The sequence below is a fragment of the Pseudophryne corroboree genome, chromosome 1 (assembly GCF_028390025.1).
Source record: "Pseudophryne corroboree isolate aPseCor3 chromosome 1, aPseCor3.hap2, whole genome shotgun sequence".
NCBI classification, from domain to species: domain Eukaryota; kingdom Metazoa; phylum Chordata; class Amphibia; order Anura; family Myobatrachidae; genus Pseudophryne; species Pseudophryne corroboree.
In genome coordinates, this window is record NC_086444.1 from 684,516,284 (window position 1) to 684,660,462 (window position 144,179).

Below are 144,179 nucleotides of genomic sequence, written 5' to 3' on the forward strand. Positions count from 1 at the left end.
GAGCCCCTCCCCAAACAACACTTCACCCTTGTAAGGTAAAACCTCCATATGCTCCTTTGAGTCTGCATCACCCATCCATTGGCGGGTCCATAGAGCTCGTCTTGCAGAAATCGCCATGGCATTGGCTCTGGAAACCAGCAGCCCAACGTCTCTTTGAGCGTCCCTCATGTATAAGTCTTTAATGTGAGCTAAGGTTAATAAAACGGTATCCCTGTCTAGGGTATCAAGGCCAGCTGACAAGGTATCTGTCCATGCTGCAACCGCGCTACATACCCATGCCGATGCTATCGCCGGTCTGAGCCAAGCACCTGTATGCGCATAAATAGACTTTAAAGTAGTCTCCTGCCTGCGATCAGCAGGATCTTTGAGGGCTGCCGTGTCCGGAGACGGTAGCGCCACCTTCTTTGACAGGTGTGTTAAAGCCTTGTCCACCCTGGGAGAGGATTCCCAACGTACCCTGTCCTGTGCAGGGAAAGGATACACCATAAGAATCCTTTTGGGAATCTGCAATTTTTTATCTGGAGTTTCCCAAGCTTTTTCAAATAACTCGTTAAGCTCATGAGATGGGGGAAAAGTTTCCTCAGGTTTCTTTTCCTTATACATGCGCACCCTCGTGTCAGGGACAGAGGGGTCATCTGTGATATGCAAAACATCTTTTATTGCAATAATCATACAGTGAATACTTTTTGCCACCCTTGGGTGCAATTTAGCATCATCGTAGTCAACACTGGAATCAGAATCCGTGTCTGTATCAGTGTCTACTATTGGGGACAGGGGACGTTTTTGAGACCCAGAAGGGCCCTGTGACCCAGTCCAATCCGAGGATTGACTCCCTGATTTCTCCCTGGACTCAGCTTTGTCCAGTCTCTTATGTAATGAGGCCACACTTGCATTTAACATATGCCACAGGTCCATCCAATTATGCGTCGGCGTTGCTGACACCACTCATCTGCCCCACCTCCTCCTTGGACGAGCCTTCAGCTTCAGACATGCCGACACACACGTACCGACACCCCCCCACACACAGGGATATATCTATAGGGGAACAATTCCCCAACAAGGCCCTTTGGAGAGACAGAGAGAGAGTATGCCAGCACACACCCAGCGCCAACTGACACTGGAATAAACCCAGACAGCGCATATTATATATATATATATCTCATTGCGACCCGGTGGGGAGTTGTTGGAGCGACTCTTTCTAGTATGCGTTTAAGACGCTGTTAAGAAAAGTCGCTCAAAAAACATAGTAAGACTACAAAAAATAAGAATTTACTTACCGATAATTCTATTTCTCGGAGTCCGTAGTGGATGCTGGGGTTCCTGAAAGGACCATGGGGAATAGCGGCTCCGCAGGAGACAGGGCACAAAAAGTAAAGCTTTTCCAGATCAGGTGGTGTGCACTGGCTCCTCCCCCTATGACCCTCCTCCAGACTCCAGTTAGGTACTGTGCCCGGACGAGCGTACACAATAAGGGAGGATTTTGAATCCCGGGTAAGACTCATACCAGCCACACCAATCACACCGTACAACTTGTGATCTAAACCCAGTTAACAGTATGATAACAGAGGAGCCTCTGAAAGATGGCTCCCTAAACAATAACTCGAATTAGTTAACAATAACTATGTACAAGTATTGCAGATAATCCGCACTTGGGATGGGCGCCCAGCATCCATTACGGACTCCGAGAAATAGAATTATCGGTAAGTAAATTCTTATTTTCTCTATCGTCCTAGTGGATGCTGGGGTTCCTGAAAGGACCATGGGGATTATACCAAAGCTCCCAAAACGGGCGGGAGAGTGCGGATGACTCTGCAGCACCGAATGAGAGAACTCCAGGTCATCTTTTGCCAGGGTATCAAATTTGTAGAATTTTACAAACGTGTTCTCCCCTGACCACGTAGCTGCTCGGCAGAGTTGTAATGCCGAGACCCCTCGGGCAGCCGCCCAAGATGAGCCCACCTTCCTTGTGGAATGGGCCTTAACAGATTTAGGCTGTGGCAGGCCTGCCACAGAATGTGCAAGTTGAATTGTGTTACAAATCCAACGAGCAATCGACTGCTTAGAAGCAGGCGCACCCAACTTGTTGGGTGCATACAGTATAAACAGCGAGTCAGATTTTCTGACTCCAGCCGTCCTTGAAATGTATATTTTTAAAGCTCTGACAACGTCCAACAACTTGGAGTCCTCCAAGTCGCTTGTAGCCGCAGGCACTACAATAGGCTGGTTCAGGTGAAACGCTGATACCACCTTAGGGAGAAAATGCGGACGCGTCCGCAGCTCTGCCCTATCCGAATGGAAAATTAAATAAGGGCTTTTATAAGATAAAGCTGCCATTTCAGATACTCTCCTGGCGGAAACCAGGGCCAGTAACATAGTCACTTTCCATGTGAGATATTTCAAATCCACATTTTTTAGTGGTTCAAACCAATGGGATTTGAGGAAATCTAAAACTACATTTAGATCCCACGGTGCCACCGGAGGCACCACAGGAGGCTGTATATGCAGTACTCCTTTGACAAAAGTCTGGACCTCAGGGACTGAGGCCAATTCTTTTTGGAAGAATATTGACAGGGCCGAAATTTGAACCTTAATAGATCCCAATTTGAGACCCATAGACAATCCTGATTGCAGGAAATGTAGGAAACGACCCAGTTGAAATTCCTCCGTCGGAGCACTCCGATCCTCGCACCACGCAACATATTTCCGCCAAATGCGGTGATAATGCTTCGCGGTGACTTCCTTTCTTGCCTTAATCAAGGTAGGAATGACTTCTTCTGGAATGCCTTTTCCTTTTAGGATCTGGCGTTCAACCGCCATGCCATCAAACGCAGCCGCGGTAAGTCTTGAAAGAGGCAGGGACCCTGTTGAAGCAGGTCCCTTCTCAGAGGTAGAGGCCACGGATCGTCCGTGACCATCTCTTGAAGTTCCGGGTACCAAGACCTTCTTGGCCAATCCGGAGCCACTAGTATCGTTCTTACTCCGCTTTGCCGTATGATTCTCAATACCTTTGGTATGAGAGGCAGAGGAGGAAACACATACACCGACTGGTACACCCAAGGTGTTACCAGCGCGTCCACAGCTATTGCCTGCGGATCTCTTGACCTGGCGCAATGTCTGCTGAGGAAGTCTGCTTCCCAGTTGTCCACGCCCGGGATGAACACTGCTGACAGTGCTATCACGTGATTCTCCGCCCAGCGAAGGATCCTGGCAGCTTCTGCCATTGCACTCCTGCTTCTTGTGCCGCCCTGTCTGTTTACATGGGCGACTGCCGTGATGTTGTCCGACTGGATCAACACCGGTCTTCCTTGAAGCAGAGGTTCCGCCTGGCTAAGAGCATTGTAGATTGCTCTTAGTTCCAGAATGTTTATGTGAAGAGACTTTTCCAGGCTCGACCACACTCCCTGGAAGTTTCTTCCTTGTGTGACTGCTCCCCAGCCTCTCTGGCTGGCGTCCGTGGTCACCAGGATCCAATCCTGTATGCCGAATCTGCGGCCCTCCAATAGATGAGCCCTCTGCAACCACCACAGAAGAGATACCCTTGTCCTTGGAGACAGGGTTATCCGCAGGTGCATCTGAAGATGCGACCCTGACCATTTGTCCAACAGATCCCTTTGGAAAATTCTTGCATGGAATCTGCCGAATGGAATTGCTTCGTAAGAAGCCACCATATTTCCCAGGACTCTTGTGCATTGATGTACAGACACCTTTCCTGGTTTTAGGAGGTTCCTGACCAGGTCGGATAACTCCTTGGCTTTTTCCTCGGGAAGAAAAACCTTTTTCTGAACCGTGTCCAGAATCATCCCTAGGAACAGCAGACGAGTTGTCGGCATTAATTGGGATTTTGGAATATTCAGAATCCATCCGTGCTGCTTTAGCACCTCTTGAGATAGTGCTAATCCCATCTCTAGCTGTTCTCTGGACCTTGCCCTTATTAGGAGATCGTCCAAGTATGGGATAATTAATACGCCTTTTCTTCGAAGAAGAATCATCATCTCGGCCATTACCTTTGTAAAGACCCGAGGTGCCGTGGACAAACCAAACGGCAGCGTCTGAAACTGATAGTGACAGTTTTGTACAAGGAACCTGAGGTACCCCTGGTGTGAGGGGTAAATTGGAACGTGGAGATACGCATCCTTGATGTCCAAGGATACCATAAAGTCCCCTTCTTCCAGGTTCGCTATCACTGCTCTGAGTGACTCCATCTTGAACTTGAACTTCTTTATGTACAGGTTCAAGGACTTCAGATTTAGAATAGGCCTTACCGAGCCATCCGGCTTCGGTACCACAAATAGAGTGGAATAATACCCCTTCCCTTGTTGTAGAAGAGGTACCTTGACTATCACCTGCTGAGAGTACAGCTTGTGAATGGCTTCCAAAACCGTCTCCCTTTCGGAGGGGGACGTTGGTAAAGCAGACTTCAGGAAACGGCGAGGTGGATCTGTCTCTAATTCCAACCTGTACCCCTGAGATATTATCTGCAGGATCCAGGGATCTACCTGCGAGTGAGCCCACTGCGCGCTGTAATTTTTGAGACGACCGCCCACCGTCCCCGAGTCCGCTTGAGAAGCCCCAGCGTCATGCTGAGGCTTTTGTAGAAGCCGGGGAGGGCTTCTGTTCCTGGGAAGGAGCTGCCTGTTGCTGTCTCTTCCCTCGACCTCTGCCTCGTGGCAGATATGAATAGCCCTTTGCTCTCTTATTTTTAAAGGAACGAAAGGGCTGTGGTTGAAAAGTCGGTGCCTTTTTCTGTTGGGGAGTGACTTGAGGTAGAAAGGTGGATTTCCCGGCTGTAGCCGTGGCCACCAAATCTGATAGACCGACTCCAAATAACTCCTCCCCTTTATACGGCAAAACTTCCATATGCCGTTTTGAATCCACATCGCCTGTCCACTGTCGCGTCCATAAAGCTCTTCTGGCCGAAATGGACATAGCACTTACCCGTGATGCCAGTGTGCAGATATCCCTCTGTGCATCACGCATATAAAGAAATGCATCCTTTATTTGTTCTAACGACAGTAAAATATTGTCCCTGTCCAGGGTATCAATATTTTCAATCAGGGACTCTGACCAAACTACCCCAGCACTGCACATCCAGGCAGTCGCTATAGCTGGTCGTAGTATAACACCTGCATGTGTGTATATACTTTTTTGGATATTTTCCATCCTCCTATCTGATGGATCTTTAAGTGCGGCCGTCTCAGGAGAGGTTAACGCCACTTGTTTAGATAAGCGTGTTAGCGCCTTGTCCACCCTAGGAGGTGTTTCCCAGCGCTCCCTAACCTCTGGCGGGAAAGGGTATAATGCCAATAATTTCTTTGAAATTATCAGCTTTTTATCAGGGGCAACCCACGCTTCATCACACACGTCATTTAATTCTTCTGATTCAGGAAAAACTATAGGTAGTTTTTTCACACCCCACATAATACCCTGTTTAGTGGTACCTGTAGTATCAGCTAAATGTAACGCCTCCTTCATTGCCAAAATCATATAACGTGTGGCCCTACTGGAAAATACGGTTGATTCGTCACCGTCACCACTGGAATCAGTGCCTGTGTCTGGGTCTGTGTCGACCGACTGAGGCAAAGGGCGTTTCACAGCCCCTGACGGTGTTTGAGGCGCCTGGACAGGCACTAATTGATTGTCCGGCCGCCTCATGTCGTCAAACGACTGCTTAAGCGAGTTGACGCTATCCCGTAATTCCACAAATAAAGGCATCCATTCTGGTGTCGACCCCCTAGGAGGTGACATCCCCATATTTGGCAATTGCTCCGCCTCCACACCAATATCGTCCTCATACATGTCGACACACACGTACCGACACACAGCAGACACACAGGGAATGCTCTACACGAAGACAGGACCCACTAGCCCTTTGGGGAGACAGAGGGAGAGTCTGCCAGCACACACCAAAAAAGCGCTATATATGACAGGGATAGCCTTATAATAAGTGCTCCCTTATAGCTGCTTTATATATATCAAAATATTGCCATTAAATTTGCCCCCCCTCTCTGTTTTACCCTGTTTCTGTAGTGCAGTGCAGGGGAGAGACCTGGGAGCCGTCCTGACCAGCGGAGCTGTGAGAGGAAATGGCGCCGTGTGCTGAGGAGATAGGCCCCGCCCCTTTTCCGGCGGGCTCGTCTCCCGCTATTTTGTGAATCCAGGCAGGGGTTAAATATCTCCATATAGCCTCTGGGGGCTATATGTGAGGTATTTTTAGCCTTTTAATAGGTTTTCATTTGCCTCCCAGGGCGCCCCCCCCCAGCGCCCTGCACCCTCAGTGACTGCGTGTGAAGTGTGCTGAGAGGAAAATGGCGCACAGCTGCAGTGCTGTGCGCTACCTTTAGAAGACTGCAGGAGTCTTCAGCCGCCGATTCTGGACCTCTTCTTACTTCAGCATCTGCAAGGGGGCCGGCGGCGCGGCTCCGGTGACCATCCAGGCTGTACCTGTGATCGTCCCTCTGGAGCTGATGTCCAGTAGCCAAGAAGCCAATCCATCCTGCACGCAGGTGAGTTCACTTCTTCTCCCCTCTGTCCCTCGTTGCAGTGATCCTGTTGCCAGCAGGAATCACTGTAAAATAAAAAACCTAAGCTAAACTTTCTCTAAGCAGCTCTTTATGAGAGCCACCTAGAATTGCACCCTTCTCGGCCGGGCACAAAAATCTAACTGGAGTCTGGAGGAGGGTCATAGGGGGAGGAGCCAGTGCACACCACCTGATCTGGAAAAGCTTTACTTTTTGTGCCCTGTCTCCTGCGGAGCCGCTATTCCCCATGGTCCTTTCAGGAACCCCAGCATCCACTAGGACGATAGAGAAATAACAATAAAAGCTTCAGGCTGCTTTATTAACAGCAGCCCTGTGACCATGGGCCCTCATTCCGAGTTGATCGGTCGCAAGGCGAATTTAGCAGAGTTACACACGCTAAGCCGCCGCCTACTGGGAGTGAATCTTAGCTTCTTAAAATTGCGACCGATGTATTCGCAATATTGCGATTACTAACTACTTAGCAGTTTCAGAGTAGCTCCAGACTTACTCTGCCTGTGCGATCAGTTCAGTGCTTGTCGTTCCTGGTTGACGTCACAAACACACCCAGCGTTCGCCCAGGCACTCCCACCGTTTCCCCGGCAACTCCTGCGTTTTTTCCGGAAACGGTAGCGTTTTCAGCCACACGCCCCTGAAACGCCGTGTTTCCGCCCAGTAACACCCATTTCCTGTCAATCACATTACGATCGCCGGAGCGAAGAAAAAGCCGTGAGTAAATACTTTCTTCATAGTAAAGTTACTTGGCGCAGTCGCAGTGCGAACATTGCGCATGCGTACTAAGCGGATTTTCACTGCGATGCGATGAAAAAGAACGAGCGAACAACTCGGAATGAGGGCCATGGTCCGGCTCCTGCCGCACCAAACAAAAAACGGATTTGACCGAGTCAGTGGGCAGGATTATATGGTGAAGCCCCAATGCATCCTGGGAGGCCAGAAAGCTTGTGACCGTCTGGTGCCATTTCCGCTGTCGCTCCAGCATATCCCAATTTTATCCTGTGGATAACCTGTGGACCCAGCCAGAGAAATGCCACCTGTACCCGTTTAGGGATCTGGAATATTTTCTCAGGGTTTTCCCATGCTCTCTCAAATATAGCATTCAATTCCTTTGACGCAGGGAAGGTTAGCAAGTGAAAAAAGCCTCCTAAACCTGCTCAGGTGTGGTATCAATATGTAACACATCCCTGATAGCCTCCATCATCAATTGCACCCCCTTTGCAAGAGATGCAGACCACCGCAACACATCCCTATCACAGTCTGTGGTGTCAGAATCGGTATCCGTGTCATCCTGCGTGACATGCACAAGCGCATGTTTGTGGGGGTATATAGCAGAGCTTCCCGAGGTACCAGAATCGGGCCATACTGCCATAAGAGTTCTGTAATACCTGGGTTGCAGATTCATTACTTGCAACCCTGTCAGAAATCTGAGAAAGCCAAGATTTGAAAACCACTCAGGCTCCCTTGCTGGTATCTGTGTTAAACCAGTGCTATCCTGATTACATAGAATAGGATCATCCTGGGAGGACAAATCCTCTGCAGCATATGAGTGTCCCTGGACATAGCAAAAGGAGACCATCAAACACTCCACACACACAGGGGAGGGTAGACAGGGTTTCACCCCCCAAGAATGGCAAGACAGACACAGAGATTGGAGGCAACACACACACCGCTTTTTTACCAAAGGGAGACCCCTTTTCAGCGCTAAATGTGTACCTTGATAGGACACAGTCGTATTGCAGCCTCCCCCCCTTCTACAACCCCCTGGTACCATTTGCAGATAGCTGGAGTAGCTGTGGATGGACCTGATTCTCCTCGTCAGCACTGTGCAGGCAGGAAAATGGCGCTGAACGCTGCTGGTTCACTCTGAGAAGCTCCACCCCCAAAATGGCACTGTCTTCCCGCTCTTCATCAGATTATACTGACCTGAGGATTAAGTACTGGCTGAGATCCGGGGACCCCGACAGGCTTCTGGACCAGTGTAGGGTGTCGCGCTGGCTCAGGGCGCCCCTCATAGCGCCGCACGATGTACCACTGAGCCATCCCCGGAGCACAATCAATACTGCGCTCCTACCTTGCTGCCGCCATCTTCACACCGACCCCCCCGCTTGCTAGGGGGGTCGGTGTCTCACTCGCCACCGATTCTTTAGCTCTGCAAGGGGGCGGCGGCATGCTGCTGGGGCGAGCGGTCCCCTGTGGCGGAGAACGATCACACCCCTCTGGAGCACAGTGTCCAGTCAGCAGAGACAGTGGCTCAAACCCCGCAGGCCAGACACAGCTCCCTTCCTCAGTCCCTCGCTGCAGGGAGGCTGTTGCCAGCAGCCTCCCTGTAAAATAATAAACTCTAAAAAAAACTTTTTTTCCAGGAAAACTCAGGAGAGCTCCCCTAGCTGTGACCGACTCCTCCGGGCACTTTTTCTAAACGGAGTCTGGTAGGAAGGGCATAGAGGGAGGAGCCAGCCCACACTATTAAACTCTTAAAGTGCCAATGGCTCCTAGTGGACCAGTCTATACCCCATGTTACTAATGTGGACCCCAGCATCCTCTAGGACGTAAGAGATGTATGTATGTATGTATACACACACACAGATGTAGCCACACTCATCCAGTCTGCAGCTCGGCCTAGGGGCGCCACGCGTGTCCAAGTAGCAGGCTGGATGTGCGTAGCTGCATACATCTAAATTTTTGCGTGTACGTACACACCCCATAGGCATTGATTCACGGCACTGAACTATATGTGGCACCTAAAGTCTGTCAGAAGAACCATTTAAATTAAAAATAAAATCATACACGCTTTACACTTAATTACACTCTAAACTGTATTTAATTGAAATAAATGGAATATTGAATCGAAGAGATTGCAACAAATTGTTAAGCCAGCCAACACTGCAGAAGTTGTCCTTCCTGGCATGCATTAATGTAGATTTCCTAGCTCCGGCAGACGAGTTTCGGGGGCCAGCTAGAGAAAGTTTACTTATATGGCCGATGACTGCGACCAGGTGGTCAGATGCTGCGTCTTCGGGCACGGCCCTCAAATCTCCTTTATATACAAAGACACAGCGACTCTGCAATACTGTACAACTATGTATCAGGACCTATATAATGTTAACAGGTTAATGCATAACCATCAGTACAACAGTGTGGGAAGGCACGAATATCAGGGATCCGGTCTCTAGGTTGACAGTAACCAGGTCGACATGTCAAAAGTTCGACATGAGTTTTTCCCGATTTTTTTCTTCTTTTTTTAACCTTTTCATACTTAACGATCCACGTGTACTACGATTGGAATGGTAATCTGTGCCAAGCGAAGCGAGGCACCTTGTCCGAAGCATGGTGAGCGAACAAGATGCACTAATTGGGGTTCCCGGTCACTCTAACGGAGTCTGGTAGGAAGGGCATAGAGGGAGGAGCCAGCCCACACTATTAACCTCTTAAAGTGCCAATGGCTCCTAGTGGACCAGTCTATACCCCATGGTACTAATGTGGACACCAGCATCCTCTAGGACGTAAGAGATGTATGTATGTATGTATGTATACACACACACACAGATGTAGCCACACTCATCCAGTCTGCAGCTCGGCCTAGGGGCGCCACGCGTGTCCAAGTAGCAGGCTGGATGTGCGTAGCTGCATACATCTAAATTTTTGCGTGTACGTACACACCCCATAGGCATTGATTCACGGCACTGAACTATATGTGGCACCTAAAGTCTGTCAGAAGAACCATTTAAATTAAAATAAGAATTTACTCACCGGTAATTCTATTTCTCGTAGTGGATGCTAGGGACTCCGTAAGGACCATGGGGAATAGACGGCTCCGCAGGAGACTGGGCACATCTAAGAAAGATTTAGGACTATCTGGTGTGCACTGGCTCCTCCCCCTATGACCCTCCTCCAAGCCTCAGTTAGGAACTGTGCCCGGAAGAGCTGACACAATAAGGAAGGATTTTTGAATCCCGGGTAAGACTCATACCAGCCACACCATATAACACGTGATAGGAACCCCGGTTAACAGTATGATAACAAATGGAGCCTCTGAAGAGATGGCTCACAACAAAACCCGATTTTTGTAACAATAACTATGTACAGGTATTGCAGACAATCCGCACTTGGGATGGGCACCCAGCATCCACTACGGACTACGAGAAATAGAATTACCGGTGAGTAAATTCTTATTTTCTCTGACGTCCTAGTGGATGCTGGGGACTCCGTAAGGACCATGGGGATTATACCAAAGCTCCCAAACGGCGGGAGAGTGCGGATGACTCTGCAGCACCGAATGAGAGAATTCCAGGTCCTCCTCAGCCAGGGTATCAAATTTGTAGAATTTTGCAAACGTGTTTGCCCCCGACCAAGTAGCTGCTCGGCAAAGTTGTAAAGCCGAGACCCCTCGGGCAGCCGCCCAAGATGAGCCCACCTTCCGTGTGGAATGGGCTTTTACAGATTTAGGCTGTGGTAAGCCTACCGCAGAATGCGCCAGCTGAATAGTGCTACAAATCCAGCGCGCAATAGACTGCTTAGAAGCAGGAGCACCCAGCTTGGTGGGTGCATACAGGATAAACAGCGAGTCAGTCTTTCTGACTCCAGCCGTCCTGGAAATATAAAGTTTTAGGGCCCTGACTACGTCCAGCAACTTGGAATCCTCCAAGTCCCTAGTAGCCGCAGGCACCACAATAGGTTGGTTCAAGTGAAAAGCTGAGACCACCTTTGGGAGAAACTGAGGACGAGTCCTCAATTCTGCCCTATCCATATGGAAAATCAGATAAGGGCTTTTACAAGACAAAGCCGCCAGTTCTGAAACCCGCCTGGCCGACGCAAACAGCATGACCACTTTCCACGTGAGATATTTTAAATCCACAGTCTTAAGTGGTTCGAACCAATGTGATTTCAGGAATGCCAAAACCACATTGAGATCCCAAGGTGCCACTGGGGGCACAAAAGGAGGCTGAATATGCAGTACTCCTTTGACAAAAGTCTGAACTTCGGGCAGTGAAGCCAGTTCTTTTTGGAAGAAAATCGACAGAGCCGAAATCTGGAACTTTATGGACCCCAATTTGAGGCCCAACGTCACCCCTGCTTGCAGGAATCGACCCAGTTGAAATTCCTCGGTCGGGGCCTTCATGGCCTCACACCAAGCAACATATTTTCGCCAAATGCGGTGATAATGTCTTGCGGTGACATCCTTCCTGGCTTTGATCAGGGTAGGGATGACTTCCTCCGGAATACCCTTTTCCTTCAGGATCCGGTGTTCAACCGCCATGCCGTCAAACGCAGCCGCGGTAAGTCTTGGAACAGACAGGGCCCCTGCTGCAGCAGGTCTTGTCTGAGCGGCAGAGGCCAAGGGTCCTCTGTAAGCATCTCTTGAAGTTCCGGGTACCAAGCTCTTCTTGGCCAATCCGGAACCACGAGTATGGTTTTCACTCCTCGCCTTCTTATTATTCTCAGTACCTTGGGTATGAGAGGTAGAGGAGGAAACACATAAACCGACTGGTACACCCATGGTGTCACTAGAGCGTCCACCGCTATCGCCTGAGGGTCTCTTGACCGGGCGCAATATCTTTTCAACTTCTTGTTGAGGCGGGACGCCATCATGTCTACCTGTGGTTTTTCCCACCGGTTGACCAGCATTTGGAAGACTTCTGGATGAAGTCCCCATTCTCCCGGGTGGAGGTCGTGCCTGCTGAGGAAGTCTGCTTCCCAGTTGTCCACTCCCGGAATGAACACTGCCGTCAGTGCTAACACATGATTCTCTGCCCATCTGAGAATCCTTGTGGCTTCTGCCATCGCCATCCTGCTTCTCGTACCGCCCTGTCTGTTTACATGGGCGACCGCCGTGATGTTGTCTGACTGGATCAGTACCGGCTGGTTTTGAAGCAGGGGTCTTGCCTGGCTTAGGGCATTGTATATGGCCCTTAGCTCCAGGATATTTATGTGAAGAGAAATCTCCTGATTTGACCACAGTCCTTGGAAATTTCTTCCCTTTGTGACTGCTCCCCAGCCCCGAAGGCTAGCATCCGTGGTCACCAGGACCCAGTCCTGTATTCCGAATCTGCGGCCCTCTAGTAGATGAGCCCTCTGCAGCCACCACAGCAGCGACACCCTGGTTCTGGCCGATAGGGTTATCCGCTATTGCATCTGGAGATGGGACCCGGACCATTTGTCCAACAGGTCCCACTGGAACGTCCTTGCGTGGAACCTTCCGAATGGAATTGCTTCGTACGAAGCTACCATTTTTCCCAGGACTCGTGTGCATTGATGTACAGACACTTTTCCTGGTTTTAGAATGTCTCTGACCAGAGATGACAATTCTCGGCTTTTTCCAGTGGAAGAAACACTCTTTTCTGGTCTGTGTCCAGAATCATTCCCAGGAACAGAAGACGTGTCGTCGGGACCAGCTGTGACTTTGGAATGTTTAGAATCCAGCCGTGCTGTTGTAGCACTTCCTGAGAAAGTGCCACCCCCACTATCAACTGTTCTTTGGACCTCGCCTTTATCAGGAGATCGTCCAAGTACGGGATAATTAAAACTCCCTTCTTGCGAAGGAGTATCATAATTTCGGCCATTACCTTGGTAAAGACCCTCGGTGCCGTGGATAACCCGAACGGCAGCGTCTGGAACTGATAGTGACAGTCCTGTACCACAAATCTGAGGTACTCCTGGTGCGGAGGGTAAATGGGGACATGCAGGTACGCATCCTTGATGTCCAGGGATACCATGTAATCCCCCTCCTCCAGGCTCGCAATAACCGCCCTGAGCGATTCCATGTCGAACCTTTTGATATAAGTGTTCAAGGTTTTTAAATTTAAGATGGGTCTCACCGAACCGTCCGGTTTCGGTACCACAAACATTGTGGAGTAGTAACCCTTTCCTTGCTGAAGGAGGGGTACCTTGACGATCACTTTCTGTGAATATAGTTTTTGAATAGCCACCAACACTGCCTCCCTGGCAGAGGGAGTTGCCGGCAGAGCAGATTTTAGGAAACGGCGGGGGGGGGGGGACGTCTCGAATTCCAGCCTGTACCCCTGAGATACTACTTGAAGGACCCAGGGATCCACTTGTGAGAGAGCCCACTGTGTGCTGAAAAACCTGAGACGTGCCCCCACCGTTCCCGCCTGAGCAGCCCCAGCGTCATGCTGTGGACTTACCGGACGCAGGGGAGGACTTCTGCTCCTGGGAACTAGCTGTGTGCTGCAGCTTTTTCCCCCTTCCTCTGCCCCTCGGCAGAAAGGCTGAGCCTCTAGCCCGCTTATTTTTCTGGGGCCGAAAGGACTGTACCTGATAATACGGTGCTTTCTTTTGCTGTGGGGTAGCCTGTGGCAAAAATAAGAATTTACTTACCGATAATTCTATTTCTCATAGTCCGTAGTGGATGCTGGGAACTCCGTAAGGACCATGGGGAATAGCGGCTCCGCAGGAGACTGGGCACAAAAAGTAAAAGCTTTAGACTAGCTGGTGTGCACTGGCTCCTCCCCCTATGACCCTCCTCCAAGCCTCAGTTAAGATACTGTGCCCGGACGAGCGTACATAATAAGGAAGGATCTTGAATCCCGGGTAAGACTCATACCAGCCACACCAATCACACCGTACAACTCGTGATCTGAACCCAATTAACAGTATGATAACCGTAGGAGCCTCTGAAAAGATGGCTTCCAACAATAAACAACCCGATTTGTTTGTAACAATAACTATATACAAGTATTGCAGACAATCCGCACTTGGGATGGGCGCCCAGCATCCACTACGGACTATGAGAAATAGAATTATCGGTAAGTAAATTCTTATTTTCTCTGACGTCCTAGTGGATGCTGGGAACTCCGTAAGGACCATGGGGATTATACCAAAGCTCCCAAACGGGCGGGAGAGTGCGGATGACTCTGCAGCACCGAATGAGAGAACTCCAGGTCTTCCTCAGCCAGGGTATCAAATTTGTAGAATTTAGCAAACGTGTTTGCCCCTGACCAAGTAGCTGCTCGGCAAAGTTGTAAAGCCGAGACCCCTCGGGCAGCCGCCCAAGATGAGCCCACCTTCCTTGTGGAATGGGCTTTTACAGATTTTGGCTGTGGCAGGCCTGCCACAGAATGTGCAAGTTGAATTGTACTACAAATCCAACGAGCAATCGTCTGCTTAGAAGCAGGAGCACCCAGCTTGTTGGGTGCATACAGTATAAACAGCGAGTCAGATTTTCTGACTCCAGCCGTCCTGGAAACATATTTTCAGGGCCCTGACTACGTCCAGCAACTTGGAGTCCTCCAAGTCCCTAGTAGCCACAGGTACCACAATAGGTTGATTCATGTGAAACGCTGAAACCACCTTAGGGAGAAATTGAGGACGAGTCCTCAATTCCGCCCTATCCGAATGAAATATCAGGTAAGGGCTTTTATAGGATAAAGCCGCCAATTCTGATACGCGCCTGGCTGAAGCCAGGGCCAACAGCATTACCACTTTCCATGTGAGATATTTCAAATCCACTGTGGCAAGTGGTTCAAACCAATGTGATTTTAGGAACCCTAAAACTACATTGAGATCCCAAGGTGCCACTGGAGGCACAAAAGGAGGCTGTATATGCAGTACCCCTTTGACAAACGTCTGAACTTCAGGCACTGAAGCCAGTTCTTTCTGGAAGAAGATCGACAGGGCCGAAATTTGAACCTTAATGGATCCTAATTTTAGGCCCATAGACAATCCTGCTTGCAGGAAATGTAGGAAACGACCCAGTTGAAATTCCTCCGTAGGGGCCTTCTTGGCCTCACACCACGCAACATATTTTCGCCAAATGCGATGATAATGTTTTGCAGTTACATCCTTCCTGGCCTTGATCAGGGTAGGGATGACTTCATCTGGAATGCCTTTTTCCTTCAGGATCCGGCGTTCAACCGCCATGCCGTCAAACGCAGCCGCGGTAAGTCTTGGAACAGACAAGGTCCCTGCTGGAGCAGGTCCTTCCTTAGAGGTAGAGGCCATGGGTCCTCCGTGAGCATCTCTTGCAGCTCCGGGTACCAAGTTCTTCTTGGCCAATCCGGAGCCACGAGTATCGTTCTTACTCCTCTCCTTCTTATGATTCTCAGTATTTTTGGTATGAGATGAAGAGGAGGGAACACATATACCGACTGGAACACCCACGGAGTTACCAGAGCGTCCACCGCTATTGCCTGAGGGTCCCTTGACCTGGCGCAATATCTGTCCAGTTTCTTGTTGAGACGGGACGCCATCATGTCCACCTTTGGTTTTTCCCAACGGTTTACAATCACTTGGAAGACTTCTGGATGAAGTCCCCACTCCCCCGGGTGGAGGTCGTGTCTGCTGAGGAAGTCTGCTTCCCAGTTGTCCACTCCCGGAATGAACACTGCTGACAGTGCTATCACATGATTTTCCGCCAAGCGGAGAATCCTTGCAGCTTCTGCCATTGCCCTCCTGCTTCTTGTGCCGCCCTGTCTGTTTACGTGGGCGACAGCCGTGATGTTGTTCGACTGGATCAATACCGGTTGACCCTGAAGCAGAGGCCTTGCTTGACTTAGGGCATTGTAAATGGCCCATAGCTCTAGGATATTTATGTGAAGAGACGTTTCCATGCTTGACCACAAGCCCTGGAAATTTCTTCCCTGTGTGACTGCTCCCCAGCCTCTCAGGCTGGCATCCGTGGTTACCAGCATCCAATCCTGAATGCCGAATCTGCGGCCCTCTAGAAGATGAGCCTTCTGTAACCACCACAGGAGAGATACCCTTGTCCTTGGAGATAGGGTTATCCGCTGATGCATCTGAAGATGCGATCCGGACCATTTGTCCAGCAGATCCCACTGAAAAGTTCTTGCATGGAATCTTCCGAATGGAATCGCTTCGTAAGAAGCCACCATTTTTCCCAGGACTCTCGTGCACTGATACTTGTCCTGGTTTTAGGAGGTTCCTGACTAGCTCGGATAACTCCCTGGCCTTCTCCTCCGGGAGAAACACCTTTTTCTGGACTGTGTCCAGAATCATCCCTAGGAACAGTAGACGTGTTGTTGGAATCAGCTGTGATTTTGGGATATTTAGAATCCACCCGTGCTGACGTAGCACTACCTGAGATAGTGCTACTCCGACCTCTAACTGTTCCCTGGACCTTGCCCTTATCAGGAGATCGTCCAAGTAAGGGATAATTAATACGCCTTTTCTTCGAAGAAGAATCATCATTTCGGCCATTACCTTGGTAAAGACCTGTGGTGCCGTGGACAATCCAAACGGCAGCGTCTGAAACTGATAATGACAGTTTTGTATCACAAACCTGAGGTACCCTTGGTGAGAAGGGTAGATTGGGACATGGAGATAAGCATCCTTGATGTCTAGAGATACCATATAGTCCCCTTCTTCCAGGTTCGCTATCACTGCTCTGAGTGACTCCATCTTGAATTTGAACCTTTTTATGTAAGTGTTCAAAGATTTTAGATTTAAAATTGGTCTCACCGAGCCATCCAGCTTCGGTACCACAAACAGCGTGGAATAATACCCCTTTCCCTGTTGTAGGAGGGGTACCTTGATTATCACCTGCTGGGAATACAGCTTGTGAATAGCTTCCAATACTGCCTCCCTGTCGGAGGGAGACGTTGGTAGAGCAGACTTCAGGAACCGGCGAGGGGGAGACGTCTCGAATTCCAATTTGTACCCCTGTGATACTACCTGCAGGATCCAGGGGTCCACTTGCGAGTGAGCCCACTGCGCGCTGAAATTCTTGAGACGGCCCCCCACCGTGCCCGAGTCTGCTTGCAGAGCCCCAGCGTCATGCTGAGGACTTGGCAGAAGCGGGGGAGGGCTTCTGCTCCTGGGAAGAGGCTGCATGGTGCAGTCTTTTTCCCCTTCCTCTGCCCCGGGGCAGGAACGAGCGGCCTTTTTCCCTCTTGCCCTTATAGGGACGAAAGGACTGGGTTTGAAAATACGGTGTCTTTTTCTGCTGAGAGGTGACCTGGGGTAAAAAGGGGGATTTTCCAGCCGTTGCTGTGGCCACCAGGTCCGATAGACCGACCCCAAATAACTCCTCCCCTTTATACGGCAATACTTCCATATGTCGTTTGGAATCCGCATCACCTGACCACTGTCGCGTCCATAACGTTCTTCTGGCAGAAATGGACATCGCACTTACTCTAGATGCCAGGGTGCAAATATCCCTCTGTGCATCTCGCATATATAGTAATGCATCCTTTAAATGCTCTATAGTTAATATTATACTGTCCCTATCCAGGGTATCAATATTTTCAGTCAGGGAATCCGACCAAGCCACTCCAGCGCTGCACATCCAGGCTGAGGCGATCGCTGGTCGCAGTATAACACCGGTATGTGTGTATATACCTTTTAAGATATTTTCCAGCCTTCTATCAGCTGGTTCCTTGAGAGCGGCCGTATCAGGAGACGGTAACGCCACTTGTTTTGATAAGCGTGTGAGCGCCTTATCTACCCTAGGGGATGTTTCCCAACGTGCCCTAACCTCTGGCGGGAAAGGGTATAGTGCCAATAATTTATTAGAAATCAGCAGTTTTTTATCGGGGGAAACCCACGCTTTATCACACACCTCATTTAATTCATCTGACTCAGGAAAAACCACTGGTAGTTTTTTCACACCCCACATAATACCCTTTTTTGTGGTACTTGTAGGGTCAGAAATGTTCAATGCCTCCTTCATTGCCGTGATCATGTAACGTGTGGCCCTACTGGACATTACGTTTGTCTCGTCACCGTCGACACTGGATTCAGTATCCGTGTCAGGGTCTGTGTCGACCATCTGAGGTAACGGGCGTTTTAGCGCCCCTGACGGTGTCTGAGACGCCTGAACAGGCACTAATTGATTTGTCGGCTGTCTCATGTCGTCAACAGTTTTTTGCAAAGTGCTGACATTGTCACGTAATTCTTTAATTACTACCATCCAGTCAGGTGTCGACTCCCTAGGGGGTGACATCACTAACACAGGCAATTGCTCTGCTTCCACATCATTTTCCTCCTCATACATGTCGACACAATCGTACCGACACCCAGCACACACACAGGGAATGCTCTGATAGAGGACAGGACCCCACTAGCCCTTTGGGGAGACAGAGGGAGAGTTTGCCAGCACACACCAGAGCGCTATATATATACAGGGATAACCTTATATAAGTGTTACTCCCTGTTATAGCTGCTGTATTTATATATTAGCTGCCAATAGTGCCCCCCTCTCTGTTTTACCGTTTCTGTAGTGCAGGACTGCAGGGGAGAGTCAGGGAGCCGTCCTTCCAGCGGAGCTGTGAAAGAAAATGGCGCTTGTGTGCTGAGGAGAAAGGCTCCGCCCCCTTCACGGCGGCCTTTTCTCCCGCTTTTTTCAGGAAACTGACAGGGGATAAATGCATCCATATAGCCCAGGAGCTATATGTAATGCATTTTTTTTTAGCCATATAAGGTTTTTATATCGTTTTTATTGCGTCTCAGGGCGCTCCCCCCCAGCGCCCTGCACCCTCAGTGACCGGAGTGTGAAGTGTGCTGAGAGCAATGGCGCACAGCTGCAGTGCTGTGCGCTACCTTATTTGAAGACAGGAACGTCTTCTGCCGCCGCTTTCTCCGGACCTCTTCGCTCTTCTGGCTCTGTAAGGGAGCCGGCGGCGCGGCTCCGGGACCCATCCAGGCTGAACCTGTGATCGTCCCTCTGGAGCTAATGTCCAGTAGCCAAGAAGCCCAATCCACTCTGCAGTCAGGTGAGTTCGCTTCTTCTCCCCTTAGTCCCACGATGCAGTGAGCCTGTTGCCAGCAGGACTCACTGAAAATAAAAAACCTATTTAAACTTTTACTTCTAAGCAGCTCAGGAGAGCCACCTAGCTTGCACCCTTCTCGTTCGGGCACAAAAATCTAACTTAGGCTTGGAGGAGGGTCATAGGGGGAGGAGCCAGTGCACACCAGCTAGTCTAAAGCTTTTACTTTTTGTGCCCAGTCTCCTGCGGAGCCGCTATTCCCCATGGTCCTTACGGAGTTCCCAGCATCCACTAGGACGTCAGAGAAAAAGTCGATTTCCCAGCAGTAGCTGTGGAAACGAGGTCTGAAAGACCTTCCCCAAAAAGTTCCGCCCCTTTATAGGGTAAAACTTCCATGTGCCGCTTGGAGTCGGCATCACCTGACCATTGCCTAGTCCATAACCCCCGTCTGGCGGCAATGGACATAGCGCTTATTTTTTATGCCAGCCGGCAAACATCCCTCTGTGCATCACGCATGTATAAGACCGCGTCTTTTATATGGTCAATCGTTAGCAAAATATTGTCCCTATCCATGGTATCAATGTTTTCCGACAGGGAGTCGGACCACGCAGCAGCAGCACTGCACATCCAAGCTGAAGCAATAGCGGGTCTCAATATAATGCCAGTGTGTGTGTATATAGCTTTTAGGGTACTTTCCAGCTTTCTATCAGCCGGTCCTTTAAGGGCGGCCGTATCCGGAGACGGTAGTGCCACCTTCTTTGATAAGCATGTCAATGCTTTATCTACCCTAGGGGGTGTTTCCCAGCGTGACCTATCCTCTGGCGGTAAAGGGTACGCAGCCATTAACCTTTTAGAAATGATCAATTTCTTATCTGGGGAAGTCCACGCTTCCTCACACACCTCATTTAATTCGTCAGATGCAGGAAAAAATAAGAATTTACTTACCGATAATTCTATTTCTCGTAGTCCGTAGTGGATGCTGGGAACTCCATAAGGACCATGGGGAATAGCGGCTCCGCAGGAGACTGGGCACAAAAGTAAAGCTTTAGGACTACCTGGTGTGCACTGGCTCCTCCCCCTATGACCCTCCTCCAAGCCTCAGTTAGGATACTGTGCCCGGACGAGCGTACACAATAAGGAAGGATTTTGAATCCCGGGTAAGACTCATACCAGCCACACCAATCACACCGTACAACCTGTGATCTGAACCCAGTTAACAGCATGATAACAGCGGAGCCTCTGAAAAGATGGCTCACAACAACAAAAACCCGATTTTTGTAACAGCAACTATGTACAAGTATTGCAGACAATCCGCACTTGGGATGGGCGCCCAGCATCCACTACGGACTACGAGAAATAGAATTATCGGTAAGTAAATTCTTATTTTCTCTGACGTCCTAGTGGATGCTGGGAACTCCTTAAGGACCATGGGGATTATACCAAAGCTCCCAAACGGGCGGGAGAGTGCGGATGACTCTGCAGCACCGAATGAGAGAACTCCAGGTCCTCCTCAGCCAGGGTATCAAATTTGTAGAATTTAGCAAACGTGTTTGCCCCTGACCAAGTAGCTGCTCGGCAAAGTTGTAAAACCGAGACCCCTCGGGCAGCCGCCCAAGATGAGCCCACCTTCCTTGTGGAATGGGCTTTTACAGATTTAGGCTGTGGCAGGCCTGCCACAGAATGTGCAAGCTGAATTGTACTACAAATCCAACGAGCAATAGTCTGCTTAGAAGCAGGAGCACCCAGCTTGTTGGGTGCATACAGGATAAACAGCGAGTCAGATTTTCTGACTCCAGCCGTCCTGGAAACATATTTTCAGGGCCCTGACTACATCCAGCAACTTGGAGTCCTCCAAGTCCCTAGTAGCCGCAGGTACCACAATAGGCTGGTTCAGGTGAAATGCTGAAACAACCTTAGGAAGAAATTGAGGACGAATCCTCAATTCTGCCCTGTACGTATGAAAAATTAGGTAAGGGCTTTTATATGATAAAGCCGCCAATTCTGACACACGCCTGGCCGAAGCCAGGGCCAACAGCATTACCACTTTCCATGTGAGATATTTTAAGTCCACAGTGGTGAGTGGTTCAAACCAATGTGATTTTAGGAACCCCAAAACTACATTGAGATCCCAAGGTGCCACTGGAGGCACAAAAGGAGGCTGTATATGCAGTACCCCCTTGACAAACGTCTGAACTTCAGGAACTGAAGCCAGTTCTTTCTGGAAGAAAATCGACAGGGCCGAAATTTGAACCTTAATGGACCCTAATTTTAGGCCCATAGACAGTCCTGTTTGCAGGAAATGCAGGAAACGACCCAGTTGAAATTCCTCTGTAGGGGCCTTCCTGGCCTCGCACCACGCAACATATTTACGCCAAATACGGTGATAATGTTGTGCGGTTACATCCTTCCTGGCTTTGATCAGGGTAGGGATGACTTCATCCGGAATGCCTTTTTCCTTCAGGATCCGGCGTTCAACCGCCATGCCGTCAAACGCAGCCGCGGTAAGTCTTGGAACAGACAGGGTCCCTGCTGGAGCAGGTCCCTTCTTAGAGGTAGAGGCCACGGGTCCTCTGTGAGCATCTCTTGAAGTTCCGGATACCAAGTCCTTCTTGGCCAATCCGGAGCCACGAGTATAGTTCTTACTCCTCTCCGTCTTATAATTCTCAGTACCTTGGGTATGAGAGGCAGAGGAGGGAACACATACACTGACTGGTACACCCATGGTGTTACCAGAGCGTCCACAGCTATTGCCAGAGGGTCCCTTGACCTGGCGCAATACCTGTCTAGTTTTTTGTTGAGGCGGGACGCCATCATGTCCACCTTTGGTTTTTCCCAACGGTTCACAATCATGTGGAAGACTTCTGGATGAAGTCCCCACTCTCCCGGGTGGAGGTCGTGCCTGCTGAGGAAGTCTGCTTCCCAGTTGTCCACTCCCGGAATGAACACTGCTGACAGTGCTATCACATGATTTTCCGCCCAGCGAAGAATCCTTGCAGCTTCTGCCATTGCCCTCCTGCTTCTTGTGCCACCCTGTCTGTTTACGTGGGCGACTGCCGTGATGTTGTCTGACTGGATCAGCACCGGCTGACCTTGAAGCAGAGGTCTTGCTAGGCTTAGAGCATTGTAGATGGCCCTTAGCTCCAGGATATTTATGTGAAGTGATGTCTCCAGGCTTGACCACAAGCCCTGGAAATTTCTTCCCTGTGTGACTGCTCCCCAGCCTCTCAGGCTGGCATCTGTGGTCACCAGGACCCAGTCCTGAATGCCGAATCTGCGGCCCTCTAGAAGATGAGCACTCTGCAACCACCACAGGAGAGACACCCTTGTCTTTGGTGACAAGATTATCCGCTGATGCATCTGAAGATGCGACCCGGACCATTTGTCTAGCAGATCCCACTGGAAGGTTCTTGCGTGGAATCTGCCGAATGGGATTGCTTCGTAGGAAGCCACCATTTTTCCCAGGACCCTTGTGCATTGATGCACTGAGACTTGGCCTGGTTTTAGGAGATTTCTGTACCACAAACCTGAGGTACCCTTGGTGAGAAGGGTAAATTGGGACATGTAGGTAAGCATCTTTGATGTCCAGAGACACCATATAATCCCCTTCTTCCAGGTTTGCAATCACTGCTCTGAGTGACTCCATCTTGAATTTGAACCTCTGTATGTAAGTGTTCAAGGATTTTAGATTTAAAATTGGTCTCACCGAGCCGTCCGGCTTCGGTACCACAAACAGTGTGGAATAATACCCCTTTCCCTGTTGCAGGAGGGGTACCTTGATTATCACCTGCTGGGAATACAGCTTGTGAATGGCTTGCAATACTGCCTCCCTGTCTGAGGGAGACGTCGGTAAAGCAGACTTTAGGAAACGGCGAGGGGGAGACGTCTCGAATTCCAATTTGTATCCCTGAGATACCACCTGAAGGATCCAGGGGTCCACTTGCGAGTGGGCCCACTGCGCGCTGAACTTCTTGAGACGGGCCCCCACCGTGCCTGAGTCTGCTTGTAAAGCCCCAGCGTCATGCTGAGTACTTTGCGGAGGCGGGAGAGGGCTTCTGTTCCTGGGAACTGGCTGTGTGCTGCAGCCTTTTTCCTCTCCCTCTGCCACGGGGCAGAAATGAGGAGCCTTTTGCCCGCTTGCCCTTATGGGGCCGAAAGGACTGCGCCTGATAATACGGCGTCTTCTTATGTTGAGAGGCTACCTGGGGTAAAAATGTGGATTTTCCAGCAGTTGCCGTGGCTACCAGGTCTGACAGACCTACCCCAAATAACTCCTCCCCCTTATAAGGCAATACTTCCATGTGCCTTTTGGAATCCGCATCACCTGACCACTGCTGCGTCCATAACCCTCTTCTTGCAGAAATGGACAGCGCGCTAACTCTTGATGCCAGTCGGTAAATATCCCTCTGCGCATCACGCATATATAAAAATGTATCTTTTAAATGCTCTATAGTCAGTAATATACTGTCCCTATCTAGGGTATCAATATTTTCAGTCAGGGAATCCGACCACGCCACCCCAGCACTGCACATCCAGGCTGAGGCGATTGCCGGTCGCAGTATAACACCCGTGTGAGTGTATATACATTTTAGGATATTCTCCTGCTTTCTGTCGGCAGGTTCCTTTAGGGCGGCCGTATCAGGAGAGGGTAGTGCCACCTGTTTAGACAAGCGTGTGAGCGCTTTATCCACCCTAGGGGGTGTTTCCCAATGTGCCCTATCCTCTGGCGGGAAAGGGTATGATGCCAATAACCTTTTAGGAATTATCAGTTTTTTTTATCAGGGGAAACCCACGCCTCATCACACACTTCATTTAATTCCTCGGATACAGGAAAAACTACAGGCAGTTTTTTCTCACCAAACATAATACCCTTTTTAGTGGTACTTGTATTATCAGAAATATGCAAAACATTTTTCATTGCCTCAATCATGTAACGTGTGGCCCTACTGGAAGTCACATTTGTCTCATCATCGTCGACACTGGAGTCAGTATCCGTGTGTGTCTGCCATCTGAGGTAACGGGCGTTTTAGAGCCCCTGATGGCGTTTGAGACCCCTGGACAGGCACAAGCTGAGTAGCCGGCTGTCTCATATCGTCAACTGTCTTTCGTAAAGAGCTGACATTGTCACGCAATTCCTTCCATAAGCTCATCCACTCAGGTGTCGACTCCCTAGGGGGTGACAACTCTATTATAGGCAATTGCTCCGCCTCCATCTCATTTTCCTCCTCAAACATGTCGACACAATCGTACCGAAACACCGCACACACACAGGGAATGCTCTGATAGAGGACAGGACCCCACTAGCCCTTTGGGGAGACAGAGGGAGAGTATGCCAGCACACAACAGAGCGCTATATATAGACAGGAATACCACTATATAACGTGCTTTTCCCTTTATAGCTGCTGTTATTATCAAAACTGCGCCAAATTAGTGCACCCCCTCTCTTTTTTACCCTTTTCTGTAGTGCAGGACTGCAGGGGAGAGTCAGGGAGACGTCCTTCCAGCGGAGCTGTGATGGAAAATGGCGGCCGTGTGCTGAGGAGATAGGCTACGCCCCCTTCTCGGCGGCCTTTTCTCCCGCTTTTTGGTGAATTCTGGCAGGGGTTAAAATACATCCATATAGCCCTGGGGGTTATATGTGGTGTATTTTCGCCAGCCAAGGTGTTTTACATTGCTGCTCAGGGCGCCCCCCCCCCCCCCTAGCGCCCTGCACCCTCAGTGACCGGAGTGTGAAGTGTGCCTGAGGAGCAATGGCGCACAGCTGCAGTGCTGTGCGCTACCTTGTTGAAGACTGATGTCTTCTGCCGCCGATTTTTCCGGACCTCTTCTTGCTTCTGGCTCTGTTAGGGGGCCGGCGGCGCGGCTCTGGGACCGGACTCCGAGGCTGGGCCTGTGTTCGGTCCCTCTGGAGCTAATGGTGTCCAGTAGCCTAAGAAGCCCAAGCTGGCTGCAAGCAGGCAGGTTCGCTTCTTCTCCCCTTAGTCCCTCGATGCAGTGAGCCTGTTGCCAGCAGGTCTCACTGAAAATAAAAAACCTAAAACTAAACTTTCACTAAGAAGCTCAGGAGAGCCCCTAGTGTGCACCCTTCTCGGCCGGGCACAAAAATCTAACTGAGGCTTGGAGGAGGGTCATAGGGGGAGGAGCCAGTGCACACCAGGTAGTCATAAAGCTTTACTTTTGTGCCCAGTCTCCTGAGGAGCCGCTATTCCCCATGGTCCTTACGGAGTTCCCAGCATCCACTAGGACGTCAGAGAAACTACTGGTAGTTTTTTCTCACCAAACATAATACCCTTTTTTGTGGTACCTGGGGTATCATCAGAAATGTGTAAAACATTTTTCATAGCCTCAATCATATAACGGGTGGATCTATTGGAGGGTACACTCGTCTCATCACCGTCGACACTGGAGTCGGTATCCGTGTCGACATCTGTATCTGTCATCTGAGGTAGCGGGCGTTTTATAGCCCCTGATGACATTTGAGACGCTTGGACAGGCACAAGCTGAGTAGCCGGCTGTCCTATGTCGTCAAACCTTTTATTGTAAGGAGCTGACACTGTCACGTAATTCCTTCCATAAGTCCATCCACACTGGTGTCGACCCCGCAGGGGGTGACATCACATTCACAGGCATTTGCTCCGCCTCCACATCATTATCCTCATCATACATGTCGACACAGCAGTACCGACACACAGCAGACACACAGGGAATGCTCTTACAGAGGACAGGACCCCACAAAGCCCTTTGGGGAGACAGAGGGAGAGTATGCCAGCACACACCAGGGCGCTATATAACACAGGGATATCACTATACAGAGTGTTTTCCCCTATAGCTGCCTATAATATATATATACTGCGCCTAAATTGTGCCCCCCCTCTCTTTTTTACCCTTTCTGTAGTGCAGGACTGCAGGGGAGAGCCAGGGAGCTTCCTTCCAGCGAAGCTGTGAGGGAATAATGGCGCCAGTGTGCTGAGGGAGTTGGCTCCGCCCCTTTTTCGGCTGGCTTTCTCCCGCTATTTTATCGTTTCTGGCAGGGGTTAATATACACCTATATAGCCTCTGGGGCTATATATGGTGTTAGTTTTGCCAGCCAAGGTGTTATTATTGCTGCTCAGGGCGCCCCCCCCCAGCGCCCTGCACCCATCAGTGACCGCAGTGTGTGGTGTGCATGAGGAGCAATGGCGCACAGCTGCAGTGCTGTGCGCTACCTTGGAGAAGACCGAAGTCTTCAGCCGCCGATTTTCCGGACCACCTTCTTGTTTCTGGCTCTGTAAGGGGGACGGCGGCGCGGCTCCGGGAACGGACGACGAGGTCGGGTCCTGTGTTCGATCCCTCTGGAGCTAATGGTGTCCAGTAGCCTAAGAAGCCCAAGCTACCACCACTTAGGTAGGTTCGCTTCTTCTCCCCTTAGTCCTTCGTTGCAGTGAGCCTGTTGCCAGCAGGTCTCACTGAAAATAAAAAACCTAAACTATACTTTCTTCTAGGAGCTCAGGAGAGCCCCTAGTGTGCATCCAGCTCAGCCGGGCACAGAAATCTAACTGGGGCTTGGAGGAGGGTCATAGGGGGAGGAGCCAGTGCACACCAGATAGTCCTAAATCTTTCTTAGATGTGCCCAGTCTCCTGCGGAGCCGTCTATTCGCCATGGTCCTTACGGAGTCCCCAGCATCCACTAGGACGTCAGAGAAAAATAAAATCATACACGCTTTACACTTAATTACACTCTAAACTGTATTTAATTGAAATAAATGGAATATTGAATCGAAGAGATTGCAACAAATTGTTAAGCCAGCCAACACTGCAGAAGTTGTCCTTCCTGGCATGCATTAATGTAGATTTCCTAGCTCCGGCAGACGAGTTTCGGGGGCCAGCTAGAGAAAGTTTACTTATATGGCCGATGACTGCGACCAGGTGGTCAGATGCTGCGTCTTCGGGCACGGCCCTCATATCTCCTTTATATACAAAGACACAGCGACTCTGCAATACTGTACAACTATGTATCAGGACCTATATAATGTTAACAGGTTAATGCATAACCATCAGTACAACAGTGTGGGAAGGCACGAATATCAGGGATCCGGTCTCTAGGTTGACAGTAACCAGGTCGACAGGGTCTCTAGGTCGACATGTCAAAAGTTCGACATGAGTTTTTCCCGATTTTTTCTTCTTTTTTTAACCTTTTCATACTTAACGATCCACGTGTACTACGATTGGAATGGTAATCTGTGCCAAGCGAAGCGAGGCACCTTGTCCAAAGCATGGTGAGCGAACAAGATGCACTAATTGGGGTTCCCGGTCACTCTACGGAGAAAACGACACAAAAAAGCACAGTAAAAACTCATGTTGACCTTTTGACCTAAACCATGTCGACCTAAAGACCCTGTTACCAATAGTGGTCGACCTAGTTACTATCTAGCTACCTTCCATACCACACCTGAATATCACTTGCGTTTGCTTCTTAGAAACACATTTGTCCAGTACCAATCACAATTTATTAACAATGGTTAAAACAAAGAAAGAAAAATAAGTGTGACGTCCTTTAGAAAAAAGAAAAAGCGCAGACGCATAGTGTTGTCATGTTCTTATAAACAGATATAAGTGACAGGAATTGTTATTTGGTCCAGCTGACTTTAGGAATGTCATAATGTTCTGTTAATGCATCCAGATGTCGATTAAAGTCCTGTAACAAAAGTTAAAAAAAAGGATTAATAGACATTAGAAACATAGAATTTGACGGCAGATAAGAACCACTTGGCCCATCTAGTCTGCCCCCTTTTTTTTTTTTTTTTAAACATTTTTTTCTCTAACCTTGTTTGATCCTTATTTCTTTGTAAGGATATCCTTATGTCCATCTCATGCAGGTTTAAATTGCTCCACTGTCTTAGCCTCTACCACCTCTGATGGGAGGCTATTCCACTTGTCCACTACCCTTTCTGTGAAGTAATTTTTCCTCAAATTTCCCCTGAACCTCCCCCCCCCCCCTCCAGTCTCAGTGCATGTCCTTGTGTCCTATTGCTTCTCTTCATTTGAAGAATGTTTCCCTCCTGGACTTTGTTAAAACCCTTGATATATTTGAAAGTTTCTATCATGTCCCCCCTTTCCCTTCTCTGCTCCAAACTATACATATTGAGATTTCTTAGTCTTTCTGGGTATGTTTTGTGATGTAGGCCATGCACCATTTTAGTTGCCCTACTTTGTACAGTTTCTAATGTATTAATATAATTTTGAAGATATGGCCTCCAGAATTGAACACAGTATTCTAGATGAGGCTGTACCAATCACCTATACAGTGGCATTATTAGTTCTTTCTTTCTGCTGCCGATTCCTCTCCCAATGCAGCCAAGCATCTGACAAGCCTTCTTCATTGCTTTGTTACATTGCTTACCTGCTTTTAAGTCACCTGAAATAGTGACTCCTAGATCCCTTTCCTCCTCAGTAGTTTCCAGTATAGTACCATTAATACTATATTTAGCCTTTGGATTTTTGAGACCCAAGTGCATGATTTTGCATTTTTTAGCATTAAACTGTAATTGCCACACTCTTGACCATTCCTCTAGTCTATCTAGATTAGGGGTGGGGAACCTTTTTTCTATCAAGGGCCATTTGGATATTTATAAAATCCTTCGGGGGCCATACAAAAATTATCAACTTAAATTTTAGCCTGCCCCCAGTAGATATGCCCCCATTAGATATGACTCCTAGTAACACCGCTTACACACACACACACACACACACACACACACACACACACACACACACACACACACACACACACACACATTAAAAGAAAGAAAAAACACAATACTCACCAGCCCCGCACCTGCTTCCAGACCCTTGCCCTCTGCCTGGTTGCCCGCTCCTTAGAACTATCGGAGAGATGTCATGACATCTCTCCCATAGCACCGCACAGGCACTCACGCACATTGCCAGAGCTCAGGAGTGAGCTCCTACCTCTGGCTGCTGCAGAGGGGAAAAAGCCGGGCGCCCGCTAGTAACAAAATCTCAGCAGGCGCCCGGCATCTCCCTTGGTTAGGTGAGCCTGGGAGGGCAGGATCAAGTGGCTTTGCGGGCCTTATACGGCCCACGGGCCTGAGGTTCCCCACCCCTGATCTAGATACTCAATCATTTGCTTTACCCCACCTGGTGTCTCTACCCGGTTGCATACCTTTGTGTCATCAGCAAAAAGGCAGGGCCTTTCTACCTCCTATGTCTGTCTGTTTTTACCCAGTTTTGTTCTATTACTGTTGTTCTAATTGTAAAGCGCAACGGAATATGCTGCGCTATATAAGAAACTGTTAATAAATAAATATTTTCTATTTAATGCCATTTGCAATGTCACCAATGAAGATATTAAAAAGCACTGGTCCAAGTACAGATCCCTGGGGTACTCTACTGGTACCATTTCCCTCCTGTGAATGCACTCCATTTACCACAACTCTGTTTTCTATCCTTCAACCAAGATCTTATCCATTCAATAATCCTAATATCCAATCCCAAACTTTCAAGTTTATTTAGCAGTCTGCGATGTGGAACAGTGTCAAAAGCCTTACTAAAGTCTAGATAAGCTATATCCATGGCTCCACCTTTATCCATCACTTTAGTCACACAGTCAAAAAAGTCAATAAGATTTGTTTGACATGATCTCCCCCCAGTGAATCCATGCTGTTTGGGATCCTGTAAATTGCCAGATTTGAGATAATATACAACTGTTTCTTTTAAGAGTGTTTCCATCAATTTCCCTACTACTGATGTAAGACTCACTGGTCTGTAGTTATTTGCCTCTTCCTTGCTTCCACTTTTGTGCAGTGGGACTACGTTTGCTCTTTTCCAGTCCTCTGGAATTACTCCTGTAGCTAATGACTGGTTAAATAATTCTGTCAATGGGGCTACCAGCACCTCTTTAAGTTCTTTTAGTATCCTTGGTTGTATCCCATCTGGCCTGATAGATTTGTCCACTTTCAGCTTTGAGAGTTCTGTTAGGACCTTCTCCTCTGTAAATGTACTTGTTTCATTTTCCTGAATATCCCTGCAACTTAACTGTGGCCCCTTCTCTCTTTCAGTAGTAAATACGGAGCAAAAATAATTATTAAGATGATCTGCTATTACAATGTCTCCCTCAACAAGACTCCCAGTCTCTGTCTTTAGTTTTATTATTCCGCCTTTTGTTTTTCTCCATTCACTTATAGACCTAAAAAAGGTTTTGCCTCCTTTACCCACTGACTGGGCCATTTTCTCCTCAGCTTGTGCCTTTGCACATCTGATTACCTTCTTAGTCTACTTTTGTCTAACAAGATATATCTTTGTCTTCATTATTTTGTGTCTGCTTATATTTCCTAAAAGCCATCTTTTTTGCTTTCACTATATTTGCTACTTCTTTCGCAAACCACACTGGCTTCCTTTTCCTTGTGTTTTTCCTAACACTTTTGATACAGAGGTCTGTTGCCTTTAATATTGCACATGTTAATGTTTCCCACCTCTCCTGCACTGCTTCCAAAATTCCTCCACTCTGCCAAAGAATCGCTTACACATTTTCCCATACCTACAAAATCAGCCTTCCTAATATCCAATGTCAAAGTCGAAAAATATCGTAGTTCACAATGCCTTGTACTAACCCCAATGCACATGCCCGCTGCTCGTGCATTCAGTCTGCCGTGTGTGCACATGTCCGCAAATTGCGTCAACTCGCTCCGGCGATTACGCGCGTGATATGCGTATTTACGGTAGAGTTTGTGAGCTTGTAGCGGGCGACTCGTTTATAGCATAGTTAACTCATATAGTGTGTTTTGTAGATAATATTTCCCTTAGCAATGTCAGCAAGAATGTTTAAATGGTTCGTGGACATGGGGATCCCTCTTTGCATGATATGAAGGGTCAGGCAAAGGTTGGAAGGTGGTGTTTAGTATCCAGCTGTAGAGTATTTTAATAGTAACATTTCAGTGTTGGTTAGGAAGAGATTGTTCGCTGCTGCGTATACTTACGCACAAAAGTATGTTTGGAGCATTAAATGTATTTGCTGATAATCACACATGCAGGGGGGTATCCAGAGGATATCTCCCATCTGGGCAGTTGGAGAAGGACACAGCCCACCTGTTTAAACCCACCTATGACCTTTACTATAATGTGGAGACACATTCCTGTGTCCAATGAACAATGAGATTGTAGGGACCATTGTATTGTGAATGTATGCTGTAAATATAAGGACCACCATTGCTGGGACACTCACTCACTCTCTGCAAGGTTTTCACACTGAAGGCTGGAGGCCTGGTCCAGGAGCGCTTGCGAATCATTCCCATGTGTGTAAGTTCACTGTAGCCATTTCTTCCCTTTGTGTATGCCATTCATTCTCATTCTGTGTACTTGTGTTTGCGATCGTTCGCTATTGTTTATATTTGTGTTATGTTATTCTGTTTAGATATTAATGTTAGGTTTGTAGTGTATAAGCTGTAACTGTTTTTCCCCTTTTACATACTAAAATCTTCTAAGAAGGTGTTGGAACCTTACCAAGTTGTGTATTTCACCATTTATCACTAAGGGTTTCTGAGCATCTCAATCGCTCAAACAGCTTGCTTAATTACAAGGTTAACTAGTGTTACATCATTGCAGTATCTCGGTACTAAGGTTTACAGTAGAAGCATACTCTGTGTTTAAGGTTTAAAAGGTTATTGACTGTGTGTGCGCCCGCTGTGTGTATTCCGTACACCCAGCGCAGTGTGTACATTACTTGCGTACCACGTGCGAAGTCTTTGTACGCAAATAGCGTACAAAGTGCGTAGCACGTGCACATGGTTTAGCGGCCATTACGGCTCCACGGTATTAGTATATAGCTTATGTTCGAAGGTAAATAATTGACTTTATCTCCAACACCTTTGTTTTTGTATGGGATGAGTCAGTCTCTGTCTTTATGCTGAACCATACTGCTTGATGATCACTGGATCCCAGGTTTTAACCCACTTTTACATCCGATATTCTGTCTCCATTAAGGGGGCAATTCAATTTAATGCAAATATCTGCTTGCATTCTCCTGAGGTGAGAGCACAAACCCGCCAAAACTAGTGCCACAATGTGAGATGTGGGCTTCCTATCCACGCTAATGGCATTGTACCCGGCCCCGATGTCTGAGAAAGTGGTTTACCATGACTAAGGGAGTCATTCCGAGTTGATCGCTAGCTGAATTTGTTCGCAGCGCAGCGATCAGGCTAAAAAATGGCTGTGCAGCACAACGAACTATGTAGTTTTGCACAGGGGGCGGCAGCATAGCGTTTGCACTGCTGCTAAAACTAGCTAGCGGGCGATCACTCGGAATGACCCCCACAATGCATTCTGTTGGTGTGATAACCGGCATCTCCAGACTTAAATATGGGAGTGATTCAGCTAATTGAATAGCTCTGGGCACTTATCCTCAGTTGCATTGAATTGCCCCCTAAGAATATTTAAAAGTTGTCTGAATAGCTTCAAAGTAAGCAAATATACATTTTGGTGGGTGCGAGTATCACCCCAAACAGGGGGCACCCAGGTACAGAACCACTGTGCTTCTGCGGTTTGGGAATACACGTTTAGAATGGAAAAATATATCTTTCAGACAGTATGTTGTGGCTGACCGCTGGACATACTCAGGCACCTGGCACCTATATTTCATGGGTAAGGTAGACTGTAAGGTCCACACCAGGCACTTACATAATAGGCTGCAAGATGCAGGCTGTGCAGGAATTCCGGCAAGTATGCCTGTATTCTTAAAGTGGGAAGCATTTACAAGGCACAAGGCAAAACCAGATTGCCACTTAGAAAATGCCCATTTTCTGGAACATTCCTGATGATGCTCCTTTGCTGGCTTCTAAAATTCCTCAAGTGAAAAAAGAACTGTACCACTATCAATTGATAACACTTTTTGCATTTTTCCATTTTTAGGGCACTTTCCAACTAATATTTTGTGTGCCATTTGTATATATGTTCTCATTGCTTTGGTTTACTGGATTGATAACCCAGTTTATCCTGTGCCCTTGGGACTCTAAGCACTCACTGAGAAGATGCATGAAGAGTCTATGGCTTCCAAGACTTTCATTTATAGCATTTGCTTTATTAGGTTGAGAATCTGCTAAGTTAATTAATACTGCCAGTCTCTTTACAATATGCAGTCTTTACAATGTTTAGTTTAAACTTGAATTACGGAGTTCTATTTGGAGTGGTGTAGGAGAGGCCTCTATCCCCTTTCACTCTGTGTATCACCTAGTCAGGTGACCCCCCCCCCCCCCAAAAAAACTCCTCCAAATGGGAGTTATGTCAGTTCTTTTTTTGTTTTGTTTGTTTTTTCCTGATGTCCTCCTCCCATGATTTTCCCAGTTTTCCCCTTTTGGGAACACATACTACCAAGTACGTACACCGTTCAGCATGCTATGGTTATCGCGCATGGTTAGGGCCTTAGGTTTTAAATTCCCATAATAAGAGACTGGTCTTGTGTTATTTTACAAAGGCCATGCACAAGTTGTAGCCACGCAAGAAATCCACTTTGCGGCTCCCTCCCCCCCGCGGTTCTCTGATGAGGTTCACCCTCATTGTTATACTGCCAATGGCCTCCCAAAGAAGGCTGGAGCAGGAATCCTTTTATCCCGTTCCTATAAGTCTACCCTTCTCACTCAGCATGCAGACAAAAATGGTTGCCATTTCATTTTAACTGGTAAAATGGACAACCAAATGTTTACCTTGGCGTCTGTCTACATCCTCAATACCAAGCAAATAGCGTTCTGTACAAAGTTTTGCATTACATTGCAAAATGCTGTAAAGGGGCTGTAATGATTTCGGGGCACTTCAATATGGTCCTTGACCCAGCAAGTGACAAATCCACTTCTACTATTAAAACTTGAAATATCCATCTTTACAGGACCATTCCTGTGCTTTTCAGAAAGAGCTCACATAATAGGACTTGTCTGATATCTGGAGGGCAAAAAACACACCATGGTTTGAGACTTCACATATTATTCCCATATTCACAGGTCATATTACAGAACTTGGTTCAAACACATAAATGGACCCTACAACTAGTCCAGAAGGGATCTAAACTGCCAAGGACATGGTCAGAGCATGCACCACTAAGCTTGGAGTGGGATATGAGTTCTCCTTGTATACACCCTACGCCTTGGCAATTGGGGGCCTGTCTAATTATGACTGCTGACACTTCTACTTGTAGCTTTTGATGTACACTAAAAGCAGTTGTTAGGGATACGACTATCCAATTAGCAGCATATCTTATTAAGTCTGCTTTGAAACATCTAGTGAAATCGGAAGTCCAAACAGCATCATTAGAAGCAACAGATAGCATTTACGATCTTATGTCACTATTTAAAGGAAATGCGTCAGGCCAGGGATTGTTCAAGCTGCGACAAACGTTTTATATCCAGGGTGATTGTTAAGAAGCTACAGGAAAATAGGCCATGAAAAGAATGTTATTTTTAAGAAGGTAGGAATGAAGGTAATGAATCCTCTGGATGTGGCGAATACTTTTGCTGACTTATTACAAGTTATACAAATTGACATGATCCTCATGTGTATCAGACGTCAGCTGAAAATAGTTTTTAGAGGGTCTTAATCTCTTGTCATTTGGATGAGGAGTTCCTTCAGTTTCTTAATAATTTTAGGTTGTTGGAGGAAGTTTCTGTAGTTATTTATTCATTGGGCCTGGCAAGGCCTCTCATCCAGATGGCTATATTAATGCTTTTTACAAAACATTTAATGAAAACTTGGTTCCGGCCTTACTTTAATGAACAATGAAGTCTCGGACACGGGTCTTTTCCCTGGGGAGATGCTACAAGAACTAATTGTGGCATTCCGTAAACTGGGAAAAATCCCTCTCTGGTCACTAACTACAGACCAATTGCACTTTTGCATACAAATATTAAGATCTATGCTAAGTTAATTGCAGCTAGACTGAGCCCGTTACTGTCTTCTTTAATCAAACAGGACCAAGCTGGGTATGTTCTTGGTAGGCAGTGTTCAGAGAATACTCAACGGGTTTTAAATATAGAGGAGGCAATCTCTGCATCAGGGGAATCTGTTGCTATCATTAGATGAAAAAAGATATTTGACAGACTTCATTTGGGGTCATTTGTCTGCACTCTTGAGTAGTTTTGGGCTATGGGAGAGGGCCTTATCCTCTAAATTGGCTCTCTATTCAAACCCTTCAGCTACAGTTTGCAAATGGCATTCTCTACTGTTAATATATTTAATGGCCTAGACCAGTGGTTTCCAAACTTTTTTGAATTACGGTGCCCTAAAATATCAGAATTTTTTTCACGGCACCCCTAGGCCAAAAATTTCTTATTGAGAAATTTAGAAATAAATATTACATTAAGTAGATCGCATTTATATGTCATCCTTAGGGTCAGTTGTGTGGTGGGGGACAAGATTTGCTTCTGTTTGGCCACATAATTTATGACTAGCAACCAGCACTGGTTTTGCCTATTATATTGACCATGAATAATTTGTATTGGTCCTGGACCACCAACCCTGGGCACGCCTGCAAGTGTCCCAAGGCACCCCAGGGAGCCCCGGCACACAGTTTGGGAACCTCTGGCCTAGACAATAAATTATCCCAGTTAAAATGTATTTCACACCATTCCTAGGTTACTACCTTTGTTATTGTTTACTACATGTTATGGTGTGTTTATAAAGTATGTCTGGAAGTCTAAATTCTCATACACACAAGCAGATTTTGAGCTCAAAAGTAGCTCACTTTTGGCGTTTTGAGCTACTTTGAGCTCAAACTCGTCCTGTGTGTATGGCCAGGCGGTGAGCGGTGATGCGCGCTCCGGCATAATTGCTGGCCGCCGGCATCAATCAGGCTCTTTGAACAGCCGAGTGAAGCACTTTCCACAGTCTCCTACTGTGGAAAGTGCTTCACCCTCCGTGAACACAGGGAAAAATCGCTCAGTGTGTATGTACTGAGATATTTTCCTGCCAGCAATGTTCACATCATCGCTGTGCATGCAAGTGGGCAAAAACACCCAGTGTGTATGCACCTTAAGAAAAACAGATTGTCTAGACATGTTTTATCCTCACCCAAGTCAAAGGGAGGCCTTGCCTTTCCGTACCTGGAACTGTAACAAACTGAATGCTTTCTGAGCCAACAAAGGGATTGGTTTGTACTTAACACTAAACCATGGCTGTTCACATAAGGGGCCATGTCCCAACCCTTTTCATTACCCGACTTCTTGTGGTTACCGCTATCGTGTATAAAACAGTTGCTATTCTCCTCTGTGGCAGTGACTGAGTCTGCAACTGCGTGGCATAAAGCGATCTCTTGGTTGTGCGAGTTTCGCCTACCAACTAACCTAAATCTGGACGGTATAGCTGCATTAATAGCAGACTGAGTTTTGCTCCATGGTCGACTAAGGGGGCAGTATCATTGGGGGATACAATGCTTATTGGTAGACTTCTCTCATTTTCTCATATTCAGAATCAGTATTCCATTTCCCCTTCTAAACATATTTACAGCTACGTCATTGGCTACACAGCCTATACATAGGATCAGAACCCTTGATAGCCACTCCAACATATATTCAAGAAATTTCCTCCGTGGAGTATCTCTGGGTGGTATAGCTTATTACTAGGAGCTTCTAAACCTTTAACCTTTCCAGCCTAAGTACAATGGGAAAGATCTCGCCAGATCCCTAAGAGGACAAATTTGAATCTGTTTTTAAAATGCGTTTTTGTTTTTTTAAATGTATCTCATGCTGAAATGTTCTACAAATTCCTCCATAGGTTATATCAGAGACCGGATAACCTCCATAAAGTCTGGCCTTCTCTTTCAAACCAATCTTGGTGTAACTGATCAAATTCGGGATCTTAATCATATATTTTGGTACTGTCCAAAACTAGGTCTGTTGTGGCGTCAGGGGTTTGAATTGTTGACCACTAAAGAAAAAAATAAGAATTTACTTACCGATAATTCTATTTTTCGTAGTCCGTAGTGGATGCTGGGGACTCCGTAAGGACCATGGGGAATAGCGGCTCCGCAGGAGACTGGGCACATCTAAAGAAAGCTTTAGGACTACCTGGTGTGCACTGGCTCCTCCCCCTATGACCCTCCTCCAAGCCTCAGCTAGGATACTGTGCCCGGACGAGCGTACACAATAAGGAAGGATTTTGAATCCCGGGTAAGACTCATACCAGCCACACCAATCACACTGTACAACTTGTGATCTGAACCCAGTTAACAGCATGATAACAGAGGAGCCTCTAGAAAAGATGGCTCACTACAGCAATAACCCGATTTTTTGGTAACAATAACTATGTACCAGTATTGCAGACAATCCGCACTTGGGATGGGCGCCCAGCATCCACTACGGACTACGAGAAATAGAATTATCGGTAAGTAAATTCTTATTTTCTCTAACGTCCTAAGTGGATGCTGGGGACTCCGTAAGGACCATGGGGATTATACCAAAGCTCCCAAACGGGCGGGAGAGTGCGGATGACTCTGCAGCACCAAATGAGAGAACTCCAGGTCCTCCTCAGCCAGGGTATCAATTTTGTAGAATTTTACAATCGTATTTGCTCCTGACCAAGTAGCTGCTCGGCAAAGTTGTAAAGCCGAGACCCCTCGGGCAGCCGCCCAAGATGAGCCCACCTTCCTTGTGGAGTGGGCATTTACAGATTTTTGGCTGTGGCAGGCATGCCACAGAATGTGCAAGCAGAATTGTACTACAAATCCAACGAGCAATAGTCTGCTTAGAAGCAGGAGCACCCAGCTTGTTGGGTGCATACAGGATAAACAGCGAGTCAGATTTCCTGACTCCAGCCGTCCTGGAAACATATATTTTCAGGACCCTGACAACGTCTAGCAACTTGGAGTCCTCCAAGTCCCTAGTAGCCACAGGCACCACAATAGGTTGGTTCAGGTGACACGCTGAAACCACCTTAGGGAGAAACTGAGGACGAGTCCTCAATTCCGCCCTGTCCGAATGGAAAATCAGATAAGGGCTTTAACAGGATAAAGCCGCCAATTCTGACACGCACCTGGCCCAGGCCAGGGCCAACAGCATGACCACTTTCCATGTGAGATATTTTAACTCCACAGATTTAAGTGGTTCAAAGCAATGTGACTTTTGGAACCCAAAAACTACATTGAGATCCCAAAGTGCCACTGGAGGCACAAAAGGAGGCTGTATATGCAGTACCCCTTTTACAAACGTCTGAACTTCAGGGACTGAAGCTAGTTCTTTTTGGAAGAAAATTGACAGGGCCAAAATTTGAACCTTAATGGACCCCAATTTCAGGCCCATAGACACTCCTGTTTTCAGGAAATGTAGGAATCGACCCAGTTGAATTTCCTCCGTCGGGCCTTACTGGCCTCGCACCACGCAACATATTTTCGCCAAATGCGGTGATAATGTTTTGCGGTTACATCCTTCCTGGCTTTGATCAGGATAGGGATGACTTCATCCGGAATGCCTTTTTTCCTTCAGGATCCGGCGTTCAACCGCCATGCCGTCAAACGCAGCCGCGGTAAGTCTTGGAACAGACAGGGTCCTTGCTGGAGCAGGTCCCTTCTTAGAGGTAGAGGCCACGGATCCTCCGTGAGCATCTCTTGAAGTTCCGGTTACCAAGTCCTTCTTGGCCAATCCGGAGCCACGAATATAGTGCTTACTCCTCTCCATCTTATCAATCTCAGTACCTTGGGTATGAGAGGCAGAGGAGGGAACACATACACTGACTGGTACACCCACGGTGTTACCAGAGCGTCTACAGCTATTGCCTGAGGGTCCCTTGACCTGGCGCAATACCTGTCGAGTTTTTCCCAACGGTTTATAATCATGTGGAAGACTTCTGGGTGAAGTCCCCACTCTCCCGGATGGAGGTCGTGCTGAGGAAGTCTGCTTCCCAGTTGTCCACTCCCGGAATGAATACTGCTGACAGTGCTATCACATGATTTTCCGCCCAGCGAAGAATCCTTGCAGCTTCTGCCATTGCCCTCCTGCTTCTTGTGCCACCCTGTCTGTTTACGTGGGTGACTGCCGTGATGTTGTCCGACTGGATCAACACCGGCTGACCTTGAAGCAGAGGTCTTGCTAAGCTTAGAGCATTGTAAATGGCCCTTAGCTTCAGGATATTTATGTGAAGTGATGTCTCCAGGCTTGACCATAAGCCCTGGATATTCCTTCCCTGTGTGACTGCTCCCCAGCCTCGCAGGCTGGCATCCGTGGTCACCAGGACCCAGTCCTGAATGCCGAATCTGCGGCCCTCTAGAAGATGAGCACTCTGCAACCACCACAGGAGGGACACCCTTGTCCTTGGTGACAGGGTTATCCGCTGATGCATCTGAAGATGCGACCCGGACCATTTGTCCAGCAGGTCCCACTGGAAAGTTCTTGCGTGGAATCTGCCGAATGGGATTGCTTCGTAGGAAGCCACCATTTTACCCAGAACCCTTGTGCATTGATGCACTGAGACTTGGCTCGGTTTTAGGAGGTTCCTGACTAGCTCGGATAACTCCCTGGCTTTCTCCTCCGGGAGAAACACCTTTTTCTGGACTGTGTCCAGGATCATCCCTAGGAACAGAAGACAAATCGTCGGAACCAGCTGCGATTTTGGAATATTGAGAATCCAATCGTGCTGCCGCAACACTACCTGAGATAGTGCTACACCGACCTCCAACTGTTCCCTGGATCTTACCCTTATCAGGGAATCGTCCAAGTAAGGGATAACTAAAATTCCCTTCCTTCGAAGGAATATCATCATTTCGGCCATTACCTTGGTAAAGACCCGGGGTGCCGTGGACCATCCATACGGCAGCGTCTGAACTGATAGTGACAGTTCTGTACCATAAACCTGAGGTACCCTTGGTGAGAAGGGTAAATTTTGACATGAAGGTAAGCATCCTTGATGTCCCGAGACCTTCTTCCAGGTTCGCAATCACTGCTCTGAGTGACTCAATCTTGAATTTGAACCTCTGTATGTAAGTGTTCAAAGATTTTAGATTTAGAATCGGTCTCACCGAGCCGTCTGGCTTCGGTACCACAACAGTGTGGAATAATACCCCGTTCCCTGTTGCAGGAGGGGTACCTTGATTATCACCTGCTGGGAATACAGCTTGTGAATGGCTTCCAAAACTGTCTCCGTGTCAGAAGGAGACATCGGTAAAGCCGACTTTAGGAAACGGCGAGGGGGAGACGTCTCAAATTCTAATTTGTACCCCTGAGATATCACCTGAAGGATCCAGGGGTCTACTTGCGAGTGAGTCCACTGCGCGCTGAAATTCATTGAGACGGGCCCCCCACCGTGCCCGATTCTGCTTGTAAAGCCCCAGCGTCATACTGAGGGCTTGGCAGAGGCGGGAGAGGGTTTCTGTTCCTGGGAACTGGCTGATTTCTGCAGCCTTTTTCCTCTCCCTCTGTCACGGGGCAGAAATGAGGAACCTTTTGCCCGCTTGTCCATGAAAAGACTGCGCCTGATAATACGGCATCTTCTCATGTTGAGAGGCGACCTGGGGTACAAACGTGGATTTCCCAGCTGTTGCCGTGGCCACCAGGTCTGAAAGACCGACCCCAAATAACTCCTCCCCTTAATAAGGCAATACTTCCAAATGCCGTTTGGAATACGCATCACCTGACCACTGACGTGTCCATAACCCTCTACTGGTAGAAATGGACAACGCACTTAGACTTGATGCCAGTCGGCAAATATTCCGCTGTGCATCACGCATATATAGAAATGCATCTTTTAAATGCTCTATAGGCAAAAATATACTGTCCCTATCTAGGGTATCAATATTTTCAGTCAGGGAATCCGACCACGCCAACCCAGCACTGCACATCCAGGCTGAGGCGATTGCTGGTCGCAGTATAACACCAGTATGTGTGTAAATACATTTTAGGATACCCTCCTGCTTTCTATCAGCAGGATCCTTAAGGGCGGCCATCTCCGGAGAGGGTAAAGCCCTTACAAGCGTGTGAGCGCTTTATCCCCCCCTAAGGGGTGTTTCCCAACGCACCCTAACCTCTGGCGGGAAAGGATATAATGCCAATAACATTTTAGAAATTATCAGTTGTTATCGGGGGAAAACCACGCATCATCACACACCTCATTTAATTTCTCAGATTCAGGAAAACTACAGGTAGTTTTTTTTCATTGCCTCAATCATGTAACGTGTGGCCCTACTGGAAGTCACATTTGTCTCTTCACCGTCGACACTGGAGTCAGTATCCGTGTCGGCGTCTATATCTGCCATCTGAGGTAACGGGCGCTTTAGAGCCCCTGACGGCCTATGAGACGTCTGGACAGGCACAAGCTGAGTAGCCGGCTGTCTCATGTCAACCACTGTCTTTTATACAGAGCTGACACTGTCACGTAATTCCTTCCAACAGTTCATCCACTCAGGTGTCGACCCCCTAGGGAGTGACATCACTATTACAGGCAATCTGCTCCGTCTCCACATCATTTTTCTCCTCATACATGTCGACACAAACGTACCGACATACAGCACACACACAGGGAATGCTCTGATAGAGGACAGGACCCCACTAGCCCTTTGGGGAGACAGAGGGAGAGTTTGCCAGCACACACCAGAGCGCTATATATATATATATATATATATATATATATATATATATATATATATATATATATATATATATATATATATACATATATACACATACATACAGGGATAACCTTATATAAGTGTTTTTCCCCTTATAGCTGCCGTATCTTTAATACTGCGCGTAATTAGTGCCCCCCTCTCTTTTTTAACCCTTTCTGTAGTGTAGTGACTGCAGGGGAGAGACAGGGAGCTTCCCTCCAACGGAGCTGTGAGGGAAAATGGCGCCAGTGTGCTGAGGAGATAGGCTCCGCCCCCTTATCGGCGGCCTTATCTCCCGTTTTTCTATGTATTCTGGCAGGGGTTAAATGCATCCATATAGCCCAGGAGCTATATGCGATGCATTTTTTGCCATCCAAGGTGTTTTTATTGCGTCTCAGGGCGCCCCCCCCCAGCGCCCTGCACCCTCAGTGACCGGAGTGTGAAGTGTGCTGAGAGCAATGGCGCACAGCTGCAGTGCTGTGCGCTACCTTGTTGAAGACAGGACGTCTTCTGCCGCCGATTTTCCGGACCTCTTCTGCCTTCTGGCTCTGTAAGGGGGCCGGCGGCGCGGCTCTGGGACCCATCCAGGCTGGGCCTGTGATCGTCCCTCTGGAGCTAATGTCCAGTAGCCTAAGAAGCCCAATCCACTCTGCACGCAGGTGAGTTCGCTTCTTCTCCCCTTAGTCCCTCGATGCAGTGAGCCTGTTGCCAGCAGGTCTCACTGAAAATAAAAAACCTAAACTAAAACTTTCACTAAGAAGCTCAGGAGAGCCCCTAGTGTGCACCCTTCTCGTTCGGGCACAGAGATCTAACTGAGGCTTGGAGGAGGGTCATAGGGAGAGGAGCCAGTGCACACCAGATAGTCCTAAAGCTTTCTTTAGATGTGCCCAGTCTCCTGCGGAGCCGCTATTCCCCATGGTCCTTACGGAGTCCCCAGCATCCACTTAGGACGTTAGAGAAAGGGAATTAGCAAACTCCAGACCCTATTGTAGCACTATTTCATGTATATCAGGATGACATTGTCTTGGGTGAAAGGTATGTGATGGGGCATATTCAAATTACAACCAAAGCCCTTATTGCCTATTGGCAGTCATACTGACACTATAGTACAGGCCCATCTTCATTTTGAGGCAGCAGGAATCCTTTACTCCTCATCAGTAACTAACCAGTTAACGCAGAGAGTCCCAAACTCCTCAATTACAGTCCGAGTTAGAAGGATATCCATGCTTGAGGACAGGTGACTTAATTAGTACTCAGTCAATTTAATTTATCCATCTGGGCGCAAGCATTCATATCCTCAAAATCTGGAGTGTAATGGAGGAGTTTACGTGGCATAATTATTGATCAGAATTAAAATTAGCCACTGATACATTGTGTCCCTTAGTTTCCTAGTTTGTGGCGCTATATCCTTTTTTTGTTGGTGCCATGTCTGGTTATTATAGCTTTACTTTCTTTTACATGTTTGATTTTTAAATGTCTGCTAATCATGGATTGTATAAGCATTATATTGTACCCTCTCCTTTTTTTCTCTCCTGTTGCTTCTTTGTTGTTTATTGTACTTTTGTGACTATATGTTTGTGCATTTGCTGAAGTGACTATTATATAATGAAAATGTAATGTTGGAAAAAAATAGGATTTTAATACCTACCGGTAAATCCTTTTCTCTTAGTCCGTAGAGGATGCTGGGGTCATCATAGAACCATGGGGTATAGACGGGATCCGCAGGAGACATGGGCACTTTAAGACTTTGAAAGGGTGTGAACTGGCTCCTCCCTCTATGCCCCTCCTCCAGACTCCAGTTATAGGAACTGTGCCCAGGGAGACGGACATTTTGAGGAAAGGATTTATTGTTAAACTAAGGTGAGATTCATACCAGCTCAAACCTCAAGCATGCCGCAGAACGTGGCATTCAACAGAACACAAGCCAACAGCATGAACAATTGCAGCAACATGCTGACAATAACGTAACACAACATGTGTGTAACCACAACTAATAACTGCAGATACAGTACTGGGACGGGCGCCCAGCATCCTCTACGGACTAAGAGAAAAGGATTTACCGGTAGGTATTAAAATTCTATTTTCTCATACGTCCTAGAGGATGCTGGGGTCATCATAGAACCATGGGGTTATACCAAAGCTCTAGAACGGGCGGGAGAGTGCGGATGACTCTGCAGCACCGATTGACCAAACTTAAGGTCTTCATCGGCCGAGGTGTCAAACTTGTAGAACTTTGCAAATGTGTTTGACCCCAACCAAGTAGCTGCTCGGCAAAGTTGCAATGCCGAGACCCCCCGGGCAGCCGCCCTGGATGAGCCCACCTTTCTAGTAGAATGGGCCTCCACAGATTCCGGTAACGGCAATCCAGCCGTGGAATGAGCATGCTGAATCGTGTTACAGATCCAGCGTGCAATGGTCTGCTTGGAAGCAGGACACCCAACCTTGTTGGGAGCATACAGGACAAACAGAGCCTCTGTTTTCCTAATCTGAGCCGTTCTGGCGAAAGAACTCTTCAAAGCTCTGACCACATCCAGAGATTTTGACTCAGCGAAGGCGTCAGTAGCCACAGGCACCACAATAGGTTGGTTCATGTGGAAAGAGGAAACCACCTTCAGTAGAAATTGTTGACGTGTCCTCAATTCAGCTTTATCTTCATGGAAGATCAAATAAGGGCTCTTGTGAGACAAGGCCGCTAACTCAGACACCTGCCTTGCAGATGCCAAGGCCAACAGGATGACCACTTTCCAAGTGAGGAATTTCAACTCCACCATCCGTAAAGGTTCACACCAATGTGACTAAAGGAACTACAACACCACATTAAGATCCCATGGTGCCACTGGAGGCACAAAAGGAGGTTGGATGTGGAACACGCCTTTAACGAAAGTCTGAACTTCTGGAAGGGAGGCCAATTGTTTCTGAAAGAAAACCGATAAGGCCGAAATCTGTACCTTAATTGAGCCCAATTTTAGGCCCGCATCCACACCTGCTTGTAGAAAATGGAGAAAACGTCCTAGACGAAACTCTTCCGTAGGAGCCCCCTTGGATTCACACCAAGAAACATATTTTCTCCAAATACGGTGGTAATGTTTAGACGTTACCCCTTTTCTGTCCTGAATAAGTGTGGGAATGACTTCACTGGGAATACCCTTACGGGCTAGGATTTTGCGTTCAACCGCCATGCCGTCAAACGTAGACGCTGTAAGTCCTGATACACACACGGCCCCTCTTGTAATAGGTCCTCGTGCAGAGGAAGAGGCCAGGTATCTCCTATGAGTAATTGATGAAGATCTGGATACCAAGCCCTCCTTGGCCAGTCTGGGACAATGAGGATCGCCCGGATCTTTGTTCTTCTTATGATCTTTAGAACCTTTGGAATGAGAGGAAGTGGAGGGAATACATACACTGACTGAAACACCCACGCTGTCACCAGTGCATCCACTGCAATTGCTTGAGGGTCTCTTGACCTGGAACAATATCTCTGAAGCTTCCTGTTGAGACGAGATGCCATCATGTCTACTTGAGGAACTCCCCAACGACTTGTCACCTCTGCGAAGACTTCTTGGTGGAGGCCCCACTCTCCTGGATGGAGATCGTGTCTGCTGAGGAAGTCTGCTTCCCAGTTGTCCACTCCTGGAATGAAGATCGCTGACAGAGCGCTGGTATGCTTTTCTGCCCAGCGGAAAATCCTTGTGGCTTCTGCCATTGCCGCTCTGCTTTTCGTTCTGCCCTGACGGTTTATGTACGCTACTGCTGTTACATTGTCCAACTGGATCAGTACAGGCAGATCTCGAAGAAGATGTTCCGCTTGCAGAAGGCCATTGTAAATGGCCCTTAACTCCAGAACACTTGACCATCTTCCTTGGAAGTTTTCTCCCATTGTGACTGCCCCCCAGCCTCGGAGACTTGCATCCGTTGTCACCAGGATCCAGTCCTGTATCCCGAAACTGCGCCTCTCTAGGAGGTGAGAGCTGTGCAGCCACCACAGGAGTGATACCCTGGTCTTGGAAGACAGGATTATCCTCCGGTACATGTGTAGGTGGGACCCGGACCACTTGTCCAACAGGTCCCACTGGAACACTGGCATGGAACCTGCCAAACTAAATGGCCTTGTAGGCCGCAACCATCTTCCCCAGCAACCAAATGCATTGATGGATTGACAATCTTGCTGGTTTCAGAATTTGTTTGACCAGACTCTGAAGTTCCAGAGCCTTGCCCACTGGAAGAAAGACTCTGTAGTTCTGTCTCCAATATCATTCCCAAAAACGACAACCGCGTCGTCTGAATCAACTGTGATTTTGGCAAGTTTAGGAGCCAACCATGTTGCTGAAGAACTGTCAGGGAGAGAGCAACGTTTTGCACCAACTGGTCCCTGGATCTCGCCTTTATCAGGAGATCGTCCAAGTATGGGATAACCGTGACTCCTTGCTTGCGAAGGAGAACCATCATCTCTGCCATCACTTTGGTGAAAATCCTCGGAACCGTGGACAGACCAAACAGCAACGTTTGAAATTGGTAACGACAATCCTGAATTGCAAACCTCAGGTAAGCCTGATGTGTAGGATAAATGGGAACATGTAAGTAGGCATCCTTTATGTCCACCGAAACCATAAAATCCCCTTCCTCCAGACTGGAGCTCACTGCTCGGAGAGACTCCATCCTGAATTTATATTTCTTTAGGTAGAAATTTAGGGATTTCAGGTTTAGGATTGGTCTGACCGAGCCGTCCGGCTTCGGGGCCACAAACAGGCTCGAATAAAAGCCTTCTCCCTGTTGTGACTGGGGAACCCTGACGATAACTTGATTTTGACACAACTTTTGTATTACGTCGCAAACTACCTCTCTGTCCGGAAGAGAAGCTGGTAAGGCCGATTTGAAAAAATGGCGAGGGGGAACGTCTTGAAACTCCAGTTTGTACCCTTGGGATACTATTTGTAAAACCCATGGGTCTAGGTCCGAACGAGCCCAAAACTGACTGAAGAGTTTGAGACGTGCCCCCACCGGTGCGGACTCCCACATAGGAGCCCCAACGTCATGCGGTGGAATTGGCAGAAGCCTGCAAGGACTTCTGCTCCTGGGAGCCTGACAAGGCTGGTGATCTTTTACCTCTTCCCCTTCCTCTAGTAGCAAGGAAGGAAGAAACTCGGCCCTTTCTGTATTTATTGGGCCGAAAGGACTGCATCTGATAGTGATGCGTTTTCTTTTGTTGTGAAGGAACATAAGGTAAAAAGGATGACTTACCCGCGGTAGCTGTAGATGCCAAATCATCAAGGCCGTCACCAAATAAGGCCGTACCTTTATATGGTAGGGACTCCATACTTTTCTTGGAATCAGCATCAGCATTCCATTGGTGAATCCACAACGCTCGTCTAGCTGAGACTGCCATGGCATTGGCCTTTGATCCCAAAAGACCAATATCTTTTGCAGGTACCTTAAGGTATGCTGCAGCGTCCTTGATATAACCCAGCGTTAAGAGGATGCTATCCCTATCTAGGATATCTATTTCAGAAGACAAGTTGTCTGCCCACTTTTCGATAGCACTACTTACCCACGCAGACGCAATGACAGGTCTGAGTAGCGTAACTGTGGTCGCATAAATGGACTTTAACGTAGTTTCTTGTTTATGATCAGCAAGATCCTTAAGGGCAGCCGTGTCAGGTAACGGGAGAGCCACCTTTTTAGACAAACATGACAGGGTCATGTCCACAGTGGGGGGTGTGACTCCCACTTTTCCCTATCCGCCGAGGGAAACGGATAAGCTACCGTAATTCTTTTGGGAATCTGAAACTTTTTGTCAGGACCTTCCCAGACTTTTTCAAATAGCGTGTTCAGTTTATGAGAGGGAGGAAAAGTCACCTCAGGTTTCCTTTCCGTATACATACAGACCCTTTTATCAGGGACAGCCGGGTCCTCAGTGATATGTAATACCTCTTTAACCGCCACAATCATGTACTGAATGCTTTTTGCCAATTTTGGATTTAATCTGGAATCGCTATAGTCGACACTGGAATCAGAGTCCGTGTCGGTATCAGTGTCTGCCAACTGTGCCAGCGTACGTTTCTGCGACCCTGAGGGGACCTGACTTTGCAATAACATATCTTCTACAGATTTCTTCCATGCCTGGGTCTGAGACTCAGACTTATCTAGCCTCATACTAATAAGAGCCACATTAGCATTCAACACATTACCCAATCCGCCGTCGGCGTTGCGGACAGAGTCACCCCTGCAGCCGTTTGTGTCCCTAATACAGTCTCCTCCTGGGAAGAGCCTTCAGCCTCAGACATGTCGACACACGTGCACCAAACACCCACAGACACACCGGGCATATAGGGGACAGACCCACAGTAAAGTCTGTCAGAGAGACACAGAGAGGATTTGCCAGCTCACAACCCAGCGCTAAATCAACGGGTCTGAAATCACCAAGAAATTGTCTCAGACCTAAAGCGCTTTTACAATCACATATATATTGCACCAATTGACCTGCCTCCCCTGTTTTGTACCCCAGGTACTTGTCAGTGTGAGGAGGACCAGCGTCTCTGCAGCCTGCGGAGAGGAAATGGCGCCGTGAGCTGTGAGGAAGAAGCTCCGCCCCTTAATGGCGTGCTTCCGTCCCGCTTTTTCTGATATTTATCCTCTTGCCAGTGGAATAATGAGGTTGATTTTAGCTGCCAAGGGTGCCCCCTCCGCGCCCTGTAGTGCTGTGTGTGGGAGCTCGGCACCTCAGAAAATGCCGTCAGTGAAGCTGAAGTCTTCTTTTCTTTGGTTACTCACCTGTCTTCTGACTTCTGGCTCTGAAAGGGGGTGATGGACGGCTGCGGGAGTGAGCATCTAGGCGTACCCAGCGATCAGCACCCTCAGGAGCTAATGGTGTCCTGTAGCCAGAAGCAGAGCCCTTGAACTCACTGGAAGTGGGTCATATTTCTCTCCCCTAAGTCCACGAAGCAGGGAGACTGTTGCCAGCAGCCTCCCTGAAAATAAAAAACCTAACAAAAAAGTATTTTTCAGAGAAACTCCGTAGAGTCCCTGTAGTGCGTCTAGTCTCACTGGGCACAATTCTATAACTGGAGTCTGGAGGAGGGACATAGAGGGAGGAGCCAGTTCACACCCTTTCAAAGTCTTAAAGTGCCCATGTCTCCTGCGGATCCCATCTATACCCCATGGTTCTATGATGACCCCAGCATCCTCTAGGACATATGAGAAATAATGAATAAATAAAGTACTGCGGGCTATGTGTAGAAGGTGTATATGAAACAATCATGTTGTGTTTAGACTTGGGCCCCATCCCCAAGATCTCATTATAGTATGCAAATATTACAAAAGTATGGAAAAAAATGTTACAAAATATTGCTCTCAAGCATTTTTGCATATGGGAGATACATCCTGTACTTTAACAAAATCTGAAAATAGATATCAGTGCTATTGTTTAATGTCAGATTAAGACTGAATGGACACTCACATTTCAGGATCAGATTCATAGTTGCACGCTAATGCATTTGCATCTACGAGCATGTACGCAGCTATTATGGGAAAAATAGGATTTTATTACCCACTGGTAAATCCTTTTCTCATAGTCTGTAGAGGATACTGGGGTCCACATTAGTACCATGGGGTATAGACGGGTCCACTAGGAGCCATGGGCACTTTAAGAAATTCATAGTGTGTGCTGGCTCCTCCCGCTATGCCCCTCCCACCAGACTCAGTCTAGGAAACTGTGCCAGAGGAGACGGACATACTTTGAGAGAAGGATATAAAAGGATAGTGGTGAGATTCCGAACCAGCACACACAGCTAGAGGAAGGCCAAGCTAACCAAACTTGAAAAGGAACAGCAACAGCTGAACCAACATTACTTAACCAAGTAACAGTGCAGGAAGAAACGAAGCACTGGGCAGGCGCTCGGTATCCTCTACCGACTACGAGATTTACCGGTGGGTAATGAAAATCCCATTTTCTCTTACGCCCTAGAGGATACTGGGGTCCACATTAGTACCATGGGGATGTACCAAAGCTCCCAAACCAGGTGGGAGAGTGCTGAGGTTCCTGCAGAACTGATTTACCAAACTGAAGGTCCTCAGAGGCCAAAGTATCAAACTTGTAGAACTTAGCAAACGTGTTCGAACCTAACCAAGTAACTGCTCGGCAGAGCTGTAAAGCCGAGACACCCCGGGCAGCAGCCCAGGAAGAAACCACCGACCTAGTAGAGTGGGCCTGTACAGATCTTGGACACTGCAAACCTGCCGTGGAATAAGCATGCTGGATGGTTAAGCCTGATCCAGCGTGCAATTGTCTGCTTTGAACAGTGTTCGCAAAAACACGCTATAGCACGTATTTTACCCCAAAATGGAGGATGAGGACTCACTTTTTAATAATGGGAGGGTCCCCGGGGACGCGCTCCGCTGTGATGCACTCTGGCGCTTGCTCTGACGTTACTGTTCAGACGTGCGCGTCAGGCGGCTGCTGGGCGGGAGGACAGAGAGAGTACCGCGCTCCCGCTGAGAGGAGCGAGGGACTGCACAATCATGCCGCCGACCACGGGAAGCCGCAGCGCGGCTCTCCGGGGAAGGAGGGGGTTCGAGAGAGCCGGAGTCTGTGTCAGAGCCAGAGCCGCCGCCGGGTGACATTACCCGGCAGTGATGAAGTTTGCCGGACCCGCCATCAGGGGACAGCTCCCTGCAGTGCAGAAATTGAGGATGCAGGTAGGGCGCTGGGACAGTGGGGAAGGAGTGTGCGGTGCTGGAGCCAGTGTGCAGGGCCAGGCAGAAACAGCAGCATGCCAATGCTCCTTTCACAGTGTCCGCCCCTTCTCCAGCCCAGTGTCCCCCAGCATTACTGATCCTGCCAGCAGAGCGTTTCCCCCCTTCCCTCCGCATCCAGTCAGTCCACTGTGCCATCTCACTGCCCTCCCATCTACAACCCCCAATCAGTCCAGACACACTGATCCCCCCCCCCAACCCAGTGTCACACCCCTATCTCACTGCCACCTTCCCACCCTGCTCAGTGCCTCCCCATACAGCCCAGTGTCCCCCACCATCTCAGACTCCCTCATCCCAGTCTCCCCTCCCCCAACTAGCCCCCTGCCCCCATCTCACTGCCCGCTCAGCAAGAACCCCACCAGCCAGTCCCATTACAGTGCCTCCTCATTCATTCCAGTGTACTCCCTTCTACTGCTTAAGGGCCCTACACATTTAATGATCCGCGCCGAGCTGCCCGACGGCGGATACAGCCGACGGGCGACCCGGCGGCGGGGGGACAATTACGGATAAGTGTAGTTCCTTCACTCCCTCCTTCACCCGGCTCCATAGAAGTGCAGGCCAATATGGACGAGATCGTCCATATTGGCCTGCATGCACAAGCAAAGGGGCACCAGCGATGAACGAGCGCGGGGCCGCGCATCATTCATCGCTGGTGCCTCCACACTAAAAGATATGAACGGTATCTCGTTCATTCATGAACGAGATCGTTCATATCTTTCAGTCATATCGACCAGTGTGTAGGGCCTCTAAGTGATCCTGCATCCCACCACCATCTCGCTGCCCCCTTCCCATCCAGACCAGTGCTTTACCTGGTGCAAAGTGTATAATGTGCTTTACCTGGCGCAAAGTGTATAACGTGCTCTGCCTGGCGCAAAGTGTATAACGTGCCCTGCCTGGCGCAATGTATATAACTTGCTCTGCCTGGCGCAAAGTGTATAACGTGCTCTGCCTGGCGCAAAGTGTATAACGTGCTCTGCCTGGCCCAAAGTGTATAACGTGCTCTGCCTGGCCCAAAGTGTATAACGTGCTCTGCGTGGCGCAATGTGTATGACGTGCTCTGCGTGGCGCAATGTGTATGACGTGCTCTGCGTGGCGCAATGTGTATGACGTGCTCTGCGTGGCGCAATGTGTATGATGTGCTCTACCTGGCGCAATGTGAACTGGCACTATTATGTGGTCACGCCCCTTCCCCGTGAAGCCAAGCCCCTAATTTTTAGCAGCACGCCTTTGCCGCGCAGTCCTTTCTTCTGTGCTTCGGAGTACGGGTGGGGGAGCACCTATTCACTTTCTGCTGGAGGGCACCAAAGTGTCTAGTTACAGCTCTGGTGCAGGGTGTCCTGTATGCCACACAGCGCAGCAGCATTGTCACCCCCTCCTCCTCCCCCTTGCAACACTTTTTAGTGTCCAAATCAAGTCTGTGTGTTTTTATATTTGAATCATTAATACGATTAATAAGAGCCTTCATTCCGATGGGACCCAGAAAAGGACAGGTAGGACCCCAATTTTAAAAAGTGAGGGGTCCCTGGGACCCACTTTTTTTTTGGCTCAGCGAGATCACTGCTTTGAAGCTGGACACCCAAATTTATTGGGATCATAGAGAACAAACAGCGAGTTAGACTTTCTGTGACGAGCTGTCCACTGCACACAGATCTTCAAAGCCCTCACAACATCCAAGGACTTTGAAGTAGCAGAGGTGTCGGTAACCATAATAGGTTGATTATGAAACGCAGACACCACCTTTGGAAGAAATTGCTGATGAGTTCTGAGTTCAGCCATATCTTCATGAATAATCTAATAGAGGCTTTTGTGAGACAACGCCCCCAGCTTCGACACACGTCTCACAGAAGCAAAGGCCAACAGTGTGGCGGCCTGCCACGTAAGAAACTTGACGTCAATGTCCTGTAAAGGCTCAAACAATTCCGATTGCAGGAACTGCAACACCATGTTGAGATTCCAAGGTGCCGTTAGGAGGCACAAAGGGTGGTTGGATGTGCAGAACCCCCTTCAAAAAGGTCTAAACCTCAGGGAGAGAAGACAATGGTTTCTGGAAGAAAATGGATAAGGCTGAAATCTGGACTTTTATGGAGCCCAAACATAGGCCCACATCCACTCCGGACTGCAGAAAAAAAAAAAAAAAAAAAAAAAAAGAGAAAACATCCCAGTTGAAATTCCACCACAGGAAACTTCCTGTCCTCACACCAAGAGACGTATTTTTTCCAAATAAGGTGGTAATGTTTAGACGTTACCCCCTTTCTGGCTTGGATCAGGGTTGGAATAACCTCATCCGGGATCCCTTTCCGGGCTAGAATTTGCCGCTCAACCTCCATGCCATCAAACGTAGCTGGGGTAAGTCTTGATAGACGCACGGCCCCTGTTGGAGAAAGACCCCGTGAAGAGGTAGAGGCAACGGGTACTCTAGGAGCATCTCCAGTAGATCCGCATACCAGGCCATTCTTGGCTAGTCCGGAGCAATGAGAATTGCTTGAACAGTTTCCCTTTTATTCCTTTAAGAATCTTTGGGATCAATGGGAGCGGTGGAAACACGTACACCATCTGGTAGACCCATGGAGGCACCAGAGCGTCCACAGCCACTGCTTGTGGGTCCTACGACCTGGAGCAATACCGCAGGAGCTTCTTGTTGAGACGAGAGGCCATCATGTCGATTTATGGAAATCCCCACCGACATGTCAAGCACCCGAACACCTCCAGGTGAAGGCCCCACTCTCCTGGGTGTAGGTAGTGTCTGCTGAGGAAGTCTGCTTCCCAGTTGACTACTCCCGGAATGAAGATCGTGGACAATGCCACAGTGTGTCTTTCTGCCCAGAGGAGAATCCCTGTTACCTCTGACATTGCTGCTCTGCTCTTTGTTCCGCATTGTCGGTTTATGTATGTTACTGCCGTCATTTGTCCGACTGAACCTGAATGGCTCGATCTTGAAGAAGATGCAATGCCTGTAGAAGGGCGTTGTATATGACCCTTCGTTCCAGAATGTTGAACGGAAGAATGGCTTCCTCACTTGACCATTTTCCTAGGAACTGTTCCCCCTTGGTGACTGCTCACCAACCTCTGAAGCTTGGTTCTGTGGTTAGCAGAATCCAATTTTGAATCCCGAACATTCGGCCCTCGGTCAGGTGATAATTTTGAAGCCTCAACAGAAAATAAATCCTGGCTTTTGGTGACAGACGTATCCTCTGGTGCATGTGAAGATACAATCCGGACCATTTGTCCAACAGATCCAGCTGGAAGGGCCTTGCGTGAAACCTTCCGTACTGCAGCGCCTCGTAAGCGTTTACCATCTTTCCCAGAAGGCGAATGTATAGATGCACCAATATCTGGGTTTGTCTTAGAACATCCCGCACCATCAACTGGATCACCAATGCCTTTTCCAATGGAAGGAACAGCTTCTTGTGCCTCCGTATCCAGTATCATCCCCAGGAACGGAAGCCTCCGTTGGCTCCAGATGAGATTTTGGTAGGTTCAGAATCCATCCGTGATCCTGGAGTAGTCGGGTTGAGAGGGCAATGTTGACTATCAACCTCTCCCTGGATGGTGCTTTTATCAGCAGATTGTCCAGGTACGGTATTATGTTTACTCCCTGTTTGCGGAGGAAAAACATCATTTCTGCCATTACCTTGGTGAACACCCTCGGTGCCGTAGAGAGGCCAAATGGCAGGGCTTGGAACTGGTAGTGACAGTCCTGTAAGGCAAACCTTAGATAAGCCTGATGAGGCGGCCAAATTGGAATATGAAGGTACGCATCCTTGATATCTTGATACCCCTCTTCCAGACCTGAGATCACCGCTATCAGAGACTCCATCTTGAACTTGAACACCCGTAAGTACGGGTTCAACGACTTGAGATTTAAAATGGGCATTACCGAACCGTCTGGCTTCGGAACTACAAACAGGTTGGAATAATAACCCTGGTTTTGAGGCTGAAGTGGAACTGGAACAATGACCTGAGTTTGTACCAGTTTTTGAATTGCTTCCTGTAAAGTCATACTTGCTTCATGAGAAGCTGGTAAGCCTGATTTGAAGAATCTGTGAGGTGGGAGTTCCTGAAACTCCAGTCTGTAGCCCTGGGCTATAAGATCTTTGACCCTGGGATCCTGGCAGGATGTTGCCCATATGTGACTGAAGAACTGCAAACGGGCTCCCACCTGCCTGTCTTCCAGGCAGTGCGGTCCACCGTCATGCTGGAGGCTTAGAGGAAGCAGAACAGTGGCTATATTCCTGTGGACCCGCAGTTGCTAGTTTTCTGGGTTTACCTCTATTGCCTTCAAAGGCCGTAGAAGAACCTTTGGTCTTGTTTTTAAACTTCGCTGTCCGAAAGGACTGCAGAGTTGGAGCAGTGTAGGATTTCCTAGCCGGGGTAGCTGCGGAAGGAAGATATGTAGACTTACCCGCCGTAGCCATGGATATCCACGTATCCAGTTCATCTCCAAAAAGGCCTTCACCTGTGAAAAGCAGGCTTTCCACGCCTTTCCTGCTATCCGCGTCCGCAGTCCACTGACGTGGCCACATGCCACTGCGTGCATTGAGTGAACCAATTTCTTTTATGGCCTCCACCATAAATTTAGCAGAATCCTGTATATGTTGTAGGAGTAAAATTATCTCTCCCTTGGATAAGGAATCTAACCCATCAATTAGAATACCTGACCATTTTGCAATGGCCCTAGAGATCCATGCACAAGCTATAGTGGGTCTCTGGGACAACCCCACAGCTGTGTACAGAGATTTGAGAATGGTCTCAATCTTGCGGTCTGTAGCATCCTTCAAAGAAGCTGCCCCAGGAACAGGTAACACTATCTTATGAGACAGCCTAGAAACCGATGCGTCAACTATCGGTGGGATTTCCCATTTTTTCCTATCATCCTGAGGGAACAGGAAAGATGTGAGTAACCGTTTTGGGACCTGAAACTTCTTGTCAGGATTTAGCCAAGTTGCTTGAAATAGGGAATTTAATTCCTTAGATGCAGGAAAAGTAGCTGAGGATTTCTTTTTCCCCTCCCGAGTCCACCTCACCCTCCTCTGGGTCTAATACATCATCATCGGTATTTGGGCCAGAGTACGCTTCTGTGGACAAATTGCAGGGGTCTGAGACGCTGGAATGACCACTGAATCTTTATTCATCAGGTCATCAACAGATTGCCTTTAAATATTGCGTCTCCTTCTCATTTTGGGATAATTTATTGAAAATATTTGAAATCATCCCTTTTAATGAATCTAACCATACTGGTTCAGATCTACTAGCCTGAGAATGTGTACTATCCTGAGTACACGGCAGTGAGATTGAGAAAAACACTCTGCTGTGCATGATACACACTCCTTTGACATAGTAAATGTGAAAGAACACACACACACACACACACACACACACACACACACACACACACAGAGGAATAGGTTAAAATCACAGTTAACCCACATAGAGCCCTTCTAGGGAGACACAGAGTATAATGAAGCCAGCCACACAGCGCCCCTATAGCTAAATAACAAGATTAGCTGGGTCACAAATTAAGTACCCTTACTAGGGCTTAGTACACCAAATATTGCTCCCCGCCCTGCTATGACCCCCTGGTACAGCCGAGGTGTTCTGGAGTCCTTGTGGAGGAGCTGTGCTTCCCCGTCAGTCTCTCTGTGAAAGCTGCAGAGGAAAATGGCACTCCTCCTCTATAACCCCGCCTCCGTGCACAGGAGCTCAGTTTCGTTAACCAGTCCAATGCAGCAGCAGGTACCAGAGACGACAATCATGAGTAGCCACATACACCACACACTCATCACAGGAGAGGCGGTCAGCGGCTAATGCCATACCAACCCAAAGAAGCCAAGTGCGTCAGGGTGGGTGCCTTGTGGAGCCCAGTGTACCTCGCAGAAAGATTTAACAACGGTAAATTCTTACCATAAATCTCGTTTTCTGCTGCGGAGCTCCACAAGGATTTTCTGCTGCTGGGCTCCACAAGGATTAACATTGGGAATGTCCTAAAGCAGTACCTTATGGGAGGGGATGCACTGTAGCGGGCACAAGAACCCGGCGTCCAAAGGAAGCATCCTGGGAGGCGGAAGTATCGAAGGCATAGAACCTTATGAACGTGTTCACGGAGGACCACGTAGCCGCCTTGCACAATTGATCAAGGGTCGCACCACAGCGGGCCGCCCAAGAAGGTCCTAAAGGTCGAGTAGAATGGGCTTTAATGGTAGCAGGAGCTGGAAGGCCAGCCTGTACATAAGCATGTGCAATCACCATTCTAATCCATCTGGCCAAGGTCTGCTTGTTAGCAGGCCAGACACGTTTGTAAAAACCAAACCGTACAAAAAAAAAAAAAAAAAAAAAAAAAAAAAAGAGAATCCGATTTCCGAATGGAGGAAGTTCTCTTCACATAGATACGGAGAGCCCTTACCACATTCAAAGACCGCTCTTTAGGGGAAGCCTCAGGAGAATTAAAGGCCGGAACCACAATCTCCTGATTAAAGTGGAAGGAAGACACCACCGTGGGTAAATAACCTGGAAGCGTTCTAAGAACTGCCCGGTCACGGTGAAAAATCAGATAGGGGGACATACAGGATAAGGCACCCAAGTCCGAGACCCTTCTAGCTGAAGCGATAGCCAGCAAAAACAATACCTTAAGGGAAAGCCACTTAAGGTCTGCAGACGCAAGAGGTTCAAACGGAGACTCTTGCAAGGCCTCCAGAACCACCGACCGATCCAAAGGGGCCACAGGTGGGACATAAGGAGGTTGAATCCGCAACACACCCTGAGTGAAGGTATGAACATCAGGTAGGGTGGCAATTTTTCTCTGAAACCAAACAGACAAGGCAGAAATGTGAACCTTGAGGGAGGCCAGACGAAGGCCTAAGTCCAGGCCCTGTTGTAGGAATGCAAACAGTTTGGCTGTACTAAACTTGAAAACGTCATGATTATGAGACACTCACCAAGTAAAGTAAGCATTCCAGACCCTATGGTAAATCCGAGCAGAAGCCGGCTTACGGGCCTTCAACATAGTTTGAACGACCGCCTCAGAAAAACCCTTGGCCCTCAAGACGGAAGCTTCAAGAGCCACGCCGTCAAAGCCAGACGGGCCATGTCCTGGTAAACACAAGGGCCCTGAAAGAGGAGGTCTGGTCGTTGTGGAAGTAGAAGGGGACGATCCAGCGAGAGGCCCTGCAGATCGGAGAACCAGTGGCGTCTGGGCCATGCTGGTGCAATCAGAAGTAGGTTTCCTCCTTCTTGCTTGAACTTCCGTATTACTCTGGGCAGGAGTAACACCGGAGGGAACACGTACGGCAGCCGAAAGTTCCATGGAATTGCCAGAACGTCCACGAACGCTGCTAGAGGATCCCTTGTCCTTGCTCCGGAGACCGGAACCTTGTGATTGTGTCGAGACGCCATCAGGTCCACATCTGGAAGGCCCCACTTGTCCACGAGAAGTTGAAACACCTCAGGATGGAGGTTCCATTCTCCGGCGTGTACGTCCTGACGACTGAGAAAGTCCGCCTCCCAGTTTAGGACCCCCGGAAGGAACACTGCGGATATGGCCGGCAGATGGCGTTCTGCCCACTGAAGAATCCGTGATACTTCCCTCATTGCCATGCGGCTCCGAGAGCCACCTTGATGATTGATGTACGCCACCGTGGCGGCGTTGTCCGATTGTACTTGAACAGGTCTGTTCTGTATCAAATGCTGGGCCAGGTTCAGTGCATTGAACACCGCCCGCAGTTCCAGAATGTTTAATCGGGAGTAGAGACTCCTCCTCGGTCCACCAACCCTGAAGGGAGTGTTGTTCCAATACTGCGCCCCAACCTCTCAGACTGGCATCTGTCATCAGCAGGACCCAGTTGGCTATCCAGAAGGGATGACCCCTGCTCAATCGACTGTCCTGAAGCCACCAGCTCAGTGACAGGCGGACCTCCGGAGACAAGGAGATCATATGAGATCTGATCCGATGAGGCAGGCCATCCCACTAGGCAAGAATTAACTTCTGCAGAGGGCGAGAATGGAATTGAGCATACTCCACCATGTCGAAAGCCGACACCATGAAACCTTACACTTGCATTGCCGAATGAATTGACACTTACGGACGAGATAGGAAGCATCGAATCCTGTCCTGAAGTTTCAGGACTTTCTCCTGAGACTAGAAGAACCGCTGGTTGTGAGTGTCCAATAACGCTCCCAGGTGCACCATGCTCAGAGCAAGAACCAGGGATAATTTCGTCCAGTTGACTAGCCACCCGTGGGCTGTCATGAACTGGACAGTCAGATCTAGATGACACAGGAGAATTTCTGGGGAATTTGCCAAGATCAACAAATCGTCCAGGTACGGTAGGATCCTGACCCCTTGACGGCGGAGTGTAGCCGTCATGAATGCCATTACTTTGGTGAAAACTCGGGGAGCCGTTGCCAAAACAAAGGGTAACGCCCGAAATTGGTAATGAAGGTTGCCCACCCACCGCAAACCTCAGGTACTGCTGATGAGACACTGCAATAGGAATATGCAGGTAGATATCCTGTATGTCCAGGGAGACCATATAGTCCCCAGGCTCCAAGGCCAGAACAATAGAGCGTAGAGTTTCCATACAAAACTTGGAGACCCTCACATACTTGTTCAAGGACTTCAGATTGAGAATGGGCCGTGAGGACCCGTTCGGTTTCGGGACTAGAAACAGTGGTGAATAGAACCCCAGGGGGAGGCTAGCCCCGTCATGTGGTAGGCTTGTCAGTTTTGGAAGCAGGCCGACGGGCAACCCAGGCCCGCTTCGGTCTGGTCTTGGCACGTTTGGAAGCATGAGCTTGCTTCGGGTATGCGTGACCTTTTGATTTACCTGGAGGACGAAAGGGCCGAGGGAAAGTACTTTTAGCCTTCTGCGCGGAAGTAGCCATATTAGGTAGGCAAGCTATTTTAGCAGTAGCCAGATCAGCCACAATCTTATTGAGGTCTTCGCCAAAAAGAATGTCTCCCTTAAAAAGGAAGCACCTCCAGGGTTTTCTTAGAATCCATATCCACCGACCACTATCTCAACCAAAGGATTGCCAAGATGAACGTAGTTGCAGCCTCGGCAGCCAGCACCCCGGCATCGGAAGCCGCCTCCTTCAGGTACAGAGAAGCCGTGGCAATATATGAGACACATTGTCTAGCATGATCAGAAGTGTTGGAAGGCAGCTCTGCTTCCAGCTCCTGAGCCGATGCTTCAACAGCACATGTTGCTGCAATGGTTGGTCTATGTACAGCCCCCGTTAGGGTGTAAATCGCTTTCAAACAACCCTCCACACGTCTTTCCGTCGGTTCCTTCAGAGAGGTGACGGTAGTTACTGGCAGAGCTGAGGAAACTACCACGCGTGCCACATGAGAATCTACAGGCGGGAGTAGTTTCATAGCTCCGCAGAGAGATGATAGCGAGCCAACAGTCTCTTATGCGGTGTGAATTTTGTCCACGGATTCCTGACGTATGTCAGCCAGGTGTTGAGAATGAGGTAAAACTTGTTTAACCACCTTCTTACGTTTAAATCTGTCCGGGTTTTTAGAGACAGCCGCAGGCTCAGGTTCGCCTCAATCAAATCAGGGACATCCACCAGTGACTTCCCTTCCCCATCAGAAGCATCAGAGTCAGTGTCTGTGGGGTCAGTATATGCACCATACTCCTCAGAGAATGTGTCCGGAACATCGGTGGATTGTGAGGAAGTAGCGGCTCGTTTAGAAGACGCCTTAGTCTTAGGTGGGCGAGAGTGAGACTTATTTTTAGTCAGCGATCGGTTCAAGTGCTGTAACTATGTTGAGATTTGATCCGCCCATGGCGGATTGACTGTAGGGACCATAAATTTTTGCACTGGCATAGGAGGTCCCACAGGGGGCGTAAGTTTTGTTACCAGCGTATTTAACAACGTGGAGAAGGTAGCCCAAGGTGGATCATTGGTTGCCCCCGGTGCTACAGACCCACTGGGGGGGGGGGGGGTAAGAAACACACTGAACCTGAACTCTCTGCTGCCATGTTTTCCTCAAAAGTGACTGCAGCATCACCACCACGCAATGTGGGAGAAGCCCCAGTTCCGTTGCCCCGTGTAGCTAACATAATGATAAGCTCAATATCAGGCAACCTAGTACAATTTTAGCAGCGATATACCTAGCAAGTACTCCCGGTGTAGTGTGACTTTCCTGTCAGCACAAACCGGGAATCCAAGAGATATATGGTGACTATAAATCACAAAGAAAAAATAAGATTTTACTTACCGATAAATCTATTTCTCGTAGTCCGTAGTGGATGCTGGGACTCCGTAAGGACCATGGGGAATAGCGGCTCCGCAGGAGACAGGGCACAAAATAAAAGCTTGAGATATCAGGTGGTGTGCACTGGCTCCTCCCCCTATGACCCTCCTCCAAGCCAGTTAGGATACTGTGCCCGGACGAGCGTACATAATAAGGAAGGATATTGAATCCCGGGTAAGACTCATACCAGCCACACCAATCACACCGTACAACTCGTGATCTGAACCCAGTTAACAGTATGATAAATTTAAAGGAGCCTCTGAAAGGATGGCTCAACAATAATAACCCGAATTTTTTGTAACAATAACTATATACAAGTATTGCAGACAATCCGCACTAGGGATGGGCGCCCAGCATCCACTACGGACTACGAGAAATAGATTTATCGGTAAGTAAAATCTTATTTTCTCTAACGTCCTAAGTGGATGCTGGGACTCCGTAAGGACCATGGGGATTATACCAAAGCTCCCAAACGGGCGGGAGAGTGCGGATGACTCTGCAGCACCGAATGAGAGAACTCCAGGTCCTCCTCAGCCAGGGTATCAAATTTGTAGAATTTAGCAAACGTGTTTGCCCCTGACCAAGTAGCTGCTCGGCAAAGTTGTAAAGCCGAGACCCCTCGGGCAGCCGCCCAAGATGAGCCCACTTTCCTTGTGGAATGGGCTTTTACTGATTTTGGCAGTGGCAATCCTGCCACGGAATGTGCAAGCTGAATTGTACTACAAATCCAACGAGCAATCGTCTGCTTTGAAGCAGGAGCACCCAGCTTGTTGGGTGCATACAGGATAAACAGCGAGTCAGTTTTCCTGACTCCAGCCGTCCTGGAAACATATATTTTCAAGGCCCTGACAACGTCCAGCAACTTAGAGTCCTCTAAGTCCCTAGTAGCCGCAGGTACCACAATAGGTTGGTTCATGTGAAATGCAGAAACCACCTTAGGTAGAAATTGAGGACGAGTCCTCAATTCCGCCCTGTCAGAATGAAAATTTAGGTAAGGGCTTTTACATGATAAAGCCGCCAATTCTGACACACGCCTAGCTGAAGCCAAGGCCAACAGCATCGACACCTTCCACGTGAGATATTTTAAATCTACCGTAGACAATGGTTCAAACCAGTGTGATTTTAGAAATCTCAACACAACATTGAGATCCCAAGGTGCCACTGGAGGCACAAAAGGAGGCTGTATGTGCAGCACCCCTTTCACAAATGTCTGAACTTCAGGTACTGAAGCCAGTTCTTTCTGGAAGAATATCGACAGGGCCGAAATTTGAACCTTAATGGACCCTAATTTTAGGCCCATAGACAGTCCTGTTTGCAGGAAATGCAAGAAACGACCCAGTTGAAATTCCTGTGTAGGGGCCTTCTTGGCCTCACACCACGCAACATATTTACGCCAAATGCGGTGATAATGTTTTGCGGTTACTTCCTTTCTGGCTTTTACCAGAGTAGGGATGACTTCTTCTGGAATGCCCTTGTCCTTCAGGATCCGGCGTTCAACCGCCATGCCGTCAAACGCAACCGCGGTAAGTCTTGGAACAGACAAGGCCCCTGCAGTAGCAGGTCCTGTCTTAGAGGTAGAGGCCACGGTTCGTCCGTGAGCATCTCTTGAAGTTCCGGGTACCAAGACCTTCTTGGCCAATCCGGAACCACGAGTATAGTTCTTACTCCTCTCCTTCTTATGATTCTCAATACTTTCGGTATGAGGGGCAGAGGAGGGAATACATACACTGACTGGTACACCCACGGCGTTACCAGAGCGTCCACTGCTATTGCCTGAGGGTCCCTTGACCTGGCGCAATATCTGTCCAGTTTTTTGTTTAGACGTGACGCCATCATGTCCACCTTTGGTCTTTCCCAACGGTTTACAATTTGGTGGAAGACTTCTGGGTGAAGTCCCCACTCTCCCGGGTGAAGGTCGTGTCTGCTGAGGAAGTCTGCTTCCCAGTTGTCCACTCCCGGAATGAACACTGCTGACAGTGCTATCACATGATTTTCCGCCCAGCGAAGAATCCTTGCAGTTTCTGCCATTGCCCTCCTGCTTCTCGTGCCGCCCTGTCTGTTTATGTGGGCGACTGACGTGATGTTGTCCGACTGGATCAACACCGCCTGACCCTGAAGCAGAGGTTTTGCTTGAATTAAGGCATTGTAAATGGCCCTTAGTTCTAGAATGTTTATATGAAGAGATGTTTCCATGCTTGACCACAAGCCCTGGAAATTCCTTCCCTGTGTGACTGCTCCCCAGCCTCTCAGGCTGGCATCCGTGGTTACCAGGATCCAATCCTGAATGCCAAATCTGCGGCCCTCTAGTAGATGAGCCCTCTGAAGCCACCACAGGAGAGACACCCTTGTCCTTGGCGACAGGGTTATCCGTTGATGCATCTGAAGATGCGATCCGGACCATTTTCCCAGTAGATCCCACTGAAAAGTTCTTGCATGGAATCTTCCGAATGGAATCGCTTCGTAAGAAGCCACCATTTTTCCCAGGACCCTTGTGCACTGATGCACTGAGACCTGTCCTGGTTTTAGGAGGTTCCTGACTAGCTCGGATAACTCCCTGGCCTTCTCCTCCGGGAGAAACACCTTCTTCTGGACTGTGTCCAGAATCATTCCTAAGAACAGTAGACGTGTCGTTGGAATCAGCTGCGATTTTGGAATATTTAGAATCCATCCGTGCTGACTTAGCACTACCTGAGATAGTGCCACTCCGACTTCTAACTGTTCCTTGGTTCTTGCCCTTATCAGGAGATCGTCCAAGTAAGGGATAATTAAGATGCCTTTTCTTCGTAGAAGAATCATTTCGGCCATTACCTTGGTAAAGACCCGAGGCGCCGTGGACAATCCAAACGGCAGCGTCTGAAACTGATAATGACAGTTTTGTACTACAAACCTGAGGTACCCTTGGTGAGAAGGATATATTGGGACGTGGAGATAAGCATCCTTGATGTCCAGCGACACCATATAGTCCCCCTCTTCCAGGTTCGCTATCACCGCTCTGAGTGACTCCATCTTGAATTTGAACCTTTTTATGTAAGTGTTCAAAGATTTTAGATTTAATATTGGTCTCACCGAGCCGTCCGGCTTCGGTACCACAAATAGTGTGGAATAATACCCCTTCCCCTGTTGTAAGAGGGGTACCTTGATTATCACCTGCTGGGAGTACAGCTTGTGAATGGCTTCCAGAACTGCCTCCCTGTCGGAGGGAGACTTTGGTAAAGCAGACTTCAGGAACCGATGAGGAGGAAACGCCTCGAATTCCAGTTTGTACCCCTGTGATACTACCTGTAGAATCCAGGGATCCACTTGCGAGTGAGCCCACTGCGCGTTGAAATACTTGAGACGGGCCCCCACCGTGTCTGAGTCTGCTTGTAAAGCCCCAGCGTCATGCTGAAGACTTGGCAGAAGCAGGGGAGGGCTTCTGCTCCTGGGAAGCGGCTGCATGGTGCTGCCTTTTTCCTCTTCCTCTGCCCTTGGGCAGAAAAGAGTGACCTTTTGCTCGCTTGTACTTATGGGAACGAAAGGACTGAGTTTGAAAAGACTGTCTTTTTCTGTTGATGTGAAGTAACCTGGGGTAAAAAGGTGGATTTTCCAGCCGTTGCCACCAGGTCTGTTAGACCAGCCCCAAATAACTCCTCCCCCTTATACGGCAATACTTCCATGTGCCGTTTGGAATCTGCGTCCCCTGACCACTGTCTGGTCCATAATGCTCTTCTGGCAGAGATGGACATTGCGCTTACTCTTGATGCCAGGGTACAAATATCCCTCTGCGCATCACGCATATATAGCAATGCATCCTTTAAATGTTCTATAGTTAACAGAATATTGTCCCTATCCAGGGTATCAATATTCTCAGTCAGGGAATCCGCCCATGCGACTCCAGCACTGCACATCCAGGCTGATGCGATTGCTGGTCGCAGTATAACACCAGTATGTGTGTATATACTTTTCAGGATATTTTCCAGCCTCCTATCAGCTGGTTCTTTGAGGGTGGCCGTATCAGGGGACGGTAACGCTACTTGTTTAGATAAACGTGTGAGCGCCTTATCTACCCTAGGGGGTGTTTCCCACCGTGCCCTAACCTCTGGCGGGAAAGGGTATAGTGCTAATAACTTATTAGAAATTAGCTGTTTTTTATCGGGGGAAACCCACGCTTTATCACACACCTCATTTATTTCCTCAGACTCAGGAAAAACTATTGGCAGTTTTTTCACACCCCACATAATACCCGCCTTTGAGGTATTTGTAGTGTCAGAAAGGTTCAATGCCTCTTTCATTGCCGTGATCATGTAACGTGTGGCCCTACTGGACATTACGTTTGTCTCGTCACCGTCGACACTAGATTCAGTATCTGTATCTGGATCCGTGTCGACCCACTGAGGTAGCGGCCGTTTTAGGGCCCCTGAGGGTGTCTGAGACGCCTGAACAGGCACTAATTGAATTGCCGGCTTTCTCATGTCGTCAACAGTTTTTTGTAAATTGCTGACATTATCACTTAATTGCTTAAACACAATCATCCAGTCAGGTGTCGACTCCCTAGGGGGTGACATCACTAACACAGGCAACTGCTCCGCCTCCACCTCATTTTCCTCCTCATACATGTCGACACACGCGTACCGACACACAGCACACACACCGGGAATGCTCTGATAGAGGACAGGACCCCACTTAGCCCTTTGGAGAGACAGAGGGAGAGTCTGCCAGCACACACCCAGCGCTATATATATACAGGGATAACCTTATATAAGTGTTAATCCCTTATAGCTGCTGTTAATCTAGTTATTTGCTGCCAAAATGCCCCCCCTTCTCTTTTTTACCCTGAATCAGATGCAGTACTGCAGGGGAGAATCAGGGAGCCGTCCTTCCAGCGGAGCTGTGAGGGAATAATGGCGCCAGTGTGCTGAGGAGATAGGCCCCGCCCCTTCACGACGTCCTTAACTCCCGCTTTTTTGTGTAAAATGGCAGGGGAAAAAATACATCCATATAGCCCTGGAGCTATATGTGATGTATTCCTTTTGCCAGCTAAGGTATATGTGTGTTATATTGCGTCTCAGGGCGCTCCCCCCCAGCGCCCTGCACCCTCAGTGACCGGAGTGTGAAGTGTGCTGAGAGCAATGGCGCACAGCTGCGGTGCTGTGCGCTACCTTAGTCTTGAAGACAGGATGTCTTCTGCCGCCGCTTTCACCGGACCTTCGTCTCTTCTGGCTCTGTAAGGGGGACGGCGGCGCGACTCCGGTGACCCATCCAGGCTGAACCTGTGATCGTCCCTCTGGAGCTAACGTCCAGTAGCCTAAGAAGCCCAATCCACTCTGCACTCAGGTGAGTTCGCTTCTTCTCCCCTTAGTCCCACGATGCAGTGAGCCTGTTGCCAGCAGGACTCACTGAAAATAAAAAAACCTAACTAAACTTTTATTCTAAGCAGCTCTGGAGAGCTACCTAGTTTGCACCCTTCTCGGCCGGGCACAAAAATCTAACTGGCTTGGAGGAGGGTCATAGGGGGAGGAGCCAGTGCACACCACCTGATGTCTCAAGCTTTTATTTTGTGCCCTGTCTCCTGCGGAGCCGCTATTCCCCATGGTCCTTACGGAGTCCCAGCATCCACTTAGGACGTTAGAGAAATACTCAGTAAGTATATCTTGTGAAATACCTATATCAGTTCACAAACCTGACGCACTTAGCCCCCTCAGGTTAAAGAATATAGGAGTAGCCACGCAGCAGCTACATGCACACACATAGTCACAATTGTACAATGCAGCAATAATACCAGACAATAAAACTGCACTGGATTAGCAATACAAAGTAATACTCAGTGTAGCTATATGTAAACAGTAGATATAACAAAACACAGTAGGTACTGGATGTATATCACAGGGTGTTTGTACCCCACAATCCTGAATGTATGCACTCTTTCTTAAGTATACTACCTGTCAAGGGACAGTGTTCGTTAAGTGTCCTGTAAAATGCATAGCGCTGGCGAGCTGGCAGCTTTAGAAAGGAGGATTTGTCCAAGCAGTCCCAGGAACAGCGCAGCTCCGTGTAATGGCGGCTGACAGGGAGTGAGGGAGAGATATGCCGCTCCAGGGCGGGAACATTTACGCAAATTGCACCCTGGGGCTGGGGGAGGGGCTACAGGTTAGGCCTTATAGGGGGATTAGGCTTCCCCACCGGGCACTGCGGGCTATAGTAAAAACGGGTTTTATAGAGAAACCCCCCCCCCCCCCCACCTGTGCCCTGATGGCTAGTGGAGCAGCTGCCCTTTACAGTGTCCATGTGCCAGCACGCACGGCCGCGCCAGATCACGATAACAGCGGCCCAAAGAGACCCCTTACCTCCCCTTGTACCTGCGGCCACGTGATCCAGGAGGGCAGCGGCGAGTGTGTGACTAACCAAGAAAGACACCGGAGCCTCTGCTGTAGTTACCCGGCAACCAGGGCGCGGTAGTATACAGCGCCACTGGGGGAGTGATTGAGCTGCAGCAGGGAATGTCTGACCGACATCCAGCAATGCTGCAGCCCTTGAAGTCTCCAGATTTCTTCTTTTCTTATAATATGGGCTGCAGGAGCAACCCTCCCGTTGATTGCCTGCTTACTGCATGGCACCAACTTACAAACTGAGCTCCTGTGCACGGAGGCGGGGTTATAGAGGAGGCGGCACTGTGCATCTTGGGAACAGTCAAAGCGTTGAGCCTGTTGGTGCCTCGGATCAAGATCCTACTCTACACCCCGATGTTAAGCTTTGTGGAGCCCAGTGTACCCCGCAGCAGAAAAAAGGGATTTCTCCTTGTCCTCTGACACCTTGTCAGGAATATGCAAAACCTCTCTTATAGCTTCAATCAGGGCCTGTATTCCCTGTGCTAAAGCTGCTTCCCGCCCCCACCAAGTCCACCACACCCTCCTCTGGGTCCGATACATCATCATCGGTATCAGCCTGCATGATTTGGGCCAGAGTACGCGTCTGTGGACAAATAGCAGGTGTCTGAGGCGCCGGAACGACCACTGAATCTCTATTTATCAGGTCATCTACAGATTGCCTTAAGTATTGCGTCTCCTCATTTTGGAATAATTTATTTGAAATATTTGAAATCATCCCTTTTAAATCAATCTAACCATACTGGTTCAGATCCACTAGCCTAAGAATGTGTACTATCCTGAGTACACTGTAATGATCCCCCCGATTGAGAAAAGCACTCTGTTGTGCATGATACACAATCCTTTGACATGAAAATGCAAAAGAACACACCCGCACAGTGAGGAATAGGTTAAATGCAGAGTTAACCCACACAAAGCCTTTCTAGGGAGACACAGAGAAATGGAGCCAGCCACACAGCGCCCCTATAGCTAAGGTATAGACCTAGCTGGGTCGCCAACTAAAAACCCTTAATAGGGTTTAGTAACCAAATTATTGCTCCCCTCCCTTTGTTATGACCCCCTGGTACCACTGAGGTGCTTTGGAGTCCGCGAGGAGGAGCTGCACCGTCCAGTCAGGCTGCCTATGTAAGCTTGCAGAAAGGAAATGGCGCTGGTGAGCCGCTGGACCCGCTCATAGTGAAGGCCCCGTCCCCTTAATGGCGCGCGGCCTTCCCGCTTTTATACTGGCTGAGGTAACGTGAATTAAATGGGTTACAGTGGGTTAGAACCCCTGTAAACAGTGCCAGTCGTGGGTAATGAGCATGGCTTCAGCCGCCCCTCACAGCGGTCACTGCAGTGTCTCTGAAGCCAGAGCACAGCGTGCATGCAGCTCTGTGCTCTACCCTCATGCCACCATTACAGCCGGCGACCCGCTGACCAGGACGCCTGCCACCTACTCATCAGTCTTCTGGCTCTGTTAGGGGTGGCGGCATGCTGCGGGTCTGTATGCTCACCGTGGTGGTGCTTACGAATAGGACCCTCAGGAGCTCAGTGTCCTGTCAGCGGGGAACGGAACCATTAACTCTAGGGAGATTGGGTTGATCCCCCACCCCCCCATGAAGCAGGCATTCTGGTGCCAGCGAGAGCTGCCTGAAAATAATAAAAAAGGAAATAAATGCAGAAAACTCTTCAGGAGCTTCCCAAGCGTGACTGGCTCCTCCGGGCACATTTTCTAAACTAAGTCTGGTGGAAGGGGTATAGAGGGAGGAGCCAGTGCACACTATTTCTTAAAGTGCCCATGGCTCCTAGTGGACCAGTCTATACCCCATGGTACTAATGTGGACCCCAGTATCCTCTAGGACGTAAGAGAAACCGGTACAATACAGCCTGAAATACAATACAAGCCTGCCCTATTGCATATGAGAGGAGACACAGGAGAGAGGACACCAGCACACCCAATGCTGCACAGCCCCACTGAGGCTGTCAGCGTTTCACATATACATAAAACAGTGAGACTGTCTAATGAAAAATCCCTCAGAGGGATGATATTTGTGCACAAGATAGCAGCTCTCCCCCTCTACACCCTGTCCCAGCGTGTAACCATTATGGATGAGCTCTGTGAGGCTGCTGCTGCTTATGCGGGGAGAGCGCCAAAATGCCACTGAGCCCACTCTGATGTAGCTCCGCCCCTCGCTATGGCGCCAGAGCTACCGAGTAATCTTTATACTGGCCATGTCTAAGTGTTAGTAACCTCAAATAAATGCTTGGCACAGTGTTTTAAGCCAGTCTCATGCAGGGGTCACAGCGGGTCCCCCCCAGGAGGGACCCATACGCCTCACCCACGCTTCAGCCGCACAGTGAACCAGGGGACCCCCTTAGCGGGGTCCCCGGTGTGTACGCACCACCGATGATCATCTTCAGACGTTAGGGGTGTGCGACATGCTGCGGCAGCCAAAGCGCCATGCCCCGCTGAACAAACAGCCCCTCAGGACGGTGGTCCTGCAGCGGGAAAGCGGCTCTGCACCTCAAGAGGCCGGTGACCAGGACCACCAGCAGCTACCTTCTCCAGCCAGCAATGTCACTATAGTGCTACTCTGTGCGCCAGCTCCAGCACAGTCGCGGCTCTTCCTTGTGCGAAGGAGATAGCTGGTGTCCCTGGCCCGTGAGGTCAGCAAGCCAGCAGTCTGCCGGGTTTCCAGGTGGGCTATTAGGGGAGGAGGAGCCTAAGCTGAATTTCAAAAATGTTAACACCTTGGTGCCCAGTCTCTGCACTCCACTGTATCCAAGTGTCCAATTTAGGATGAAAGATAAAATGTGGTTATGTTTCAGCCAGCAGGATTTCCATTGAGTTGCCTACACTGGCAGATGCACTAATCTCAGCAACTGAGAACAAAGACGCAGCGTGATAGCAGATAAACTGATAATCAGCTTTGTGATTAATGCTATGGTCACACAGAATGGCCTAGTGTACAGAGATGCCGGTGTCATCCTTAATGCTATAATAGACGCAAACAACACCAAACACACCATGCCTGCGGTTTTGCCAACATTTCCTGTTACCACCCCCAAATGGTCCCTTCCCGTCGATCATTTTGTGAATGAAGCCTCATTGCGAGCGACTACGATAAGTGATATTGATGCATTCACAGCCTGCTGATAATCACAACTATGAAAACATCAGCATAGCATACAACTATAAAATAAATCAGGTCCTCAATATAGTGGTTTAGTGGTCCTTTAAAATAGAACTCAAAACAGTTCTATTGCCAGGCACACTGATAATGGACTGCTGTATTTGATTAACTGCTTACTTACCTCTACTCTTTGTTTGTGTGTTTTTGATGCTTTCTGGAGGATTCGTTCCATTTGCTGCAAGATACAAAACATTAGGGTTAAAATTTATTAAGTTACCAATGAGTTGGATGTAACTGTCAACATATTAAAAATAATTAGTAGCCTAGTAGGTTTTGGTTTTGATCCCCAGCTTTTCTTTCTGTTCAGTTTTATAATCACTATTCCATTGAAAGATGGGTTTAAAGTCTTCCTTCTGTTATCCATGTTGCTATTCTGGAGGAAGAAAAATGTTGATGCACACTACTAACACTAAGAACACAGATAGTAAAAATTATTTAGATATACTCCATGTTAATTGTGAGGGCTTAAGTGAAGTTCTTAGCACATAATTGCGCAAATATGTGGGCCAATGTACCGCAATCAGGTAACTTCATTACATGGGTCCCTAACATCTCTAATACTATCACATTATATGAATTTATCTAGGTCTTACCTTCAAATATTATTATTGCAATCTGAAATGTAGGAACCTGTGCTAATTAAAATACCTGAGGGTAAATGGGAGGGGTGCTAATGCCAGAGTGAAGGAACCTTACCTTCACTCTGGCATATATAGATCATAGCAAAACACATCTAACAGAACCACACAACACCTGCTACTTCAAGAACTCAAGTTAAATGTAACTGAGCAATACATGAATAACTGGCTCAGACACTGGGAGTTTTGAAATTTCTAATTGCCAGAGCTGGTCCATAAGGTGAGCAACTGGAGCAGCCAGTCCATTCTTGTTTCTGCATCATACAATGGCGCGTTGCCAGGACTAGCCCTGCATCTAAATGCAAAACATTATCTGGATGCCTAACCTACAAACAGAAATAATCGCTGGTGAAGAGGAGGAGCTTCATTTATATACAAATAAACCACTTGCCTGGGAAGCAGCCAATGGCAGGTGGGCTTCTCCTGACACTGGGCCTAATTCTGAGTTGATCGCAGCAGCAAGTTTGTTAGCAGTTGGGCAAAACAATGTGCACTGCATGGGGGACAGATATAACATGTGCAGAGAGAGTTAGATTTAGGTGGGGTGTATTCAAACTGAAATCTAAATTGCAAAGCAGCCAGTATTGACCCTGCACAGAAACTAAATAATCCACCCAAATCTAACGCTCTCTGCAAATGTTATAACTGCCCCCCCCCCTGCAGTGCACATGGTTTTGCCCAATTGCTAACAAACTTGCTGCTGCGATCAACTCAGAATTACCACCACTGTTGCTTTCCATCCAACTGCATTTTTGTCAGTCTTTATCCAGTCAAGTAAAATCAAACCATTCTTCCGCGAAGAAGCATTCTATGATCACCAACATCTCATGTCCTTTGTGTGTGCCAGAATGCCTTTTGATAAGAATTATGGAGGCGGAGCTCCAAATAAACAACTGCAAAAGTACTTGAATATAAAATAAGATTTTACTCACCGGTAAAACTATTTCTCGTAGTCCGTAGTGGATGCTGGGACTCCGTAAGGACCATGGGGAATAGCGGCTCCGCAGGAGACTGGGCACAACTAAAGAAAGCTTTAGGACTACCTGGTGTGCACTGGCTCCTCCCACTATGACCCTCCTCCAGACCTCAGTTAGGATACTGTGCCCGGAAGAGCTGACACAATAAGGAAGGATTTTGAATCCCGGGTAAGACTCACCCATCACACCGTATAACTCGTGATACTATACCCAGTTAACAGTATGAAATATAACATCCTCTCAACAGATGGCTCAACAATAACCCTTTAGTTTATAGTTATTGCTTAAGTATTGCAGACAATCCGCACTTGGAATGGGCGCCCAGCATCCACTACGGACTACACGAGAAATAGATTTACCGGTGAGTAAAATCTCATTATCTCTGACGTCCTAAGTGGATGCTGGGACTCCGTAAGGACCATGGGGATTATACCAAAAGCTTCCAAACGGGCGGGAGAGTGCGGATGACTCTGCAGCACCGAATGAGCAACCTCTAGGTCCTCCTCAGCCAGGGTATCAAACTTGTAGACTCTTGCAAAAATGTTTGAACCCGACCAAGTAACAGCTCGGCAAAGTTGTAAAGCCGAGACCCCTCGGGCAGCCGCCCAAGAAGAGCCCACTTTCCTCGTGGAATGGGCTTTTACAGATTTAGGGTGCGGCAGTCCAGCCGCAGCATGTGCAAGTTGAATCGTGCTACAGATCCAGTGAGCAATAGTCTGCTTAGAAGCAGGAGCACCCAGCTTGTTGGGTGCATACAGGATAAATAGCGAGTCAGTTTTCCTGACTCCAGCCGTCCTGGAAACATATACTTTTCAGGGCCCTGACTACGTCCAGTAACTTGGAATCCTCCAAGTCCCAAGTAGCCGCAGGCACCACAACAGGTTGGTTCACATGAAAAACGGATACCACCTTAGGAAGGAATTGGGAACGAGTCATCAATTCCGCCATATCCATATAAAATACAGATAAGGGCTTTTGTATGACAAAGCCGCCAATTCTGATACACGCCTGGCCGACGCCAAGGCCCACAGCATGACCACTTTCCACGTGAGGTATTGTAGCTCCACGGATTTAAGTGGCTCAACCCAATGCGACTTCAGGAAATCCAACACCACGTTGAGATCCCATGGTGCCACTTGAGGCACAAACGGGGGCTGACTATGCAGCACTCCCTTAACAAAAGTCTGAACTTCAGGCAGTGAAGCCAGTTCTATTTTGGAAGAAAATCGATAGAGCCGAAATCTGGACCTTAATGGAACCCAATTTTAGGCCCATAGTCACCCCTGACTGTAGGAAGTGCAGAAATCGACCTAGCTGAAATTTCTCCTTTGGGGCCTTCCTGGCCTCACAGCACGCAACATATTTCCGCCATATGCGGTGATAATGGTTTGCGTTCACTTCTGTCCTAGCTTTAAATAGCGTAGGGATAACTTCCTCCGGAATGCCCTTTTCCTTCAGGATCCGGCGTTCAACCGGCAGGCCGTCAAACGCAGCCGCGGTACGTCTTGGAACAGACAGGCCCCCTGCTGCAGCAGGTCCTGTCTGAGCGGCACAGGCCATGGGTCCTCTGAGATCATCTCTTGGAGTTCTGGGTACCAAGCTCTTCTTGGCCAACCCGGAACAATGAGTATAGTTCTTACTCCTCTCCTTCTTCTTATTCTCATTACCCTGGGTAAGAAAGGCAGAGAAGGGAACACATACACCGACTGGTACACCCACGGTGTTACCAGAGCGTCCACAGCTATCGCCTGAGGGTCCCTTGACCTCGCGCAATATCTTTGTAGCTGTTTGTTGAGGCGGGACGCCATTATGTCCACCTGTTGCCTTTCCCAACGGTGTACAATCATTTGGAAGACTTCTGGATGAAGTCCCCACTCTCCCGGGTGGAGGTCGTGTCTTCTGAGAAAGTCTGCTTCTCAGTTGTCCACTTCGGGAATGAACACTGCTGACAGTGCTAACACATGATTTTCCGCCCATCGGAGAATCCTTGTGGCTTCTGCCATCGCCATCCTGCTTCTTGTGCCGCCCTGTCGGTTTACATGAGCGACCGCCGTGATGTTGTCTGACTGGATCAGCACCGGCCAGTGTTGAAGCAGGGTCTAGCCTGACTTAGGGCATTGTAAATGGCCCTTAGTTCCAGAATATTTATGTGTAGGGAAGTCTCCTGACTTTTCCATAGCCTTGGAAGTTTCTTCCCTGTGTGACTGCCCCCCAGCCTCGAAGGCTGGCATCCGTGGTCACCAGGACCCAGTCCTGTATGCCGAATCTGCGGCCCCCTAGAAGATGAGCACTCTGCAGCCACCACAACAGCGACACCCTGGCCCTTGGAGACAGGGTTATCCGCCGATGCATCTGAAGATGCGACCCGGACCACTTGTCCCACAGATCCCACTGGAAGATCCTTGCATGGGACCTGGCGAATGGAATTTCTTCGTAAGAAGCTACCATCTTTCCCAGGGCTCGCGTGCATTGATGCACCGACACCTGTATTTGTATTAGGAGGTCTCTGTCTAGAGACGACAACTCCTTGGACTTCTCCTTCGGGAGAAACCCTTTTTATCCTGTTCTGTGTCCAGAACCATACCCAGGAACAGTAGACGCGTCATAGGAACCAGCTGCGACTTTGGAATATTCAGAAACCAGCCGTGCTGTTGTAGCACTTCCCGAGATAGTGCTACTCCGACGAACAACTGCTCCCTGGACCTCGCCTTTATAAGGAGATCGTCCAAGTACGGGATAATTATTTCGGCCATTACCTTGGTAAATACCTCGGTGGCGGGGACAGACCAACGGCAACGTCTGGAATTGGTAATGACAATCCTGTACCACAATTTTGAGGTACTCCTGGTGAAGAGGGTAAATAGGGACATGCAGGTAAGCATCCTTGATGTCCAGTGATACCATGAAATTCTCCAGGCTTGCAATAATCGCCCTGAGCGATTCCATTTTGAACTTGAACCTTCGTATATAAGTGTTCAAGGATTTCAATTTTAGAATGGGTCTCACCGAACAGTCTGGTTTCGGTACCACAACATTTTGGAATAGTAACCCCGGCCTTGTTGAAGGAGGGGTACCTTTATTTCACCTGCTGGAAGTACAGCTTGTGAATTGCCGCCAGTACTACCTTCCTCCGAGGGCAGCAGGCAAGGCTGATGTGAGGTAACAGCGAGGGGGAGTCGCCTCGAACTCCAGCCTGTATCCCTGTGATACTACTTGCAGAACCTAGGGATCCACCTGTGGGCAAGCCCACTGGTCCCTGAAGTTCCCGAGACGCGCCCCCACCGCATCTGTCTCCACCTGTGGAGCCCCAGCGTCATGCGGTGGACTAAGAGGAAGCGGGGGAAGATTTTTGATCCTGGGAACTGGCTGTCAGGTACAGCTTTTTCCTTCTTCCCTTGTCTCTGTGCAGAAAGGAAGCGCCTTTGACCCGCTTGCTTTTCTGAAGCCGAAAGGACTGTACCTGAAAATACGGTGCTTTCTTAGGCTGTGAGGAAACCGGAGGTAAAAAATTTTCTTCCCAGCTGTTGCTGTGGATACGAGGTCCCAGAGACCCTCCCCAAACAATTCCTCACCCTTATAAGGCAGAATCTCCATGTGCCTTTTAAAGGCAGCATCACCTGTCCACTGCCGGGTTTCTAATACCCTCCTGGCAGAATGGACATTGCATTAATTCTGGATGCCAGCCGGCAAATATCCCTCTGTGCATCCTTCATATATAAGACGACGTCTTTAATATGCACTATGTTAGCAAAATATTATCCCTGTCTAGGGTATTAATATTATCTGAAAGGGTATCAGACCACACTGCAGCAGCACTATTTATGCTGAGGCAATTGCAGGTCTCAGTATAGAACCTGGGTGTGTATACAGACTTCAGGATAGCCTCCTGCTTTTTTATCAGCAGGCTCCTTCAAGGTGGCCGTATCCTAAGATGGCAGTGCCACCTTTTTTGACAAACGTGTGAGCGCCTTATCCACCCTAGGGGATATCTCCCAACGTAACCTATCCTCTGGCGGGAAAGGGTACGCCATCAGTAACTTTTTAGAAATTACCAGTTTCTTATCGGGGGAACTCACGCTTCTTTACACACTTCATTCATTCAGCTGATGGGGGAACAAAACACTGGCTGCTTTTTCTCCCCAAAAATAAAACCCCTTTTATGTGGTACTTGGGTTCATGTCAGAAATGTGTAACACATTTTTCATTGCCAAGATCATGTAACGGATGTTCCTAGTGGATTGTGTATATATCTCAACCTCGTCGACATTGGAGTCAGACTCCGTGTCGACATCTATGTCTGCTATCTGAGGTAACGGGCGTTTTTTTGAGCCCCTGATGGCCTTTGAGACGCCTGGGCAGGCGCGGGCTGAGAAGCCGGCTGTCCCACAGCTGTTACGTCATCCAGCCTTTTATGTAAGGAGTTGACATTGTCGGTTAATACCTTCCACCTATCCATCCACTCTGGCGTCGGCCTCACAGGGGGCGACATCCCATTTATCGGCCTCTGCTCCGCCTCCACGTAACCTTCCTCATCCAACATGTCGACACAGCCGTACCGACACACCGCACACACACAGGGAATGCTCTGACTGAGGACAGGACCCCACAAAGTCCTTTGGGGAGACAGAGAGAGAGAGTATGCCAGCACACACCACAGCGCTATATAATGCAGGGATTAACACTATAACTGAGTGATTTTTCCCCCAATAGCTGCTTGTATACATATATTGCGCCTAAATTTAGTGCCCCCCCTCTCTTTTTAACCCTTTGAGCCTGAAAACTACAGGGGAGAGCCTGGGGAGCTGTCTTCCAGCTGCACTGTGAAGAAAAAATGGCGCCAGTGTGCTGAGGGAGATAGCCCCGCCCCTTTTTCGGCAGACTTTTCTCCCGCTTTTTTATGGATTCTGGCAGGGGTAATTTATCACATATATAGCCCTGGGACTATATATTGTGATGATTTGCCAGCCAAGGTGTATTATATTGCCCTCAGGGCGCCCCCCCCCAGCGCCCTGCACCCATCAGTGACCGGAGTGTGAGGTGTGCATGAGGAGCTATGGCGCACAGCTGCAGTGCTGTGCGCTACCTTGTTGAAGACAGAAGTCTTCTGCCGCCGATTTTCCGGAACACTTCTTGCTTCTGGCTCTGTAAGGGGGCCGGCGGCGCGGCTCCGGGAACGAACACCAAGGTCGGGTCCTGCGGTCGATCCCTCTGGAGCTAATGGTGTCCAGTAGCCTAAGAAGCCCAAACTACCACCTGTTAGGTAGGTTCGCTTCTTCCCTCGCTGCAGTGAGTCTGTTGCCAGCAGATCTCACTGTAAAATAAAAAAACTAAATATACTTTCTTTCTAGGAGCTCAGGAGAGCCCCTAGTGTGCAGCCAGCTCAGCCGGGCACAAGATTCTAACTGAGGTCTGGAGGAGGGTCATAGTGGGAGGAGCCAGTGCACACCAGGTAGTCCTAAAGCTTTCTTTAGTTGTGCCCAGTCTCCTGCGGAGCCGCTATTCCCCATGGTCCTTACGGAGTCCCAGCATCCACTTAAGACGTCAGAGAAACTATGTTCCGCTCTGTAAGCACTATATCGCCAACCTCTGCAGTGCACGGAGTGGGCTAAAGTGTGATAATCAGGGGGACTGTTATTTCCTAGAGGGGTCTGAGTGAATTTATCTGAGATGTATGTGACACACTCCACTGCATTCTGCATATAAAAGAGGGAGGAAATAGGAGGATCTATGGCCAATGGGGAGAGGGATAATGTCTGAGGCATCAACATACCGAGAAGGTGGGATGCTATAGAAGGAGGAGATTGAAAAATGCTACATGGGTGGAGGAATAGATGCCCAAAGGGGTCATACTAAACATCCACTAGGCATATTTTTTCCAAATATATTATTAAAGAAGCATGTAAATAGAATAAAAAGAAAAAAAAAAAAAAATGTATATATTTTACAATTAGACATGCTGTTGAGAAAATATTTGTGGGCTAAAGGCGGTATTTTGTTTAAACCACATGTTTCTACTTAATCCATTGCAAGGGTTATAATTCAGTTGTGAAGGAGAAAACGCAATAGTTCTGCTGGGAAATCCATGACTGTAAGAGTGACAAAATATTTAGAGAAATGGTCTTTTAAGAAAAAAAAAAAAATTACATAATAAACTATTACTTAATAAAACAAGCTTGAAAGAACACGCACAATGTTAGTATTTCAAATATTTTCCCTAATTTCTACTTACTCTTTTCTCTTGCATCTTTTCAAAGGCAAGCTGAGCTGGTGTCCTTTTATCTAAAGATGGTTTCTTCTTTTCCTCATTTTTTGTATTACTCAACATTTGTTGCATCTTATTTTTATCTTTAGCCTTCTTTTTTCTGGAAAATAAAATAGTATTATATACAATGTGGTAATAAAATATTATAAGATGTCAAATGACTACTTAGGGGTATATTCAATTGATGTCGGATCCTTTCCGACGGAAAGGATCAGAGTATTCATTTAGCAAATCCTGTCGGATTTGGCCGTTCCGACAATGCCAATCCGACTTTTTTTAAAGTCGGATTGACACTGTCGGAAACAGGGCTAAAACCTGTCCGATCTGGCCGCAATTCCGACAAAACACATGGATCCGCGGCTATTCCACCGATGCACGTGTTTTCCGACAAGTCGGAATTGCCGACTTGTCTGAAAAACGGCAGCCAAATTGAATAGGTCGGAACAGTTCAGACTACAATTGAATACACCCCTTAACCTCAAATACATGATGTCTTCTATAGAAGAGCTACTAAACACTTTGCAAATATATACATAAAAGTTTATATACTTTAACAGAGCTTATGGGTTATATGCAATTGTTTTTAAATTGCCACAAAGGTTGAAAAACGGGGCATTTTTGACAAAAAAAAACTGTCGAATTGGATTCGACAATGCAATACAGTACTTTTCGTCAAAAAACCTGCCGTTTCAGATTCGACTTTTTGCAATTCGACATTTTTCAAATTCGACATGTCTGCAATGGTAAAAATGCAGCATTTCGACAAAAGTATATTCAATTGAAGAATGTCGATTCGACAACAGTGCTTTTCGACAGTCATTTCGTAAATTTCAGTCCGCCTCATTTTGCTGTCGTAATCTAATAACATTTTTTAAAAACATGTTTTTTTTGGTGTTTTTTTTTTATTATTGCTAATAGCATATCTATTTATATTAGAAGGGATTATCTACTTGGTTTGTCTATTTAGGAGCCACAAGTATTATTTAATATATTTTTTTTTTTACTGACTAAAATAATATGGAGAGATCAGAGCATGTTTTTCAGTGGGAAGGGGTGGGCATAGGTTAAAATTTCAGAAACAAATTGCACGGGGTCCCTCCTCCTAAGCATAACCAGCCTCGGGCTCTTTGAGCTGGTCCCGGTTGTAAAAATACGGGGGGAAAAAATGACATGGGATCCCCCGTATTTTAACAACCAGCACCAGGCTCTGCGTCCGGTCCTGGTGCCAAAAATACGGGGGACAAAACACGTAGGGGTCCCCCGTATTTTTAACACCAGCACCGTGCTCCACTAGTCAGAGAGATAATGCCACAGCCGGGGGACACTTTTATATAGGTCGCTGCGGCCCTGGCATTAAATCACTAACTAATCACCCCTGGCCGGGGTACCCTGGAGGAGTGGGGAACCCTTAAATCAAGGGGTTTCCCCTCCTCCAGCCACCCAAGGGCCAGGGGTGAAGCCGGAGGCTGTCCCCCCCATCCAAGGGCTGCGGATGGGGGGCTGGTAGCCAAGTGTAAAAAAAAAGAATATTTTTTGTAGCAGAACTACAAGTCCCAGCAAGCCTCCCCTGCAAGCTGGTACTTGGAGAACCACAAGCACAAGCATGCGGGGGGGGGGGGGGGGGGCGCTGGTACCTGTAGTTCTACTACAAAAAAATACCCAAATAAAAACAGTACACACACCGTGACAGTATAGCTTTATTACATACATGCACACTGACATACACACATATTTACCTATGTTGACACGAAGTGTCGGTCCCCTTCTCCACGTAGAATCCACGGGGTACCTGTAAATAAAATTATACTCACAACAATCCGGGGTAGATCGGTCCTCTTCATAGTTTGTAATTCACGTACTTCCACGTTTTTTTTATTTTTCCAAGTACGTGGATTACAAACTATGAAGAGGACCGATCTACCCAGGATTGTTGCAAGTATAATTTTATTTACAGGTACCCCGTGGATTCTAAGTGGAGAAGGGGACCGACACTTCGTGTCAACATAGGTAAGTATGTGTGTATGTCGGTATGCATATATGTAATAAAGTTATACTGTCACGGTGTGTGTGTACCGTTTCTATTTGGGTGTTTTTTTGTAGAACTACAGGTACCAGCGGGCCCGTTCCCCCCCCCCCCCCCGCATGCTGATACTTGTGGTTCTCCAAGTACCAGCTTGCGGGGGGAGGCTTGGGGACTTGTAGTTCTGCTACAAAAAACAATATTCTTTTTTTTGACACTTGGCTATCAGCCCCCCATCCGCAGCCCTTGGATGGGGAAGGGGGGGGGGGGAGGGGGGGACAGCCTCGGGCTTCACCCCTGGCCCTTGGGTGGCTGGAGGGGGGGACCCCTTGATTAAAGGGGTCCCCACTCCTCCAGGGTACCCCGGACAGGGGTGACTAGTTAGTGATTTAATGCCAGGGCCGCAGGGACCTATATAAAAGTGTCCCCCGGCTGTGGCATTATCTGACTAGTGGAGCCCGGTGCTGGTGTTAAAAATACAGGGGACCCCTACGTGTTTTGTCCCCCATATTTTTGGTACCAGGACCGGACGCAGAACCCGGTGCTGGTTGTTAAAATACGGGGGATCCCATGTCATTTCCCCCCCCCCGTATTTTTACAACCAGGACCGGCTCAAAGAGCCCGAGGCTGGTCATGCTTAGGAGGGGGGACCCCAAGCAATTTTTTTTTCAGGGTTTTTTTTTTTTTTTTTTAACACTTTTGTGTCGTCCATGAAGTCGAATCCAGGACGCACACTATCGTCAATTGGTCCGTTTTTCGACAGCGGGACTGTCAAATCCGTTTTTTATTGAATATGTCGAATTCGGGTCCCGGCGGGAGGGTTTGTGACTGTCTAATTGTGTTGAATTAAAAAACGCTCGAATTCCAGCTGGAATTTGACCGCAATTGCATATACCCCTATATGAGGGAATACAATTAGCCACAGGACTTTCTGCAGTGTAAGTACCCGCTATTCAATTATATCCTGCGACAAAACCTACGGATAAAGCTTAACAAGACATAGATTACAGGTACAGTGCACAGAGCTATGCAATTACCGGGCACAGTAAGCAACGAGGGTGCACCTAGGGTGCAAACAGAAATCCACTTTAAATGCACTCTTGGTGCATACTTTAGTCAGCAATTCAATGGTCCAGCGGACTCATTGACATAAATGTAACTCTGCATTATCAAAGTTTGTTTCATTTCATGTAATAGTTACTTGAACTGTCATGCCTTATTAGTGTGAGCCATGCTCCTATTATTCAGACTACTTTGATTAATTACATTGTAACCAGTGGTCTGATCACAATCACTGTTGTCGGGTTGTATTCTTGGTTACCTAGACAACCGGTAGTCGCGGTTCCCATAATGCGCCGGGAAGGCGGCGATTTCTGAGACAGGAAAAATAGGTTTCCAGCGGCGTATCACGTTGGCAGGTTTCACATAGGTATAAAAAGGTATGTTCTTTTATTTGCTATTTTGTTCTTTCATCTTGACAAAGGGGTGTGGAGGCCCCGAAACATTGGTGTTACATGTGATGTATATTGTCGAAGTCGAAAATATTACAGTACACACATCACGTACAAACTACACACAGATGGCCTCCGTGCGCGCACTTGTTCTGCCGTGTGTGCACACTCGCAAGTTGCGTATAAACGCTCACGCGGTAGTGCGTATTAGCACGTGGTATGAGTAATTACGGTAGCATATGTATTTGCATGGAAAAGCCACAAGGACACATTTCATATTTAATCCACATAGTGCACGATTTACACATAGCCCACATGCACCACACCAGCGAGTTACACTTGCTTAAAAGGTACAACAACAAAGGGATTCACCTTTACAGGATATGAGGGGACAAAATAAGGTTAGGAGGTGGTGTTTGGTATCCAGCTGTAAGGTATTTTAAGAGCAATATTCCAGTAGCAGTATACAGAAGATAGCAAGCTCCTGCGCATAGATATGCGCAGGAACAGATTAATATTAACTGTATTTACGGTACTCTTGATATTCGGCGGGAACCCAGTGCAGACCATCTACAAGTGCACCTGGACCAGGCATCGCCCACCTATTCAAACCGACCTATGACCCCTCCTGTACTGTAAATGACCATCCCTGTGACCTATAGGTGAAGAGATTACAGGTTTCCATTGTATCATGTTTTGGACAAATGTATAAAAGCCCAGCTGCCTGGCCGGCCAGACACATTCTCTGAAGGTCATCTATCTTGATTGACTGAGGACCGGGAGGCGCTGGCGAAACAAACGTATGTATCATTGATTGTAGCCTCTTTTCTCTCATTGTGTTTGTATTATCGTTGTAACCCCTTTGAGTAAATAACTGTTGGTGGGTCAGATCCCAACATTTTTAAATACAATTAGTGTAGTGTCCCTTTCCTGCTAAAGGTTTAAAGTGTATTTCAGCCACACGTGTAGCTGCATTGTGCTAACAGCGTGTCGGTGTGTGTGTACTTAGTACGTCCGTTGCGGCGTGTGTACACAAAGTGCGTACACGGTACGGGCCTGAGTACGCTAAGTGGGTAAAAAGTACATAGGTTAAGGATTATATTCAGCGGCTCGAACTGTAGAGTAAAAAGGTATTGTTTTTTCGTCCTGTAAGTTAATCAGCATTAACAATTGAGGGCTCAGTCCGGTTTTTCACACACTCAGACTTGCAGAACATAAAACAGACTTCGATCTAGCAACAAAGGGTGGAGACGCATCTTTAGGTAAACCTTTTTCTGGTTGCTTGGGTGTTTTAAAACCCTCTTTTGTGTTGTTAGATCACGTCTGTACTGCAGTCTTAAAAGGTGCTGATGTAACTCGGAGTACACAGGAAAAAAGCTATTTAAAATCTGTGTGTAAAATTTTTGGTGGGAAAAAACGTACACAAAGCGTACAGATACTTTGTATACTCTCTGTCACGATCCGGGTATCTGGACGCCATTTCTTACCTATCAGATGCCTTCTAAGGCTGGCTCAGCGCTCCAGGACCGGATCCCATCTGTCATCCTGATGTGCACATTCCCGCATCCTCTCCTGTCTCTCTGGATGCAGTCACAGTAACGCCTTATACATCTGGCATGGCGTCTCCCGCGGCCTCCGCCGCCGTCCCTGAGCTTCTGCATTCAGAGTGGCGATTACGTCAGCCGCGGCCTCCGCTGTGTCCGCGTGGTCGGATGTGCATCTGTCAGCCTGACGTCTCCTGTCTCCGGTGGCCGGCGCCGCCATTACTGTTTTCCAGACCACATGGATTACAATCCAAACTTCCCTCCAAGTGTCTGCATGGGCGCAGCCATCTTGGATTCTGTCAGCTGATCTTTCCTACCAATCCGTTGTCAGTATTATTAATTTGCATAATTGCCTAGCCAATGCCTTCCTTGCTGCAGGTATAAATAGGTTGTGCCTGAGCAAGGAAGGCGTCAGTGCTTTGGTTGTCAAACCTAGTTCCAGTTTGTCTCTTTACTGTGATTGTCTTCCAGGTTCCAGCTCCTGTCTCCAGACTTCTGCTATAGAGACCAGCACCAGCATTCCATCTGCGGTGTAGCCTGACTCTCCGATCCATTCTGGACACACCTGTTTCCAGCTACAACATCACCTGCTTCCAGCTCAGCTTCCAGCAGTGTACAGCTTCTCTTAAAGGGCCGGTGTCCTTTCTGCAGTTTACCACTCTCCACCGGTATTATTATTTCTCCGCTCTCAAATTCTACATTTCATCTATATTGCATCGCTCTCAAGCTTTATTTATTATTTAACTGGTTCCAGCCAGTATCCACTCCGTGCCAACACCTGTCTGGTTCTAACCAGTACCCACAGCAGCATTTTATCTACAGCAGTCCAGCTTTCCCTGGAACACCAGCTGGTACGACCCTGGGCTTTCCTCATTGCTACAGTTGGGCCTGGTAAGGACTTTCCAACTTGCAGATAATAAGAACTGTCTCATACCACCAGAGCTCTGTGGCCCCTGCCACCCTGTAGTACCCAGGAACTGTATTATTATTTCTCTGCTGATTTTTATGTTACTTTTTACTGCTACTGTGATGCATGGAGTTTGTCATAAATAAATATCATTGACTTTTACTCAAGTTGTCGTGGTCACGCCTTCGGGCGGTTTCTCTTCATGTTACTTACATGTCCAGGGGTCTGATACAACCTCCCAGGTTCCGGTACATCTCAGCCCCTACAACTGAGGCTGCCTTCCGTCAGCTCAGGCCCTCAGTTGTGACACTCTCCCACATATTGTTGTCATAGCTTATTACAGTCATTATAGATCTGTGTGAAATCTGATACATTTGTTTGCTATATAAATATTTGAAATAGTGTGCTAAGGGTGTAATTGTAAAACACAAAACGCAATTCTGGCTTGGTCGTTTAGGTTAATACGGAAAAAATTGTGTGTTGTGTTCAGCGAGCGATAGTAGTTTTATTGCTCACATTTATAGAGATTGTGTGGTTTATTGAGTTCCCAGAATTTCCTGCCTTCAGGGGCAAAGGGGAATGTATGCAAAAACCGTTTTGGCACCTGATATTTTTTTATCTGGATTTCTCCTGGTTATTTTAGATAAGTCATCCAATTCCATGGAATCAGGAAATGTGACTGTCATTTTGTCTTGTGGAAGGAAAAATGACTGCTGAGTATTAGCATCCTCCAGGGGGAGCTTTAACACTTCCCAAATAGCCAATACCCTGGGAAGAGGTGGAAACCCCACTTATGGGGTCCACATTATCATCATCATCAGTATCTGATAGGAGTGCAGGTAGAGCACGTTTTTGTGCACCTGTAGTACAGTCGGGGGGGAGGAGTTTGGCAGTTAGACTTGCTACTGCTTGTTGCAGTTCCTGAGTCTTATTGGCATTTCAGTGAGTTGAGGTGACATCAGACATCATACTTTTGCTAGCCCCCAACAAGGAGGGCTCTGGATTCTCCCCCACATTGAAATCAGCATTCTGAGGTGGCTGACTACACTGCTCACATGATATGGAGTTAGATGAACTAGGAGAGATACACTGCATGACTCATGTTTTACTATTGTGAATCAGAAAAACAGGTATAATACACACACAACACAGCCTGATATAGATATATTACAAGCCTGCCTATTGCATGTGAGAGGAGACACAGGAGAGAGGACCCTAGCACACCCAGCCCCAGTGAGGCTGTCAGCATTTTTGTGTAAACAGCAGTGAGACTGTAATATGAGAAATCCCTCAGAGGGATGTTACTTGTGCACAATTATAGCGGCTCTCCCCTTCTACATCCGGTACCAGCGATCCAGGGACTGAAATGGAGGAGCTGTGAGGCTGCTGCTGCTATGCAGAGGAAGGTGCAAAAATGCTGCTGAGCCCGCTCTCGTGTAGCAACGCCCCCGCCATGACGCTGGAGCTACCTTTGAATATTTATACTGGCTACGTCTCCCAATGTATGTAGCCCCACATAAATGTTTGATACAACTTAATGTTAGCTAGTCTCACGCAGGGGCTTCAGCCGGTCCCCCCCCCCCCCCCCCCCCGGGAGGGATACATACGCTTCACCCGCCCTTCAGACAGCGTTAGAGGTGTGCGGCATGCTGCAGCTGTGACAGCCAAGGCGCCATGCCCCGCTGAACAAACAGCCCCTCAGGACGGTGGTCCTGCAGCGGGGAAGCGGCTCTGCACTTCAAGAGGCCGGTGACCGATCCCTCTAACTCCCACGGTGCAGGTATGCTGTTGCCCAAACAGCATACCGAAAGAAATAATAGGATTTTAATTACCTACCAGTAAATCCTTTTCTCGTAGTCCGTAGAGGATGCTGGGGTCCATTTTAGTACCATGGTGTATAGACTGTTCCGCAGGAGCCTTCGACACTTTAAGACTTTTCAACAGTGTGAACTGGCTTCTCCCTCTATGCCCCTCCTCCAGACCTCAGTATAGGAACTGTGCCCGAGGAGACAGACAACTTCCGAGAGAAGAATTTACATTAAACTAGTGGCGAGATTCACACCAGCTCACACCATACAAAACATGCCGCCTAACATGGCTTTCAACATAACCCATGCTAACGTGCATGCATAATGCAACAGTTGTGAACATCTTAACACATGAGAACCTGTGTAAAAAGATAAAACGTTATTCTGCAGGAAAAATGAGCACTAGGCGGGCGCCCAGCATCCTCTACGGACTACGAGAAAAGGATTTACCGGCAGGTAATTAAAATCCTATTTTCTCTTACATCTTAGAGCAGGCTTTTTCAACCAGTGTGCCGTGGCACACTAGTGTGCCGCGACCAGTTGTAAGGTGTGCCGCGGAGCCAGAGCAGCTTCCTGCACCTTCAGAGTGAACTGTTGGCCCGGACTCTTCTTAGAGGATCAGTCATGCTCCGGCCGTGATCTATGCCTTGAAAACGGTGTGATATCATAGGTCACGGCCGCCGCTTCTCACCACCCAGCCAGCCCACCTGCCTGCATACACATCTTCCAGTTCCCGCCTGCATACACAGCTTTCCTTGCCAACCCACATCCACACCTGCCCGACCGCCCGCTACTCAGTATTCGCAGCACTCCACTATGAACGGCCCCCGCCACTGAGGGACAGGGAGGAGGACAGCTAATAATAATATTTGTTATTTTATTTTGTCCTGTCGGGAACAATAGGATTTATGTGGGGAGAATAAGAATTTATGGATGTATTGGGGGAACAATGTGAATAATTCATGTGGGGAGCAATAGGATTTATGTGGGAAGCAATGTGATTGTTTTTTCTGTGTAGGCCAATGTATGTGTGGATTTTTGTTTTACTGTGAGGGCCAATGTGTGTGTTTTGTTTTTGTTTTTCTATGGGGAACTGATGGTGTGCCTTGGCAATTTTAAAATATTGTTCGGTGTGCCGCGAGTAAAAAAAAAGGTTGAAAATCACTGTCTTAGAGGATGCTGGGGTCCATTTTAGTACCATGGGGATGTATCAAAGCTCCCAGTACGGGTGGGAAAGTGCTAATGTTCCTGTAGAACTGACTGACTGACCAAACTGAAGGTCGTCAGCAGCCAAGGTGTTAAACCTGTAAAACTTAGTAAACGTGTTTGTCCCTGACCATGTAGCTGCCCGGCAAACTTGCAACGCCGAGACAACACCCCGGGCAGCCGCCCAGGAAGAACCCACTTTCCTTGTAGAGTGGGCCTTTACTGAACTCGGTAATGGCAATCCTGCCGTGGAATAAGCGTGCTGAATGGTACCTCTGATCCAGCGCGCAATAGTCTACTTAGAAGCAGGACCTCCAATCTTGTTGGGGTCATAGAGGACAAAGATTCTGTTTTCCTTATCCGAGCCGTTCTTGCAACATAAGTCCTCAACGCTCTGACGACATCCAAGGACTTTTGAAACGGCTGAGGTGTCAGAAGCCACTGGCACCACCACAGGCTGGTTGATATGGAAATAAGACACAACCTTTGGAAGAAAATGCTGATGCGTCCGCAGTTCAGCTCTATCTTCATGAAAAATTAAATAAGGACTCTTGTGTGACAGAGCCCCTAATTAAGACACTCGTCTGCCTGAGGCCAAGGCCAACAGCATGACCACGTTCCAAGTGAGAAACTTCAACTCTACCTCTTGTAGAGGCTCAAACCAGTCCGATTTAAGGAACTGCAACACCACATTAAGATCCCATGGCGCCGCAGGAGGCACAAAGGGAGGTTGGATGCGAAGAACCCCTTTCACAAACGTCTGGACCTCAGGAAGGGAAGCCAACTGTTTCTGAAAGAAAATGGACAAAGCCGAAATTTGGACCTTGACAGACACTAATCTCAAGCCAGCATCCACACCCGCCTGTAGAAATAGGAGAAGACCTCCTAATTTAAACTCCACCGCAGGAGACTTCTTGGATTCACACCAAGATACATATTTTCTCCAAATACGATGGTAATGTTTGGACGTTACCCGTTTCCTGGCCAGAATAAGTGTGGGAATGACTTCATTGGGAATACCCTTACGGGCTAGGATCTGGCGCTCAACAGCCATGCCGTCAAACGCAGCTGCGGTAAGTCTTGATAAACAAACGGCCCCTGTTGAAGCAGGTCCTCGCGAATAGGAAGAGGCTGAGGATCTTCCAGTAATAACTCCTGAAGATCTGGATACCAAGCCCTCCTTGGCCAGTCTTGAGCAATGAGAATTGCTTGAACCCTTGTTCTTGTGATGATCTTGAGAACTTTTGGTATTAGTGGAAGTGGAGGGAACAGATACACAGACTGAAAAACCCACTGGGTCACCAGTGCATCCACTGCTATTGTTTGTTTGTGGGTCTCTCGACCTGGAACAATATTTCTGAAGCTTCTTGTTGAGACGTGATGCCATCATATCTACTTGAGGAACGCCCCAACGATCTGCTACCTCTGCAAAGACTTCTGGGTGGAGGCCCCATTCTCCTGGATGAAGATCGTGTCTGCTGAGGAAGTCTGCTTCCCAGTTGTCCACTCCCGGAATGAAAAATCGGCATGGGGGAAGGTACTGAAATTCCAATTTGTACCCTTGGGATACTATCTGCAGTACTTAAGGATCCAGATCTGAGTGAATCCAGACCTGGCTGAAAGACAGATGTGCCCCCACCCGATCGTACTCCCGCAGGGGAGCCCCAGCGTCATGCTGAGGTTTTAGCAGAAGTAGCTGTTGACTTCTGCTCCTGCGAGCCTGATGGTGTTGTAGATTTTTTACCTCTTCCTCGACCTCTTCCTGCGAAGAAGAAGGGGATACCCTTTGCCTTTTTGGACTTGTTGGGCCGAAAGGATTGCATCGTATGAGAATGAAATCCTTTCCTAGGTGGAGCTGCTGCGGAAGGCAGAAATGCTGACTTGCCTGATGTAGTTGTTGAAATCATGGCATCCAGCTACTTGTATCAGCGTTGTCATGAGGAGAAAATAGGATTTTAATACCTACCGGTTAATCCTTTTCTCTTAGTCCGTAGAGGATGCTGGGGACACTTCAAGAGCCATGGGGTATAGACGGAATCCGCAGGAGACATGGGCACTTTAAGACTTTAAAAGGGGTGTGAACTGGCTCCTCCCTCTATGCCTCTCCTCCAGACTCCAGTTATAGGAACTGTGCCCAGGGAGACGGACATTTCGGGGAAAAAGGATTTATTTTTATTTAAACTAAGGTGAGATACATACCAGCTCACACCTCAAACATGCCGTACAACATGGCATTCAACTCAACGCATGCAACGGCATAAATAATGACAGCAACAGGCTGACTATAACCACAACACAACACGTGTGTAACCATAACCAATACCTGCAGATACAGTACGAATTGGGACGGGTGCCCAGCATCCTCTACGGACTAAGAGAAAAGGATTTACCGGTAGGTATTAAAATCCTATTTTCTCCTTACGTCCTAGAGGATGCTGGGGACACTTCAATGACCATGGGGTTTATACCAAAGCTCAAGAACGGGCGGGAGAGTGCGGATGACTCTGCAGCACCAACTGACCAAAACAAGAGGTCTTCCTTAGCCAGGGTATCAAACTTACTTTTTTGCAAAGTTTTATGTTTGAACCAGACAAGTAGCTGCTCGGCAAAGCTGTAATGCCGAGACCCCCCGGGCAGCCGCCCAGGGTGAGCCCACCTTTCTGGTATAATGGGCCTTCACCGATTTCGGTAACGGCAATTCAGCCATAGAATGAGCTTGCCGAATCGTATTACAGATCCAGCGTGCAATAGTCTGCTTGGAAGCATGAGCCCCAATCTTGTTGGGATCATACAGGACAAACAGAGCCTCCGTTTTCCTAATCTGAGCCGTTCTGGCTACATAAATTTTCAAAGCTCTGACCACATCTAGAGACTTCAATTCCTCAAAGGCGTCAGTAGTCACTGGCACCACAATAGGTTGGTTCATATGAAACGATGACACCACTTTAGGCAGAAATTGCTGACGAGTTCTCAACTCCGCTCTATCTTCATGGAAGATTAAATAAGAACTCTTGTGAGACAAAGCCGCCAATTCAGACACCCGCCTTGCAGAGGCTAAGGCCAACAGCATGATCACTTTCCAAGTGACGAATTTCAACTCTACCTTACGTAAAGGTTCAAACCAATGAGATTGCAGGAACCGCAACATCACGTTAAGATCCCATGGTGCCACCGGGGGCACAAAGGGAGGTTGGATGTGCAGCACGCCTTTCACGAAAGTCTGAACTTCTGGAAGGGAAGCCAATTCTTTTTGAAAGGAAATTGACAAGGCCGAAACTTGTACTTTAATTGAGCCTAACTTTAGGCCCGCATCCACCCCTGCTTGCAGAAAATGGAGAAAACGGCCCAGCTGAAATTCTTCTGTAGGAGCCTTCTTGGATTCACACCAAGACCCATATTTTCTCCAAATACGGTGATGTTTCACAGTTACCTCTTTTCTAGCCTGAAACAGTGTGGGAATTACTTCACCGGGAATACCCTTTCGGGCTAGGATCCTGCGCTCAACCTCCAAGCCTTCAAACGAAGCTGCGGTAAGTCTTGGTAAACGCACGGCCCCTGTTGTAACCGATCATCTTGCAGAGGAAGAGGCCAGGGATAAAATATGATCAATTCCTGAAGATCTGGATACCAAGCCCTCCTTGGCCAGTCTGGAACAATGAGGATTGCCTGAACCCTTGTTCTTCTTAGGATCTTTATCACTTTTGGAATGAGTGGAATCGGAGGGAACACATATACCGACTGAAACACCCACGGTGTCACTAGGGCGTCCACTGCTATTACTTGAGGGTTCCTCGACCTGGAACAATATCTCGGAAGTTTCTTGTTGAGGCGAGACGCCATCATGTCTATTTGAGGAATTCCCCAACGACTTATCACTTCTGCAAAGACCTCTTGATGAAGACCCCCCTCTCCTGGATGGAGATAGTGTCTGCTGAGGAAGTCTGCTTCCCAGTTATCTACACCCGGAATGAAGACCGCTGACAGAGCGCTTACATGCCTTTCCGCCCAGTGGAAAACTTTTGTGGCTTCTGCCATTGCCGCTCTGCTCTTCGTTCCGCCCTGGCGGTTTACGTACGCCACTGCTGTTATGTTGTCCGACTGAATCAAGACGGGCAGATCGCGAAGATGTTTCGCTTGTAGAAGGCCATTGTAAATGGCCCTTAACTCCAGAATGTTTATGTGTAGACAAGCTTCCTGGCTTGACCATTTTCCCTGGAAATTTTCCCCCTGTGTGACTGCACCCCAGCCTCGGAGACTCGCATCCGTGGTCACCAGGATCCAGTTCTGGATCCCGAATCTGCATCCCTCTAGGAGGCGAGAGCTGTGCAGCCACCACAGGAGTGAGATTCTGGTTTTGGAAGACAGGATTATCTGTCGGTGCATGTGCAGATGGGATCCGGACCACTTGTCCAACAGGTCCCACTCAAACACTCTGGCATGGAATCTGCCAAACTGAATGGCCTCGTAGGCCGCCACCATCTTCCCTAGCAACCGAGTGCATTGATGAATTGACACTCTTGCTGGCTTCAGAATCTGTTTGACCAGGTTCTGAATTTCCAGAGCCTTTTTCCACTGGAAGAAAAACTCTCTGTAATTTCGTGTCCAGAATCATACCCAAGAACGACAGTCTTGTCGTCGGAACCAACTGTGATTTTGGCAACTTTAGGAGCCAACCATGTTGTTGCAGAATTGTCAGGGAGAGCGTTACGCTCTACAGTAATTGTTCCTTGGACCTCGCTTTTATCAGGAGATCGTTCAAGTACGGGATAATTGTGACTCCTTGCTTGCGCAGGAGAACCATCATTTCCGCCATAACTTTGGTGAAAACCCTCGGAGCCGTGGACAGACCAAACGGCAACATCTGAAATTGGTAATGACAATCCTGAACGGCAAACCTCAGGTAAGCCTGATGTGGAGGATATATGGGGACGTGTAAGTAGGCATCCTTTATGTCGACCGACATCATAAAATCCCCTTCCTCCAGACTGGAGATCACTGCTCGGAGAGACTCCATCTTTAATTTGAATTTTTTTAGATAGAAATTGGAGGGATTTTAAGTTCAGAATAGGTCTGACCGAGCCGTCCGGCTTCGGGACCACGAACAGGCTCAAATAAAAGCCTTCTCCCTGTTGTGACGGGGGCACCGTGACAATTACTTGATTTTAACATAGTTTTTGTATAGCACCGCATACCACCTCCCTGTCCGGAAGAGAAACTGGTAAGGCTGATTTGAAAAATCGTCGAGGGGGCCCGTCTTGAAATTCCAGCTTGTACCCTTGGGACACTATTTCTAATACCCAAGGGTCTAGGGTCGAACGAACCCAGAAATGGCTGAAGAGTCGGAGACGTGCCCCCACTGGTGCGGACTCCCATAGAGGAGTCCCAGCGTCATGCGGTGGATTTGGTAGAAGCCTGAGAGGACTTCTGCTCTTGGGAACCTGCCACAGCTGGTGACCTTTTTTCCTTTCCTCTTCCTCTAGAAACAAGGAAGGAAGACCCTCGTCCTTTTTTGTATTTATTGGGCCGAAATGACTGCACCTGATAGTGGTGCGTTTTCTTTTGTTGTGCAGGAACATAAGGTAAAAAGGGTGACTTACCCGCAGTAGCCGTAGATACCAGGTCAGCGAGGCCGTCACCAAACAAGACACCACCTTTATACGGCAGAGACTCCATAGCCTTCTTAGAGTCAGCATCAGCATTCCTAGCTGAGACTGCCATAGCATTGGCTCTTGATCCCAAAAGGCAGGTAGGCTGCAGCATCCCTGATATGACCCAAAGTCAAAAGAATGTTATCCCTATCCAGGGTATCAAACTCAGATGACAAGTTATCTGCCCACTTATCAATAGCGCTACTCACCTACGCTGAAGCAACGGCAGGTCTGAGTAGCGTACTCGTAGTGACAAATGGATTTCAATGTATTTTCCTGCTTACGATTCGCAGGTTCTTTTAGGGCTGCCGTGTCAGGAGACGGAAGCGCCAACTTTTTGGACAGCCGTGACAGAGCTTTGTCCACAGTGGGGGGTGACTCCCACTTTTCCCTATCCCCAGAGTGGAAAGGATATGCCACCGGAATTCTCTTGGGAATCTAAAACTTCTTGTCAGGATTTTCCCAACGTTACCTCAGGTTTCTTTCCTTTAAACATACAGACCCTTGTATCAGGAACAGCGGGGTCCTCCGTGATATGTAACACGACTTTTATCGCCACAATCATGTACTGAATGCTCTTAGCCAGTTTTGGATTTAATCTAGCATCACTATAGTCAACACTGGAGTCAGAGTCCGTGTCGGTATCTGTATCTGCTATCTGAGTAAATGAACGCTTTTGTGACCCCGAGGGGGTCTGAACCAGGGACAACACATCTTTTTCCATGCCTGGTTTTGAGACGCAGATTTATCCAATCTTTTATTCAACTGAGCCACATTCGCATTCAAAGCACTCAAAATATTTACCCAATCAGGAGTCGGCGGTGCCGACAGGGTCACTCCCACGGCCATTTCTTTCCCTAATCCAGTCTCCTCCTGGGAAGAGCACTCTGCCTCAGACATGTCGACACATGTGCACCGACACTCACAAACACACTGGGCATATAGGGGACAGACCCACAGTAAAGCCTGTCAGAGAAACACAGAGGGAGTTTGCCAGCTCACAACCCAGCGCTTATCCCGGTTCTGAACACTTTTATATAAAGCCCCAGACCTGTTAGCGCTTTTACATTACATTAAATAGCACCAAATATACTGTGTCCCCCCGTTTTACACCCTGATACTTGTACAGCAGCGGAGAGGAAGGCCAGCGTCTCTGCAGCTCTGTGGAAAGAAAATGGCGCTGGTGAGAGTTGGGAGGGCTAAGCCCCACCCCCTCAATGGCACGCTTCAGCCCCGCTACTTATCAAATATTTATACCACTTTTGCCAGGCCATGTTGAGGATTTACATGCTGCCCAGGGCGACCCCCCCCCCCCCCCCCCCGCGCCCTGTAGTGCCGCTGCGTGTGGGAGCATGGCGCGCAGCGCGGCTGCTGTGCGGTACCTCAAAGCCGTCACTGAAGTCTTTTGATCTTCTTCTACTCACCAGTCTTCTGGCTCTGCAAGGGGGGTGACAGCGGGCTCCAGGAACGAGCATCTAGGCGTACCTAGCGTTCAGATCCTCAGGAGCTAATGGTGTCCTGTAGCCTAAGAAGCAGAGCCTTGAAGCTCACATAAGTAGGTCTGCTTCTCTCCCCTAAGTCCCACGATGCAGGGAGACTGTTGCCAGCAGTTCTCCCTAAAAAATAAGATTTTACTCACCCGTAAATCTATTTCTCGTAGTCCGTAGTAGATGCTGGGACTCCGTAAGGACCATGGGGAATAGCGGCTCCGCAGGAGACTGGGCACAACTAAAGAAAGCTTTAGGACTACCTGGTGTGCACTGGCTCCTCCCACTATGACCCTCCTCCAGACCTCAGTTAGGATACTGTGCCCGGAAGAGCTGACACAATAAGGAAGGATTTTGAATCCCGGGTAAGACTCATACCAGCCACACCAATCACACCGTATAACTCATGATACTATACCCAGTTAACAGTATGAAATATAACTGAGCCTCTCAACAGATGGCTCAACAATAACCCTTTAGTTAAGCAATAACTATAAACAAGTATTGCAGACAATCCGCACTTGGGATGGGCGCCCAGCATCCACTACGGACTACGAGAAATAGATTTACCGGTGAGTAAAATCTTATTTTCTCTGACGTCCTAAGTGGATGCTGGGACTCCGTAAGGACCATGGGGATTATACCAAAGCTCCCACAAACGGGCGGGAGAGTGCGGATGACTCTACAGCACCGAATGAGCAAACTCTAGGTCCTCCTCAGCCAGGGTATCAAACTTGTAGACTGTTGCAAAAATGTTTGAACCCGACCAAGTAACAGCTCGGCAAAGTTGTAAAGCCGAGACCCCTCGGGCAGCCGCCCAAGAAGAGCCCACTTTCCTCGTGGAATGGGCTTTTACAGATTTAGGGTGCGGCAGTCCAGCCGCAGCATGTGCAAGTTGAATCGTGCTACAGATCCAGCGAGCAATAGTCTGCTTAGAAGCAGGAGCACCCAGCTTGTTGGGTGCATACAGGATAAATAGCGAGTCAGTTTTCCTGACTCCAGCCGTCCTGGAAACATACTTTTCAGGGCCCTGACTACGTCCAGTAACTTGGAATCCTCCAAGTCCCAAGTAGCCGCAGGCACCACAATAGGTTGGTTCACATGAAAAACTGATACCACCTTAGGAAGGAATTGGGAACGAGTCCTCAATTCCGCCATATCCATATAAAATACAGATAAGGGCTTTTGTATGACAAAGCCGCCAATTCTGATACACGCCTGGCCGACGCCAAGGCCCACAGCATGACCACTTTTCACGTGAGGTATTGTAGCTCCACGGATTTAAGTGGCTCAACCCAATGCGACTTCAGGAAATCCAACACCACGTTGAGATCCCATGGTGCCACTTGAGGCACAAACGGGGCTGACTATGCAGCACTCCCTTAACAAAAGTCTGAACTTCAGGCAGTGAAGCCAGTTCTATTTTGGAAGAAAATCGATAGAGCCGAAATCTGGACCTTCATGGAACCCAATTTTAGGCCCATAGTCACCTCTGACTGTAGGAAGTGCAGAAATCGACCTAGCTGACATTCCTCCTTTGGGGCCTTCCTGGCCTCACAGCACGCAACATATTTCCGCCATATGCGGTGATAATGGTTTGCGTTCACTTGTGTCCTAGCTTTAAATAGCGTAGGGATAACTTCCTCCGGAATGCCCATTTCCTTCATGATCCGGCGTTCAACCGCCATGCCGTCAAACGCAGCCGCGGTACGTCTTGGAACAGACAGGCCCCCTGCTGCAGCAGGTCCTGTCTGAGCGGCAGAGGCCATGGGTCCTCTGAGATCATTTCTTGGAGTTCTGGTTACCAAGCTCTTCTTGGCCAACCCGGAACAATGAGTATAGTTCTTACTCCTCTCCTTCTTATTATTCTCATTACCCTGTGTAAGAGAGGCAGAGAAGGGAACACATACACCGACTGGTACACCCACGGTGTTACCAGAGCGTCCACAGCTATCGCCTGAGGGTCCCTTGACCTGGCGCAATATCTTTGTAACCGTTTGTTGAGGCGGGACGCCATCATGTCCACCTGTGGCCTTTCCCAACGGTGTACAATCGTTTGGAAGACTTCTGGATGAAATCCCCACTCTCCCGGGTGGAGGTCGTGTCTTCTGAGAAAGTCTGCTTCTCAGTTGTCTACTCCGGGAACAAACACTGCTGACAGTGCCAACACATGATTTTCCGCCCATCGGAGAATCCTTGTGGCTTCTGCCATCGCCATCCTGCTTCTTGTGCCGCCCTGTCGGTTTACATGAGCGACCGCCGTGATGTTGTCTGACTGGATCAGCACCGGCCAGTGTTGAAGCAGGGTCTAGCCTGACTTAGGGCATTGTAAATGGCCCTTAGTTCCAGAATATTTATGTGTAGGGAAGTCTCCTGACTTTTCCATAGCCTTGGAAGTTTCTTCCCTGTGTGACTGCCCCCCAGCCTCGAAGGCTGGCATCCGTGGTCACCAGGACCCAGTCCTGTATGCCGAATCTGCGGCCCCCTAGAAGATGAGCACTCTGCAGCCACCACAACAGCGACACCCTGGCCCTTGGAGACAGGGTTATCCGCCGATGCATCTGAAGATGCGACCCGGACCACTTGTCCCACAGATCCCACTGGAAGATCCTTGCATGGGACCTGGCGAATGGAATTTCTTCGTAAGAAGCTACCATCTTTCCCAGGGCTCGCGTGCATTGATGCACCGACACCTGTATTTGTATTCGGAGGTCTCTGTCTAGAGACGACAACTCCTTGGACTTCTCCTCCGGGAGAAACCCCCTTTATCCTGTTCTGTGTCCAGAACCATACCCAGGAACAGTAGACGCGTCGTAGGAACCAGCTGCGACTTTGGAATATTCAGAATCCAGACGTGCTTTTGTAGCACTTCCCGAGATAGTGCTACTCCGACGAACAACTGCTCCCTGGACCTCGCCTTTATAAGGAGATCGTCCAAGTACGGGATAATTATTTCGGCCATTACCTTGGTAAATACCTCGGTGCCGGGGACAGACCAACGGCAACGTCTGGAATTGGTAATGACAATCCTGTACCACAATTTTGAGGTACTCCTGGTGAAGAGGGTAAATAGGGACATGCAGGTAAGCATGCTTGATGTCCAGTGATACCATGAAATTCTCCAGGCTTGCAATAATCGCCCTGAGCGATTCCATTTTGAACTTGAACCTTCGTATATAAGTGTACAAGGATTTCAATTTTAGAATGGGTCTCACCGAACCGTCTGGTTTCGGTACCACAACATTTTGGAATAGTAACCCCGGCCTTGTTGAAGGAGGGGTACCTTGATTTCACCTGCTGGAAGTACAGCTTGTGAATTGCCGCCAGTACTACCTTTCTCCGAGGGCAGCAGGCAAGGCTGATGTGAGGTAACGGCGAGGGGGAGTCGCCTCGAACTCCAGCCTGTATCCCTGTGATACTATTTGCAGAACCTAGGGATCCACCTGTGGGCAAGCCCACTGGTCCCTGAAGTTCCCGAGACGCGCCCCTACTGCACCTGTCTCCACCTGTGGAGCCCCAGCGTCATGCGGTGGACTCAGAGGAAGCGGGGGAAGATTTTTTATCCTGGGTACTGGCTGCTGGTGCAGCTTTTTCCTTCTTCCCTTGTCTCTGTGCAGAAAGGAAGCGCCTTTGACCCGCTTGCTTTTCTGAAGCCGAAAGGACTGTACCTGAAAATACGGTGCTTTCTTAGGCTGTGAGGAAACCTGAGGTAAAAAAAAATTCTTCCCAGCTGTTGCTGTGGATATGAGGTCCCAGAGACCATCCCCAAACAATTCCTCACCCTTATAAGGCAGAATCTCCATGTGCCTTTTACAGGCAGCATCACCTGTCCACTGCCGGGTCTCTAATACCCTCCTGGCAGAATGGACATTGCATTAATTCTGGATGCCAGCCGGCAAATATCCCTCTGTGCATCCTTTATATATAAGACGACGTCTTTAATATGCTCTATGTTAGCAAAATATTATCCCTGTCTAGGGTATTAATATTATCTGACAGGGTATCAGACCACGCTGCAGCAGCACTATTTATGCTGAGGCAATTGCAGGTCTCAGTATATAACCTGCATGTGTATATACAGACTTCAGGATAGCCTCCTGCTTTTTATCAGCAGGCTCCTTCAAGGTGGCCGTATCCTAAGACGGCAGTACCACCTTTTTTGACAAACGTGTGAGCGCCTTATCCACCCTAAGGGATATCTCCCAACATGACCTATCCTCTGGCGGGAAAGGGTACGCCATCAGTAACTTTTTAGAAATTACCAGTTTCTTATCGGGGGAACCCACGCTTCTTTACACACTTCATTCATTCATCTGATGGGGGAACAAAACACTGGCTGCTTTTTCTCCCCAAAAATAAAACCCCTTTTATGTGGTACTTGGGTTCATGTCAGAAATGCGTAACACATTTTTCATTGCCGAGATCATGTAACGGATGTTCCTAGTGGATTGTGTATATGTCTCAACCTCGTCAACACTGGAGTCGACATCTGCGTCTACCATCTGAGGTAACGGGCGTTTTTTGAGCCCCTGATGGCCTTTGAGACGCCTGGGCAGGCGCGGGCTGAGAAGCCGGCTGTCCCACAGCTGTTACGTCATCCAGCCTTTTATGTAAGGAGTTGACATTGTCGGTTAATACCTTCCACCTATCCATCCACTCTGGTGTCGGCCCCACAGGGGGCGACATCCCATTTATCGGCCTCTGCTCCGCCTCCACGTAACCTTCCTCATCCAACATGTCGACACAGCCGTACCGACACACCGCACACACACAGGGAATGCTCTGACTGAGGACAAGACCCCACAAAGTCCTTTGGGGAGACAGAGAGAGAGTATGCCAGCACACACCAGAGCGCTATATAATGCAGGGATTAACACTATAACTGAGTGATTTTTCCCCCAATAGCTGCTTGTATACATATATTGCGCCTAAATTTAGTGCCCCCCCTCTCTTTTTAACCCTTTGAGCCTGAAAACTACAGGGGAGAGCCTGGGGAGCTGTCTTCCAGCTGCACTGTGAAGAAAAAATGGCGCCAGTGTGCTGAGGGAGAAGCCCCGCCCCTTTTTCGTCTGACCTTTCTCCCGCTTTTTTATGGATTCTGGCAGGGGTAATTTATCACATATATAGCCCTGGGACTATATATTGTGATGATTTGCCAGCCAAGGTGTCTTATATTGCCCTCAGGGCGCCCCCCCCCAGCGCCCTGCACCCATCAGTGACTGGAGTGTGAGGTGTGCATGAGGAGCAATGGCGCACAGCTGCAGTTCTGTGCGCTACCTTGGTGAAGAACGAAGTCTTCTGCCGCCGATTTTCCGGACTCTTCATGCTTCTGGCTCTGTAAGGGGGACGGCGGCGCGGGGTCGGGAACGAACACCAAGGTCGGGTCCTGCGGTCGATCCCTCTGGAGCTAATGGTGTCCAGTAGCCTAAGAAGCCCAAGCTACCACCTGTTAGGTAGGTTCGCTTCTTCTCCCCTTAGTCCCTCGCTGCAGTGAGTCTGTTGCCAGCAGATCTCACTGTAAAATAAAAAACCTAAATATACTTTCTAGGAGCTCAGGAGAGCCCCTAGTGTGCATCCAGCTCAGCCGGGCACAAGATTCTAACTGAGGTCTGGAGGAGGGTCATAGTGGGAGGAGCCAGTGCACACCAGGTAGTCCTAAAGCTTTCTTTAATTGTGCCCAGTCTCCTGCGGAGCCGCTAATCCCCATGGTCCTTACGGAGTCCCAGCATCCACTTAGGACGTCAGAGAAAACATGTTTAATGATGTCTTGAAGCAGTTTAGTTTTGCTAACCCTGGGAGCCCCATGTTCTGAACTTGTTCCAAAAGATAGATACCCGCCAACATTTTACACATATAAACCGGCACAAACCCTAGAAAAGGGGCGTGGGCAAGCCCCATCTCATACTTTCACTGTTAACTTGGAGTCACAAATCGGCACAAAGCCCTTTTTGGCAGGTACAGAGTCAGACCATTTAAAAAAAAAGGTTCTGTACCTGCCAAAAAACTACAGTTGGAGGGTATGGATAGGAGTAAAGGTTTACTTTGGCTATATTATGGGTTTACGTACCTTAGGTTAGTGTAGCCCGTGGTCCGAACTAACCATGGCACACAGCTGTTTTGATCAGGAAGGCGGTAAATAGAGCCGGAAATGAAATATCGCAGGCTGTGCGGTAGGTGATGCTGCTGCGCTGGGCAAAAAGTACTCCTAGGTGGCACACTTACTACGCGTTCAAGTATAACAAGCACAGAGAACACTATCCGCCCCATATCCTTTCCCTATACTCTTACTTCTTTCCCAGGCTGAGATCGTCTATCCCTTTCAGCTTTAACGCTCCCTTCTGAGCGCCTTCGTATTCCGCCATTGCGCTTTCTACTCCCGAAGCCTTTGCAGTAAATAGGCACCTTGCGACGTCAGTAGGTACTGAAGCTGAAGTCTCTAATCACAGCTGTTCCGTATGCCAATCGCTAAAATGGCGACATCGCCATACATCTCCCAATTCAGAAGATATCGCGGTATTTTCCCAGAGCTTCCTGTTTCATCCGTACTGGCGCCATTTTAGTAACGTCATCGTCAGTCTTGTGCTCCGGGAAAATGGCTAACACATAACGCTCGAGGCAGAAGAGCGTCTGAGGCATAAAATCAGTTAATGCCTCCTGCAGCTTGTTAGTATCTCTAACACCAATACTATAGCTGGGACTAGGGCTGCCTGTGTTACATCCCATTACCAAGTTAGTTACCTGCTTTTTGACGTCAGTAGGTACATTTATTTACTGAAGGGATATACAGCTGGTATTGGGAAGGGATACCTGGTCAGCAATAAATAATTTCTGCTCAGCCAGAAATTGCAGGTTAAAACAATTCCTGTTTCAGACCTCCCAACATGACCCTCTCCAGGAGGGACAGAATGCTCTGCTTCTGGACTTTTCTCTTAATGTGTGATTGCCGGCACCTGTTTTGAACAGGTGAATGGATAAGAAAGGTGCTTTAGCACAGGTGATGGCAATCATACATTAAGAGGAAAGTCCAGGAGCAGAGCATTCTGTCCCTCCTGGAGAGGGTCATGTTGGGAGGTATGCTGTTTCTATCACAAATATGATAGGATTCCGCACAAATTCTTTTTAACAGTATTGAGGTTTCCTGATGTATTCCCCTGTGTACTTTTTGTTGTTTCTGCAAAGTAATGTCCGATAACTTGAATATTTTTGCTTGTTTCTTCTCTAACACTTGCATGGCTTACGTCAGGGGTGTCCAAACTTTTTGCAAAGAGGGCCAGATTTGGTGAGGTAAAAATGTGTGGGGGCCAACACAAGGGTCGGGCAGCGGGAGTGCGGTCACAGGTCTGCTGAAATATAAAATAGCTTTGTTATATCACAGTAGGAAAGCATAGCTGTGAAGCCACGGGGCGGCAGCAATGTATAAGAAGACAACTGTTTGATGCAGCTATGGGCTCCCAGGCTCGGATGATGGCAAAGAAAGTCATACATGACACATGCAACCCTGAGCAGAGTGACAAGATAGGGAAAAACCTGTCTTGTTACTCTGTTCAGGGTTGCATGTGCTATATATATATATATATTAGTATGTGTGTACAGAAAGATATATTTCTCTGGCTGGGTCCACAGGATTATCCACAGGATAACATTGGGATATTGTCGAGCGACAGCGAAAATGGCACCAACACGGTCACGAGCTTTCTGGCCTCCCAGGATGCATTGGGGCCTCCACTATATAGTCCCGCCCACTGACTCAGTCAGATCAGTTTTTTGCTTGGTGCGGCAGGAAGCCGCATGGTCACAGGGCTGCTGTGAAAGCAGCCTCAAGTTTTCATTACTTTATTTTTATAGACTTACTGTTTTGGTTTGAGCGACTTCTCTTAACAGCGTCTTAAACGTATATTAGAAAGAGTCGCTCCAACAACTCCCCACCGGGTCGCAACAACGCTTACCTTCGCGGTACAGTGCTGTCTCGACGGGCGTCTGTGTCGGATGTTCTAGCAGGTCCAGCAGACGTTACCAGGCTGTGGCCGGAGCATGGGGAGACAGTGAGTATATGGACTTCCTCTTACTAGAGGGGTCAGGACACAGCTACGCTGATTTGGTGGAGACTACAAACAGCGTGTTGATGCGCCGAACATCTCGAGTGTGACAGCGCTACGCTCCGGGGATCATAGGCGCCAGGACTAGGTGAGGCCGCGATCCTGGGAGTTTAAGTCAACAGGGGGTTTCAGACGCTCTCCTGGCCGTCCCTCCTCCGAGTTCATGGCCAGTTCCCGCGGGTCTCTCGTTTCATGAACTGAATGACCTCACTTCCGGCTCAGACGCTACCACGAGGGTACTCGGTCGCAGCTTAGACGCTGCGGTTGTGTACACTGGATATAAACCCGCCCAGACCGAGTCGCAGGCCTTTAGTGTCTGCATGCACGTGGAGTCGCTCAGCGTCCGTGTCCGTTATCAGTTACCAAGAGCGGCAGTGTACACCAGTAGCGTCTGAATCCACTCAGCGTCTTTCGAGCGTCTTTGCTTGGATATGGAAGTGTGGTGAGTCTCCCTGTATCCCGCTCCCTGGAGGCAGGGTATACAGTACTAAAAATTCCTTCTACTTCTTAGTGTGCACTGTTAATTTTTAGTACCTATTGCATATGAGACCTGTATATTACTGTGTTTTCTGCATGTTATGTTGAAAATAGAACCAGTTAAAACAGAAGTACAATTTTCCTACTTATGTATAAGTTATTATGGAGGTTGTATTCTCATATGACAATGTCTAATGCTTTAACATGTGACTGACTGCTAGTATGTGTGCTGACTTTTCTGTGTAATGTCAGTCCTGTTCTGACCCTCAAATCAGGTGCACTGTGGTCAGATTGATTTCACCTCTATATACTGATTATAGGGTGTGGTTCAGTCACAAAATTGTGTAGTCAATATCAGAAAAAATGTCTGTGAGCGGCAAAAGTGATGAGGAGAATTTGTCAAGCACTCCTACAGCCCTAACATGCTTATCTTGTAAGTCAGGGGTAATTGATATGATTCAATTGGTCACTTATGAGGGTTTGTGTGCAAACTGTTTCGCTTTTCAGCGAAGTAAAAAACAGGAGTTAGTTCAACCTCCAGTAGAGCCACCATGGAATATGTTCGCAAAGACTCTGTCTTCAATAGCGGACAGGTTAGCTCCAGTAGCACCACCTCAAGGGTTAGGTTACACTATGAACCCATACATGCAGCTCCCTTCCTATGGTTTGGTTCCAGTAGCCTCTACAAGCAACCAAGTGGTAGGTAAGACTAAGACAGATACGTCTGTATGGCAGACTACACAAGAGGATACATCGGATGATGATGCGGAAACAATAGATTCAACTCCGTATGATGATCAGTCGCAGAGCTTTAGTTCAGATGATGTAGCTGAACTCATTAATGCAGTAAAGGCTGTGCTTTCTCTGGAAGAACCAGCCAAGACAGCGTTAAAAGCAAAAGCACCTGTATTCAAACGAACAAAGTCAGTGAAAGCTGAATTTCCAGCGTCAGAGGAGTTGACGGAAATGATGGATGAGTCTTGGGCAGCGCCCGGTAAAAAGTATAAGATTCCTAGGAGATGGGATTCTTATTATCCATTTCCTGCTGGAGATTGTTCGAAGAGAGAAGTTCCTCCAAAAGTAGATGCACATGTTCTGCGACTAGTGCACAAATCTGCTTTGCCACTGTCATCTACCTCTTTGAATGATGTCACAGACAGGAGGGTAGAGAGCCTATTGAAAAATATTTTTTCTCTTGTGGGTGCAGTGGTAAGACCTGCTATGGCTTCGGCCTGGGTAGCAAAGGCAATGGGCGAATGGATAGAGGAACTAGAGAATGACATCCCCTCTCCTACTAGGGAGCAAGAGGATCGTCTTTGCCGTTTAAGACAATCTGCCCAGTATTTAGAAGAAGCAGCCATTGATGTAGGCACTGTTGCTTCTAAAGCTTCAGCCCTGGCAGTAGTCGCTCGCAGAGCAGTCTGGCTACGGACCTGGAAGGCAGATGCGGAGTCCAAGAAGGAATTGGAAGCATTGCCTTTCGTGGGTAATATATTATTTGGAAAACCTTTATCGGATATCCTAGAGTCAGAGGCTGAATCGAAGGTCAGATTTCCGGCTACCTACAACCCTAAGTCCAAGGGTTTAAAATTTCGCTCATTTCGCTGGCAAAGCAAAGCGAAAGGTAAAGAGGAGCCTAAACAACCCCAGTTTAAATCCAGGGGTAGGAAGCAGTGGGCTAGCAAAAAGCCAGCTTCCAAACCTGAACAAAAGCCCTCAGCCTGAAGAGACGGGCCTCCGCCTGGAGGATTCCAGGGTTGGGGGCCGACTCCTGCAATTTGCACCCACATGGCAACAGTCAACAACAGATACCTGGGTGCAGAAGGTAGTATCTCAGGGGTATGGGTTCCCATTCAGGAGGCAGCCTCCTCAAAGATTTTTTTGCACCAGCCCGTCTCGTATAGAGTCGAAGGCCAATGCCCTGCAAGAAGCAGTCCAAAAATTACTGCAGTCAGGTGTGATTGTCCCAGTACCTCCATCACAAAAGGGACAGGGGTATTACTCCAATCTGTTTCTAATCCAGAAACCAAATGGGTCATATCGACCAATTCTAAATCTGAAGATGTTGAACAATTGCATATGGATCCCGAAGTTCCACATGGAGACGTTACGCTCCATAATGTTGGCTATGGAACTGGGAGACTATATGGTATCTCTGGATGTGCGGGATGCTTACCTACATGTGCCTATAGCACTATCACATCAGTGTTACCTCAGGTTTGCCATCCTCAAGGAACACTTCCAGTTCCAAGCTCTGCCCTTCGGGCTAGCTACAGCACCCAGGGTGTTTACCAAGATCATGGTGGTTATGGCAGCTTGTCTGCGCAAACAAGGGATAAGGATATTCCCATACCTAGACGACCTATTAATCTTAGCACAGTCGCAAGATTTACTGTTGAGCCATCTCCAACAGACGATAGTTTGTTTACAGAGACACGGGTGGCTCATAAATTGGGAGAAGTCGTCCCTGAATCCATCACAGCGGATGGTTCATTTGGGAGCCATATTGGATTCAGACCTACAGAGAGTTCTCTTACCAGAGAAGAAAATAGTCAAGGTGCAGGTCATGGCTCAGGAAGCGTTGCAAGCCCAGACAATGTCAGTCCATGCAGCAATGCGACTGTTGGGTCTGATGGTATCAACGTTCGACATGGTGGAATATGCGCAATTCCACTCCAGACCATTGCAGCATCTCATTTTGACAAAATGGAACGGAAATCATCAAACAATAAAGAAGCAGATGATAAAGATTCCAGTAAATGTAAAAAGGTCTCTAGCATGGTGGCTACAGACAGACCATTTAAACAAGGGGAGACCCTTTTGGATAAAAGAGTGGCAAGTCCTGACGACAGATGCCAGCCTGCAAGGTTGGGGGGCGGTACTCGGAAGCCTATGGTTCCAGGGAAAATGGACCGCAAGGGAAAGTCGCCTGCCGATAAATCTGTTAGAAATAAGAGCCATTTACTTGGCCCTAGTTCAGGCAAAGGACAATCTACAAGGAAGACCAGTCCAGATCCGCTCAGACAATGCGACGGCAGTAGCATACCTAAATCATCAAGGAGGGACTCACAGCAAGAGTCTGATGGAGGAAGTAACTCCCATTCTAAAGTGGGCAGAACTCCATCTCCCAGCATTGTCAGCAGTATTTGTCCCGGGTGTACTAAATTGGGAAGCGGATTTTCTCAGTCGGCACACCATTCAGGAAACCGAATGGGCACTACACCCAGAAGTGTTTCAGACACTGGTGAACAGATGGGGTCTACCGGAGATAGACCTTATGGCGTCTCGTCTAAACAACAAAGTTCCGAGGTACGGATCAAGAACAAGGGACCCAGGAGCAGTCCTGGTAGACGCACTGTCAGTAGAATGGAGGTTTCAGCTGGCATATCTGTTCCCTCCAATATCTCTGTTACCCAGAGTAGTGAGAAAGATAAAACAGGCAAAAGGAGCAATCATTCTAATAGCTCCAGCTTGGCCAAGAAGGCATTGGTACACAGATCTGTGGAGAATGTCCGTGGAAGCACCGATACTGCTCCCTCAACGTCCAGATCTGTTAATGCAGGGTCCTTGTTGTCACAGTCATCTGGATCGCCTGTCTTTGACGGCGTGGCTGTTGAAACCTCTATCTTAGAGGCTAAAGGATTTTCAAAGCAAGTAATCCAAACCATGCTTAGAGCAAGAAAGCCTTCTTCGGCCCGTGTATATCATAGAATATGGCAAGCCTATATTCATTGGTGTTCTGGAAAAAAATACAATCCAAGAGCCTTTAAAGTAGCTAGAATTTTGGATTTTCTGCAGGCAGGATTGGATAAGGGGTTGAAGGTTGCTTCCTTGAGGGTGCAAGTCTCAGCGTTGACTGTATGGTTTCAGCAGAAGATTGCTGACCTACAGGATGTATGTACGTTTTTCCAAGGAGTAGTACATATTCAACCTCCATTTGTTCCTCCTGCAGCTCCCTGGGTTTTGAATTTAGTTCTTAAATTTCTCCAGGGTCCTTTGTTTGAACCACTTGAGAGAGCGGATCTTAAGTGGTTAACGATTAAAGTTCTTTTTTTACTGGCAATGGCGTCAGCCAGAAGAGTGTCAGATTTAGGAGCATTATCATGTAAGTCTCCTTTCCTAAGTTTTTTTCCAGACAGAGCAGTTGTCAGAACGAGATCTAGTTATCTTCCAAAGGTGGTGTCAAAGTTTCACCTGAATGAAGAGATTGTAGTCCCAGCTTTTCAGGTATCGGGACTATCTGCGGGAGAAGCGTCACTGGACGTGGTCCGGTCTTTAAAAATCTATATAGATCGTACTAGTGCCATCAGGAAAACAGATTCCCTCTTCATCCTCTACGGATTCCATAGGAGAGGTTGGCCTGCTAGTAAACAGACGCTGGCGAGATGGCTCCGAGTGGTAATATCTGAAGCTTATTCTCATGCAGATCTCCCTATTCCGGCTAATGTCTCTGCACACTCTACACGTAAGGTAGGTCCTTCTTGGGCAGCACAACAGGGTGCATCAGCAGAACAGATATGTAAGGCAGCCACATGGTCTTCCATAAACACATTCATCAGACATTATGCCTTGGATACTTTTGCCTCTCATGACGCAGACTTCGGGCGAAAGGTCCTCCTGTGCAATCAGGAGCGTCCCCACCACTAAAATGGCTTTGGGAATCCCAATGTTATCCTGTGGATAATCCTGTGGACCCAGCCAGAGAAATGAACGTTATGGTAAGAACTTACCGTTGATAACGTGATTTCTCTTATGTCCACAGGTATCCACAGGGATCCCACCCGGACGCATCTGATTTGAGGATCTAGACAAACACTAAAAACCTCTTCCTTCTTGTATGGAAGGGTGTGCATGTGTGTTCTTATCGCCTGTACAGGTCTCTACCTAATGTTCCTGCCTATAATCGCTGTGGAAAGAACTGATCTGACTGAGTCAGTGGGCGGGACTATATAGTGGAGGCCCCAATGCATCCTGGGAGGCCAGAAAGCTCGTGACCGTGTTGGTGCCATTTTCGCTGTCGCTCGACAATATCCCAATGTTATCCTGTGGATACCTGTGGACATAAGAGAAATCACGTTATCAACGGTAAGTTCTTACCATAACGTATATATCTAAACATATACAGTTGTGCTCATAAGTTTACATACCCTAGCAGAACTTGTGATTTTCTGGCCATTTGTCAGAGAATATGAATGATAACTCACAAACTTTTCTTTCACTCATGGTTAGTGGTTGGGCGAAGCCATTTATTGTCAAACAACTGTGTTTACTCTTTTTAAATCATAATGACCACAGAAACTACCCAAATGACCCTGATCAAAAGTTTACATACCCTGGAGATTTTAGCCTGATAATATGCACACAAGTTGACACAAACGGGTTTGAATGGCTACTAACGGTAACCCCCCTCACCTATGATCTGTTTGCTTGTAATCCGTGTGTGCGTATAAAAGGTCAATGAGTTTCTGGACTCCTGAAAGACTCTTGCATCTTTCATCCAGTGCTGCACTGACGTGTCTGGATTCTGAGTCATGGGGAAAGCAAAAGAATTGTCAAAGGATCTGCGGGAAAAGGTAATTGAACTGTATAAAACAGGAAAGGGATATAAAAAGATATCCAAGCAATTGAAAATGCCAATCAGCAGTGTTCAAACTCTAATTAAGAAGTGGAAAATGAGGGATTCTGTGGATACCAAATCACGGTCAGGTAGACCAACAAAAATTTCAGCCACAACTGCCAGGAAAATTGTTCGGGATGCAAAGAAAAATCCACAAATAACTTCAGCAGAAATACAGGACTCTCTGAAAGAAATTGGTGTGGTTGTTTCAAGATGCACAATAAGGAGGCATTTGAAGAAAAATGGGCTGCATGGTCGAGTCGCCAGAAGAAAGCCATTACTACGCAAATGCCACAAAGCATCCAAACAGCACAGAGACAAGCTTCAAAACTTCTGGAACAAAGTCATTTGGAGTGATAAGACCAAAATTGAAGTTTTTGGCCACAACCATATACGTTACATTTGGAGAGGAGTCAACAAGGCATATGATGAAAGGTACACCATTCCTACTGTGAAACACGGAGGTGGATCGTTGATGTTTTGGGGATGTGTGAGCTACAAAGGCACTGGAAACTTGGTCAAAATTGATGGCAAGATGAGTGCAGCATGTTATCAGAAAATACTGGAGGAAAATTTGCACTCATCAGCCCGAAAGCTGCGCATGGGACGTACTTGGACGTTTCAACATGACAATGATCTAAAACACAAGTCCAAGTTGACCTGTCATTGGCTACAGCAGAATAAAGTGAAGGTTCTGGAGTGGCCATCTCAGTCTCCTGACCTCAATATCATTGAGCCACTCTGGGGAGAATTCAAACGTGCAGTTCAGGCAAGACAGACCAAGAATTAACAGGAACTGGAGGCTTTTTGCCAAGAAGAATGGTCAGCTTTTGGGTAGTTTCTGTTGTCATTATGATTTAAAAAGAGTAAACACAGTTGTTTGACAATAAATGGCTTCACCCAACCACTAACCATGAGTGAAAGAAAAGTTTGTGAGTTATCATTTATATTCTCTGACAAATGGCCAGAAAATCATAAATTCTGCTAGGGTATGTAAACTTATGAGCACAACTGTGTTTGTGTGTGTGTGTGTGTGTGTGTATATATATATATATGGGTGTGTATGTATGTATGTATGTATGTATGTGTATATATATATATATATATATATATATATATATATATATATATATATATATATATAAAAGAAAGAAAAACTGCGGCACTCGGGGACTGATGAAAAGATAATGTATTCAGCAATACATAATTTACATCAACGTTTCGGGGATTTTAACCCCTTTGTCAAGATGTACCTGTGTTTCACACAGGTACATCTTGACAAAGGGGTTAAAATCCCCGAAACGTTGATGTAAATTATGTATTGCTGAATACATTATCTTTTCATCAGTCCCCGAGTGCCGCAGTTTTTCTTTCTTATGTCAGCCGTTCCTGAGGGCACCGGGGCAAGTTGATATCCTTCGTGGGAGTGCCGGGCTATTTGTTCCAATATATATATATATATATATATAAATAAAATATATCTCTCTCGGCCATCTTAGCTATTGGCTCTGATTTTATATTTAGTGTTTATTTTTTAGTGGACACTGTGTATATATTGCAATATGACTAGGAGGAGGGCACAGCAAAGGGAGCACACAGCTGAACCCATGACCCCCCCCCCCCTCCATTCCCAGCACACAGTGTGCCAATACTCCTAATCTCCCTTCCCTTCAGCATACTGTAGCATCGTTCAGCACTCCTGCCCCCACCACCCGCACACTCACAAGAAAGCCGGCAAAAACTCCCCAGAGCTTCACAGTGGCTGCCGGCACCCCCTCACTCGCTCCAGACAACAAGAAAGCCGGAAAGTCCTTCCGCTTCTCCAGGAGAGAGGCAACGGCCGACACTTGATCCTCTGCAGCACACACAGACAGCTTCCCTCTGCGCCGTTACTGGGAAGGTAAATGCACGCTCGCGGGGCCCCACCAAGAGATGGCAGATTGGGCTGTACATGATTCAGCTGCTGCTGGGACGTCCATGCAGAACAGTCAGTACAGTAGTTACGCCACTGGATTGTGCTGTCCTCACTGTGCGTTCTGCCAGCAACAAACCTCCGCAGCCTGCACCCACCAAGCACCGGCTCCAGGGGCTGCGGTCCGGTAGAAATTTGAATACGGGCCGGGCTTTGGACATGCCTGGCTTACATGAATACATGCTCCAAAATGAAAATTCTTTATACTTTTAGGCTCACATTTATCAAGCATTGGAGAGAGATTAATTGCACAGTGATAAAGAACCAACCAATCAGCTCCTGTTCCCGCTAGACTGTTGTAATGGGGTGCTGCACCCTGCCCCCTTTTTCAGGACACTGGAATGCGCCCTGCCAGATTTCTGGCGTTCTGCTTAAACAGCCTGGCAGTTGAGCGGTTAAAAACTCCCCGGCGTAAGACTGTATGCCATGCGCATGGTATTCATTCAAGTGGCGGGAGAGCTTGGGAGCAGCTCAGCGCTCCATGAATGCTTGGCGTGCCCCATTCAATGATGTAATTGGGACGTATCACATGGCCACACGCTCCTCCCATCTGACCATGGCACCCACTTTCTTCGCTGCACAGTGCCCGCTCTAGGGTCATCACCCTGCCCAGCGCCAACCCTAGAGTGACTACGAGAACTCTTCTCCATCTGCTCTAAAACCAGTCAGTCTAGGGATGGGACATCGAAAAAAACATTGGTTGTACTAATGTTTCTCTATCGTCCTAAGTGGATGCTGGGGTTCCTGAAAGGACCATGGGGAATAGCGGCTCCGCAGGAGACAGGGCACAAAAAAGTAAAGCTTTACTAGGTCAGGTGGTGTGCACTGGCTCCTCCCCCCATGACCCTCCTCCAGACTCCAGTTAGATTTTGTGCCCGAACGAGAAGGGTGCAATCTAGGTGGCTCTCCTAAAGAGCTGCTTAGAGAAAGTTTAGTTTAGGTTTTTTTCTTTACAGTGAGTCCTGCTGGCAACAGGATCACTGCAACGTGGGACTTAGGGGGAAAGTAGTAAACTCACCTGCATGCAGAGTGGATTTGCTGCTTGGCTACTGGACACCATTAGCTCCAGAGGGATCGAACACAGGCCCAGCCGTGGAGTCCGGTCCCGGAGCCGCGCCGCCGACCCCCTTGCAGATGCTGAAGCGTGAAGAGGTCCGGAAACCGGCGGCTGAAGACTCCTCAGTCTTCATAAGGTAGCGCACAGCACTGCAGCTGTGCGCCATTTTCCTCTCAGCACACTTCACTGGGCAGTCACTGAGGGTGCAGAGCGCTGGGGGGGGGCGCTCTGAGAGGCAAATATAAACCTTATACAAGGCTAAAAATACCTCACATATAGCCCATAGGGGCTATATGGAGATATTTAACCCCTGCCTGACTGGAAAAATAGCGGGAGAAGAACCCGCCGAAAAAGGGGCGGGGCCTATCTCCTCAGCACACGGCGCCATTTTCTGTCACAGCTCCGCTGGTCAGAACGGCTCCCAGGTCTCTCCCCTGCACTGCACTACAGAAACAGGGTAAAACAGAGAGGGGGGGCACATTAATGGCTATATATATATATATTAAAGCAGCTATAAGGGAGCACTTAATATAAGGATATCCCTTGTATATATAGCGCTTTGTGGTGTGTGCTGGCAGACTCTCCCTCTGTCTCCCCAAAAGGGCTAGTGGGTCCTGTCTTCATTAGAGCATTCCCTGTGAGTTTGCGGTGTGTGTCGGTACGTGGTGTCGACATGTATGAGGACGATATTGGTGTGGAGGCGGAGCAATTGCCAAATATGCAGATGTCACCCCCCAGGGGGTCGACACCAGAATGGATGCCTTTATTTGTGGAATTACGTGATGGTTTATCTTCCCTTAAACAGTCAGTTGAGGACATGAGGCGGCCGGACAATCAATTAATGCCTGTCCAGGCGCCTCAAACACCGTCAGGGGCTGTAAAACGCCCTTTGCCTCAGTCGGTCGACACAGACCCAGACACGGGCACTGATTCCAGTGACGACGGTAGAAATTCAAACGTATTTTCCAGTAGGGCCACACGTTATATGATTTTGGCAATGAAGGAGACGTTACATTTAGCTGATACTACAGATACCGTAAAACAGGGTATTATGTATGGTGTGAAAAAACTACAAACAGTTTTTCCTGAATCAGAAGAATTAAATGACGTGTGTGATGAAGCGTGGGTTGCTCCTGATAAAAAGTTGATAATTTCAAAAAAGTTATTGGCATTATACCCTTTCCCGCCAGAGGTTAGGGCGCGCTGGGAAACACCCCCTAAGGTGGACAAGGCGCTCACACGCTTATCCAAACAAGTGGCGTTACCCTCTCCTGAGACGGCCGCACTTAAGGATCCATCAGATAGAAAGATGGAAGTTATTCAAAAGAATATATACACACATGCAGGTGTTATACTACGACCAGCTATAGCAACTGCCTGGATGTGCAGTGCTGGAGTAGTTTGGTCAGAATCCCTGATTGAAAATATTGATACCCTAGATAGGGACAATGTTTTACTGTCGTTAGAACAAATAAAGGATGCATTTATCTATATGCGTGATGCACAGAGGGATATTTGCACACTGGCATCTCGGGTGAGTGCTATGTCCATTTCAGCCAGAAGAGCCTTATGGACACGACAGTGGACAGGCGATGCGGATTCAAAACGTCACATGGAGGTTTTGCCGTATAAAGGGGAGGAGTTATTTGGAGTTGGTCTATCAGACTTGGTGGCCACGGCTACTGCCGGGAAATCCACTTTTTTACCTCAAGTCACTCCCCAACAGAGAAAGGCACCGACCTTTCAACCGCAGCCTTTTCGCTCCTACAAAAATAAGAGAGCAAAGGGCTTGTCGTACCTGCCACGAGGCAGAGGAAGAGGGAAGAGACACCAACAGGCAGCTCCTTCCCAGGAACAGAAGCCCTCCCCGGCTCCTGCAAAAACCTCAGCATGACGCTGGGGCCTCTCAAGCGGACTCGGGGACAGTGGGGGGCCGTCTCAAAAATTACAGCGCGCAGTGGGCTCACTCGCAGGTAGACCCCTGGATCCTGCAGATAATATCTCAGGGGTACAGGTTGGAATTAGAGACGGATCCTCCTCATCGTTTCCTGAAGTCTGCCTTACCAACCGTCTCTTCCGAAAGGGAGAGGGTGTTGGAAGCCATTCACAAGCTGTACGCTCAGCAGGTGATAGTCAAAGTACCCCTATTACAACAAGGAAAGGGGTATTATTCCACTCTATTTGTGGTACCGAAGCCGGATGGCTCGGTAAGGCCTATTCTAAATCTGAAGTCCTTGAACCTCTACATAAAAAAGTTCAAGTTCAAGATGGAGTCACTCAGAGCAGTGATAGCGAACCTGGAAGAAGGGGACTTTATGGTATCCTTGGACATCAAGGATGCGTATCTACACGTTCCGATTTACCCCGCACACCAGGGGTACCTCAGGTTCATTGTTCAAAACTGTCACTATCAGTTTCAGACGCTGCCGTTCGGATTGTCCACGGCGCCTCGGGTCTTTACCAAGGTAATGGCCGAGATGATGATTCTTCTTCGAAGAAAAGGCGTATTAGTTATCCCATACTTGGACGATCTCCTAATAAGGGCAAGGTCCAGAGAACAGCTGGAGACAGCTTTAGCACTATCTCAAGAGGTGCTAAGACAACACGGGTGGATTCTGAATATTCCAAAATCCCATTTAATCCCGACAACTCGTCTGCTGTTCCTAGGAATGATTCTGGACACGGTTCAGAAAAAGGTTTTCCTTCCAGAGGAAAAAGCCAAGGAGTTATCCGATCTGGTCAGGAACCTCCTAAAACCAGGAAAAGTGTCAGTACATCAATGCACAAGAGTCCTGGGAAAAATGGTGGCTTCTTACGAAGCAATTCCATTCGGCAGATTCCATGCAAGAATATTCCAAAGGGATCTGTTGGACAAATGGTCAGGGTCGCATCTGCAGATGCACCTGCGAATAACCCTGTCACCAAAGACAAGGGTGTCACTTCTGTGGTGGTTGCAGAAGGCTCACCTATTAGAAGGCCGCAGATTCGGCATTCAGGATTGGATCCTGGTGACCACGGACGCCAGCCTGAGAGGCTGGGGAGCAGTCACACAAGGAAGAAACTTCCAGGGAGTATGGACGAGTCTGGAAAAGTCTCTTCACATAAACATTCTGGAACTAAGAGCAATCTACAATGCTCTAAGCCAGGCGGAACTTCTCCTGCAAGGAAAGCCGGTGTTGATTCAGTCGGACAACATCACGGCGGTCGCCCATGTAAACAGGCAGGGCGGCACAAGAAGCAGGAGTGCAATGGCAGAAGCTGCCAAGATTCTTCGCTGGGGGGAGAATCACGTGATAGCACTGTCAGCAGTGTTCATCCCGGGCGTGGACAACTGGGAAGCAGACTTCCTCAGCAGACACGATCTTCATCCGGGAGAGTGGGGTCTACATCCAGAAGTCTTCAACATGTTAATAGACCGTTGGGAAAGACCAATTGTAGACATGATGGCGTCTCGCCTCAACAAGAAACTGGACAAATATTGCGCCAGGTCAAGAGATCCACAGGCAATAGCTGTGGACGCACTGGTAACTCCTTGGGTGTACCAGTCAGTGTATGTGTTTCCTCCTCTGCCGCTCATACCAAAGGTATTGAAGATCATACGGCAAAGAAGAGTAAGAACAATACTAGTGGTTCCGGATTGGCCGAGAAGGACTTGGTATCCGGAACTTCAAGAGATGCTCACGGACGAACCGTGGCCTCTACCTCTGAGAAGGGACCTGCTACAGCAGGGTCCCTGTCTTTTTCAAGACTTACCGCGGCTGCGTTTGACGGCATGGCGGTTGAACGCCAGATCCTAAAAGGGAAAGGCATTCCAGAAGAAGTCATTCCTACCTTGATTAAGGCACGGAAGGAAGTCACCGTGAAACATTATCACCGCATTTGGCGAAAATATGTAGCGTGGTGCGAGGATCGGAGGGTTCCGACGGAGGAATTCCAACTGGGTCGTTTCCTACATTTCCTGCAATCAGGATTATCTATGGGTCTCAAATTGGGATCCATTAAGGTTCAAATTTCGGCCCTGTCAATATTCTTCCAAAAAGAATTGGCCTCTGTCCCTGAGGTCCAGACTTTTGTCAAGGGAGTACTGCATATACAGCCTCCTGTGGTGCCTCCGGTGGCACCGTGGGATCTAAATGTAGTTTTAGATTTCCTCAAATCCCATTGGTTTGAACCATTGAAAAAGGTGGATTTGAAATATCTCACATTGAAAGTGACTATGTTACTAGCCCTGGCCTCTGCCAGGAGAGTATCTGAATTGGCGGCTTTATCTTATAAAAGTCCTTATCTAATCTTCCATTCGGATAGGGCAGAACTGCGGACTCGTCCGCATTTTCTCCCTAAAGTGGTATCAGCATTTCATCTGAACCAACCTATTGTGGTGCCTGCGGCCACTAGCGACTTGGAGGACTCCAAGTTGTTGGACGTTGTCAGAGCCTTAAAAATATACATTGCAAGGACGGCTGGAGTCAGAAAATCTGACTCGCTGTTTATATTGTATGCACCCAACAAGTTGGGCGCACCTGCTTCTAAGCAGTCGATTGCTCGTTGGATTTGTAACACAATTCAACTTGCACATTCTGTGGCAGGCCTGCCACAGCCTAAAACTGTAAAAGCCCACTCCACAAGGAAGGTGGGCTCATCTTGGGCGGCTGCCCGAGGGGTCTCGGCATTACAACTCTGCCGAGCAGCTACGTGGTCGGGGGAGAACACGTTTGTAAAATTTTACAAATTTGATACCCTGGCAAAGGAGGACCTGGAGTTCTCTCATTCGGTGCTGCAGAGTCATCCGCACTCTCCCGCCCGTTTGGGAGCTTTGGTATAATCCCCATGGTCCTTTCAGGAACCCCAGCATCCACTTAGGACGATAGAGAAAATAAGAATTTACTTACCGATAATTCTATTTCTCGGAGTCCGTAGTGGATGCTGGGCGCCCATCCCAAGTGCGGATTATCTGCAATACTTGTACATAGTTATTGTTAACTAATTCGGGTTATTGTTAAGGAGCCATCTTTAAGAGGCCCTTTCTGTTGTCATACTGTTAACTGGGTTTAGATCACAAGTTGTACGGTGTGATTGGTGTGGCTGGTATGAGTCTTACCCGGGATTCAAAATGCCTCCCTTATTGTGTATGCTCGTCCGGGCACAGTACCTAACTGGAGTCTGGAGGAGGGTCATGGGGGGAGGAGCCAGTGCACACCACCTGACCTAGTAAAGCTTTACTTTTTTGTGCCCTGTCTCCTGCGGAGCCGCTATTCCCCATGGTCCTTTCAGGAACCCCAGCATCCACTACGGACTCCGAGAAATAGAATTATCGGTAAGTAAATTCTTATTTTTAAACATTTGGTTACAAAAGCATTGTTTAGTCCTAAACATCCAGTTGTAAAGCGCAACGGAATTTGCTGTGCTATAAAAGAAACGTAATAAATAAATAAACATCGGTTCAGGAACCAATGTTAACTGATGGTTTCAATTTTCTTAAACTGGCTACTTAAACATATAATACACTAAACTTATGAAATCATCCTTATGTATGTCTAGATGGAGGCTTACAGTATACAGTTTATCTGGAAAGTATTCACAGCGCTTAACTTTTTTTTCACATTTTGTTATGTTACAGCCTTATTCCAAAATGGAATACATAATTTTTTCCCCTCAAAATTCTAAACACAATGGAGGTAATTCAGACCTGATCGCTCGCTAGGTTTTTTTCCCCACTGCTGTAAACAGATAGTCGCCGCCCATAGAGGAGTGTATTTTCGCTTTGTAAGTGTGCGAACACAAACAGATCTTGTGCAGACTCTGAGTAGCCCAGGACTTACTCAGGTGCTGCGAACACTTCAGCTTGTCCGGGACTGGAATTGACGTCAGGAACCCTCCCTGCAAACGCATGGACACGCTTGCTTTTTTCCATCCACTCCCAGAACACGGTCAGTTACCACCCGCAAATGGCTTCTTCCTATCAATCTCCTTGCGATAGCCCGTGCGCATGGATTCTTCGCACAAACCCATCGCTGAACAGCGATCCGCTTTGTACCTGTGCGACACACCTGCACATTGCGGTGAATACGCTTGCGCAGTTCTGACCTGATCGCAGCGCTACAAAAAATGCTAGCGATCAGGTCTGAATTACCTCCAATACCCCATAACGACAATGTGAAAAAAGTTTTTTGTGATTTTTGCAAATGTATTAAAAATAAAAAAACTAAGGAATCACATGTATATAAGTATTCACAGCCTTTGCCATGAAGCTCAAAATTGAGCTCAGGTGCATCCTGTTTCCACTGAACATCCTTGAGATGTTCCTACAGCTTAATTGGAGTCCACCTGTGGTAAATTCAGTTGATTGGACATTATTTGGAAAGGCACACACCTGTCGATATAAAGTCCCAGACTTGATAGTTTATGTCTGAGCACAAACCAAGCATGAAGTCAAGGGAATTGTCTGTAGACCTCTGAGACAGGAATGTGTCGAGGAACAAATCTGGGGAAGTGTACAGAAAAATATCTGCTGTTTTGAAGGTCTCAATGACCACAGTGGCCTCCTTCATCTGTAAATGGAAGAAGTTCGGTACCACCAGGATATTTCCCAGAGCTGGCCGGCCGTCTAAACTGAGCGATCGGGGCAGAAGGGCCCTAGTCAGGGAGGTGACCAAGAACCCGATGGTCACTCATTCAGAGCTACAGCATTCCTCTGTGGAGAGAGGATAACCTTCCAGAAGGACAACCATCTCTGCAGCAATCCACCAATTAGGCCTGTATGGTAGTGTGGCCAGACGGAAGCCACTCCTTAGTAAAAAGCACATGGCAGCCCGCCTGCAGTTTGCCAAAATGCATCTGAAGGACTCCCAGACCATGAGTTCTCTGGTCTGATAAGACAAAGATTGAACTCTTTGGCGTGAATGCCAGGCGTCATGTTTGGAGGAAACCACGCTCATCACCAGGCCAATACCATCCCTACAGTGAAGCATGGTGGTGGCAGCATCATGCTGTGGAGATGTTTTTCAGCAGCAGGAACTGGGAGACTAGTCAGGATAGAGGGAAAGATGAATGCAGCAATGTACAGAGACATCCTGGATGAAAACCTGCTCATGAGCGCTCTTGACCTCAGACTAGGGCGACAGTTCATCTTTCAGCAGGACAACGACCCTAAGCACACAGCCAAGATATCAAAGGAGTGGCTTCAGGACAACTCTGTGAATGTCCTTGAGTGGCCCAGCCAGAGCCCAGACTTGAATCCGATTGAACATCTCTGGAGCGATCTGAAAATGGCTGTGCACCGACGCTTCCCATCCTAACCTGATGGAGCTTGAGAGGTGCTGCAGAGAGGAATAGGCGAAACTGGCCAAAGATAGGTGTGTGCCAAGCTTGTGGCATCATATTCAAAAAGACTTGAGGCTGTAATTGCTGCCAAAGGTGCATCAACAAAGTATTGAGCAAAGGCTGTGAATTCTTATGTACATGTAATTTCTTGTTTTTTATTTTTAATAAATTTGCAAAAATCTCAAAAAACTTTTTTCACGTTGCCATTATGGGGTATTCTGTGTAGAATTTTCAGGGAATTTTTTTTTCTACAGTTTTGAAAAAAGGCTGGAACAACAAAATGTGAAAAAAATGAAGCGCTGTGAATGTTTCTGGATGCACTGTGTATAGAGTGTGTTCTCTCAAGGTGTCACTTTAAATTAGTTTTATTTCCACATGTTCTGCATACCCAATAATCTGACTAAACCAATGTACAACATACCCTCCAACATTTTACACATAAATCGGTACAAATTAGAGAAGGGGCGTGACCACGGACAAAAGGGTTGTGTGGCCACGCCCCTTTCCCTATACTTTCAATGGCAGTTTGGAGAGCCAAAAATCAGTACAGACCATTAAAAAAAGGGACTGTACCTGCCAAAAAGGTATAGTTGGAGGGTATGGTATTGACAGGAAAAAAAACTTTTTCCTGTCGCACACTGCCAGCAGAAGCGGCTGCCCTCTCTCCCCTACCTCGCATACCCTCCAACATTTTAAACATAAAAATCAGTACAAATGCGAAAAAGGGGCGTGGCCACGGGTTCCTATACTTTCAATTAAGGTTAGGAGAGCCAAAAATCGGTACAGACCATAAAAAAGGGTACTGTACCTACTAAAAAGGTACAGTTGGAGGGTATGACCTTGCCTCCTCCAGGTCCCAAACTCTTCAGAGAGCCGTGCAGGCAGTGTGGTGGGCATCCCTCCAGTGTCTCCTTCTCTGGCGTCCTGTGCCTGTCACAAGCTCCGCCCCCTGTGTGTCTATATATGTTGAGATGGTGTGTGTGTGTGTGTGTGTGTGTGTGTGTGTGTGTGTGTGTGTGTGTGTAGGCTGTGGAGTGGAAGCGCTACTACCTAGCACAAACTGCATAGTTCCTCACCGCCTGCCAGAGTGACGCCATTAGCCGGAGACTGCTGCCACTGGACGGGCAGCAGGAGTCTGACACTCTAGTCAGACCCGGACTGCACACGGGACGTACCTACGGACCCTTAACCACTATAAAGATCAAAGGCAGGGAAAGTGAGGAGAAACTGACGGACTGTGCAAAATAACATCACGATCTACTATCCACCAATTTCTCCTAAAAGGAGTTGTAAACATTTCTCTATCGTCCTAAGTGGATGCTGGGGTTCCTGAAAGGACCATGGGGAATAGCGGCTCCGCAGGAGACAGGGCACAAAAAAGTAAAGCTTTACTAGGTCAGGTGGTGTGCACTGGCTCCTCCCCCCATGACCCTCCTCCAGACTCCAGTTAGATTTTGTGCCCGAACGAGAAGGGTGCAATCTAGGTGGCTCTCCTAAAGAGCTGCTTAGAGAAAGTTTAGTTTAGGTTTTTTTCTTTACAGTGAGTCCTGCTGGCAACAGGATCACTGCAACGTGGGACTTAGGGGGAAAGTAGTAAACTCACCTGCATGCAGAGTGGATTTGCTGCTTGGCTACTGGACACCATTAGCTCCAGAGGGATCGAACACAGGCCCAGCCGTGGAGTCCGGTCCCGGAGCCGCGCCGCCGACCCCCTTGCAGATGCTGAAGCGTGAAGAGGTCCGGAAACCGGCGGCTGAAGACTCCTCAGTCTTCATAAGGTAGCGCACAGCACTGCAGCTGTGCGCCATTTTCCTCTCAGCACACTTCACTGGGCAGTCACTGAGGGTGCAGAGCGCTGGGGGGGGGCGCTCTGAGAGGCAAATATAAACCTTATACAAGGCTAAAAATACCTCACATATAGCCCATAGGGGCTATATGGAGATATTTAACCCCTGCCTGACTGGAAAAATAGCGGGAGAAGAACCCGCCGAAAAAGGGGCGGGGCCTATCTCCTCAGCACACGGCGCCATTTTCTGTCACAGCTCCGCTGGTCAGAACGGCTCCCAGGTCTCTCCCCTGCACTGCACTACAGAAACAGGGTAAAACAGAGAGGGGGGGCACATTAATGGCTATATATATATATATTAAAGCAGCTATAAGGGAGCACTTAATATAAGGATATCCCTTGTATATATAGCGCTTTGTGGTGTGTGCTGGCAGACTCTCCCTCTGTCTCCCCAAAAGGGCTAGTGGGTCCTGTCTTCATTAGAGCATTCCCTGTGAGTTTGCGGTGTGTGTCGGTACGTGGTGTCGACATGTATGAGGACGATATTGGTGTGGAGGCGGAGCAATTGCCAAATATGCAGATGTCACCCCCCAGGGGGTCGACACCAGAATGGATGCCTTTATTTGTGGAATTACGTGATGGTTTATCTTCCCTTAAACAGTCAGTTGAGGACATGAGGCGGCCGGACAATCAATTAATGCCTGTCCAGGCGCCTCAAACACCGTCAGGGGCTGTAAAACGCCCTTTGCCTCAGTCGGTCGACACAGACCCAGACACGGGCACTGATTCCAGTGACGACGGTAGAAATTCAAACGTATTTTCCAGTAGGGCCACACGTTATATGATTTTGGCAATGAAGGAGACGTTACATTTAGCTGATACTACAGATACCGTAAAACAGGGTATTATGTATGGTGTGAAAAAACTACAAACAGTTTTTCCTGAATCAGAAGAATTAAATGACGTGTGTGATGAAGCGTGGGTTGCTCCTGATAAAAAGTTGATAATTTCAAAAAAGTTATTGGCATTATACCCTTTCCCGCCAGAGGTTAGGGCGCGCTGGGAAACACCCCCTAAGGTGGACAAGGCGCTCACACGCTTATCCAAACAAGTGGCGTTACCCTCTCCTGAGACGGCCGCACTTAAGGATCCATCAGATAGAAAGATGGAAGTTATTCAAAAGAATATATACACACATGCAGGTGTTATACTACGACCAGCTATAGCAACTGCCTGGATGTGCAGTGCTGGAGTAGTTTGGTCAGAATCCCTGATTGAAAATATTGATACCCTAGATAGGGACAATGTTTTACTGTCGTTAGAACAAATAAAGGATGCATTTATCTATATGCGTGATGCACAGAGGGATATTTGCACACTGGCATCTCGGGTGAGTGCTATGTCCATTTCAGCCAGAAGAGCCTTATGGACACGACAGTGGACAGGCGATGCGGATTCAAAACGTCACATGGAGGTTTTGCCGTATAAAGGGGAGGAGTTATTTGGAGTTGGTCTATCAGACTTGGTGGCCACGGCTACTGCCGGGAAATCCACTTTTTTACCTCAAGTCACTCCCCAACAGAGAAAGGCACCGACTTTTCAACCGCAGCCTTTTCGCTCCTACAAAAATAAGAGAGCAAAGGGCTTGTCGTACCTGCCACGAGGCAGAGGAAGAGGGAAGAGACACCAACAGGCAGCTCCTTCCCAGGAACAGAAGCCCTCCCCGGCTCCTGCAAAAACCTCAGCATGACGCTGGGGCCTCTCAAGCGGACTCGGGGACAGTGGGGGGCCGTCTCAAAAATTACAGCGCGCAGTGGGCTCACTCGCAGGTAGACCCCTGGATCCTGCAGATAATATCTCAGGGGTACAGGTTGGAATTAGAGACGGATCCTCCTCATCGTTTCCTGAAGTCTGCCTTACCAACCGTCTCTTCCGAAAGGGAGAGGGTGTTGGAAGCCATTCACAAGCTGTACGCTCAGCAGGTGATAGTCAAAGTACCCCTATTACAACAAGGAAAGGGGTATTATTATTCCACTCTATTTGTGGTACCGAAGCCGGATGGCTCGGTAAGGCCTATTCTAAATCTGAAGTCCTTGAACCTCTACATAAAAAAGTTCAAGTTCAAGATGGAGTCACTCAGAGCAGTGATAGCGAACCTGGAAGAAGGGGACTTTATGGTATCCTTGGACATCAAGGATGCGTATCTACACGTTCCGATTTACCCCGCACACCAGGGGTACCTCAGGTTCATTGTTCAAAACTGTCACTATCAGTTTCAGACGCTGCCGTTCGGATTGTCCACGGCGCCTCGGGTCTTTACCAAGGTAATGGCCGAGATGATGATTCTTCTTCGAAGAAAAGGCGTATTAGTTATCCCATACTTGGACGATCTCCTAATAAGGGCAAGGTCCAGAGAACAGCTGGAGACAGCTTTAGCACTATCTCAAGAGGTGCTAAGACAACACGGGTGGATTCTGAATATTCCAAAATCCCATTTAATCCCGACAACTCGTCTGCTGTTCCTAGGAATGATTCTGGACACGGTTCAGAAAAAGGTTTTCCTTCCAGAGGAAAAAGCCAAGGAGTTATCCGATCTGGTCAGGAACCTCCTAAAACCAGGAAAAGTGTCAGTACATCAATGCACAAGAGTCCTGGGAAAAATGGTGGCTTCTTACGAAGCAATTCCATTCGGCAGATTCCATGCAAGAATATTCCAAAGGGATCTGTTGGACAAATGGTCAGGGTCGCATCTGCAGATGCACCTGCGAATAACCCTGTCACCAAAGACAAGGGTGTCACTTCTGTGGTGGTTGCAGAAGGCTCACCTATTAGAAGGCCGCAGATTCGGCATTCAGGATTGGATCCTGGTGACCACGGACGCCAGCCTGAGAGGCTGGGGAGCAGTCACACAAGGAAGAAACTTCCAGGGAGTATGGACGAGTCTGGAAAAGTCTCTTCACATAAACATTCTGGAACTAAGAGCAATCTACAATGCTCTAAGCCAGGCGGAACTTCTCCTGCAAGGAAAGCCGGTGTTGATTCAGTCGGACAACATCACGGCGGTCGCCCATGTAAACAGGCAGGGCGGCACAAGAAGCAGGAGTGCAATGGCAGAAGCTGCCAAGATTCTTCGCTGGGCGGAGAATCACGTGATAGCACTGTCAGCAGTGTTCATCCTGGGCGTGGACAACTGGGAAGCAGACTTCCTCAGCAGACACGATCTTCATCCGGGAGAGTGGGGTCTACATCCAGAAGTCTTCAACATGTTAATAGACCGTTGGGAAAGACCAATTGTAGACATGATGGCGTCTCGCCTCAACAAGAAACTGGACAAATATTGCGCCAGGTCAAGAGATCCACAGGCAATAGCTGTGGACGCACTGGTAACTCCTTGGGTGTACCAGTCAGTGTATGTGTTTCCTCCTCTGCCGCTCATACCAAAGGTATTGAAGATCATACGGCAAAGAAGAGTAAGAACAATACTAGTGGTTCCGGATTGGCCGAGAAGGACTTGGTATCCGGAACTTCAAGAGATGCTCACGGACGAACCGTGGCCTCTACCTCTGAGAAGGGACCTGCTACAGCAGGGTCCCTGTCTTTTTCAAGACTTACCGCGGCTGCGTTTGACGGCATGGCGGTTGAACGCCAGATCCTAAAAGGGAAAGGCATTCCAGAAGAAGTCATTACTACCTTGATTAAGGCACGGAAGGAAGTCACCGTGAAACATTATCACCGCATTTGGCGAAAATATGTAGCGTGGTGCGAGGATCGGAAGGTTCCGACGGAGGAATTCCAACTGGGTCGTTTCCTACATTTCCTGCAATCAGGATTATCTATGGGTCTCAAATTGGGATCCATTAAGGTTCAAATTTCGGCCCTGTCAATATTCTTCCAAAAAGAATTGGCCTCTGTCCCTGAGGTCCAGACTTTTGTCAAGGGAGTACTGCATATACAGCCTCCTGTGGTGCCTCCGGTGGCACCGTGGGATCTAAATGTAGTTTTAGATTTCCTCAAATCCCATTGGTTTGAACCATTGAAAAAGGTGGATTTGAAATATCTCACATTGAAAGTGACTATGTTACTAGCCCTGGCCTCTGCCAGGAGAGTATCTGAATTGGCGGCTTTATCTTATAAAAGTCCTTATCTAATCTTCCATTCGGATAGGGCAGAACTGCGGACTCGTCCGCATTTTCTCCCTAAAGTGGTATCAGCATTTCATCTGAACCAACCTATTGTGGTGCCTGCGGCCACTAGCGACTTGGAGGACTCCAAGTTGTTGGACGTTGTCAGAGCCTTAAAAATATACATTGCAAGGACGGCTGGAGTCAGAAAATCTGACTCGCTGTTTATATTGTATGCACCCAACAAGTTGGGCGCACCTGCTTCTAAGCAGTCGATTGCTCGTTGGATTTGTAACACAATTCAACTTGCACATTCTGTGGCAGGCCTGCCACAGCCTAAAACTGTAAAAGCCCACTCCACAAGGAAGGTGGGCTCATCTTGGGCGGCTGCCCGAGGGGTCTCGGCATTACAACTCTGCCGAGCAGCTACGTGGTCGGGGGAGAACACGTTTGTAAAATTTTACAAATTTGATACCCTGGCAAAGGAGGACCTGGAGTTCTCTCATTCGGTGCTGCAGAGTCATCCGCACTCTCCCGCCCGTTTGGGAGCTTTGGTATAATCCCCATGGTCCTTTCAGGAACCCCAGCATCCACTTAGGACGATAGAGAAAATAAGAATTTACTTACCGATAATTCTATTTCTCGGAGTCCGTAGTGGATGCTGGGCGCCCATCCCAAGTGCGGATTATCTGCAATACTTGTACATAGTTATTGTTAACTAATTCGGGTTATTGTTAAGGAGCCATCTTTAAGAGGCCTTTTCTGTTGTCATACTGTTAACTGGGTTTAGATCACAAGTTGTACGGTGTGATTGGTGTGGCTGGTATGAGTCTTACCCGGGATTCAAAATGCCTCCCTTATTGTGTATGCTCGTCCGGGCACAGTACCTAACTGGAGTCTGGAGGAGGGTCATGGGGGGAGGAGCCAGTGCACACCACCTGACCTAGTAAAGCTTTACTTTTTTGTGCCCTGTCTCCTGCGGAGCCGCTATTCCCCATGGTCCTTTCAGGAACCCCAGCATCCACTACGGACTCCGAGAAATAGAATTATCGGTAAGTAAATTCTTATTTTTTCTGCTGCGGAGTACACTGGGCTCCACAAGGAATAACATCGGGGTGTAGAGTAGGATCTTGATCCGAGGCACCAACAGGCTCAAAGCTTTAGACTGTTCCCAAGATGCACAGCGCCGCCACCTCTATAACCCCGCCTCCATGCCAGTGAGCTCAGTTTGTAGTTGGTGCCTGCAGTAGCAGGTCATTTAACAGGAGGCTGCTTCAGGCATTCTATTCTTAGCTTTAACTTTAAAGAAAAGAAGAGGATTTTACAAGGGCTGGAGCAGGCTGTGTCTGATAGACGTCTCTGCTGCAGTTACATCACCCCCAGCGGCGCTGTATTCTCCCGCGCCACGGTTGACGAGTCCCTACAGCGGAGGCACCGGCTTCTTCCTCTCTCTGCCGTGAGTCACACCTACGCCGCCGTCTCCCGGATCGCGGGGCCGCTGACAAGGGGGAGGTAAGGGGCTTCTGTGCCGCACTTTGCACCGCGATCCCGCGCGGCCGTAGGAGGCGGGCTGCACACGCGCTGGCGTGGACACAGATTACTGGGCTGATGTTCCACTAGCCACCAGGGTGATTCTGTATTGGCACAGGTTAGGGGGGACGTTGTACCATTGCCTCTTTACTGCCCGGTGGGGATTCCAGCAGGGGGAGCAGGCCGGACCTGAGGCCCCGGCCCCAGGGTGCCATTTCTGCAATGTTCCCGTCCTGGAGCTGCTTCCTTCTCCCTCACTCCCGGTCAGCAGCCATTACAAACAGAGCCTTGCTGTTCCTGGGATTGCTGGGGCAAATCCTCCTCTGTGGAACCGCCTGACTGCCAGTTCTCTGATGATAATATAGGATTATTTCACAAAATATTTCTACTGGATTATTTTTTGCTTGGGAATTATAGTCCCCATATGTTCTATTCCTATAGAACCCTCGGTCTGTGCCAGCTTTGGCTGTTTTCCTGGGAGTTCTTATTAGGCATAGTGTTGCTACAAAAACTGTCAATACTGTGCGCATTGTTATGTCTGCTACACATGGCAACGACGTTGGGGCCTCTCCCACAGTGCGTGGTAGTGAGACCACTGACAGAATGAAGGATAATTTAGCAGCTGAGAGTTCAAGTTCAGGGGCTTCTTTGCCCCCAGTGGGTCGGTAGCACTCGAGGCATCACAAGAACCACCTTGGGCTACATTTTCCACATTGTTTAACTCGCTTGTAACTAAATTGACGCCCCCTGTAGGACCACCTGTGCCGCTACCACAGATTATGGTCCCCGCTGTGAACCTTCCATGGGCGGCTCAGCTTTCCACTCAGTTACAGCATTTGAACCGATCCATGTCCAAATCTAAGGGTCACTCTCGCCCGCATAAGACTAAGTTGTCATCTAAAAGGGCCATTACCTCCTCTCGATCTGCAGCCTTAACTGACACATCCTCCAAGGACACTGACGCTGATGCTGATGTTTCAGATGGGGAGGGGAAATCGTCCGTGGATCTCTCGGATTTGATTGAGGTGATACGGCTCATTCTTCAGGTGGCTGATGATTCTGAGCCTGAGACTGTCTCCAAGAAACCTGATAGGTTTAAGCGTAAGAAGGTGGTTAAGCAGGTTCTACCCTACTCTAAACACCTGATTGACATACGTCAGGAATCCTGGGAAAATCCGGGGACAAAGTTTACACCAAGTAAGAGACTGTTGGCTCGCTATCCTCTGTCTGCGGAGGTGTGTAAAAAATTGGGAAACCCCTCCGCCTGTAGATTCTCATGTGGCGCGTATGGTTGTTTCCTCTGCCCTGCCAGTAACTACCGTCACCTCTCTGAAGGAACCGACGGATCGTCGGGTGGAGGGCTGTTTAAAAACGATTTATACCCTTTCTGGGGCTGTACAAAGGCCAACTATTGCAGTGACTTGGGCTGCTGGAGCAGTTGAATCGTGGGTTCAGGAACTCGAGGCGGAACTGCCTTCTGATGCATCTGACCATGCTCGACAATGTCTCTCATATATTGCCACGGCTTCTCTGTACCTTAAGGAGGCGGCCTCTGATGCCGGGGTGCTTGCGGCCAAGGCTGCTACTGCGTCCGTTTTGGCCAGACGTATCCTTTGGTTGAGATCTTGGTCGGTGGATTTGGATTCCAGAAAAACCTTGGAGGTGCTTCCTTTCAAGGGAGACATTCTCTTTGGAGAAGACCTCAATAAGATTGTGGCTGATCTGTCTTCTGCTAAAACAGCTTGCCTACCTAGTACGGCTCCTTCAGCACAGAAGGCTAAAAGTACTTTCCCTCGGCCCTTTCGTACTCCAGGTATAGCAAAAGGTCAGGCGTACCTAAAGCAAGCCCGTACTTCCAGGCCTGCCAAGCCCAGACCGAGCCGTGCTTGGGCCGCCCATCAGCCAGCTTCAAAAACTGATGAGCCTGCCGCATGATAGGGTGGGTCTCCCTCTGGGGAATCCCAGGGTGGGGGGCCGACTTCTAGGTTTTACCCAAGAATGGTTGAAGATCACTTCAGATACCTGGGTGAGGGAAGTCGTTGCTCGAGGTTACGCCATACCCTTCAAGAATCGCCCCCCTCATCGATTTTACCTAACAGATGTGCCTCTGGATCCGGCAAAAGCAAACACTTTGCACTCGGTGGTACATTCCCTCCTGTCCACAGGAGTGGTGGTACAGGTGCCTCTGACTCAGAGGGGCAAGGGGTTCTATTCACTGCTGTTTCTAGTCCCGAAACCGAACGGGTCCTCGCGGCCCATTCTCAATCTGAAGTCCTTGAACAAGCATGTGCAAATTTCCAAGTTCCGTATGGAAACTCTATTGTTCTGGCCATGGAGCCTGGGGACTATATGGTCTCCCTGGACATACAGGATGCCTACCTACATATTCCTATTGCGGTATCTCATCAGCAGTACCTGCGGTTTGCAGTGGGCAACCTTCATTACCAATTTCGGGAATTACCTTTTGGTTTGACAACGGCTCCGTGGGTCTTCACCAAGGTCATGGCGGCCACGCTACGCTGTCAAGGGGTCAGAATACTACCATACCTAGACGATTTGTTGATCTTGGCGAGTTCCCCAGAACTTCTCCTGTGTTATCTCGATTTGACAATCCAGTGCATGCAAGCCCACGGATGGCTGATCAACTGGAATAAATCCTCCCTGGTTCCGGCTCGGACATGGTACACCTGGGAGCGTTATTGGGCACCCACAACCAGCGGTTGTTCCTGTCTAAGGAGAAAGTCCTGAAGCTTCAGGACAAGATCTGATGCATCCTATCCCGTCCGCAAGTGTCGATCTATTCGGCGATGCAAGTGCTAGGTCTCATGGTGTCAGCTTTCGACATTGTGGAGTATGCTCAATTCCATTCTCGCCCTCTGCAGAAGTTGATTCTGTCCAAGTGGGGCGGCCTGCCTCACCGGATCAGATCTCACATGATCTCCCTATCTCCGGAGGTTCATCTGTCCCTGAGTTGGTGGCTTCAGGAAAAAACAATTGAGCAGGGGCCATCCCTTCTGGATATCCAACTGGGTCCTGCTGACAACGGATGCCAGTCTGAGAGGTTGGGGCACGGTGTTGGAACAACACTCTCTCCAGGGTCGGTGGACTGAGGAGGAGTCTCTACTCCCGATTAAACATTCTGGAACTGCGGGCAGTGTTCAATGCGTTGACAATGGCCTAGCATCTGATACAGAGCAGACCTGTTCAAGTACAATCGCACAACGCCACCACAGTGGCGTACATCAATCATCAGGGTGGCACTCGAAGCCGCATGGCAATGAGGGAAGTATCAAGGATTCTTCAGTGGGCAGAACACCATCTGCCGGCCATATCAGCAGTGTTCATTCCGGGCGTTCTGAACTGGGAGGCGGACTATCTCAGTCGTCATGACGTGCACGCCGGAGAGTGGAGCCTACATTCGGAGGTGTTTCAACTTCTCGTGGACAAGTGGGGTCTCCCAGACGTGGACCTGATGGCATCTTGACACAATCAATCTCCGGTCTTCGGAGCACGTACAAGGGATCCTCAAGCAGCGTTCATGGATGCTCTATCAATCCCGTGGAACTTTCGGCTGCAGTATGTGTTCCCTCCTGCCCAGAGTAATACGGAAGTTCAAGCAAGAAGGAGGAAACCTACTTCTAGTCGCTCCAGCGTGGCCCAGGCGGCACTGTTTCTCCGATCTACAGGGCCTATCGTTGGATCGTTCACTTCTAGTTCCACAATGACCAGACCTCATCTTTCAGGGCCCTTGTGTTTGACAGGATTTGGCCCGTCTGGCTTTGACGGCATCTTCAAGCTTCCGTCCTGAGGACCAAGGGTTTTTCTGAGGCGGTCATTCAAACTATGTTGAAGGCCCGTAAGCCGGCTTCTGCTCGGATATACCATAGGGTCTGGAATGCTTACTTTACTTGGTGTGCGTCTCACAATCATGATGTTTTCAAGTTTAGTACGGCCAAATTATTGGCCTTTCTACAACAAGGCCTAGATTTAGGCCTGCGTCTGGCCTCCCTCAAGGTTCACATCTCGGCCTTGTCTGTTTGGTTTCAGAGAAAGATCGCTGCCCTACCTGATGTCCATACTTTCACTCAGGGTTTGCTGAGAATTCAGCCTCCTTATGTGCCACCTGTGGCCTCTTGGGATCTGTCGGTGGTTTTGGAGGCTTTATAAGATTCTCCGTTTGAGCCTCTTACCTTTGCTGTCCTTAAATGGCTTTCCCTTAAGGTGTTGTTTTTGCTGGCTATTGCTTCAGCTAGAAGGATTTCAGACTTGGGTGCCTTATCCTATAAGTCCCCCTCTTTGATTTTTCACCGTGGCCGGGCGGTTCTTCGGACACGCCCAGGTTATTTACCCAAGGTGGTGTCTTCTTTCCACCTTAACCAGGAGATTGTGGTTCTGGCCTTTAATTATCCTTAGTTGTCTTCCAAAGAGCGTTCTTTGGATGTGGTACGGGCTCTCCGTATCTATGTGAAGAGAACTTCCTCCGTTAGGAAATCCTATTCTCTTTTTGTGTTTGGTTTTCACAAACGTGGCTGGCCTGCTTCTAAGCAGACATTGGCCAGATGGATTAGAATGGTGATTGCATATGCTTATGTACGGGCCGGTCGTCCAGTTCCTGCTACCATCAAAGCCCATTCTACTCGGTCAGTTGGACCTTCTTGGGCGGCCCGCCGTGGTGCAACCCTTGAACAATTGTGCACGGCAACAACGTGGTCCTCGAGGAACACGTTTATTAGGTTCTATGCCTTTGATACTGCCTCTTCCCAGGATGCTTCCTTTGGACGCCGGGTTCTTGTGCCCGCTACAGTGCGTCCCCTCCCATAAGGAACTGCTTTAGGACATCCCCGATGTTATTCCTTCTGGAGCCCAGTGTACCCCGCAGCAGAAAACGAGATTTATGGTGAGAACTTACCGTTATTAAATCTCTTTCTGCGAGGTACACTGGGCTTCACAAGGCGCCCACCCTGATGCAGTTAGCTTTTTTGGGTTGGTATTGGCATAGCCGCTGACGCCCTCTCCTGTGGTGAGTGTGTGGTGTAATTGGCTGCGAGCGGTTGTCGTATCTGGTACCTGCTACTGCATTGGGCTGGTTAACTAAACTAAGCTCACTGGCATGGAGGCGGGGTTATAGAGGAGGCGGCACTGTGCATCTTGGAAACAGTCTAAAGCTTTGAGCCTGTTGGTGCCTCGGATCAAGATCCTACTCTACAGCCTGATGTTATTCCTTGTGGAGCCCAGTGTACCTCATAGAAAGAGATTTAACAACGGTAAGTTCTTACCATAAATCTCGTTTTACCAATCTTTCTGCTGCAGGGTACACTGGGCTCCACAGGGAATGACATTGGGGTGTAGAGTAGGATTTTGATCCGATTCACCAGCAGGCTAAAAGCTTTGACCTTCTTCTCAGAATGCATAGCACCGCCTCCTCTATAACCCCGCCTCCGTGCACAGGAACTCCGTTTTGTAGTTGGTGCCATGCAGTGCAGGCATACAACAGGGAGGCTGCTCCAGCAGCCCTGAGAAGAGCTTTTAAAGTGAAAAATGAAGACTTCCAAGGACTGTAGCAGAGGCACTGGAAGAGATGTCAGTCAGACATCTGCTGCATCTCCATCACCTCCCCCAGCGGCGCTGTAGACTCCCGCGCCCTGTTTGCTGGGTACCTACAGCGGAGGCTCCGGTTTCTCTCAAGTTTGTCACACACACCACCGCTGTTCTCCAGGATCGCATGGCCGCACTCAGGGAGGAGGTAAGTAGGTCCCTCAGACGGGACCCGCTGGAAATCACGATCCCTCGCGGCCGGTGGGAGGCGGGCCGCACGCTGGCGTGGACATTGTGGCAGTACAGGGACCCCACTAGACCACCAGGGCAAGGGCACAGGTCGGTTTTGATAAAAAACTTTATTATATAGCCCACAGTACCCGGTAGTGAAGTCCAGCAGGGGGATAAGGCTTTGACTTGTAGCACCTCCCCCAGCCACAGGGCGCCATTTAGAGAAAATGTTCCCGCCCTGGAGCTGCTTATCTCTCTCTCCCTCACTCCCTGTCAGCGTTTGGGTGCCATTAGGACAAGCTGAGCTGATCCTGGGACTGTTTGGGCAAATCCACCTCTGTAAAGCCGCCTGCATGTCAGTGCTGTGCATTTTACAGGACACTTAAGTAATCTACATGTCTGCTGACAGTGTTAGTTAATAAACAGTGCATTTAGTCAGAGTTATGTAGTTCAAGTACCCTGTGGTATACATCCAGTCTTTACTATGCATTGTTATATCTATTGAGTGTATAGCTATACTTAGTAGTTCTCTGTATTGCTAGTCCAGTGCAGTTTTATTGCATGTCATAATTTCTGCATTGTACAATGTGACTGTGTGTGTGTGTGCATATAGCTGCTATGTGACCTCCATTTCCGCTATCTCACTCAGATTGCTATCACTATATTCTATAACCTGAGGGGGCTAAGTGTGTCAGGTTTATCATAATGTAGATAGTTCACAGGATATACTCTGTGTGTATATTTCTCTGTGATTTTTAGTCACGATATACCTCTTGAATTCCCTGTTTGTGTTGTTACACTGCACAGGGGGTTCTTGTCAGGTATTGTGCTGCTGATATTGTACTGGGTTGCCCTGCATTGAGCTTTCGGATATGTCAGCTACAAAGGGCAATGGTGCTGGGGCTGATCCCACATTGTGTGGTGGGGATGCTGCAGACACATTTGAGGAAAATATAGCAGCTGAGGGTTTAGGTTCTGGGGGTTCCTTACTCCCCAGTGGGATCGTAGCAACGGGGGTTCAAAATGACCCACCTTGGGCTACCTTCTCTACGCTATTGAATACGCTGGTAACTAGACTAACGCCCCCTATGGGACCTCCTGTGCCGGTACAACCACTTATGGTCCCCGCGGTTAACCCACCATGGGCAGATCAGCTGTCTAAGTTACAGCAATTGAACCAATTACTGACTACTCAGAAGTCTAACCCTCGCCTGCCTAAGACCAAGGGGTCCTCTAAGTGGGCCATTACTTCCTCACAATCCACCAACGTCCCAGACACCTCGTCTGATGAGGATGGTGTTTATACTGACCCCACAGATTCTGATCCTGACGCTTCTGATGGGCAATCTGTTTCACAGGTGGATGTTCCTGACTTGTTGGAGGCTATCAAGCTCATTCTTCAAATTACTGATGACCCGGAGCCTGATGCTGCCCCCAAGAAACCGGACAGATTTAAACGTCAGAAAGTGGTTAAACAAGTTTTACCTTATTCTTACCATTTAGTTGACATACGTCAGAAGTCCTGGGAAAATCCAGGAAAGAAATTCACGCCTCACAAGAAGATGCTGGCACGCTATCCCCTCGCTGCAGAGCTAAGTAAAAATTGGGAAACACCCCCGCCAGTGGATTCGCAGGTGGGGCGGCTGGTGGCATCCTCAGTTCTGCCAGTAACTACCGTCATGTCTCTGAAAGAACCAACGGATAAGCGTGTGGAGGGTTGTTTAAAGGCGATTTACACCCTAGCAGGTGCTGCGCTTCGGCCCACCATTGCAGCGACATGAGCTGCAGAGGCTCTGGACTCTAAGAAAACCCTAAAGATACTCCCTTTTAAGGGAGACATCCTTTTCGGAGAAGACCTCAACAAGATAGTGGCTGACTTAGCTTCTGCTAAAACAGCTTGTCTTCCTAGTACTGCTCCTTCAGTACCGAAGGCTAAGAGTACTTCCTTTCGCTCCTTTTGTCCTTCAGGGAAAGCAAAGGGTCAGGCGTATCCGAAACAGGCTTGCACTTCCAATCCCAATAAGTCCAAACCCAAACAGGCCGGGTCTGCCCGTCAGCCTGCTTCCAAGACTTACAAGCCTGCCACATGATGGGGCGGGCCTCCCTCTGCAGGATCCCAGGGTGGGGGGCCAACTTCTAAGTTATACCCAGGAATGGTTGAAGACCACTTCCAATGCGTCGGTACTGGAAGTCGTCACTCGAGGTTACGCCGTATCCTTCAAAAATCGTCCCCCTCATCGATTTTGCCTGACAGACGTCCCTTTGGATCAGGTGAAGGCAAAAACTCTTAATTCGGTGGTACAGTCCCTCCTGGACACTGGAGTGGTAGTACAGGTGCCTTTGGCTCAGAGAGGCAAGTAGTACCATTCACCACTGTTCCTAGTCCCGAAACCGAATGGGTCCTCCCGGCCCATTCTCAACCTCAAGTTCTTGCACAAGTTTGTGAGGGTCTCCAAGTTTCGTATGGAAATTCTTCGCTCTATTGTCCTGGCATTGGAACCTGGGGATTATATGGTCTCCCTGGACATACAGGATGCTTACCTGCATATTCCCATTGCAATGTCGCATCAGCAATACCTGAGGTTTGCAGTTGGCAACCTCCATTACCAATTTCGGGCGTTACCTTTTGGCTTGACCACGGCTCCGTGAGTCTTCACCAAGGTCATGGCGGTAATGACGGCTGTACTCCGCCATCAAGGGGTCAGGATCCTACCGTACTTGGATGACTTGTTGATCCTGGCAAATTCCCCAGAAATTCTGCTACGCCATCTGGATCTGACTATCCAGTTTCTGCAAGCCTACGGGTGGCTCATCAACTGGAAGAAATCATCCCTGGTCCCTGCTCAGAGCATGGTGCTCCTGGGGGCATTGTTGGACACTCGCAACCAGCGGTTGTTCTTGTCTCAGGAGAAAGTCATGAAGCTTCAGGACAGGATTCGATGCTTCCTATCTCGTCCGCAAGTGTCGATACATTCGGCAATGCAAGTGCTAGGTCTTATGGTGTCGGCTTTCAACATGGTGGAGTACGCTCAATTCCATTCCCGCCCTCTGCAGAAGCTGATTTTTGCCAAGTGGGACGGCCTGCCTCAGCTGATCAGGTCTCAAATGATCTCCTTGTCTCCGGAGGTCCGTCTGTCACTGAGCTGGTGGCTTTAGGACCAACGATTGAGCAGGGATCGTCCCTTTTGGATCTCCAACTGGGTCCTTCTGACGATGGATGCCAGTCTGAGAGATTGTGGCGTGGTGTTGGAGCAACACTCCCTTCAGGGTCGGTGGACCAAGGAGGAGTCTCTCCTCCCGATAAACATTGTGGAATTGCGGGCGGTGTTCAACTCATTGAACTTGGCCCAACATTTAATACAGAACAGACCTGTTCAAGTACAGTCGGACAACGCCACCACGGTGGCATACATCAATCATCAAGGCGGCACTCGAAGCCACATGGCAATGAGGGAAGTATCACTGATTCTTCAGTGGGCGGAATGTTATCTGCCAGCCGTATCGGCAGTATTCATTCTGGGGTCCTAAACTGGGAAGCGGACTTTCTCAGTCGTCAGGACGTACACGCCGGAGAGTGGAACCTCCATCCAGAAGTGTTTCAACTCCTCGTGGACAGGTGGGGCCTTCCAGATGTGGACCTGATGGCGTCTCGACACAATCACAAGGTTTCGGTCTTCGGAGCAAGGACAAGGGATCCTCAAGCAATGTTCATGGACGCACTGGCAATTCCATGGAACTTTCATCTGCCATACGCATTCCCTCTAGTGTCACTCCTGCCCAGAGTAATAAGGAAGTTCAAGCAAGAAGGAGGAATCCTACTTCTAATCGCTCCCGCATGGCCCAGACGGCATTGGCTCTCAGACCTTCAGGGTCTCTCGATAGAGCGTCCCCTTCTCATTCCACAGCGCCCAGATCACCTCGTTCAGGGCCCCTGTGTATATCAGGATTTAGCCCGGTTGGCTATGACGGCGTGGCTCTTGAAGCTTCCATCTTGAGGGCCAAAGGATTTTATGAGGCGGTCATTCAAACCATGTTGAAGGCCCGGAAACCTGCTTCTGCTCGGATTTACCATAGGGTCTGGAATTCTTAGTTTGCTTGGTGCACATCTAACAATCATGACACAAGTTTAGTATGGCCAAACTTTTAGCCTTTCTACAACAGGGCTTGGACTTGGGCCTTCGTCTGGCCTCCATCAAGGTTTATATTTCTGACTTGTCAGTTTGGTTCCAGAGAAAAATTGCGACTTTACCTGATGTGCATACGTTCACTCGGTGTGTTGCGGATTCAACCTCCCTATGTCCCGCCTGTGGCTCCTTGGGACTTGTCGGTGGTTTTGGAGGCGTTGCAAGGGTCTTCGTTTGAGCCTCTTGAATCTGCAGACCTTAAGTGGCTTTCTCTTAAGGTATTGTTTTTGCTGGTTATTGCCTCTGCTAGACGGGTGTCGGATTTGGGTGCCTTGTCTTGTAGGTCACCATATCTGATTTCTCTGACGTCCTAGTGGATGCTGGGAACTCCGTAAGGACCATGGGGAATAGCGGCTCCGCAGGAGACTGGGCACAACTAAAGAAAGCTTTAGGACTACCTGGTGTGCACTGGCTCCTCCCTCTATGACCCTCCTCCAGACCTCAGTTAGAATTTTGTGCCCGGCCGAGCTGGATGCACACTAGGGGCTCTCCTGAGCTCTTAGAAAAGAAAGTTATATTTAGGTTTTTTATTTTCAGTGAGATCTGCTGGCAACAGACTCACTGCTACGAGGGACTTAGGGGAGAGAAGCGGACCTACCTGCTTGCAGCTAGCTTGGGCTTCTTAGGCTACTGGACACCATTGGCTCCAGAGGGATCGAACACAGGCCCAGCCTCGGTCGTCCGGAGCCGCGCCGCCGTCCCCCTTGCAAAGCCAGAAGCAAGAAGATGTTCCTGAAAATCGGCGGCAGAAGACTTCGGTCTTCATTAAGGTAGCGCACAGCACTGCAGCTGTGCGCCATTGCTCCCCATGCACACCACACACTCCGGTCACTGATGGGTGCAGGGCGCTGGGGGGCAAAATAACACATAATATAGTCATTAAGACTATATATGTGTAAAATCCCCTGCCATATATTCCATAAAAAAGCGGGAGAAGTGCGCCGGAAAAGGGGCGGGGCTATCTCCCTCAGCACACTGGCGCCATTTTCCCTCACAGCTCCGCTGGAAGGACGCTCCCCAGGCTCTCCCCTGCAGTTTCCAGACTACATAGGGTAAAAAAGAGAGGGGGGGCACTAAATTTAGGCGCAATCTGTGTAATATCAGCAGCTATAGGGGAAAAATCACTGTGGGTAGTGTGAATCCCTATATATATAGCGCTCTGGTGTGTGCTGGCATACTCTCTCTCTCTGTCTCCCCAAAGGACTTTGTGGGGTCCTGTCCTCAGTCAGAGCATTCCCTGTGTGTGTGCGGTGTGTCGGTACGGCTGTGTCGACATGTTTGATGAGGAGGCTTATGTGGAGGCGGAGCAGATGCCGATAAATGTGATGTCACCCCCTGCGGGGTCGACACCTGGGTGTATGGACATGTGGAAGGAATTACGCGACAGTGTCAGCTCCTTACATAAAAGGTTTGACGACATAGCAGATGTGGGACAGCCGGCTTCTCAGCCCGTGCCTGCCCAGACGTCTCAAAAGCCATCAGGGGCTCTAAAACGCCCGCTACCTCAGATGGCAGACACAGATGTCGACACGGATACTGACTCCAGTGTCGACGATGATAAGACTAGTGTACATTCCAATAGAGCCACCCGTTACATGATTACGGCAATGAAAAATGTGTTGCATATTTCTGATATTACCCCAGGTACCACAAAAAAGGGTATTATGTTTGGGGAGAAAAAACTACCAGTGGTTTCTCTGACGTCCTAGTGGATGCTGGGAACTCCGTAAGGACCATGGGGAATAGCGGCTCCGCAGGAGACTGGGCACATCTAAAGAAAGCTTTAGGACTAGCTGGTGTGCACTGGCTCCTCCCCCTAGGACCCTCCTCCAAGCCTCAGTTAGATTTCTGTGCCCGACGAGAAGGGTGCACACTAGGGGCTCTCCTGAGCTCTTTGTGAAAGTTTTAGTTTAGGTTTATTATTTTCAGTGAGACCTGCTGGCAACAGGCTCACTGCATCGTGGGACTAAGGGGAGAAGAAACGGACTCACCTGAGTGCAGAGTGGATCGGGTTTCTTAGGCTACTGGACATTAGCTCCAGAGGGACGATCACAGGTTCAGCCTGGATGGGTCACCGGAGCCGCGCCGCCGTCCCCCTTACAGAGCCAGAAGAGCGAAGAGGTCCGGTGAAATCGGCGGCAGAAGACGATCCTGTCTTCAGATAAGGTAGCGCACAGCACCGCAGCTGTGCGCCATTGCTCTCAGCACACTTCACACTCCGGTCACTGAGGGTGCAGGGCGCTGGGGGGGCAGCGCCCTGAGACGCAATAAATCGATAAAACCTTATATGGCTAAAATAAATGCATCACATATAACTCCTGGGCTATATGGATGCATTTAACCCCTGCCAAAACATATAGAAAAACGGATGATAAGGACGCCGAGAAAGGGGCGGAGCCTATCTCCTCAGCACACTGGCGCCATTTTCCCTCACAGCTCAGTTGGAGGGAAGCTCCCTGGCTCTCCCCTGCAGTCACTACACTACAGAAAGGGGTTAAAAAAGAGAGGGGGGCACAAATTAGGCGCAGTATAAACAATACAGCAGCTATAAAGGGAAAAACACTTATATAAGGTTATCCCTGTATATATATATATATAGCGCTCTGGTGTGTGCTGGCAAACTCTCCCTCTGTCTCCCCAAAGGGCTAGTGGGTCCTGTCCTCTATCAGAGCATTCCCTGTGTGTGTGCTGTGTGTCGGTACTTTTGTGTCGACATGTATGAGGAGAAAAATGATGTGGAGACGGAGTAGAGTGTCTGTAATAGTGTTGTCACCCCCTAGGGGGTCGACACCTGAGTGGATGTACTGTTGAAATTGCGTGACAGTGTCAGCTTTGTATAAAAGACAGTGGTTGACATGAGACAGCCGGCTACTCAGCTTGTGCCTGTCCAGACGTCTCATACAGGGGCTCTAAAGCGCCCGTTACCTCAGATACAGACGCCGACACGGATACTGGCTCCTGTGTCGACGGTGAAGAGACAACCGTGATTTCCAATAGGGCCACACATTGCATGATTGAGGCAATGGTAAATGTTTACACTTTTCTGATAATATGAATACCACCAAAAAAAGGGGTATTATGTTTGGTGAGGAAAAACTTCCTATAGTTTTCCTGACTCTGAAAAATAAAATGAGGTGTGTGATGATGCGTGGGTTTTCCTCCGATAACAATTGATAATTCTAAAAAGTTATTGGCAGTATACCTTTTCCCGCCAGAGGTTAGGGTGCGTTGGGAAACACCCCCTACAGGGGATAAGGCGCTCACACGATTGTAAGAACAAGGGCTCTACCCTCTCTTGAGATGGCCGCCCTTAAGGATCCTGCTGATAAAAAGCAGGAGGGTATCCTAAAATGTATTTACACACATACTGGTGTTATACTGCGACCAGCAATCGCCTCAGCCTGGATGTGCAGTGCTGGGTGGCGTGGTCGGATTCCCTGACTGGAAATATTGATATCCTAGATAAGGACAGTATATTATTGCCTATAGAGCAATTAAAAGATGCTTTTCTATATATGCATGATGCACAGCGGAATATTTGCCGACTGGCATCAAGTATAAGTGTTTTGTATTCTAGTAAAGTGGTCAGGGATTCCAAACGGCATTTGGAAGTATTGCCTTAAAAAAGGGGATGTACCCTAGGTCGCCTCTCAAAATAAGACGCCGTATTATCAGGCGCAGTCCTGGTTGGCAAGCGGACAAAAGGGTTCCTCTTTTCTGCTCGTGACAGAGGGAGAGGAAAATGGCTGCAGAGATCAGCCAGTTCCCAGGAACAGAAACCCTTTTCCACCGCTGCCAAGCCCTCAGTATGACGCTAGGGCTTTACAAGTTCAGGCACGGTGGGGGCCCGTTCTCAGTGAATTTCAGTGCGCAGTGGGCTCACTCGCAAGTAGACCCCTGGATCCTTCAGGTAATATTTCAGGGGTACAAATTGGAATTCGAGACGTATTCCCCTCGCCGTTTCCAAAAGTCTGTTTTACCGACGTCTCCCGCTGACAGGGAGGCAGTTTTGGAAGCCATTCACAAGCTGTATTCCCAGCAGGTGATAATAAAGGTACCCCTCCTGCAACAGGGAACGGGGTATTATTCCACACTATTGTGGTACTGAAGCCAGACGGCTCGGTGAGACCGATTTTAAAATCTAAAATCTTTGAACACTTACATACAGAGGTTCAAATTCAAAATTGAGTCACTCAGAGCAGTGATTGCAAACCTGGAAGAAGGGGACTACATGATGTCTCGGGACATCAAGGATGCTTACCTTCATGTCAAAATTTACCCTTCTCACCAAAGGTATCTCAGGTTATGGTACAGATCTGTCACTATCAGTTCAGACGCTGCCGTAGGGATGGTCCACGGCACCCCGGATCTTTACTGAAGTAATGACCGAAATGATGATATTCCTTCGAAGGAAGGGAATTTTAGTTATCCTTTACTTGGACGATTCCCTGATAAGGGTAAGATCCAGAGAACAGTTGGAGGTCGGTGTAGAACTATCTCAGGTAGTGTTGCGGCAGCACGAGTGGATTCTCAATATTCCAAAATCGCAGCTGGTTCCGACGACTTGTCTTCTGTTCCTAGGGATGATCCTGGACACAGTCCAGAAAGAAGGTGTTTCTCCCGGAGGAGAAAGCCAGGGAGTTATCCGAGCTAGTCAGGAACCTCCTAAAACCGAACCAAGTCTCAGTGCATCAATGCACAAGGGTTCTGGGTAAAAATGGTGGCTTCCTACGAAGCAATCCCATTCGGCAGATTCCACACAAGAACTTTCCAGTGGAACCTACTGGACAAATGGTCCGGGTCGCATCTTCAGATGCATCAGCGGATAACCCTGTCACCAAGGACAAGGGTGTCCCTCCTGTGGTGGTTGCAGAGTGCTCATCTTCTAGAGGGCCGCAGATTCGGCATTCAGGACTGGGTCCTGGTGACCACGGATGCCAGCCTGCAAGGCTGGGGAGCAGTCACACAGGGAAGGAATATCCAGGGCTTATGGTCAAGCCTGGAGACAAAAATATCCTGGAACTAAGGGCCATTTACAATGCCCTAAGTCAAGAAAAGCCTCTGCTTCAGGGTCAACCGGTATTGATCCAGTCGGACAACATCACGGCTGTCGCCCACGTAAACAGACAGGGCGGCACAAGAAGCAGGAGGGCAATGGCAGAAGCTGCAAGGATTCTCTGCTGGGCGGAAAATCATGTGATAGCACTGTCAGCAGTGTTCATTCAGGGAGTGGACAACTGGGAAGCAGACTTCCTCAGCATGACCTCCACCCGGGGGAGTGGGGACTTCACCCAGAAGTCTTCCAACTGATTGTAAACCGTTGGGAAAAACCAAAGGTGGACATGATGGCGTCCCGTCTTAACAAGAAACTGGACAGATATTGCGCAAGGTCAAGGGACCCTCAGGCAATAGCGGTGGACGCTCTGGTGACACCGTGGGTGTACCAGTCAGTGTATGTGTTCCCTCCTCTGCCTCTCATACCAAAAGTACTGAGAATCATAAGAAGGAGAGGAGTAAGAACGATACTCGTGGTTCCGGATTGGCCAAGAAGGACTTGGTACCCGGAACTTCAAGAGATGCTCACGGAAGACCCGTGGCCTCTACCTCTACCTCTAAGAAAGGACCTGCTCCAGCAGGGGCCTTGTCTGTTCCAAGACTTACCGCGGCTGCGTTTGACGGCATGGCGGTTGAACGCCGGATCCTGAAGGAAAAAGGCATTCCAGATGAAGTCATCCCTACCCTGGTCAAAGCCAGGAAGGATGTAACCGCAAAACATTATCACCGCATTTGGCAAAAATATGTTGCGTGGTGTGAGGCCAAGAAGGCCCCTACAGAGGAATTTCAACTAGGTCGTTTCCTCCATTTCCTGCAGACAGGACTGTCTATGGGCCTAAAATTAGGGTCCATTAAGGTTCAAATTTCGGCCCTGTCGATTTTCTTCCAGAAAGAACTGGCTTCAGTACCTGAAGTTCAGACATTTGTAAAAGGGGTACTGCATATACAACCTCCTTTTGTGCCTCCAGTGGCACCTTGGGATCTCAATGTTGTTTTGAGGTTCCTTAAGTCACATTGGTTTGAACCACTCACCACTATGGACTTAAAATATCTCACATGGAAGGTGACGATGCGGTTAGCCCTGGTTTCAACCAGGCGTGTGTCAGAATTGGCGGCTTTTATCATATAAAAGCCCTTACTTAATGTTTCATTCTGACAGGGCAGAATTGAGGACTCGTCCTCAATTTCTCCCTAAGGTGGTTTCTGCTTTTCACATGAACCAACCTATTGTGGTGCCTGCGGCTACTAGGGACTTGGAGGACTCCAAGTTACTTGACGTTGTCAGGGCCCTGAAAATATGTTTCCAGGACGGCTGGAGTCAGAAAGTCTGACTCGCTGTTTATCCTGTATGCACCCAACAAGCTGGGTGCTCCTGCTTCTAAGCAGACTATTGCTCGTTGGATTTGTAGTACAATTCAGCTTGCACATTCTGTGGCAGGCCTGCCACAGCCAAAATCTGTAAAAGCCCATTCCACAAGGAAAGTGGGCTCATCTTGGGCGGCTGCCCGAGGGGTCTCGGCTTTACAACTTTGCCGAGCAGCTACTTGGTCAGGGGCAAACACGTTTGCTAAATTCTACAAATTTGATACCCTGGCTGAGGAGGACCTGGAGTTCTCTCATTCGGTGCTGCAGAGTCATCCGCACTCTCCCGCCCGTTTGGGAGCTTTGGTATAATCCCCATGGTCCTTACGGAGTTCCCAGCATCCACTAGGACGTCAGGGAAAATAAGATTTTACTTACCGATAAATCTATTTCTCGTAGTCCGTAGTGGATGCTGGGCGCCCATCCCAAGTGCGGATTGTCTGCAATACTTGTACATAGTTATTGTTAACTAAATCTGGTTATTGTTGTTGTGAGCCATCTTTTCAGAGGCTCCTTCGTTGTTATCATACTGTTAACTGGGTTCAGATCACAAGTTGTACGGTGTGATTGGTGTGGCTGGTATGAGTCTTACCCGGGATTCAATATCCTTCCTTATTATGTACGCTCGTCCGGGCACAGTATCCTAACTGAGGCTTGGAGGAGGGTCATAGGGGGAGGAGCCAGTGCACACCAGCTAGTCCTAAAGCTTTCTTTAGATGTGCCCAGTCTCCTGCGGAGCCGCTATTCCCCATGGTCCTTACGGAGTTCCCAGCATCCACTACGGACTACGAGAAATAGATTTATCGGTAAGTAAAATCTTATTTTTTCCCCCTTCTGATGAATTAAATGAAGTGTGTGACGAAGCGTGGGCTTCCCCCGATAAGAAACTGGTAATTTCTAAAAAGTTACTAATGGCGTACCCTTTCCCGCCAGAGGACAGGTCACATTGGGAGACATCCCCTAGGGTGGATAAAGCGCTCACACGTCTGTCAAAGAAGGTGGCACTACCGTCTCCGGACACGGCCGCCTTAAAGGAACCTGCAGATAGAAAGCAGGAGGCTATCCTGAAGTCTGTATATACACACTCAGGCCTTATACTGAGACCAGCTATTGCTTCTGCATGGATGTGCAGTGCTGCAGCTGCGTGGTCAGATTCCCTGTCAGAAAACATTGATACCTTAGACAGGGACACTATATTGCTAACCGTAGAGCACATTAAAGACGCAGTCTTATACATGAGAGATGCACAGAGGGATATTTGCCGGCTGGCATCTAAAATAAACGCAATGTCCATTTCTGCCAGGAGAGGATTGTGGACTCGGCAGTGGACAGGTGATGCCGATTCTAAAAGGCACATGGAAGTTTTGCCTTACAAGGGTGAGGAGTTGTTTGGGGATGGTCTCTCGGACCTCGTTTCCACAGCTACAGCTGGGAAATCAGCATTTTTACCCCATGTTCCCTCACAGCCAAAGAAAGCACCGTATTATCAGGTACAGTCCTTTCGGCCCCAGAAAGGTAAGCGGGTTAAAGGCGCGTCCTTTCTGCCCAGAGGCAGAGGTAGGGGGAAAAAGCT

At 48.4% G+C, this 144,179-nt stretch overlaps 1 protein-coding gene across 2 annotated transcripts; it reads right to left on the bottom strand.

Moving 5' to 3' along the window:
- Window positions 1-26,921: 26,921 nt before the first annotated feature.
- Window positions 26,922-100,859, bottom strand: FAM32A (family with sequence similarity 32 member A). Of its 2 annotated transcripts, none has more exons than XM_063914756.1 (4): window positions 100,331-100,859; window positions 78,160-78,292; window positions 70,437-70,490; window positions 26,922-27,884 (listed from the first exon to the last, which is right to left on the bottom strand). In XM_063914756.1, the coding sequence occupies exons 1-4, from the start codon at window positions 100,528-100,530 to the stop codon at window positions 27,816-27,818; spliced, it is 456 nt and encodes a 151-aa protein (XP_063770826.1). In that variant the 5' UTR covers window positions 100,531-100,859; the 3' UTR covers window positions 26,922-27,815. The 2 variants fall into 2 exon arrangements, with proteins under 2 accessions (XP_063770826.1, XP_063770828.1); XM_063914758.1 differs by having other exon boundaries at window positions 100,552-100,851.
- Between the last annotated feature and the right edge of the window lie 43,320 nt (window positions 100,860-144,179).

Coding starts and splice junctions, on each gene's coding strand:
- FAM32A (XM_063914756.1), bottom strand. CDS start 100,530: ATGGGGCGGATAGTGTTCTCTGTGCTTGTTATACTTGAACGCGTAGTA. Junction 70,491..78,159: donor AAAAGATGCAAGAGAAAAGA/GTAAGTAGAAAT, acceptor TGTATCTTGCAG/CAAATGGAACGAATCCTCCA. Junction 27,885..70,436: donor CACACAAACAAAGAGTAGAG/GTAAGTAAGCAG, acceptor CTTTTGTTACAG/GACTTTAATCGACATCTGGA.